The sequence below is a fragment of the Ochotona princeps genome, chromosome 7, assembly GCF_030435755.1.
Source record: "Ochotona princeps isolate mOchPri1 chromosome 7, mOchPri1.hap1, whole genome shotgun sequence".
Lineage (NCBI taxonomy): Eukaryota > Metazoa > Chordata > Mammalia > Lagomorpha > Ochotonidae > Ochotona > Ochotona princeps.
Genome location: NC_080838.1, coordinates 33886090 through 34029908, shown reverse-complemented (window position 1 = coordinate 34029908; position 143819 = coordinate 33886090). Strand labels below are relative to the sequence as shown.

The 143819-nt window shown below is 42.2% G+C and overlaps 6 protein-coding genes across 7 annotated transcripts in view; 3 read left to right on the top strand and 3 right to left on the bottom strand.

Moving 5' to 3' along the window:
- LRIT3 (leucine rich repeat, Ig-like and transmembrane domains 3) overlaps window positions 1-8291 on the bottom strand; it is a 23229-nt gene extending 14938 nt beyond the window's left edge. Inside the window, exons 1-2 of the mRNA XM_058666691.1 lie at window positions 8176-8291; window positions 1-2 (exon numbers count right to left, since the gene is read on the bottom strand). The exon at window positions 1-2 is cut by the window's left edge and continues 471 nt beyond it. Of these exons, the coding sequence (XP_058522674.1) occupies window positions 1-2; window positions 8176-8291 (118 nt within the window). The remainder of the gene's footprint in view (window positions 3-8175) is intronic.
- A 4249-nt stretch (window positions 8292-12540) lies between these two features.
- On the bottom strand, window positions 12541-36938 carry RRH (retinal pigment epithelium-derived rhodopsin homolog). Its single transcript, XM_004594526.3, has 7 exons — window positions 36833-36938; window positions 21647-21837; window positions 19629-19728; window positions 19032-19185; window positions 17728-17896; window positions 14752-14930; window positions 12541-12655 (listed from the first exon to the last, which is right to left on the bottom strand). Exons 1-7 carry the CDS (start codon window positions 36936-36938, stop codon window positions 12541-12543), a joined length of 1014 nt encoding a protein of 337 aa, XP_004594583.1.
- A 3963-nt stretch (window positions 36939-40901) lies between these two features.
- Window positions 40902-50055, bottom strand: GAR1 (GAR1 ribonucleoprotein). The gene is made up of 7 exons (XM_058667345.1): window positions 49890-50055; window positions 49333-49549; window positions 46919-47073; window positions 46386-46445; window positions 45182-45335; window positions 43308-43376; window positions 40902-41020 (listed from the first exon to the last, which is right to left on the bottom strand). The coding sequence occupies exons 2-7, from the start codon at window positions 49532-49534 to the stop codon at window positions 40902-40904; spliced, it is 759 nt and encodes a 252-aa protein (XP_058523328.1). The 5' UTR covers window positions 49535-49549; window positions 49890-50055.
- A 13199-nt stretch (window positions 50056-63254) lies between these two features.
- Window positions 63255-97999, top strand: CFI (complement factor I). The gene is made up of 13 exons (XM_058666690.1): window positions 63255-63507; window positions 73073-73352; window positions 75311-75464; window positions 76751-76932; window positions 78268-78381; window positions 78832-78942; window positions 82840-82860; window positions 88215-88250; window positions 91026-91129; window positions 91305-91408; window positions 94286-94563; window positions 96077-96181; window positions 97632-97999. Exons 1-13 carry the CDS (start codon window positions 63451-63453, stop codon window positions 97847-97849), a joined length of 1764 nt encoding a protein of 587 aa, XP_058522673.1. The 5' UTR covers window positions 63255-63450; the 3' UTR covers window positions 97850-97999.
- A 6564-nt stretch (window positions 98000-104563) lies between these two features.
- PLA2G12A (phospholipase A2 group XIIA) lies at window positions 104564-119974 on the top strand. The gene is made up of 4 exons (XM_058666925.1): window positions 104564-104918; window positions 115957-116033; window positions 117588-117753; window positions 119481-119974. The coding sequence occupies exons 1-4, from the start codon at window positions 104708-104710 to the stop codon at window positions 119597-119599; spliced, it is 573 nt and encodes a 190-aa protein (XP_058522908.1). The 5' UTR covers window positions 104564-104707; the 3' UTR covers window positions 119600-119974.
- A 2796-nt stretch (window positions 119975-122770) lies between these two features.
- On the top strand, window positions 122771-139655 carry LOC101516136 (caspase-6). 2 transcript variants are annotated; one of them, XM_004594557.3, is made up of 7 exons: window positions 122771-122897; window positions 129939-129981; window positions 130777-130923; window positions 131649-131725; window positions 133004-133179; window positions 135168-135327; window positions 139167-139654. In XM_004594557.3, exons 1-7 carry the CDS (start codon window positions 122858-122860, stop codon window positions 139406-139408), a joined length of 885 nt encoding a protein of 294 aa, XP_004594614.2. In that variant the 5' UTR covers window positions 122771-122857; the 3' UTR covers window positions 139409-139654. The 2 variants fall into 2 exon arrangements, with proteins under 2 accessions (XP_004594614.2, XP_012785089.2); XM_012929635.2 differs by having other exon boundaries at window positions 122820-123053; window positions 139167-139655.
- Window positions 139656-143819: the final 4164 nt, after the last annotated feature.

Below are 143819 nucleotides of genomic sequence, written 5' to 3'. Positions count from 1 at the left end.
ACCTGAAGTCACAGCAGAGTGATGCAAAGAGATGCATTAAAAAACAACAAGAAAAAACCCTCATTTAAAATGTATTAATTTTTTGTCCCCTAGTGTTCAGACTTAGCTGCCCTGTTTGTTAACAATGTATCAACAATGATTTTCTCCAATATGACAGACTCTACAATTGAGCTCAGCCATAAGTAAAACATGATTAAATATCAGCAAAGACACATGATGCAACCTGACATTTTTTAGAGTTCTTTACCTACCCGTAGCACAACTCACATCCACTACCATATTTAATCAGCACAACAGCCATGTTGGGTTGATATTGTGTGACAGGGAAAGCACCTGCTCTAGGCTAGAATCAGGCTAATCTTGAATCTAAATCTGCCACCTCTCTCTGGTCATGGAGAACCTTCTCACCAGCCCCTCAGCTCTTTTCCCATATACATTGTTATGACAATTAATTCACTACAAATTTTTATGCTTTTCCTGACTCATAACAAATTTTTATGCTTTTCCCAACTGATAAATACTCAGTAGGTATTTAAATATTATTATGCATGCTTACAATATGCTAATATAATACACTAATAACATTAAATATTATTATTATAAATACATACTCAGTATATATTTGCTGCAGTTCTCAGCAACCCCAGGGTTTTGCCTAAAATAACTGAGGCCCACCCAATTAGGTAACCTCACAAGGTTACCTTCCTAGTTGGTTTCAAAGCCACCTTTCAAATCCACCTAAGCTCAGGAGAATCAAGACAGCAGAATAGGGGAAGGACACATTTAAACAGATGGAGAAACATTTAATCAGGATGAAGCAGAGAGGACACATTCCAGGAAATAGGAGAGCACAGAACAACAGCAGAGGGGTACCTGGACACTGACAGACACAGGAAAGCAGAAAAAACAACAGTGTGGTGCTGCAGTGACTGATACTCCAGCGACACTCAGCTAACAGCAATCTGAACTCCACCAGCAGCCAGGTGGGAAGGGACTTTCACTAGGAGCTCAAGAGGTGATCCCAAAGAACTGCCCGTCCTACTGGTCTGTTTGATTTGACTAGGAGCAGAGACAGAGCAGCAGATCCCAGATGGGCAGTGAGGGAACAGGATGCATTTCACAGCCCAGTCATCCCCCTAGAGCTGAATTGGGCACCATTTGGCATAAGGAGGCAAACGCAAGAGAAAGGATTGAGCATATGCTGAACTGGGAGTGAACACATTTCTGACTCAGTGAACTGCATCAATGTGGCATCCTACAGGTTCCACCCAAGACAGGTCTGGGTAGCCCTCAGACCTGGTGGTCAGCAGATCAAGAACTCCAGTAGTGGAACATCAGGCACCATTTTGTACAGGGTGGCAAAAATTTAAGACTGCAGGGGAAACAGTGAACTGCGCATGTGCTGAGCTTGTGAGAACTCACTGAGCTCAGTGGATTACACTGGTCCTACAGGAAAATAATACTGACTGTGGCATTGTACGGGACAAAATAGGTCCGTGTGGCCCTCAGACCTAAAGGCCAACAGGTTCCAGCAAGATCAACACCACCAACAACCTAGCAATATAAGACACCTGGTGTCTCCCTAATCCCAGGACCTGCTCCAACTGGAAGTAGGAGAAAGGATGCAGAGACAACATTGCAGCCTCAGCACGGTATCACGGAGGTGAAGAGTGGTGAGCCAGGAACTGGGGCTACAGAGACCATGGGGGAAATCTAACGTAAGAACCCAGACCTGGAATATGCTGGAGGGAGTGACACAATTGTCTGCAAGCAAAGAGCTGTGTGCCAATGGCAATAAGTAAAATCAAACTGTAGACCTGTGGGTGACACAGCTTAGAAATCTGCACCAAAAAAACTCCTCTATCCAAAAGTACAATGACCAAGAGCAAAAGAAGATATAAAGGCAAAATGAATATTACTGAAGACTCCCCTACAAAGGAGCAAAACCCTTTGCCAAAAAACAAAGTTCACTGAGGAAGACATCAAGAAAATAGGAGATACAGAATTCAAAACACTTGTTATAAAGCTTCTTATCAACAACAAGAAACATGTGAAGCAGGCATTCAAAGAATTTAAGGAATATGTCACACTAGAAGCACATCAAATGAAAGCTGATACATTAGAAATGAAGAATATAGTGGAGCAAATTAAAAGCACAGTGGAGAGTCTCCAAAATAGAATGAAGCAAGCAGAAGAAAGAATCTCAGAATTGGAAGATATTTCCTGCACCAGGGGGAAGCAAACAAAAAGCAAGAAAGAAAAAAAACCTACCTAACCTCAACTTCAAAGTGTATTTGTTAAGAAACTGCCCCATTTTGAAAGAAGCCTCTGTTAAAATCATAATTTTAATCCCTTTACTGGGACAATTTTATTTTAAAAAGAACGTGTTCACACTAGATGTTTAGAATTGAGCTCTGTTTCAGCAACATAACTTGTGCATGATTTTCTCCCTCGGGGTAAATGGGAAACAGTAAGTTTATTACCTTTAGCACTCACTAACTTAAGTGACCTTGACCAAGTCACATTGTGATCCAGCGTATTGGTATGTGGAAAACAGGCATAGAAAAACAAGCCTGTCCCACACACAGGGTTGGAAAATGAGGAATCTAGCACAGGCATTTGGTAATGTAGTTAAGACTCCACTTGGCACATCCCATATCAGAGCCCCTGGATGGAATCCCAGCTCTGCTTTTGAGTCAGCTTCTTGCTAATGCACACCCCGGGAAGCCACAGGGATGACTTGGCTACCTAGGTCTCTGTCATGCATGCACGAGGCATGAGTTTCCGTAACTGATTTTAGCCTGACCAAGTCCCAGGCATCTGAGAATGAACCAATAGATGAAAGATCTCTCTGTCTCTCAATTCCTTTCAAACAAATTAAATAGATTTTTCTTTTAAGCTAAAAATGGAGTATTGAAAGCAAAGTTTTATGAAAAATCTGAGAATTGGGGCTAAAACATCATTTTCTTCTATAATATATTCATCTGAATTATTGAACACAAATAATAAGTTTTTGCAAAAATATGTGTAGATCGTAATACATAACACATTTAATAAATAGTAAGGTGACCAATGAGTAAAACATATTATATTGAATCAGCAATTTTTTTAAGATTCATTTATTTTTATTTGAAAGAGTAATAGAAAGAATAAAAAAGAAATCTTGTATCCTGTTGTTCACTCCAGCAACAGCCAGGCCTGGATCGGGTCAAGAAGCCCACCCACATCTCCTACAGGGATGGCAGGTGCCCCCAGCAACTTGAGTCATCTTCCGCCATTTTTCCTAGGCTTTTTACCAGGGAGCTCGGTTAAGAGTGGAGCAGCCATAACAGGAACCAGCACCCAAATGGGATGCTTTTGCCTGCTAGGCCATAACATCAGCCCAGGATGTCAACCCAGAATGCAGAAAGATGCAAGCAGCTCAGCTGTCTCATTCTTGTAGTAGCATCTCCTTGCTATCATTTCAGAAGTCCCCATGGAATCACTGGAATTCTCTAGCGCTTCCTGTTGTCCTCCACCTTGACTTTGGATCACAAATTCTAGAGCTTACTTTGCACCACAATAGCAGCTGCAAGTGCTGCAAGTCATCAGACAAGCTTTCCACTGTGCTGTAGCAGAAGAAAGTCCAAATTGGACATTAGAGGATCTGGCATATGGGTCACCCAGTCACCACATAAAACAGTTGCATGACCTAGGCCAAAGCAATCAGTCGCTAGTTTTTTCACTTGTAAAATAGCAAGGGCTGAGCTAGGTTATTTCTGGAGTTCCTTCCAGGCTTTACAACCTATCAGTCATGGGATCAACCATGAAGAAATCATTTCTCCAACCTTGGCTTTCCCAGGTACATTAGAAGGGTGCTGGATGGGAAGTAGATCAGCCGGGACTTGAACCTACACCCACATGGGATCTGTTATCACATATGGCAGTTCAAACCACTCTATCACAGCATTGACAACCATGACTGATCCTAACTGCTGCACATCCCTGGCCAGCAGATCTTTCATCTGATACTACTCTTCAGTGTCTTTAACCAACCAAAGAATATCTCAAGAAGATCCTATGAAGTAGTTCAGTACATTTTAGAAATAATAAAACAAGCTACTCAGAAATATACTTCAATACTTACCTGGCAGGGGAGATACCATGATCAGAAATATGCTTCAGTTACTATAATTTTTGTTCAGAATTGTAAAGCATGAGTTGAACTATTATTCCAGTAAGTCACTTTAAGGGACTCACTGTTGATTGCAACCAAATTACAAACAGTCCTGTTTTATGATTTAACACCCTCTCCAAAAACTAACGAGAACTGTGCCCTGTTTTTATTATTATTATTATTTTTAATTATATTGTTGACAATCTTTACATAGTTAATTACGGTAAAAAGGTTCAGGGGCTATAAGGAAGTGGGTAAGACTATTATGTCCATATTGTTTCCTTCTTGTATCTGAGGTAAAGGAGGATATTAAGGGAGAAGCCCCACCCAGTTTCCCGCCCTCCGCAAGTCACGGATTTGGGGCATGCTCTGAGATCCTTGCTCAAGTGGTTTTAATAGTTCACCAGTTATGAATCGCTGCCATTTTTGCCACTCTTAGCTCAGTAAGGTCATTGAAGAATCCACTGATTGATAGATCTTCATTTGCCCAGTATTTTCCTGCCAACATATAGCTGAGGTGGTTGATTGACTTGTTCTTTCTTCTGTCTTTTCTTGGCTAGGATTCTGAGTCCAGCATTTCGAGTGGGGAGATCCCCACAGAAACTTTGAGGTATTCCCAGACCAGATTCTTGTATGTTCTAGCAAGCACAGGGCCCGGCACAGTCCATCTCCACGATCAGCTGGTGGTTGCAATTGCTGGGTTGGTTCTGTTTTCAGTCCCGACTTGCACTGGAACCAATGGGTGTTGCAGTCCAGCCTGGTTTTTCCCAGCACATACTCAGCCCTCATATCAACCAGTGGGAGCCGCAGCCTAGTCGGAGCGACCCACAATAAGCCCCTACCCTGATTTGCCAGTATGTGCAGCAGACTAGTCCAGTCTGTCCCACATCCCCTTTGGATCTCGTACTTGTCAATGGGTATTAAAGCTTAGTTCCATCTAACCAACTCAACTATCCAGCCCTCACGGATGTTGTTCAGTGCCTCTCTGTCTAGCCACCCCAGCCCCCATCCTAGTTTTCATGCCATCCCACGGGAGTAGTAACCCAAGAGGGGGAACCCACTATTTCCCTCCCGGGTCTCTCTCAATCCCGGTTTATGCACTCTTCGGGTGGTTCAGTGGTTTGACTTGACAGAATTAGCCCCCAGTGCCAGCTTCTGCCATCTGATGCTGTGGCTAAGCCCAAACAACCCTCACTAATTTATGCTTGCACCAGCAGGAATAATCAGCCCAGCCTGGCTTTTCCCTGATCTAGTCCACATGCGGTGCACAGGTGTTGTAGCCCTGCTTAGTCTGGTCTGTCCCCATCCCAGCCCATGCTCTCCAGTGGGAGTAGCTGTCTGGCGAGGGGACCAGCCCCTTAATCCCCCTGCTGGCTCCGCCCCCTCCCTTCCTGGTTCTCACGCGTGCTGTTTAGGTGCTGCAGTCACATCCAGTACAGGCAACCTCACCCTGGCATTCCATATTGTGCACTGGGTTTTGTCGCGATCAAAGCTAGCTCGACCCACAAGCTGTTCTGGTGTCCGGATTCTCCAGTGGATGGATGACATGTACTGATTCAGCCTGGTCTGCCCCTGGCCCATGCCAAATGTATGCCAGTGGGACACTTTCCATGGCCTATTCTGGGCTGTTTCCTATCATGCTTCTTGCGCTTACTTGCAGTTCACCTACTGTCCTAGCAGGAATAGTGGCTTTTCTTGGCTGGCTTTCAACCCCTTCTGGTTCTTGTTGTTGGATGTTTCAGCCCAGCCAAGGCTCGTCCATACCCACATACGGCTCACAGATGGCTCAGTAGGGGTTGAGACCCAGCCTAGTCAGTCCCACATCCATCCTGGTTCTCCAGAACACCAGATGGTGTTGGGGTCTGGGCTGGCCTGGTGCATCCAAGCCCAGTCCACACTAGTGCCACGGGAGACTACAACTGTTTGCTGGTTAGAACGCAGCCCCCATTCCAGCACACACGCCCCTTGGTGGGAACCTCAACCCAGTTAGGGTGTCCCCTTAGCTCCCCAGCCAGGCCTGTTCCCAGCCATAGATTATGTGCATGCCAGTGGCTGCTCTGACTCAGCTTGGCTCAGTCCCTCACTTGTCCTGGCCTCTGCCTTAGACACTGTGGCTTAGTGTCCCTTGCTCACGTAGACCATTAGGTGCAAGAGCCTAGCTCAGCATGACCTGTGCTCCATCCCGGCTTCTAGTTTCACTTGTAGGCTAAAGTTTGCTCAGCCCTGCCCAGTACATCCCGTTCCATTCCCAATTGACACATTAGCCAACTGTTGGAGCTACTTTGCCCAGCTTGTCCGACCCCCAGGTCTGGACCACATGTTCACCAGCGGGAGCTGTGACTCCCCAGGAGAGTTTCCCAAGTTCTTCCACTTGATCCACTCCCAGACTCAGTTCTCATACATGCCAATGGGTTTTAGGCCAGTGCCCAGCGCAGTCTGGCCTTCCATTTGGGCTTATATGAGCTGGTGAATGTTGCAGCCCGACCCACCCCACACCATATTCAGGATGCACATTTGGGTGCTGCTGCCTTGACAAGTCCAGACTGCTGCGGGTTCCTTTACCTGTGATTGATGGCAGGCTCCTTGGTCACACCTAGCTTAATCCAAAACCACCCAAACTCCTGGGCTTACCAGTGGGGCTAGACTTTCCACAAGGTGTGGCCCACACGTCCCACACAGAATCTACCACCGGATATGGTTCTCAAGTGCTACTTAATGTTATGGCCTTGCCTAATGTGACCAGTCTCCTGATCCATCATCATGTCAGGTAAAAGGATATCCTGCTGGACAAGCCCCGAGCCTTAGCTTTTGCATGAACTGGTGTTCACCACTCAGCATTGTTATGTGATTACAAGTTCATCAAAGGAAGAGTTGCTGCCATTGGGAATGTTTAGGATTGACTCAGATCCCAGAAGCACAGTGGGATCAACCTGGAGCTACCTAAGCAGCGATTCAGACAACCAATAACCCAGAGCTCCCCAGCTGGGCGGCCAGCAGGCGGAGCCTGGCGCCAAATGGCGCACTGGCCACCCGGAGACAGCTCACCATGTGCACATGGTGGCTGGAGTCGGGATCCGAGCAGGACACCCCTTCCTGGGGCCCACCAACAGCCTCCCGGCTGCTGAAGTTTAAATCCCCAGGCCCAAGGTCGCACCCCTCCCCAATCCCATTCACCGCCCAGTGAGGGCAGTGGGTGGGCCCCAGACCTATCCAGTCACGGAGACTTCGCCCCTCGGTGTAGTAGTCACCCCGAAAGGAAGCAGCCCCCGATTCCAGGCAGGCCCGGGGACAGCTCACCACGGGCACATGGTGGCTGGAGTCAGGATCCGAGCAGGACACCCCTTCCTGGGGCCCACCGAACTGTGCCCTGTTTTACACTTATACCTAAAATGGAGCCCTGCACATTGTAAGAAAGTGACTATTCTTACTTTGCCGACAAGTGTCAAAACAAAATGGGAATTAAATAATATATGTGATACCCTACAGGATCAGCAACAGACATTATGCAAACTTCTTTAGTTTGTACATGCTATCAGTTTAAAGCAAAAATTTCCAGTTAGAAATCTCTCTACATTCACTCATGTGATCTTCAGCTCTCCAATTCCATTGACATGAAATTGGAAACCTCAAATGAAACAGAAAACCCAGAAGGCAAATAATGGAGAGAACTTCTGACAGCCTCCACTTGACAGTAAACGGGATGAGCTGACCATGCACATTTAAATGAGTGAAACTCATAAAAGGCACATTTTGCAATATGAGCCTAATGACTATTTTTGTAACACAGGACATGTGAGGCAGTCTCAAAGAATTTTGGGAGCTTTTAAAAGTTAAGCTACTCAAAATGAAAATAATAAAGCCATGAGCAAGCAGTATTAACCCAATTAAATGAAAGCTTGTAGAAATTAGATTTCATCACTAATTTTTGGTCATCAATGTGCTGTCAAAATAAGGCTGTCATGTTTGTGTCCTTTCGGTCAGAATAACTGAAACTGTAAGCATTAAAGTCAGCTGCATACCTTGCTCCTGAGCCGTCGTTTCTGCCATAATACTCGCAGGTGCACTGGGAGGGACACGAACAACTCACACCTTGCAGACAACTAAGCACAACACACAGGCATGGAAAGAGACGCATTGCTGCTTCTGGAAGTTACTGGAACAAAAGGTTACAGCTAACTTCTAGGCATTCAGAAATCGGTGTACTGGCATTGTAAACAGCCAATTAGTAACAGCAGATTACACAGGATTAGCTGAGATCTGTAGTTACTTAACCTTCAAGTGTATCTTGCAGAGTATCAAACCACTCAGACTTGGAATATGGTTTCAGCAAAGTTACACATTCCAAGAAACATGCAAATCAAGCACATGTTCAGACAGTTTCAGTAGCTGCCCACATCTGGATATGCAAAGATATGCCTACAAAAGTGTTTCCAAGGGTGTAATTACCATCACATCTTAAAAATATCCGTGTTACTGTTGAAAATGTTTTTGCCTTCGTAGATTCCTTACAAGTCATATCATTGCAAATTTTGCATTTGTATTTTCTTTTTACCAGCATATGACATTCAGTCATGCAAAATTTAGTTTTAAATGTAGAAGTGCATGGCAAATGAATTTTTAAAAGAGATTTATCCATGTTATCAAGTACTTATTGTCACAAAAGCAAATTAAACCAAGTCCAGGTCAGACATTTTGGGGAGAAAGACTCTGCCATGTACCACTAAGTGGCAAGGAAGCTTCCAGAGGATGTTCTGAGACTCTTCCAGATTCTCTCTGTGCAAGGGAGGGACAGTCCAACATGCCAACATTTACATACATGCAATATTTTATTTCAAGCCAGCTTCATGAGTTATGGGCTTCAGAACTGTATCTAGAGATCAGTTGCAAGTTTTTCAACCATAATGAGTCTCCCCAAAAATAAAAATTAAATCAAAATAAACTGGAAAACTACCTCCAAACACATAAACTGGATAATTCATAAGGATAATCTTGGATTGAAGTAACACTACATGTTATTTAGCCTTCTGATTGGGTTATTCTACTTGTCATCTTTAGACCAAATCTTAAAAAAAAAAAAAGAAAGAAAGAAAAGGAAATTCTGCAAAAAGAAAAATGATATGGAAAGTATTTAAAGCGACCACAATCTGTATAAAAACATTAGAGTTTGAAAAGTTTCCTTGGTTTCCTTGGTTGAAAAACAATGAGGTTTTGCAAATTCTGCAAAAATCCATTGTCCCTCAAATACTTACTGAGTAGTGTCTAGATACCAAGCTCTCAGCTACGTACTAGGAGTAAGAAGAGCATCAGGCACCCCACGTAAGACACTCACACGACAGAGAGAGGCATTGAGTTCAGAAGCAGCACATGAAAAGAACAGAAAACCCTAGCAAGTTCGTGCCTGGACTGCCCCTGATAAGGTGCATGTTAAAGCAGTAGGAGAAAATTTGGAAACAGCCATTGCAAGCCAAGGGAATAAATAGCAGGAGCAAAGGAACGGAAACCCGAAACAGTCTGCCATCCCCAGAGAACTGCAAGTACTTCCTGTTGCACAGGCATAAGATATTGAGAGTCAAAGAAAGAAAGAAAGAAGAAAGAAAGAAAGAAAGAAAGAAAGAAAGAAAGAAAGAAAGAAAGAAAGAAAGAAAGAAAGAAAGAAAGAAGGAAAGAAAGAAAGAAGGAAAGAAAGAAAGAAAGAAAGAAAGAAAGAAAGAAAGAAAGAAAGAAAGAAAGAAAGAAAGAAAGAAAGAAAGAAAGAAAAGAAAAGAAAGAAGAAAAGAAAGAAAAAGTTTTAAAGAGGTATTGTCCCAGCCCCTTGATGGCTCTATGACTTTGGGCCCAGATCACCTCTGTGCTTTCTCTGCAAATGGGTCAGGGACAGGGGAGAACAAACAAGCACATGACATGAGATATTCAGAGATCAGGAACACTAACATGTTTCCCTTTGCAGTGGAAAAAGACCAAAAGCTCACAAGTCCCTTTGGGGCCATGTTAAAGAAAGCCTTGAAACTCCAGTGGAGTTTTGTGCTGACTTCTCAGAAAACTGAATGTTTTCTAAGCTGAAGATTTGGAGGACTTCAATTTTATTTTTAAAAGATTAACTATAGGAGTAGGAGTTGTGACTTAGTGAGTTAGGCTGCTGCCTCCAAGGCCATAGGAGTACTGGTTAGAGGCCTACCTGCTCCACTATCCAGTTCCCTGTTAATGTGTCTGGAAGTGGAGGAAGGTGGCACAAGTGCTTGGGTCCCTGTAACGCTTGGGAGACCTGGAAGAAACTCCCAGCTCTTGGCTTCAGCCTGGCTTAGCCCTGGCCATTGTGTCCATTTAGGGAGTGAACCAACAGGTGGATGGTGGATATTTCTCTCTCTCTCTCTCTCTCTCTCTCTCTAACTCTGCCTTTCAAATATAGGGATTTTAAAAATTAGTTATACAGTTAAACTATTGATTACAATGGGGAACGCAGGTGGGGAAATATATTAGGAGATTATGATAATCTACCATGCCACATACAAGAAGAATTATATATGCAAATCAATACCAATTGTTCCTTAATATACATCAAGAAGTACTAAAGAAATAATTTATTTTAAAAAGCTAAAAACAGAGTATGCAATGATATGCAGTTTTACTGGAAGTTAAATAAAAGGAATTTAAGTTATAGAACAAGAACTCTTCAAAAAGTTCATGAAAAACTTATATTATTTTAAAAAAAGCATGGATTTCAAAATTTCATGGAAATAAACTTATGTTTTAATTCTATTTCCACAGGTTTTAATGATCCTTATAATTATCAATGTAGTACCCAGTCTATTTTGAGAGAAAGCTGGAAAGAATAATATTGTTTTTATTCTACTCTTAGAGAATACCACTCCCAGGGCCACCATTGTGCACAGCAAGTTAAGGTACTACCTGCAACACTGGCAAATGAGCACTGGTTCGAGTCCTGGCTGCTCCACTTCCAATTCAGCTCCCTGCTAATGCACTTAGGTAAGTTACAGAAAATGATCCAAGTGCTTGGGCCTTTGACACCTACATGGGAGACTAAGATGGAGTTCTATGCTCCTGGCTTCAGCCTAGCTCAGCCATGGCCATTGTGGCCCTTTGGAGAGTGAGCCAATACTTCTCTGTCTCTCCTTCTCTCTCCGTAACCCTGCCTTTCAAATAAATAAATAAAAGAATTACTTTAACAAAGGAAAAAAGCATATTTGTGCTTAATCCCAATGTTGCATCCATGAAACTAAAAATTAGAAATGACTTAACCATTTGCTGTTCAAACAGTGGTATATTATGCTACTCTTTTTCTATTATAATTGTTTCATTTTATGACACAGTTTCATAGCTTCTGGGATTCCCCCAAGCCCTCCCCCCATATTGAATTCCTCCATATTGTTACAGTAGTACAGTTCACAATCAGTCATGATTACTTCATTGCGGGCAAGGACCATGCAGAGAGTCCAGCATCTTATCATCCAGATAAAGTGAACAGTTTCATTGGGAGACCATCCTTGGTCTGAAAGTAGAGCTGGCAGAATATCATACCCTCCAATGAAAAGCCACTACACAGCTTCAACAACAGGAAGAAATATGGAAATTTACAACAGCATTATGCTATTCTTAATAGTCATTAAAATGGCAAATACATACGTCTAAAAATTCGTTCAACTTTAAACATGTACTGAGGGCATGTCAACACGTGCTAAGTGTATATTAAAGAAAAAATATAGAAATATCCCTTCCCTGAACTTGCTAATCAAATTTAATTTGTGGAAATATATATGCAGAAAAACGGAAACAGGATTTCAAAACACATAACAAATTGCATAGAGATTGTATTGCTATGTAAAATATATATTATGATATATTTTGAAAGTAGTAGTGTTTAGTGGCATACGACTGTTTTTGTTAAATAAAGCATAAATTAATAATTGATATAAAATGTAAAATTTTGAAACACTAAAATGTATTCCAGCTGAGAGCATTCAACAATTCATTTCATTAATTATTTATTGAGTATAATTAATTATTGCTATTATCTATTCTAACATTAAAATAGTGACTACGTCTAGTCTAACAAAGGACCCCAGAAAATTATAGATCATCAACACAATGTAATGTATGCCTGGAGAGGGACAAAGATAAGAGACTGAAATTTTATGTTGGTGAATTCATTCCAAGAGCTGAACGATAAGTTTACATACAAAGAAACAGAGAAATATGTACTACAGTAGCCAGTGTACTAGCAATAGGATGATAAACTGCATTTGAGGAACTTGTGATACAATAAAAAGCAATATAGATCTGTATTTGATCTAAGTAGGATCATATTTAAAACAAAATTGAAGCACTGCAAAAAATAAAATGTCTTGAACTGTGTGTTTTTCTCCATTTCAGGTCCTTCCAGAAGATAATGGGCTTTGAGATACATCCATTGGCAAAATACTTGTCACAGGCATTGCTTGGTGAGTCTGACATTTGAACATGGCAAACATTGCCCTCCGAAACCTGATTGAAAAAAAAAAAGGAAAAATCTGAAATTATCCTACAATGACTTAGAATTTTTAGAATATTTTTCAAAGATTTACTATTTTTATTGGAAAGACAGATTTACAGAGAGAAGGAAAGACAGAGAGAAAGATCTTTCATCCACTGATTCATTCCCTAAATGGCCGAAATGGCTGGAGCTATGTCAATCCAAAACCAAGAGTCAGGAAACTCTTCCAGGCCTCCCACACCAGTGCAGGGTCCCTAAGGCTTTAGACCATGCTCCACTGCTTTCCCAGGCCATAAGCAGGGAGCTGGATGGGAAGTGGAGCATCCAGGATACAAATCAGCACCCATACGAGATGCCAGTGCTGCAAAGCTGGGGATTGGCCAGTTGAGCCATGATGTCAACAGCTAGAACAGTTTTGTATGTGACTAAAATAACACTTTTGTCGACTGACTTACCCAATTTTTTCCTTCTCTTCTTAACATCTCTTATTGAGAGCTGTTACAAATATATAGGACATAGGATATAAAGATCAATTTTATACCACTATTATAAATATTAGTCATTTAATGTTAATCATAATGTGTGCATAGAACGACACTTTCTAAGGTCAAATCCAACAAAATATTTGAACTAAGGATGGCTGTTCCATGAATATGTTCTTTTTAGCAACAGCCACTGAAATTAAGGAGGGAGAGCTGGCATTGTGGCACAGCCACCTGCGGTGCCAATACATCGTGTGAACACTGTTTCATGTCCTGGCCACTTCACTTCCAATCCAACTCCCGCCAATGGCCTGGGAAAAGCAGAATGAGGTGGCCCATATGCTTGGGTCTCTGTCACTTACTTGAAAGACCTGCAAGACACTCCTGGCTCCTGGTTTCAGCCAGGGTGCAGCCCTGATAGATGCAGCCATCTAAGGAGTGAACCCGTAGAGGGAAGTTTTCTTTTTTCTCTCTCTCTTTCGTATGTGCATGTGTGCATGTGTGTTGTTCTGTCTTTTTAGTAGGTGAAAATAAACATTTCTTAAAATGCTTTAAATAAGCTCTTCCTTCTGCTATAGACTTTATACAATATTTCTACAATCTCACTTGGATGTAGCTGAAACTGCTCTCAAAAATTGGCATAAATACACAGGGTAAGTACCATGAGCATTCCAGGATCAAATCCCCTAAACTTTATTAAGACATGCTAGCCAGGCCCGGCACAAGAGCCTAGCAGCTAAAGTCCTTGCTTTGCATGCGCCAGGATCACATGTGGCTGCCAGTTCTAATCCCAGCAGCACCACTTCCCATCCAGCTCCTTGCTTGTGGCCTGAGAAAGCAGTCAATAATGGCCCAAAGCCTTGGAACTCTCCACCTGTGTGGGAGACCCGAAAGAGGCTCAGATCCAGCCATTGCAGCTGCTTGGGGAGTGATTCAACAGATGCAACATCTTCTTCTCTGTCTCTCTTCCTCTCTGTATATTTGACTTTACAATAAAAATAAATAAATAAATCTTTAAAGCGAGAGAGACTTTTTAGCCAATGATTGAAGCACAGTTGAGCTGATCCTTCTGTCTGTCTGCAAATCCATAAAATGAAATCATCTAAACATCACTGAGAAAACAGGAAAGGAATGCTGCCCAAAAGCCGAGAGCAGAAAAGAACTCCCACTCACTGCAATTGATAACACCCCTCCACACTCCCGTGTTGACATTGGAGTTTTCTCTTGCACATGACTAGTAATGTCTTGTTCCACTAGGGGAATCCAACATTGGCTTGGCCATTTTCTGATCAAAGAATTACCCTTTTCTTTGGAATGCACTATTCTAGATATTTGGTTTTTTCTGCCATAGGGCCATCCAAGATGCAACTTGCATTTGGGGATGCTTAGCTAGTGGAATTTGTGTTGTGGGGTGCCCATGGACACCTCTGCTACCATTGGGAACAATCTATCACAAAGCAAAAGCTCTAAGTATCAAAAGTCCTAGATGCTCTTCTAGTTATAGCAGCCAAATAATCTCCTGCTAGATTGAGGACAATTTCTATCAGACACCCTCTGGGCAATCTTAGAAATCTCTGACTTTCTGTATCCTTTTCTTATTCACAAGTATTTTAGACATTACTTACCTTTTGTTAGCAGCTACATAAATACAGGGATTGTAGAATGTAGAAGATTTTGCAAACAGAGGTGCTATGATGGCCATTGAGGGAGGAATCTTCTGTGGGTCACCAAATGAAGCCCAGAGGCACACGATGGAATAAGGAGACCATGCCACCAAAAACATCAAGATCATGATCACAGACATCTGTTAGAAAAAAAAAATGTGGGGCTGCTACATCCAAAATCAAAATCTAAACCACCTAATTACTAATCTGTCTAAAACAGGATGAAAGTCTACCAGAGTTGGAATTTGAATAGGTTTACGTCATTGATGACATGAAGGAAACAGTTGAGATTTTTATCTCCAGTGTTCTGTGTTTAGGTGCCTGAAGTTACTTATGATAACAAGAGCTGATGCAGTCGGTATGTCAATCAGCATTGCCTTCAGGAACATTAGCGTGGGTGAGGAATGCCTTCTTTTCCTCTAGTGTAAGTGACAGAAGGTTGATGAAGGACAGATAAGAACTCACCCCACCCACTCACAGCAATCGCTGGCATTGCTTTTCTCCACATTCACTGTGGTTGCCTGCTAACCTAAAATAAAAATCATTGTAACTTTTGAAACTCCTCTTAGAAAGCAGTAAGTCTTATCTTGAGCTCAATGAAGTCTAACATGGGCTTTTTCACATGGATTTCTATTGAATGAGCACAGTCAGATATTGGCCATATTAAAAATCCCATATTTTGGAGCCAGCACAGTAGCATTGCATATTAATCCTCTACCTACAAGTGCTGGCATGCCACATGTGCCCAGTTCATGTCCCGACTGCTCTACTTCCTGTCCAGCTTCCTAGGTATGGACTGAGAAGGCAGCAGAGGATAGCCCAAGGACCTGGGCCCCCACACCCACGTGGGAGACCAGGAACAAGCTCTTGGCTTCCAGCTTCACATCAGCTCACCCCTGGCTATTGTGGCCACTTGGGTGAATCATTAAGTGGAAGACTTCTTTCTCTCTCTGTAAAACTCTGCATTTCAAATTAAAATAAATGAATCCTTAAAATGTATATGTTATTCAATAGAGTTCTTTTATATTAACTTTGATTTCTTAAAATTTCTGCAAAAATCTACATTAAACTTTTTAATTTGTTTTGTATTAGTTATTGAGGGTTTTTTTTTTTTTTTAGTGCTTACTTAAACTTTGTGCCCCACACTTACAAATCACTTACTCACCCAACCTGGTTCCCAACCTGGATATGATTGAGAAAATCTCCCAGAAGTTGGAAACAGAAAGAGACAAACAAATAATAAGCACAACACAAACGAAACATGAGACAGGGGTTGAGGAGTTTGGGATTCGCTCGTTCCTATTGGAACAGCACTTACACACCTATCACCTGTATTGGACTACCTGGTTTAGTCCTGGCTCCACTTCTAATTCCAGACTTTTGCCGAGACACATACCTTAAGAAACACATGCAATACCTGAATTGAGTACTAGGCTCCTGACTTCAGCATGGATCAGCCCTGGATGTTGCAGGCATATAGGAAGTGAATAATGGAAAGACCTCTCTCTCTCACTCATTCTTTTTCTTTTTCTCTCTCTCTCCTTTTCAAATAAATATTTAAAATAAACAGATATGAAACCATGCAGGAGTTTAGGTTATAAAATAAGTCTAGGCAGTTAAATGTCCAAATAAAAAGAAGTTCAAGAAAAGGCAATTGAGAAAACAGAGAAGCAAGACTCACCAGAAAACTCCAAGAAATCAAAAGTCCTCCTCAAAGCAGAAGATCTGAGTCTCCACATTGAAAGTGTTCACTAAGCAGACAGCCCTTGATGAAGACAGACATATGCCAGGGAGCATCTGTGTGAAATTTCTGAAACCGGAGCCACTCCAAGCTTCCAGAGAGAACACACAGATGAGTGAAAAAAAAAAAAAAATACCTCCCTGTGACTTCAGGAATCTATTAGAACACGTGCTCTGAGAAATCAGAGAGAGTAAGCCCCAAAAGGTAGAGAGCAACTCAGAAACCAGAGGACCAGACCCTGGAAAGAGGCAAAAGGCAGGCACTCCCAGCTGATGAGGAAGAGAGATCTGAGGCTGACAGCTTTACGAACATCATCTTAAAGAACAGCCAGATCATATGTTTGCTCTAATATAATATAATATGATGTCAAATCTCACTCTATGTTAATCAATGCTAACTCATACTTACTTGTACCTAATGTAACAAGAACTTGTGATATAATTCACAAATTAACCATCTACAAGAGGTGGATTGTTTATAACCACCTGACACAGTCAGTTTTCACATATAACTGTTGGTACGGCCCATAAACAACAAAGGCTTAATCCTCACTGTGCCTACATTAGGGCCCCAGGATACAACAAAAAGTTATTCTCCTACATGGCTGGGAGACACTCCAGTGGAAGCATGATGGACTTGGGAAAATTTACGACAGACACACATTATGAACCTAGAGGGGAGAACAAAGGAGGGGGGGAATCTGGGGGAGCCAGGGGGGGAGGGAGAGCCCACCGCCACTAAACTGTATCAAAAAAATTTTAAAAAATGAAAGAAAAAAAAGAACAGCCAGCTCAAGAGTATAGCACGAGGCCTGAGAGCAGCAACAAGAGGATAAAAGGAAGGAATCTGGGCTATGACGTGTCTGGACCAATTGAGAGTAAAAATGCCCCCCATCCTAATCACAGATCGTAAACATTACAAGCAATGGATGAGCAGAGAGGAGAGTGTGTGGCAGCGATGGGCCAAGTGGGTGGCACAAGAGAAATACATTCTCATCATTCACAACAGGAAATCATTGAGAGATGACAATAAACAGAAATATCAAAAATAGCCCATTCAGAAATTGAGTGGCAAAGGCCAAAAGAGTCAGCAGCGGGAGTGAGGATCAAGGACCTGGGAGAGGAGACAAACCAAGGACTCCTTCAGCTCCAGGAAGCTTAATTATAAAACATCTTTCAAAGGTATTGGCTTCTTACCTTTGTTACATCTACCTGATCTGACCAGTCTCTGTTGAGAGACTTCGTGCAGTCACTGGCAGTATGATGTTTAATGGACTGAGTGACATAGTAATAGCAGTAAAACATCACCGTCAAGGGCACAACAAAATTCACCATAATAACTGCCATCGTGAAGGATACAAAAGATCTGGAAGTAAGAACAGTAAGACTCATGACTGCTTATTTAATGCCCTAGATGGAGGGAGAGGCAGGAGATTATAATTATTAGAAATAATATTAGCAATCATTATGTTGTTAAAGAGCTTTGACAGTAGATTTGACCTCTAGTTCATGCTGTTCATACTTATTTAGTTAAGACAGAGTAACAAAGAGTCAGTGAACTATCTTCATTTGCTGTCTAGTGGTCTCCCACATGGGTGACAATGGTTCAGTTACCTGAGACATTCATCTGCATTTCCCAGGATGTACAGTAGCAGGAAGATGGGTCAGCATCAGAGGAACTGAGCCACAAACCAGGCACTAGGGTATAGGATGCAGGCTTCCCAGGCAGTAGTGCTCTAACAAAGGTTGGGCAAATTCTAGGCTGCCACATGTGTTTAACAGTAAAGTTTTATTGGGACAAAGTCATACACACTTATTTATATGCTGTCTGTGGCTGCTTTCACAGTACAATGGACAAACGAGAGAGTTGTAAAACAGACCATCTGACCTAGGAAGCCTGACTATTTATCCTGGGAGAACTCATAGACATAGCTTTAAATTTAGATTTCGAAATTTTGTTTTCTATTTGCTAAGTGAATCATATCTTTCTTCCTTTCATGAGCTAAATGATTCCCTTTCCCCTGCTAAGTGGAGGGGAGCCTCACTAACTGGAAGCAAGTCCTTGAAGTGAGCATACTTTGGTGTCTGGTCTCAGAATATGCTTGAATGAGAGATCACTTTGAAAAGACACCAAGAAGGTAGCCTGAGCTTCCATGAGAGTATCATGCTGTCTGCCTTCACTAATGCTTTTCCTACTCAGGACCCGATCTCTGTGATGTGCACATATGGAAAAGGTGATTGTTATATACACACCCCACCCCATCTGCTGTCCTAGGAGAGAGAAGAGTCTGAGTATGGGTGGAGAAGAAAGCTAAATGATCTCTACTTTCAAATAAGCATAAATAGCTTTCTCAATTGCATCTTCTGCTTGAATCTCTTTGCCACCACAGACGCACTTAGCACATGCCATCTGAAGAACAGGAGATCTGAGCTTGAAGTTCAAAGGATGAGAAAACATCTGCATTAGAACTATTTGATTCTAAAATACAAATGTCTCTTACTTGTCATTTTTCCGCCAGTTGATGGTACAGGTAGCTCCAGTAGGATCTGGGGCATAGCTAGCCCAACCTACAATGGGCATCAAAGCCCAAAACAGGCCATTGATCCAGGCCCCCAGAATCATGCCAAAGTAGGTGTGAGTGGTCATTCTTCTCCCTGTTAACAAGCATATGACCTGTTAGCATCAATTGGCAATATTGGACTCCTTTTGTTTTATATGATGATGCAAACTTATCAAGTCAATCATTTACAGATACTTTGATTTACTCAAAGCCTAGCCACCTGAATTCATATACTGAACAAGAAAATGGTATGTAAGCTAAAATCTGAATGATGAAAGGATCAGCCAGAGAGCGAGCAGGGAGCAGCACTCCTACAGAGAGAGTGGTGAAAGCCACAACTAAAGAGGAATTCATCCTGCAGCACATTGCTGGCTGCCTTGTGAAATGTGGGTTTCACTCCAACAAGAAGCCACTGAAAATCTAGCCAGAGAACTATGATTGGCCCTAATTGCAAACCATCATGAGTTTGTTTTATAGGCAATATGTAATGTGTGACTGTTACAGTGTGAAATGAGAAAGCTGAGAAAGATGCTGTACCTATGTCAGGCTGACAGATGGTCAGGTATCGATCCATGGCCACAACTGTGAGTAACCCAATACTTGCCATTCCAAAGAAGATATTCAATCCAGCATAAATCTGAAAGGAAAAATTGGAATGAACCCATGATTCTACATACCCTCCCAGCTAACATTAAACTTTTTGTCCCACAGTCAGAATATATTTCAAATAGATTAAAGACTTTTTATTTGACTTTCAAAACACATCTTCAGCTGTCAAAACACAACTGTTTTATTGAAGACATTTAAGGAAGGTGTTTGAGGATTTTACTAATGAAACTATTTGTAAGACTTAAGATAAAACTTCTGTATGATGTACTCAAATGCAAAATAGGTCATTAAATAGGGTGCAGTGGGTACCTTTAAGTAAGAAATATTAGTGTTCAGATGATGGGCAGTTCAACAAGGGACAGAAAAAGCTCAGTAGGAAAATGGCCAAATGATGGCTGGTCTACTCACACAACCTGCTTATGATAAGCATATTTGTAATGCAAGAAAGTATGTGTAACCACAGTAAGGACCCAAAGAAAGGTAAATTATAGGGTATCATCTCATATCACAAAAATGGTAGAAACCAAAAAACCTGACAATTGCCAGTATTGGGAAGAATGTAGACTGATAAGGTATCTCAAAATTAGAATGACCATCTTGGAGAGTAAGGAGGCCGCAGTTGATCAAGTTGAGTAGTGTCTACAACTCAGCTATTTGTCTCCTAAAACCTGGCCACACTTTCAGTTATTGTAAATTAGATCAACATTTATTGAAGCCTTGTTTGTGAAGTTAAAAAAAATTATGAACAAATGTTCAATCATAATAAAATGAAAAAGTACATTAAGCCATGTTTATAAAACAGAATATGATATTGTCATTGAGATGAATACCTTTACAGTCACATCCATCAACACAGACACACTCTAATATATCTATCAAGGAAAGGATATTGTATAACTAGCAAACAGTATGTTATTATTCACACAAAACTTAAAACATCTAAATAATGTCTGGTTGATGTACATGTATATGTAATAAAAACAGAAAAACATTCACAGGATAGAAGAGCATAAAGCTGAGAATGGAATGCAACAGCCTGCAACAGTGAGATTTTAAATCTCTAAAAAAACTTACACTGGACTTTCTACCATTGTCTATACCTACAGGGTCATGATACACTTAAACAGCAGAATAATGGATTGCGACTGCTGCTTAAGGTCTGTACTATTGTAATAATACAGGGGAAAACAGAGGGAGGATGGGAAATGGGGACAGAAGACGGGGAAATCCCTGAGCCTATGGAACTGTATCATGAAAAAATCAAAATTACGGTAAAAAACCAGCAGAGATCCCAAACTTTAAAACCTGACAAAATTGGCTGGTACATATATCAATATCTAACATTTTCATAATTATTGTCATTTTTGTTCTCTATAATTTTATGGCTTAAATCATAAATTACTTTAAAAAAAACAAGCCAAAGGCTGTTTTTGCCAAATACATTAAAGCAAATTAATATTAATTTCTTTGTCAGTAAAAATACAGTAGATGTGTTCAATACCACATATTTATTGCTATTGTTTTTGTTCTCTCACTGAGGGCTTTTTACAGGAGAAAGTAAGTAATCAACAAGCTGTTAACTTAATGATATCTTTTAGATGGTATCAGTAAGTCACTAAGTATTTTATTGTTTCTGATGAAAGCAAGACATTTCTTTTTGAGTTTGCAACATGCCAATTTTTGTTTGAACACACAGACTTTCACTTTTCTCTGGTTGAATGCTTGTTGTTAGTTTCTTTTTTCTCTTTGGCTTGGAGGAGTTTTGGCAGTAGAATAAGACTTAGTAATTTTATTTCCCTTATTAAAGGATATACTCTCAGACATTTTTTTCGTAAAATCACAGTGTCTAGTATCCTACAGTATACTGGTTAAATTCTTAGTATTTTCTTAAATACTTAAAGTCATATCTCTTTGACATACTTTATTGTGCTTTCATTCCACAGTACCTGACAGCCTGCATATCCGAATTTCCAACTTCCATGCAGATCTGAAGCAGCAGACATGGGGTACCCGATGCTACTGACACCTATATCCGTAAAGGCCAGATTAATAATAATTGCATTCGTAGGTGTCCGAAGTTCCTTGTACTTAATGAAGATGCCTAGCACTATTAAGTTGCTAAGAATACTTATCATACCTGAGAACACAAAAAAATATCATGCACTTGCTTTAATTGCAATGTTGGAAGTAGAGTCAGAAATGAATATTTAAGTCAGTTCAAAATCATGGCAAATCTATTTTGATTTATCTTAAGAATTATTTTTTAATTTATTTGAACAACAGAAAGCAATCTTCTATCCCTTGGTTCATTCCCAAGATGGCTGAAACAGCCAAGTTTGGGTGCAACCAAGACCAGGAGCCAGCTCTCCCACATGGGTGATATGGACCCAAGTACATGGGCCATCCTCTGCTGCTTCCTAGACGTATTTTCAGCAAGCTGGGTCAGCGGCAGAACAGCCAGGACTCTAACTAGTGGCACTCTATTATGGGATGCTGGTGTCACAGGTGAAAATTTACTGCACGTAACTTACTGCACTTCATGCACTACCATGCTGGCCCCAGTGTATCTACTTTAGTTCATTTACTTGAGCTGTTGGTCTTTAAATGGTAACACATAAAAAAAAGAAAAATTAGGGCCTGGAGTGGTGGCCTAGCGGCTAAAGTCCTTGCCTTGAACACACCAGCATCCCATATGGGCATTGGTTCTAATCCCAGCAGTTCCACTTCCCATCCAGCTCCCTGCTTGTGGCCTTGGGACCCTGAACCCTCGTGGGAGACCTGGAATAAACTCCTGGCTCCTGACTTCAAATTGGTGCAGCTCCGGTCGTTGCGATCACTTGAGGGGTGAATCATTGGACAGAAGATCTTCCTCTCTGCCTCTCCTGCTCTCTGTATATCTGACTTTCCAATAAAAATAAATAAATCTTACAAAAAAGAAAGAAAAATTAGCACACCAGGAATCTGCCCACTGCCTATGCCAGCAGTGAAGGTTGGTTTCCAAGTCATCATTTCTGCTCACTCTGCCCCTGATGCCCCTGATTTTCTTCTCTTGACTTTCTCCACAACAGCACTGCTGATTTCCAGGATGCTGTGGACTGTATCCTGGCTGCTCCAGCTCCCACCCAGCTCCCTGCTCGTGTCCTGGGAAAGCAGTGGAGGATGGTCCAAAACTTTGGGATCCTATACCCATGTGGGAGACCTGAGAAAGCTCCTGGCTCCTGAGTTAGGATCGGCTCTACTCCTGCCATTACAGCCATCTGGGGAGTGAACCAGCAGATGGAAGATCTTTCTATTTCCTCTTCTCTTGGTAAAAACCTGCCTTTCCAATAAAAATAAATAAATCTTTTTTTAAAAAGCTTAGAAAAACACCTGGCATGTATGGGATCAAACGCCTGTTTCTTCAATACTTGCTTGCATTCAGTATTTCCAAAGCTGAATTTCTCATCCAACGCGCGTGCACACGCACATACACACACACACACACACACACACACACACACCCTGTAGCATAACTATCTGGACAGGAAGTGGAACATGAGTTCTACCCCATCGAAAAGCCACACAAATGACAATCCGTTCATCAAGTTTCTGTCATCTGGGATCTGACTCTCAGCTTTGTATGGCCAGAAACTTGATGTCATCAGTGCCCTAGAGTTGGCTGGCCTCAGGCATATTGAAGACTGCTCTCAGCAATCAGAATTCCAATATTGATTTATAAGGAGAAACGCCACTGAGTGAAGTGGATGCCAGTTTGATCAGCATTCCCTAAACGCCTGATGTTTCTCATAAACCAAACAAGGATTACACTAGGTCCCAACAATGGAGGGCTGGGTGAATAATGTTCAGCTGAGTGGGGAATTTTTGACAGAGTGGGAAAAGTTTGTGCAATAAGCCAGAACCATGTTGTGTTCCCATTAGGAAAAAATTACCTGGTGAGCAGTCTTCAGCACATGAAATCATCACCTAACATGTTGGTTCCTCAGTCACATAGTCAAAGCATCCTGCTAAAGTCAGCGTGCAGATGCCTTACTGTGCACACGCCCTGCCTGTGCAGCTGGGAGGATGCTCTGACAGCACAGAGGTAACTGTGCTCTTCTCCCTCGTAGCACTCCCTGCCTGCAGTGTGAAATACAAAGGGCCCAGCCTGATACCTAGGCTCTTTAAAACTTGGTCTTCTGCCATCCCTCCCCGAGCAGAATTTCACAGATGTCAACCAACACCTCCATTCTAGCTATTTATCAGCTATATGGAACTTGCTGTAAATCTTTTTTTTCTTTTTATTTTAATTTTGAATGAATATTTAATAAATTTGATAGAGTTTAGAGATAGAATTCTAAGAACACAAGCACATTCCCTTCCTCCTTGCCCTTACCTCTCCCTCTCATCTTCTCTCCTCCCTTTCTCTGTAACTTTCTCTGTAACTCCACTTCCCCTCCAGCACTTGGTCCTCTTTCTGGGACTGAGGCCTTTCTGGCAGGGAGTAGGGTGATATCTCTTTGTGGTTTTGGTTTGCATTTCCCTCATGTCATGGTATTACATTTTTTACACAGTTATTGGTCATTTGTATTTCTTCTTTTTTAAGAATTTTAAAAGATTTATTATTATTATTTTAATTGGGAAATCAGACATACAGAAAGGAAGAGAGACAGCGAGGAAGATATTCCATCCTATGATTCACTCCCCAAGTGGCCTCAATGGCCGGAGCTCTGCCAATCTAAAGCCAGGAGCCCAGAACCTCCTCTTGGTCTCCCACACAGGTGCAGGGTCCCAAGGCTATGGGTTGTCCTCGACTGCTTTCCCAGGCCACAGGCAGCGAGCTGAAAGAGAAGTGGGGTGACGGGGACACAAAGTGACGCCCATATGGGATCCTGGCAGCTGCAAGCTGAGGACTTTAGCCACTACGCTACCATGCCAGGATCTGTATTTCTTCTTTTCAGAGCTGTCCATTGAGGTATTTTGTCCATTTCTCATCTGGATTGGTTGGTTTTGTTTTCTGAGTTGCTGATATTTGGGATATTAATCCTTTGTCAGAAAGGTGATTGGCAAATATTTTTGTTCCATTCTGTGGAATGGCTCTTCATTCTGTTGATCATTTCTCTCGTTGCGCAAAAGCTTCTGAGTGATGCAATCCCATTTTTTTTAGTTGTGCTTTTGTTGCCTGTACTTTTGAGGACTTGCCCAAGAAGTCACCCCCTACACCGGTGTCTTTCTCCCAGAAACTTCAGTCTCAGCTTTTAAACTTAGGATTTTGATCCAGCTCAAGTTGATTAAATTGTATATGGTGAGAGGCATGAATCTAATTTCATTTTCCCACATACATACATCCTATTTTGCCAGCATCATCCTTACTCCACTGTTTGGTCTGAGCACTTTTGCCAAACATCAATTCGTTCTATGTTTGTGGATTAATTTCTGGGCTCCTTATTTTGCCATAATGACCTGTTTATTGATCTTTATGCCAGAACCATGCTATTTTAATCACTGTCATTTTGCAGTAATGCCTTAAAGTCAGGTATAGTGACACCTCCAATTGACTTTTCTTGTTCAAGATTGCTTTGGCTGTTTCAGAATTTTTGTGATTTCATATGGATTTTAGGATTGTTTTTCTCTAATTCAGTAAGGAATGTTATTGGCATTTTGCGAGGGATTGCGTTGAACCTGTAGTTTGCTTTAGGTAGTGCAGACATTGTAATGCTATTGATTCTTCCCGTCAGGAGCAAGGAAACTATCTCCAGCTTTTTGTATCTTTGAAGATTTCATTTATTGATATCTGAGAATTTCCACTGTAAACACTTTCACTTCTTTGGCTAAATTTATTCCTAAATATTTGATTTTCTAGTAGTTATTGTGAATGAGATCTTGGCTCGTATTTTCCCACTTGAACCACCCTGCTTTTCTAAGTGTTAGTTATCCTTCTGTCCCGACCTGCAGGACACGACGCTCAGACCCTGAGGGTGGACTGGGAATGCCGGGCTGGTAGCCCCGGGCTGCTAGCCCAAGAAACACACGGACACTCGTACTTGGTGGAAAAGAGTGCCTCTCTCTTTATTTTTTCTCCTCATATATATACCTTCTCTAGGGGAGGGGGAGAAAGGGAGGGGTTTCCTGGGAGTAATTATCTTCACTGAAGCAGGAAGGAACTAATCAGCTACATTGAAACAGGGGAGGAACTAATTATCTGAACAGGAACAAGGGTGGAGGTTGTATTCTGTTTGCTCTACAGAGGATGTTTTGGCCTAATATCCTGCTTGCTGTAGCCCTGCCTGCAGGCTTTTGCAATGCAACAGGCTGTCAGGTAGGCCAAGTCTAAGGCCCATAAGTCTTTGGCTCCTAACAGTTCCCCCTTTTATTTTTTCTATGATACAGTAAGGGTATGGCTCAGTGACTGTGCCTGTCTTAGGTCATCTGACCTCCCGTCAGGTCCTTACCCGTCATGGGAAGCTTAGGCAGATGACAAAGCCTAACTCCTGTCTTAGGTTGGTACCTGACTGGGTCAGAGGTTGCCCGTCTTTGACTACCAGCCCCGGCTACTGTATAGGTGAGAGCCAGAATCGAGGGTCTTGCCTTCCTTCTAGGGCTGCAAAGACTTGTCTTATGTCCATAATCTGAGCCTGTGCTTGCTGTTTTAGCCGCTTAAGCTGAAGGCACAGCAAAAGGAGGCCTATGCATAAGAGTCATCCTAGCAGCAACCCCCACTCAGTTCCTGAACAAATGGAACCCCTGGGCTATACTAACTGCAAGAGAATTCCAGGAAATGGGATCAACATAGGTGGAATAAATGACAAAGATGTGATGTCAAAGCAAGCCTTCAAAGTCTGCATTCAAGGAACTGTTCAATCTGTAAGAGAGCTCATGAGAGAGATTAGTAGAGAAACATTCCCACTTTACCAAGGTGACACATACTGCATTGAACCCAAGTAATAAATCAACTCTTTGGTTCAGCATTAGTATTCCTGAAAATTCTTCAGGAGGACTCTAGTCGTGGGTCCCAAGGACAGTGGAAGTGGGATCACTCTCATTATTTCCAGTCTACCTCCGTTTTTCTGGGTGGTGGGATCCATAGGAGTAGAAATAGTGAGACTGGGAGAATGGTGTTTAACCAGCCTTTCAGGAACCCATCTGGGGCTGTCTTCATCCTGTGGGAAAACACAAACACTTCCTCTTCCCCAAATAAGAACGGGGTCTGGCCCTTGCCATTGTCCAGTCAAAACATTTTTCCAAAAAACACTGGGTTTTTTCTCTGCACGTGGGTTCCAGTGACGATCTGCTGCAGAGTTACCCTCATGGTCGACATTTAAAAAGTTGAGGGTAAAAAGGGCTAAATGTAATTGTTCCCTAGGTGAGGAGAACTCTCCCCCTTTTAATTTGAAAAACATGTTTTTAAGGGTGTGGTTGGCACGTTCAATAATGGCTTGGCCTTGAGGGTTATAAGGAATTCCAGTAACATGGGCAATGGAAAACTGGGCGCAAAAGAATTTGAAAGAGGAAGAAGTATATGCAGGGCCATTGTCAGTTTTTAGTAGACGAGGTTGGCCCATGGTGGCAAAAGCTGCTAGACAATGGTTAATGACATGACGAACCTTTTCACCCGATTGAAGGGTAGCAAAAATAAAACCAGAACTAGTATCTACAGAAACATGAATAAACTTTAAAATACCAAAGGGCAAGTGATGGGTGACGTCCATTTGCCAAATGTGATTGGGAAGTAGTCCTCGGGGATTGACTCCATAGCTTGGTGTTGGCAATAAGACAGAACAGTTGGAACACTGGGTGACAATAATACGGGCTTGTTCACGGGTAAGCCTAAAGCGATCTTGTAATGCCTTGGCATTACAATGAAAAAGATTATGGAATTCGATGGCTTGACTGACCTTAGAAGTTAATATAGGCAAAATAACTCGGGTGGCTGAATCTGCATCACGATTACCTTGCGCTAGCGGCCCAGGTAAAGACGTGTGGGCACGAATATGTGTAATAAAAATGGGATCTCTACGTGACCATAATAATTGCTGTAACTGAGTAAACAAGGAAAAGGCTGTTGTGGTGGGTACTAAAGCTGTAGCCATCTCTAATGGGGGCAGAGACTGAGCAACATAAGCACTATCCGTATAAATATTTAAGGGGGTGTAAGTAAATTTTTGAAGAACTAAGATAACAGCATACAACTCTACTAACTGAGCTGACTTATACTTTGTGGGAAAAGAAAAGGTTTGGCAATTTGCAACATAGGCAGCAAGACCATTGGACGAACCATCTGTAAATATTGTTTGAGCATTATCAATAGGGGTAGATCTAACTATTTTGGGGAAAATAACAGGGTGAGTTTTAAAAAAGGAAAGAAGGGGAGAAGGGGGATAATGGGTATCAAAACGGGCAGGACAGGTTAATAGCAAGGTTGCCCAATCATAATCATTATCAATTAACCACTGTAAATTATCAGGAGAATAAGGTGTAACAATGATATGAGGGTGGATTCCAAAAATCTGCAATCCTTGTAAAAGAGCTTTTCTTATAAGTGAGACTATAGCTTGGGTATAAGGATAAATAACCTTCTTTGGGGATGCAGGTAAATGAACCCACAAAAGGGGACTAGTTTGCCAGAATACGGCGGTGGGTGTATAACAGGAAGGCAATATTAATAAAAACAGGGGGAGGGTTATATTTAGACGACAAACTTGGGCTTGCTCAAGGGCCTGTTCTACTAATCGGAGTGCACCGCGGGCTTCCAAAGTGAGAGCTCTAGGGGAACAGGGATCTGGATCTCCATTTAAAATATCAAATAAAGGTTTCAGTTGACCTGTGGTGATATGCAAGGAGGGTCGCATCCAGTTGATGTCCCCAAGTAATTTTTGAAAATCATTTAAGGTTTTTAACTTATCAACAGCAATAACCAATTTTTGAGGGCGTATAAAAACATCATTAATCTTGAAACCTAAATAAGAATAGGGGGCGCTGTGTTGGATCTTTTCGGGGGCTATTTGAAATCCCTTGTTCTGTAGGAGTTGACATGTGACAGAGAAACACGCCTGGAGATCAGATGACTTACTTGTGGAAAATAGAATGTCATCCATATAATGAATAATATTGACTGTAGGAAATTGCAGTCTTATGGGATGAAGTATATTTGCAACATAATACTGGCACATGGTGGGGCTGTTTGCCATACCTTGAGGGAGGACAACCCAATGGAATCGTCGCCAAGGGGAGGAGAAATTAACACTAGGAATACTAAAGGCAAACCTGGAAGCATCATCAGGATGAAGAGGGATGGTGAAAAAACAATCCTTTAAATCTATAGTTATAATATGATGTCCTAAGGGAATGGCCACTGGATGGGGCAGACCGGGTTGAAGTGGCCCCATGGGTTCCATGGAAGCATTAATTTTTCTCAAATCATGTAACAAACGCCATTTTCCCGACTTCTTTTTTATCACAAAAATGGGAGAGTTCCAGGGAGAGTTAGATGGAACAATGTGTCCAGCTTGCAGTTGTTCTGACACAAGTTGTTCCAAAGCTCTGATCTTTTCTAAGGACAAGGGCCACTGAGGAGTCCAGAGCGGTGTATTAGACTTCCATTTTATTTTCATTAGAATATCTTCCTCAGCGGCCCCCACTATAAATGCTGGTAACCTAGACCTTGGCGACCAACATTTCCAGACTGTTTTACAGGTTCTATTCTACCTTGTAGCAACTTGCCCAACCCTTTTCCTGGTACATACCCCTGCTGAATGATTTGGGAGAAGGCTTTTGGATAGGAAGTAGCCAACACAACATCCATACCAGCGAGCACATCTCGGCCCCAAAGGTTGACTGGTATTTGAGGGAGAACGTAAGGCTGGAAGACCCCTGTGTGCCCTTCTTCATCTTTCCAGGTTAACATTTTGGCACTACGTTTAGGCAAATTTGCATAGCCCAAGCCTACTAGTTGGGTGGAAGCAGAGTCAACAGGCCAATTTTTAGGCCATGACTTAGAATTTATAATTGACTTGTCTGCACCAGTGTCAAGCAAACCTTCCATTTTTTTTCCTTCAATGGTTAAGGTAAGCATGGGACGTTGGCCACAATCTTTTACCCAAAAGGCCATTTCTGTCTGTCCTGTAGCCCCAAAGGCTTTGTTAGATCGGTCTTGTGGCAGGGTAAAGCCAACATTGGTGATGAGGGGTAATAGTACTAATTGGGCAATTCGCTCCCCAGCCAAGATAGAAACAGCACCAGTAGGAGCAGCTGCTGCAACATTAATTTCTCCAGTATAATCATTATCCACCACTCCAGGTATTATATGTACTCCTTTTAAAGCTATGCTCCCACGGCCCAAGATTAATCCTACTGTGTCTTTAGGTAGTGGGCCAAAAACACCTGTGGGGAGTAACTGGGTACCTTCAGATGGTGTTAATATCGTTGTGGTGGTGGAACAGAGGTCCAATCCTGCACTACCTCTGGATCCTCTGACCAGTTGGCTGATCGGGAGGGGTGGCACAGGTTGGCTAGATGTGGTTGTTGAGTCCCAGCTGCATTTTTGTACGTTCCGACTGTTTTCCGGGCCGGGAACGCACGGCCCAGAGACAAGTTTTTTGACTGTAGGGGTTGGCCATATATATCTGTTTGGGAGCGACACTCATTTGCCCAGTGCCTACCTCTTTTACATCTGGAACAGAGGCCAGGTCCCCTGTCCTGAGACGAGATTTGAGAGTATTCTAAGGAATTTTTTCCCTTTCTTTTGACTGGGCATTCGCGCTGGAAATGTCCTGGCTGTCTACAGTGGTAGCAAACTGGATTAGAACTGCTTGATTTAGTAAGATCATGAACAGCCTTAGCTATGGCGGCTCCCATAATTGTAGGTCCTGAAATATCACTACAAAGTCTGATCCACTTATCTAAAGGTTCTTTTCTGTGTGAACGGATAACATCTTTACAGACAGAGTTAGCATTTTCATAGGCTAGTTGCCGTATGAAAGGCATAGCCAGCTGAGTGTCAGGGAATACTCTTGTAGCCGCCTCCATCAGGCGATTGACAAAATCGGAGTAAGGTTCTTCTCCCTTTTGAATGATTTTTGTTAGGTCTGCCTGACACCCTCCCTTTTGAGGTAAGAGGCGCCATGCTCTCATAGCGGCAACATTGATCTGAGCATAAACTCCTAGGTCATAATTTATTTGCTGAGTACCTTGACTGTATTGACCCTCTCCCATCAGCATGTCAACATTACGGTCAGGGTGGCCTGCCTCAGCATTACAGCGAGCCGTCTCTAAACAATTGTCTCGAAAGAGAGACAGCCACAAGATGTAATCACCACCTTGCAAAACTGCCTTAACTGAGGACTTCCAATCATCTGGGGTCATACAAGTACGGGAGAAGGTTTCTAACATGCTGATAGTGTAAGGTGATTGGGTGCCGTAGTTATCAATGGCCTCCTTTAGCGCTTTTATGTCTGCGAAGGCCAGCGGCTGATGCACCCGTTCTCTTTGCCCGCCCTCCTCTCGAGGTTCGCGCTCGTAAACCGGGAAGGCATGAGTCGAGCGATAAGGAGGAGGGTGCTGCGGGACCTCAATTGAACATTTTTCTGACCCTACTGTTTTTATTGATTGCTGCTCTATTAAGACCTTTTGTAATAGTTTTTCTAGGTTGGTAATCTTTTGTTCTAAGACCTGAGTGATTGACGCCGGCAACGGCGGGTTGTCCGAAGGTGGTGGATCTGGACTGTTATTTTCCACTCTTAATGTGGAGAGGCTAGGATAGAGACGTCTCTTTGGTCGTGCACCTAACTCCTCGTCTTCCTCAAGAGGCATTGTTTGTTCGGAATCGGAGTCCTCACCAGAAGAGGACGATGGTTTAGAGGAGGTAGAGTCGACAACACTTTCTTGCTGGGACTCCCTTTCTTTTATTTCAACTAAAACTTCCTGACATTCAGCTACACCTTTCTGAAGGGAGCTGCGGGAGGATAACAGACACTCCTTCATCAGCTGCCATAGGGGTCCAACTCCATTCGGGAGGGGACCGTTTTTCCGTTCCCATCTACAAAGGTCTTTTTTGTGGAGTTCCCATTGTGAGATATTAATCTTTCCTTCTTCTAAAAACCAAGGGCTAACTTGTTGCATAAAAGACACATAATTGCTAGCAGTACTTTGCTTTATACCGATACCATTATATTTTAATAATTTCATTAGTGCTCTAGTAGCCTGATGCTTAGAAATCTCTGAGCCCATTATTGACACCACACATTAACCACTACAGATTTTCAGAAGAATAGGGAGTAACTATAGGTGGGGGTAGATTACCATTAAGCTTTAACTCTAAGCTTGCCTCTGGATTTCCGGGGTCCCTCAGATTATCCCTCGTGCCCCAAGACAGGGAGAAGGTCTGGGGATGAAATGAACTATGCCCCTCCAAAGTTCCAGGGGTCCCTCAGATTGTCCCTCGTGCCCAGAACAGGGAGAGGGTCTGGGGATGAAATCAACTATGCCCCTCCAGAGTTCCAGGGGTCTCTCAGATTGTCCCTCGTGCCCTAGGACAGGGAGAGGGTCTGGAGATGAAATCACTATGCCCCTACAACATTTTTCTTAAAAATGTCCGAGTCAATTATCGACTCACCCTTTTTGCCTCGCACCTAAACGCTTCGGCCGAAGTCTTCTCCGCGAGGTTCCTCAGTTGCTCCACCGTATCAGGGTCCCCGTACGGGCCACCAATTTGTCCCGACCTGCAGGACACGACGCTCAGACCCTGAGGGTGGACTGGGAATGCCGGGCTGGTAGCCCCGGGCTGCTAGCCCAAGAAACACACGGACACTCGTACTTGGTGGAAAAGAGTGCCTCTCTCTTTATTTTTTCTCCTCATATATATACCTTCTCTAGGGGAGGGGGAGAAAGGGAGGGGTTTCCTGGGAGTAATTATCTTCACTGAAGCAGGAAGGAACTAATCAGCTACATTGAAACAGGGGAGGAACTAATTATCTGAACAGGAACAAGGGTGGAGGTTGTATTCTGTTTGCTCTACAGAGGATGTTTTGGCCTAATATCCTGCTTGCTGTAGCCCTGCCTGCAGGCTTTTGCAATGCAACAGGCTGTCAGGTAGGCCAAGTCTAAGGCCCATAAGTCTTTGGCTCCTAACATCCTTCAAATTTCATTTTGAGACCAGTTTTGTCCCCAAAGCCTTTTACCCACACTGTACTCTCTCAATCTCCAAATTATTTGCTTTTTAAAAATTTAAATGACATGACATTATATTATTTAACTCCTGTGTATTCTTAGTCTTCTTATGCAGATTTCAGACTCCTGTTTATTCTTATGTCCTTTGAGTATGTGATATATAGCAGATTTTATTTAATAAAAGAAATCCCACTTAAACCCTTAAGTTTATATTTCTATTGTTCTTTTTGAGTTATAAATAATGCACAGTGATGGCAAACTGGATCATTGTTTGGCCCTATTTTTAGCACACAGTATTGTAATATTCATACAAGAGATTTTTAGATTTAGTTTTATTTGAAAGGCAATTTATAGAGATGAGAGGCAGAGGTCGTTCATTGGTTGATTCTCCAAATGACCATAACAACTGGGGCCGGGCTGATCCAAAACCGGAGCCAGAGGACCCAGGAGCTTTTGCTGAGTTTTCTACATGGGTACAGAGGCCCAGAGACTTGAGCCATCCCCTGCTGCCTCCCCAGGCCATAAGAAGGCAGCTGGATCAGAGGTGGAGTAGCTGGGACATGAATCAGCACCCGTATGGGATGCAGGCACTGCAAGGTGGAGGATTAGCACCAGCCCCAGTCTTTAAAAAAAAAATAAATGAAGAATTTTTCTAAGCTAGCTAAAAATCCAGCAATCCAAAAAGTTGAATATAAACACAGGGCAGTAAATTGCTGCCTACCATGCACGTGTCGGGGCTTCAAGGAAAACAATTTAACACTTTTCTCTAGTCACTGTGTTGCTGTCCCTGCTGCCTTCTTTCCCCAACTACAGATGTTTTTCAATGAATAGGAAATGAATCACTCAATAGTTTGGCTTTGGTTGAGTCCCACCTCTCAGGGGCTTGTTGGTAACCATTGGCTTACGCAGGATACCTCTCCCCTTGGCTTTTGCGGCTGCCCTCTAATCACTTGGACAGATTCTCCCTCACCTGCTTCCTGGACTTCTTAACTGCTACCTCCAAAAACGTGCATTGTCCAGCTTTCTGTCCCAGACACCATTCTTTCCAAATTCAACATGTATGTGCGGCAATTTCTTCATATCTAAAATTCATCTAACAAAATCCAAACATCTGGGCCAGGCACAACAGCCTAGTGGCTAAATCCTTGCCTTGCATATACCCATATGGGCACCGGTTTGTGTCACTGCTGCTCCACTGCCCATCCAGTTCCCTGCTTGAGGCCTGGGAAAGCAGTGGAGAATGGCCCAAAGTTTTGGCTCCTGGCTTCAGATCAGCTCAGCTCTGGCCACTGGGGAGTGGATCAGTGGACGGAAGGTTTTTTCTCTATTTATCTCCCTCTTTCTGTATATCTGACTTTCCAATGAAAAAAAACATATTTTTTTAAAAATCCAAATATATGTGTCAAGCTTTGTACTGAACATCTCCCTGACTGAATTCAGACACTTCTCATTCTGCCCCAAACCTGATCTTTCCCAAGTAAACTCCTATCTCAGGGGACAGCATCACCATCCATTCAGGATCCCCCCAAAAGAAGCCTAGGAGTTCTTCAATGCTGCCCATCCTTGCTCAAGTCCCCTCTATGACGATCAAGTCCGCCTTCTAATTCCAGGAAGAGTCCGCTCCTTTCTATCCCATTGCCATTATCTTCTCCTCCACCTCCAGAATCACTGCTATGGGCCCCCACATGGTCAGTGAGCTGTCACGGGAGCACATCTGTGCAACGCAGATCACATCGGGTCACTCTCCTACGTAAAACCCATCAGTGACTCCCCATCACCCTTATGGTTACATGGTCCCTCCCTGCCTGACATGTGACCATCTTCATCAGCTTGTCTCTTACCCTTCATGTTTCAATTCATCCATAATGAATTATTTTTTATCCTAAAGTTCACCCTACCCTTACATCCCCTAGCTTTAACTGTACAAAAACAGAGGGCTCAAGCATACTAAATTAACAATGTGGCTATTGCACTAAGCACGGTTAAATATTTAAAGTAGCTAAAATATGAACGAGCATAAGTTAAAGATGAAAAATCTAAATAGGATCTTGGTAAAGTTAACAAGTGAAATAAATGTTTTGATTGGAGCCTTTTCCTCCTACTTTTTAAGTGGGTGCTATAAAGTAGCGCAATCAGAGGATTTGAAACACAACAAACGTTTGATACAGGGGCAGAACAAACGCATGGGAGGTTAAACCTACCTCCTTTAATTCATCTACCAGAACCACAAGTAGGCAAACAACATATGCTGCGGCTTCCTTGACATAACCGACCCTTGGAATTGTGCAGGAGGGCTGTGGAACCAGAGGGACTAGAACCAAACCCTAGTGCAACTACCCACGAGATATGCGTGTTAGGAAAATGTCTTAAACGTTTCATCTCTATAAATGGGAAACAAAGCTTAAAGTAAGTTACTGAATCAGTGTAAGAATGAATTAGTTTGGTAGTCTAGGTAGGTGTGAGATACAGTTATTTAAATATAACATTGGCACCAGTAGTTAGGCTACTGCTGCTAGCATTATTACAGGCATGAGAAACAGAGAGAACATTTCCTTAGAAAAATGCTCCCTTTGTAACCAGGTGAGGAACATGATAGCTTTCTCCAGCAAGTAGAAAACTAATTGAAACCAAAAACTTAGGGGCAAAGAACTCCCCTATAGCTGTGATGAGGAGACAATCATTGTTTGGTATCAGCAAACAAAGGAGAAAACAGAACTTGCACAATACTTATAAGAAAGCATTCAAATGAATGAGTTTCCGCATCACTAAAATTACAAAAATTAAAGAATTCACAATTTCCAACATAAGACACAATACTCTAATTGTGACTTCTTTTATAAAGAACAAACTGGATGCAGAGAAAATTGATACACTTTCCCCTTTCCTTTTGGATGTTTGGAAAACTTTTATGAAAGTCAAGTTAATAAATAATGAACCCAATACAGAAGAGTTACTTCATACCCCTGTTACTAACTATAAAACTGTAGTTAAGCCACTGCTCAGTGTAAGTTACACCACAATTCTATTAACAGAAAACTCAAGAAATTGCTATTCTTTCTCCAGCTCTTCCCCCATTCCCCACCCCCCACCGCAAACAAGCCTATACTTAAGCCCAATGTTTACATCAATAAGTATTTGTCGAAGAGGCAAATACTTGTCCAACCGATCTACTGTGTATGTGACACAGCTGCACTCACATGTCACTTGTCTCCTCGCAGCAATCATGAGTAGCTCGTTTATTCCTATCTCTATTTTACAGACAGGAGCACCGAAAAGCAGCAAGGGGAAGAACTTGCTCCCAGGTACAAATTCAAAGCTCAAGTCTTCCACTAGAGCATTCTGGACTGAAGTGGATTTTCAGACTCTGTCCCCAATGATAGTACCACACTTCACTCACTCTCTTTCTAGAACTTCAGTTTTCTTCCATTCTAGTTAATTCTGTAACATAACTAAATCACGAGTGGCAATTAATTTAAATCTGTTATTTAATTTTCTTTCAATCTGTAGCTGGATTCTACCACTAAGACTAGAATAATGAAAATTATGTCTGAGAAAAGTAAATGACATAAAATATATTTTCCCACAGTGCCCACCATTTCCTCTCTGCCTAAAAAAAAATTTTAACTTAATTTGCCAATGTGATAACCAAATATATGGATGATTTTTATATATAAGAACTATTCATTTTATAGGAAAACTTTCTCAGTCTGCTTGACTATTCTCACATTATCAAGATTTAACATAACCTGTAACATTAGCCACCATTATAAATGCTTTCACTCATTCTATATTGTCTTATTTGGCCTTTCCGGCCCAGAAATACAATATTGTAATATTTATTCACATGAGTGAGCTAACTCAAAATGATTAAGTGATGTGTCAAGACTGACCAAGAATATGGAATTTGAGCAATACATCTTCTTTCCATGGACCTATGCAGGCAACATTCACCCATTCTGAAGCATAACTCTAACTGAAGTAAAATCTCATACCTGCCAGAATCAAGTAAGCTGCAACAATGTTGTGTTCAGTCTGTGAGAAGACAGAGCCAGCTTCAACTTTAGCCTCTGAACTGTTGCCTAAGTTGTGCCTTAGCATGTTGGAGTGCAACACTGCTACAGGCTTCCTAAGAACTATCTTAGGAACTGCTGGTGATTTTTCAGGACCAATCATTTCCACTGAGAGAGATCAAAGAAAGGCCTTTTCATAGAGCCACCCCTCCTTCACAAGTGTAATTAGGCAGAAGAGAAAAGGCTTTTAATAGCCACAAGGGAAAAGCGTATTAGCACAAGAAAGAACAAGTACTACACATTTTTGCCCATTTGGACATTAGTCTTACTTATAAAGAGCTTATCAAGCACATGTACACACATTTAAACAATAAACAAGCTCAGAAAATTAGTGCAGGAGATAATTTTTCTCTTGGGAATCCGTCTGAAATGAAGACCAGCCTCACTGCTCTAGCATTGTTCAGATTAAGACCTTTGTTTCCCAATGATCCTTCTAAATTTTCCCATTTCAGTTCCTTCTCTTCATCCTACAATGTGTTAAATAATTAGAGATATAGAAATAGTCTTTCTAAAAAGATGTGCTTGAGGAATAGAATGAGCTCATACCTGCTGGTTCATTCCTCAAAGCCTGCCAATGGCCCTGGGCTAGATCAGCCCAAAGCTCGGGTTCCAACCCAGGTTTCCCCTTGTGGATTTAGAAACCCAGCTAATAGCGCTGTCATCGCCTCCTCCCAGGGTCCCAGGCAGCTGGAGTTGGAAGCCAGAGACAGGCGTCACACCCTGGCACTTCAGTGTGAGATGAGGGCATCCCAACTAGAGGCATAACTGCCAACTGCCAAGCTAACATCTACCGTGAAAGAAGAAACATTGCCCCATACCTCAAGTATCACTTCCCTAAAAACAGCAACATTGTTGGGTGTGCATCCTTTTACACTTTTCTTTGCTTAGATATTCATATGAGGGTATTTTCCCTAATATCTTTTAAGCAAAAATGAGAGAGAGAGAGAGTGTGTGTGTAGGAGGGGGTTTCAAGAGGTTTATGGAAATGTGCTCTTCCACAGTTCAATTATATATATTTGAAGTAAATGCATATTATGTATGTGTGTATATACATATATATGTGCACATATATACACACAGAGGAGAAAGATTATACAACTTAGTTTCTCTTAAATCCATTTCATGAATTCCAGTTCAATAAACCTTACTTATCAACATCTATGCGTTTCATAGAATGGATACACCAAGATCTCTGAGATCTACCTCAATTAACCCTACATGGTGTTATACATGAGAGTGATGATGATTTGATGATGCACACAACAGCAAAGTGTCTACATTCAATCATTCACTGAGTAAAGTTCCAAACAATGACACTCTGAACTATCATATGATGTGTAATATTAACATGAACACGTATTATTAAAATGATAGAGTAGGGCCTGGTGCGATAGCCTAGTGGCTAAATCCTCACCTTGCAACCACCAGGATCCCCTGTGGTCACTGGTTCTAATCCCAGCAGCCCCACTTTCCCATCCAGTTCCCTGCCTATGGACTGGGAAAGCAGTCACATCATGGATGGCCCAAAGCCTTGGGACCCTGCACATGCATGGGAGACTTGGAAGAAATTCCTGGCTCCTGGCTTCAGATCAGCTCAGCTCTGGCTGTTGTGGCCACTTGGGGAGTGGATGGAAGATCTTTCTCTCTGTCTCTTCTTCTCTCTGTAAATCTGCCTTTCCAATAAAAATAAATAAATTTTTTTTTATTATTGATTACATTGCATTATGTGACACAGTTTTATAGGCACTGGGACTCCCCCCACCCCTCCCCCAACCCCCCATGGTGGATTCCTCCACCTTGTTGCATTACCACAGTTTAAATTCAGTTGAGATTCTTTCATTGCAAACATATACCAAGCATAAAGTCCAGCATCTTATTGTCCAGATAAGTTCAACGGTTTCTTGGGGAGACCATCTCTGGTGTGAAGGTAGAGCTGGCAGAGTATCATCCCGATCCATTAAAAGCCCCGACATTACATCAGTAACAATTTATACCATTATGGAATTAGCTGACATGGTATTGAGTAACTAATATGTTAAAAGAGAAAAAAAAGAATGCAAGTTCTGAAGCACATCCTGTGACTTCTACATTGACATTTCAGTTATTAGCTTATATACAACCGGGTGCTATACACCTTAAAATGGCTATAGATTACTGTCTCGTGTCTATTTTAATTTTAGTATTAAAAATAAATAAATCTTAAAGATAAAATCAGGGTATCACTACCATGTCTCTTTCCATATTCTTTATACCATGTAACATTAAAATCTGATTCTTCTCAACAGTGAATTCCTTAAAATCAGCAACATAAAAGAATGTTAATTGCAGGTGTAATCATAGACAGAACCACTAGAGGGCGATGGTTACCCATGTATTTTAACATTGTAACACTGAGACGCTGTATGCAGTCAAGGTAGTAAGTTGATTGGTCTATTCTGGATTTTAAAGTCTATGTTATCACATTTTTATAAATGTAAACTTAGAATGATGAGTACTTACACTTCAGAAGTCAATTTCCTTAGTGTTTCAAAATACCAACATATTCTCAAATGATCTAAAAGCCATAAACATAATTTCTAAGATAATAAAGTCTTTTAGAAATCCATAGGTTGTTGGCTTTTATTTCATTGCTTTTTAAAAAGTTAGCATGTAAATTAAATCTTAAGACTTTTTTGGTAATTATACATGGTTGCCATTCCTACTAAAAAATTTTCACAAATGATTTCCATTTAAAACTGAAAGCAATCCCAGATAACCAGCTTTCTGCTGTAAATGAAGTTCTATAGATGGGGGGCAGGTTTAATTAAAGCATTTTTCATGCTTCCTCCACGAGTAGCAAAACAATATGAAATACAGCTGCAAGCCTATTGTATTTACATAGCTTGATCATACCCTTCCTTCATTGGCTTGAAGCATTGCTACTTTTATGATCACTGCCATTTTCAGGAATACCAGCAAATGTTAATGCTTTTTTCCACTAACCTGGTTCACTGTTGTAGCAGCAAATGCATTTTAACATAATACAAGCGATCAGGATGTTGCTCAGTTACCAACTCACAAGATTGAAAATGTGAGCATTAAAAATTGTTTACAAAATGAACTCAGTAATGGTTTCCATAGCACCAAACTCAATCATGTCAGGCTGCCTAAAACAGGCATTTGATTCAAATAATCCCAAAGAACTGCAATGTGAAAACAATTTTAAAAAGATGTTCACTGATAAATATATATATATATATATATATATATATATATATATACACACATATATACCCAAGGTAAAAGGAAGCTCTCCAAGCCTGTTTCCACCGAGCTACACATTGCTTCCGTTGTTGCTATTTCACCTTTGTCAGAGAGGTACAGGGAACTCACGCTCTTGTCCTGTGGTCAGCGCATTGCCGTGTGTGCTCAGGTCTTGCACAGGTCAAAAGCAGAAACGTTACCCTAACACTCAGTGACATGTCATCCTACAGCTTCTCAGAGAGCAGATTTTCCCCAAGTTGGCTTTTTTTTTGTTAATAAAAAAAGTTAATCTCAACTATGTAAAGATTGTCAAAAATAAAGAAAAAATGGGGAAAAAGTTAATCTCAAAATAATCACATGAGGAACTTTGAAGAATTCAAGGCAATATGAAAAAAATTTTTATTTTGTAATTTTTTTAATAACAATTACATGGTAGATGAAGATGCAAGGATCTAGGTTTAGGGAAAATTGGGTGTACTCATTTCTTCCAAATTTGCTATTTCTTCTTGGGCAACATGGAATTATAAGAGAAACAAATTTTTCACGGACATTCTTAAGTCCCTTTGCATATTTATACTATTATTAATTCTGCTGTAATTCTATTATCAAAAAGGATAAGAAAAACTAATTATGATAAAAATCAAGGAGATAGATACGCCCCTCTCAGAAACGAGGGAAGAAAAACAGTATCAGTAGACGAAAAGGTTCCACGCCGTGCTCCTCTCACTGCCATGCTTGTTTCTAGATACTACGCTGGCAATGGTGACCCAAAGTTTTCCTTTTTAACATCCCCACCCGGGAATCTGAACATGTAGTAGGCAATCCGCTTATTCCTTAAGATGAGTAGCAATGTAGACACCTTCTGTGCTTTAAAAATAATAAAAATGAAATAGGTGCAAAGTTTCACATCCCATGCCGAGTGAAGATTGATCAGGAATGTTTTTCATAGCTCCCACAAGAATAGAACCATCCCAACTTTAGATTCACAGTAAAACATTTTAATTGATTTTTAACTTTAGATGATGCTAACACAGCTGTTCAGAGCGGGATAGGTCAAGGGTTAGGGAAAAGTGGGTGTGATCATTGTCTCCAGATTTTCCATTTCTCCTTGCTTAGGGCTGGGTGCAGGGAGCGTTAAGCGGCAGAGCCATACCCAGCCTCCCAACTGCTCCAGTCTCCAGGGATGGAGATGGCCACTTGTTATCAAGCCACGGTCCCAACATGGCACATACTCCAAGGGTTCGGCCCAGGCGGTTTCGATAGTTCTGAAATGTTGTTGACCTTGCCAACTCAAGGATGAGGGCACCCTTTCACTGTCCATTGGCTGACAGTCGACCTCAGGGTCTCCATTAGCCCGGATTTTGCTGTCATCGTTTGGCTGGGGTAGTTGTCCAATTTGTCCTGTCCTCCTTCCACGGGGATGGTAGAGACATCCCCTGCAGGGCTCAATTTGCTGCCGCATCTTCGATATAGATCTGAGCCAGCTGTCCACTATTCCATCTTTTCCAGTGAGGCCTAGTTCTTGCAGGTGGGCCAAGACCCCTAACCAGGTGACACAGGCTCTACCAGACCCCTGCCCCAGTGCCCACCGCACACAGGCTAAGGACCCAGGTCAGGTGACTGGGGACCCAGTGGACCCTGCCCCCAGGGCTCATGGACCTGGCCCCAATGTGCATAGCAAAATTTCAAAAGCAATTATCAACTGCAATTAGCAAAGCCGCTTTACTAATTGAATTCTGTACTAAAACCTAAAAGGGAAATTACAATTTTTTTTCCTAATAAAAGGTATTAATTCATTTCCTTGAATGGCAGGGTAACAGAGGAGACAGATCTCCCATCAGCAGTTCGCTCCCTAGGTGGGCCAGGCCAACGCCAGGGACCTGACTGGAACTGCACTCAGATCCCCCTGCGGGTGGCAGGGGTCCAAGCACTTTGGTCATTCTGCTGCTTTCCAAGGCTCTTCAGCAAGGAGCGGGATGAGACGAGGAGAAGCCAATACTAGACCCAGTGCTCTTATGAGATACCAACACTGCAGGTGGAGGCTTAATGTGCTGTGCTCAACACTGGCTCAAAATGTGACAAACAGGAAACATTTTTGAAAGGTGTGTAGATTGTAAATAATCTTTTTTTTTTTTTAATTCTGAAATTTGTTTTTTTTTGTTTTTTTTTTTTTAGATTTTCATTTTTTACTTTTATTACAAAGTCAGATATACAGAGAGGAGGAGAGACAGAGAGGAAGTGGAGCTGCCGGGATTAGAACCGGCGACCATATGGGATCCTGGCGAGGACCTTAGCCACTAGGCCACGCCGCCAGGCCCGATTGTAAATAATCTTAAAGTACAGTTCCAGTAATCTAAAATTACCAATAATATATGCGAACAAATCCTTTTCTATCTACAATACATTGAGTTTAAGCGTTACTATTCCTCTTAAACAAAGAAACAGCTTGGCTTAATAAACACACTCTAAACAAATTAAAGGAATAAAATGTTTTATTTAAAAACCCAAATATGTTTCAAATAAAACTGTTCATTGGTTAAGCACCCACAGAGTGCCAGGCACTATACAAAACATATGAAACATGGTTCACGCTCTTTTCGAGCGGAATTGTTGCATCGCATCCATCTTCCCATCAAGCCGCCATCTTACTGCAATGCCACAAGATGACCCCATCTTCAAAACTTGCTCAAGACACAAGTTTCCACTCCACAGCAGAAGTAGATCATTCCGATCGATGCAGAAGTCAACCAGAGAAATCTGTCCACCACACCTAATGTCCTCTGCCTGATTAAGAGAAAAATTCAAGAGTTAGCAGGATGGAAAACAGGTTTTTAAACAATATTCAGATCTCAAATTTAAAATCAGCATTAGTTGCTATGTTTAGTAAGCCACTTGTAAACCTTAACTGTCATTCACATCATTTCAGTTTTATTTTTCAAACTAGTAATGCAAAAAAATAAGCTGGAAGTAGGTTAAAAAAAATAGAAAAGGGAAAGCAACAAAGGGATAAAGAAGAACTCATAAGCTATACTCATGCACATTAACACCATGGTGGTCCACACGGTTGGTGGGTGACAGAAAAAACAAACCGGAAAACAAGAGAAAATGGCAAGCCACATCAATTCTAGAAATTCAACCCTTCTGTTTCACTCACCTCGGAAACCACCGCCCCCTCTTCCTCGGAAGCCCCCACCTCCGCCGCCCCGTCCACCTCTGAAGCCACCTACAAAGGAAACACCGATGAACCGCGGGCTCCCATTCCAATCAGCCTCCAAGATGAATGCACTGGTACAGTTGTAAACAACACTGATTCACGTTTCCTGTCTCACCAAAGTTTTTATGGGATCACAATGGAAAAACCACAGTAAGTGACCAGTTAATTGGTCAATCACCTTTCATACAAGTATCCCATTTTAACAAATCAGCACAGCTTGTAAGCTCAGAGTATAATGTAGTCCTAGTGTTAAAAGCAAGATTATCTCAGCTTCTGCTTGCAGGAAATGCTTTTTTTGACTGAACTTAACAGTTTGATTTAACTGACGGCTTTTATCCTAAGAACAAGTCAGGGCAGAGCTGGGAGGCTGTGCCCTGGGAACGCTGGGACAAGGGTACTGGGCAAGGTGGACTGTGCTACGACAGACCACGAACAACGCTCAGCAGTGGAGGAACCTCATGTTCTAAAAATTTCTTAGGCATTTTCCTATTAGTCAACACATTTGGCTTCCTACTTTTTCAGTCTCCTTTTTACTTGTTTCAAGCACTAACTTTACAAACATTTACAAAAATGTAAGTTAAGGTTTTATCAGTTATGAAATTCTTTAGTGTTAAACATGAGACTGTACATACAGTGAGGGAATATTTTTAACCAAATTTCTTCAGGAAGTGTTCCCAAAAGCACTGAAGAACATTCGGATCTCTAACAAGGTTATCTCCTACCTATCTACCCAAACAAGCACTTCAGAAAGAAGTGACTCAATTAAGAAACTCCAAGGTAACTGTGGGGGCTCCCTTTCCATTAACTCAGTAATGGAGCTAAGCCCAGCTTTCCCCCTCTTCCTTTTTTTCCACTTTGGAAACTATTCACAGATCTCAGCACATCCTAGGTGGCAGTCCTGCTCATCACCCAGCTTTGCACAAAAAACAAGAGTAGCAGAGCCTTGGGGAAACACATGGATCAGAAGTCTAAAACCACAGTCATGAACTCACTGACTTGACAACTGCAGGCAGTTTTAATTCCAGCTCTGCCAGCAGGAGCAGCGCAAATGTCAACCTCAGAAAGCCTCCTAAAATAAGGTTATCATCTCCATAAAAACATCATTTACCATGAAAGGTTCTGCTGAATATTAAAGATACACACGGGGCCCAGTACAGTAGCCTGTGGCTAATAGTCCTAGCCTTGCACCCACTGGGATCCCATACGTGCACCGGTTCTAACCCCGGCAGCCCCACTTCCCATTCAGCTCTCTGCTTGTAGTCTGGGAAAGCAGTAGAGGACGGCCCAAAGCCTTGGGATCCTGCACCCACATGGGAGACCCAGAGGAGGTTCTGGGCTCCTGGCTTCAGATCAGCTCAACTCAGGCCATTGTGGCCACTGGGGGAGTGAATCAGCAGATGTAAGGTCTTTCTCTCTATAAGGGCTCCCTTTCTATATATATCTGACTTTCCAATAAAAATAAAATGAAAATCTTAAAAAAAATACACATGGATATTAAACAAACATGGCATACAATCAATACTCTCTACCAACCAAGGAACTAAAATTCAGTTTAAAACTATTCTTTATCTTACTAAAATGCATAAGATCACATGATTAAATAGCTGAAAACCCTCATAGACACTTTATTATTGTTTTTTTTCCAACCTAATTTATTTGTTCAAACTAAGCATCACTCCTATTAATACTCTGCAAATAATATGGGCAATTTAAAGGAAATAAAAGGAAACCAGGGAGGTTTGTGCACACACTGATCAGGCTGACACCATAGGAAGGATGACTACAGCCTCAGCCGCACCCCACCAGTGACTTACCGCCTCGGCCGCCCCCTCGGCCCCCTCGGCCCCCTCCGCCTCTGCCGCCTCCTCCAGCGCCGCCCCGGCCTCCGCCTCTGGGAGGGCCTTTCTCCCCGGGGGGCCGCGGCAGGAACCTCTGCAGCGGCAGCAGCTTATAGGGATCTATGTAAAACTGAAGCATGACAGAAACAATCAGTGTGCTGCCTTGGGGGACAGCCCAGTCACCACTGGAAAACCACCCACTAGGATCAAAACGGCTTGATTCCAGTCCCCACTCCGACTTCCTACAGTGCAGCCCTGGGCAAGAACTTAATTTCTTAGTACCTTAGCTTTCTTCCTCTACTTAGAATAGTGCTCCCCTCAACAACATTTTTCACTCACAGAAATTCCCACAGAAAACAAAACAAAATTAAAAACCAGGCATTAAAATGCAAAATAAGTTAACTGGCATGCCAGCTAATTTGAGACTTCAATAAAGGATCAATCTGCTTACTTACTAAACCTACAAGGTAATGGAAGTGATACAGAAACAAAGGCCATCCTGTATTTCAAGTTCATGAGGACATTTCAGACACTAAAATGTAAGGAGCTATCTCATGTTCACAGCCCTACACAAAACACAAACAGGGAGGCTTCACTCACATGAGCCAGAACAGATTTCCTGTATCCCTCAGTGGCTCAAAGAACATGCCTAACAATATCAACCCAGGCGCTCTTCCTGGTTTTATATTGAATCCAAGGCCCCAAGAGCTCCTGGGCCAAATCTGGTGGCACGAGAGCTGGAAGGATATCTAGAAGTTTCTCCCAGACAGCAATGGTCAGGTCTAGGTCTCGTTCTCCAGGCAAGTTTGCAAGTTGGATTCTATCCCATTTTTCTCCTTCACAGCATAAATCATATTATTGAAACACTTAGGAAATCATTTAGGACCTACCTTCTCCCCAAATAATACAAGTTTCAAAATCATTCATCTTATATGGAGTGCTTGGTCATGCAAGCTTTTCAATAATACAATAAAAACTAACAGTTACAGATTTTGCTAAACTAACCAAGGAATGTTTGCTAAATGCTGTATCAACTACTTTCAAAGATCAGTAAACTCATGTTTATACAGGACAGATCATCTCAACTAACATACAGCACACTGGGGCGTCTCAAGTGCCTGAGTTGGACCCGCTATTACCTTACAAAACCAAGGATCTCGGGATCACAAGCGTCACTCACCTTCTGTAGTTTTTTAAAGGAAGACGCCTTCATGTTCTCTGACAACTTAACTGAAAAATACTATTAATATTATTAAGGAACAAGTAAGAAATGAAGATGAAAGATTTCAAATCTTCTAAACTCATGTTTTTATTTAAAAACAAGACTGTATGTGGAAAGCATATTGTTTTCCACATATATATACACACACACACATATATACAGAGGGAGAGAAAGAGGCTTTAAACGAAATTTGTAAACAACTCACACTTCCAAGATACCATTCCAGTGAACCATCATATCCAAAGCAATCAATTACTTCTTCCAGCACGTACCCAACTGGCCATCATTTCTAGAACTTTCCAAAACACAACCTTTCTTTCATCTATGAATCCAGTCTATTTAGACGAATACATTCTTCTCTCTTGATTATCTTTTATGGTCCACGCTAGAGAGATGCAGTCTAAAGTTTCATTTATATTTAACTTCCTCGGGAAAAAAAAAAAAACAGTAACTTTTCAAAAATTTTTAGATCTTCCAGTTAAAAAGGATACAAAATCTCTAAGTTGTCCAAATATTTCATCCACTTTTCCAATTTGTTCTTTGTTTTCTAAATACACAGGAGCATTGAAATAAGGCACTTTATTTTCATCTGTGGTGCATTTACAAACTATGTCATCTTCACAAGGGTGCATGAACTCTCCTAATACTGAAAGAAGACAAGAAATCATCAAAACATGTAACTATTTCACATGTCACTGACCAATCTCTCCTGGAAGCTGGATTACCCCGATGTTAGTATACCCACTCTCCCACAAAGCACAAGCCCAGCCCAGTTACTACAGACAGACATCCACCTAGCCTGGCAGCTGTGACAGCCATGCTTTGTACCAGATACCTGGGTTCAATGCCCAGCACCTGCTCCACACTCCAGCTGAAGGTTATGGCTCAGGTAATTTGCCATCTATGTGAGAGACCTGGGCTGTCCTTCTGGCTTCTACCTTTACCAAGCCAGCCCCAGACAATGATACCCTCTGGGAACTGAACCAGCAGATGGGAACTCTCTCAACTCAAATAAGTGCATTTCCTGGGTTGGAATATTAACTCTATAGCATATTAGACACATGACCTAAGGAAAAATATTCACCCTCTTTGGTTTCAATGCCCTGATCATCAATATATACCTAACAACACTAACAGGTATCTATGGCTAATTGATAGTCTCATTGGAATTAGGTAGGACAACAAATATCCAGGCCTCGGGACTCAGAACAGTACCTGACATGCTTAGACCACTCAACCTACAATTTTACTTCATTGTAATGTTATTATCTGATTAAACACAGTTTTCACTCACTGGGTTTTTCCTCCATTCCCAACTTCTGTGACTCACCCTTCTGTTCTTGTCTTTTAATCCTCAGAACCACTGCCACTCTTTACCAATAGTATCAAAAACATTTTAACAAATTAATTTACTTGAACAGCACAGTTGCAGAGAGGAGAGGCAGAATGACATTTCTTCCCTCTGCTGGTTTGCTCTCCAAACGGCTGCAATGGCCAGAACCCAGCCAGGCCAAAGCGAGATGCTTAGAAGTGCATGGAGGTCTCCCAAATGGGTGCAGGGCCCAAGGACCTGGGCCATCTCCTGCTGCTCTGTCAGGCACATTATCAAAACCAGATCGGGGGTGGAGCAGCTGGGACACAGCTGGCACCCACCGGGGACAATGTATTTTGACAACATGTTACACAGTTTGCCACAACGCTGGTTCCTGCCAAATCTTAATAAAAGTACGCTGAAATCTCAAAACTACTACCTTTACTTCTAAATGACTGTCATCCCAAAACGAAAACATTCATAATATGCCGGCAGTATCAACTCTGCCCCGCTAATACCTAAGCTCAAAACCTGGAACTTTTAATTTCCAATATGAATCAAGTTCTGCAAATTTGGTTTCCCTCCAAACTTCTCACACCTGGACCTTTGCTTTTTCTTCACTGTCACCAACCTAGATCAGGCTGTCAGTGCCTCATGTGGGGACTGTTGCCAAAGCTTGTGTTCTGAGATGACTAACCATGTCCCCACCTGAAGCCATCCTGCAGACTGATCTGACCCGTTTTAATGGGCTCAGCCTTCTCCCCTCCAAAGCGCCTTCCACACCTTCCCGGACTTCACTGACAATTACTCCAAACTTCTTCTATATGGGTCTGACTTCCCCTCCTACAGTTTTCCTCTCAAGCAATTTTTTTCTCTACTTTGAAGAAAAATATGAGCTTTAGAATAAAAAGCACTTTTCTTTTCACCCATATTTACTTGTCTGAAAGGCGGTGAGAAAAGGGGAAAGAGAGGGCAGGGAGAGAGACCACTTGGCATCCCCGGTCCCTCCCCGAAATGCCTGTGACAGCCAGGGCTAGGCCAGGCCGGCACTCCTTCCCCAATCACCCCCATGCATGGGCGGGGGACCCAGGGGCTTGACCCTTCGGGATGTGGTCAACGGAAGCTGGGTTAGAAGCAGAAAAGTGAGCTCAAACGCACGAACTCCAATGGGGATGGTGGCTTCATACAGCCGTGTGTAACTAGGCCAGCCCCGTTGGCTTGGCATGTATCACTAACCTTAGGATCCTAGCAAAAAAGCTGAACCTTGAATCACACAGTTTACCCTTCTGTTAAACTGGGGGAGAAATGGGGAAGGCATGCCACACCGCCTGCACAATATCCTTCAGCCCAAACCTGGTCACACCTTCCCCGACACACTTCCAAAGCCATCAGCTTTACCACACGCCACAACATTTAAGTCCGGTCCAGAATTCTGCGCGTGTACACACTGGTCTCCGGGACCGAGCTGCGGGCTCTACCTGGGCTGCTGTCCCCACTCTTCAGCAACTGACTCGTGAACCTGCCAGGAACACGAACCCACAATCCAGCCTCCACCCCCACCTCCGAGCAGGATGAGCTTCCAGAACGACCTACTGACTACGTGTTCCGGAGGTCCTTGGTCCTGGCCCTTGTTAAAGCCCCCACGGCCACCCCCTCGTCCGAATCCTCCTCTGCCGCCGCCGCCTCGGAAGCCGCCTCCTCCGCCTCGGAAATGGCTGTTGCCGCCGCCACGGTTGAAACCGCCACCCCCACCACCCCGATTAAAGCCTCCACGACCTCCGCCTCGGAAAGACATGATCTCTTCTGCCTGCTGGGGAAAGAAAATAGGAAAAAAGTAAAATAAGGCCGCGCCTTCCGATGCATGCGGTTCCAGGGCACGCACCTCGCCAAGCCCAGGAGCGCTGGCGGGTGCGCGCCGACCGACCCCTGCTGTCCTGCCCGCCCCCCGGGGTTGGCACCTCCTCCCCTAGCAGGCAGCGAGGTCTTCACGCCGCACTCCCTTCCTGCCCCCCTCCTTCCCACAGCTAACTTGGGGACCGGCACCCCAGATTCCACAGCTTTCTCAGGCCACTCGCGGACGCCACGTGCGCCTCCCGGCCCCGCGGCGCACACACTCTCCGCCCCGCCGGGTACTTCCTCCTCGACAGTACCTCCCCGACCACCGACCCGGAAAGCGGGGCGGGAGGCAGACACGCACCGGCAGATCCTGCGGGAATCCTCCAAAACAGTCTGCAGCGCCGGAAAAGCAGCACTCTTATCCAACTTCCGACCTCCCGGTGGCGGCGGGTAGGTCCATGAGCCCCGCGACCAGCGGCGGAAGTGACGCACAAAAGCGGCGTCCTTGGCCGCGGAACTTTGCGGAAGTGCCGAGTTGCTCCGGGAGATGGAGGGTATTGGGGATCCGCCCGTCAGCCCGGGGTGAGCGCGCCCTTCCGCGGCGGCCCTTGGCGGCTGGGGCTCCGTTAGCCGGTTCTCTAGGCCCGGTGCCCTCGCTCCTCTGGGGACGAAATGTCCCCGAAGCCTCGACCCCCGCGTCCTGGCCAGCTGCAGAAGGTGCGGCCTCGCGGCTCGGGCGCGCTCTGCCCCGGGGTGGAGCTGGCCGCCTCGCACCTGTCACAGCCCAAATCCTCTGGGATTTTACCTCAGTATTTGACCCAGGCGTCGGCCTCGTCTTTGAATGAGGTGATCGGCACCTGTTTCAGAAAGTTATTGTGAATAAGAGTTTGAAATATCACTATGAACTTCACTGTGGAGTAGAAGCTTATGAAAGAAGCACCTAATCATGTATATATATTGATGGAGGTATTTTAACTTGGATTTGATAAATACGTTTTTAAATTCGATACATCTAGTTGGTGCCAGAATCAGCTGTGTTATATTTTTGCCTTATGGCATTTAGCGTTTGCATAAGGTCTGTCTCCGTGAGTATATTTTTTTATTTTACTTTTTTTTTCTATTCATTTATTCATTAATTACAGTGTATTACATGACACAATTTCATAGGTACTGGGATTCTCCCCCCTTCACCCCAAACCCCTCCCCCATGGTGAGTCCCCCCACCTTCATACATAACCACAGCCCAAGTTCCACCGAGACTCCCTAATTAAAAGCTCACACCATACAGAGTCCAGCATCCCACTTGTCCAGTCAAGTTCAACGGCCTCTTAGGGAGGCCCTCTCAGGTTTGAGGGCAGAGCCAGCAGAGCGTCACCTCGATCAATTAGATCAGCAACAATCCAGGTACGATGAGGCTGGTGCAGAGTCCACTGATTGACATAGTCCATCTTAGAGTTTCCCCTTGTCCAGTTTTCCGCTGCAAACATATAGCTGAGGTGGTTGATTGATCTACTCCATCGTCTATCTTTTCTTGGTTAATGTTTTGATTCCTCCATTTTGTTCAGGGGAATCCCCAAAGAAACTTTGAGGTGTTCCCAGTCCGTGAGTATATTTTATGTCCCACCGTTGCCCCCAACCCAGCGTGACAAAACCATTGACCTCCTAGGGAACTTTGAAGATCCCCTGGCACCTCCCCTCTTTAAAGGAACTGGCATTCCAAGAAGTAATGCCCTCAGCTGGTCAACAGTGCGCTGTTTCCTCCTGCTCCAACTCTTTCTGTCATCTTTCTGTCATCAAGTTCATCTTTCCAATGCTCGATTTGTCCTCTGGGTGGCATCATCTTCTTGGTTCCTGATCTTTAAATACGTGAGCGCTTTTCTCTGGCCCTGCGCTCCAGGGCCGTGCCCTCCCCACTCTCCTGCATAGTCCATTTCTGTTCATTCTTCCTAAGGTAGCTTTGTGCTGTTGTCAACTTATTACAGGCCTCCAGTTGTCACTGCCGCAGGTTTCCTTTGTTAGTCCTATCCTGAATCACCCAGTAAAGTCACAAGAATTCACAAGGCTAGAAATAATAACATCCTGTTCCATGTTGAGTCTTTTTACTGCCTCAAACGAAGTGCTTCCAGTCTCCACTTCCTCCTGCCATCTCTACTGCATGTGATGTGGCATTGAGCTTACTGAAGCAGCTCCTTGGTACCAGGCCCTCATTTCCTTTAGGGACAAGCCAATGTCATTGTTGCTTCCCTTTTATACTTCTGTCAAAAATTTTCTCTTGCTTGGAGAAGCCCCATTTTCCATCCACTAGACACAGGGGGCCTGTGATGTTATTCACAGGCCATACAAAAGTCAAGTTAAAAATTAGCTTGCTATAGATTTATTGAATTTTGAGTGCTGTCTGCCCTGTCTTACCAATGCCACACCAAATGCTTTCATGGCCCTTACGTGACCTGTAGGCACAGTGTACTGCTGCCTGGATCATGTTTATATTCCGGGGCAATAATTGAACTCATTTTCTTGTTTCTTTTCTTTCTTTTTTTTTTTTTTAAAGATTGATTTATTTTATTTGAAGGGTAGAGTTAGAGAAAGAAAGAGCAGCCATCAGCTGGCTCTCATCTCAGATGGCTGCAACATCCATTTGGGCCAGGCCAGCTGAAGCTGGGAGCCAGGAATTCCATCCCTCTCTCCCAAGTGGATGGTAGGAGCCCAGGCACTCGGGCCATCTTCCATTGCTTTCTCACGCAAATTAGCATGAAGCTGTTCCAAAACTGGAACAGCCAGGACTCAAACTGACATTCAAGTAGGATGCCAGCACTGCAGGCATCAGCTTAACATGCTGCTCCACCAATGTCAGTGCCCATTGAAATAATTTTTATATCTAAAGTATGATGGGCAAGTTGTAGACATGACAATCCAATAGTATCGATAGTGTCTTTTTTAAAATACAGTGAAATGTGCCACCTTAGGTAATTTTTAAAAACATATTTAAGAGCTCTTATCTGATTCAGACCCCAAATTCCTGCCACTGCCCGGCATTGCCAGGCTATAGCATGTCTCTGGGAGCCACAGAGCTACAGAGCCCAGAGTCCAGGAGCCCACGTCTGTTGTGTGGGTGCCATGGACTCAAGTATTTGAGCCGTTACCTGCTGCCTCCTGGGGTGCATGTTGGCAGGAATCTGAGTCAGGAGTGGAACCAGTACTTGGACCCCGTAACCTAACTACTGCCCGCAAAGGCCTGCCACTCAGTCTCTGATGTTCACAGAGGTGGACAAGCTTTGTGAGCTGATGACTGTAAGCAGCAGAGGAAATTAACTGGCATGCCCTTCTTTGAGTCCTGAGCCTCTGTGGAAGCTGCAGTTCATTCAGCATCTTGGGTGAGTAAGCTTGTTCTTGTTGAGTGAACATTCAGAGCAGAACCAGACTCTCCTTTCTGTTGAAAATGGAATCTGTCGGTTTCATCCTACAATGCTTGTTTCTAAAAACTGAAAATTATTTTTTTAAAACATAGTGCAGAAATGAACAAAACCCAAGTGACTGTTCTGCCACCTGCAGAGTATCTGGGAATCTGTGTGTGATAAGATTAGGATCTGTGCTTGCTAAGGTTGGCCTTTTTTGTGTAATCATCCAGAATGTCTTGTCGCAGCTGCAGGTGTCTGATATCCACACTTGTCTGGGAAGAACATAGCATATTGTGAGTCCGTTGCCATCTTCTCATTTCAGGAGAGGGGAAGCTTTCTGGGATCATCACTAAAAGTTCCTCCAAGGACTTCCAGTTGTTTCCAGTATGAAAACAACATTAAATGTATCTTTACCACTGCTTTATTGGAGTAGGACTTTATACCAGAATTTTTTCTCGAATTTCACAGTAATTTATAAATATTTTTTAAAAAGATTTACTTATTTTTATTGGAAAAGCAGATCACATTTTATAGAGAGAAGGAGAAGCAAGAAAACTCTCCCATCTGCTGGTTCACTTCCCAAATGGCCACAATGGCTGAAGCTGAGCAAATCCAAAGTCATTCTGGGGCTCCCACGATGATGGATTCAGTCCATCATCGAATGCTTTCCCAGACTATAAGCAGGGAGCTGGATAGTAAGTGGAGCAGCCAGGACATCAACAGGTGCCCATACAGAATTCAGGCACTTGCAAGGTGAGGATTTAGCCATTAAGCTGTCATGTCGGGCCTCAGTAATGTCTGCATCTTAACTGATGTTACCATTGCTCATGTCTGATGAATCATTGATCCTGGATTAGAAGTTTTTAGGGTTTCTGGCACTATTCATCATATATTCTATGTCACTAGGCCAATCTAAGAAACTTTGAAAGTGAAACATTTTAGTTTCTCCTGTTATATCATATCCTGGCATTTCATTCTATAATTTTGTGTGCTGAGGGCTGCCCTGTGCAACAGGTTAAGCCTCTGCCTGTGACACCCACATCTCAGACAAGTGCCAGTTTCAGTCTTGGCTACTCCAACTTCTGATTATTTCTCTGATAGTGTACGTGGAAGGGCAGCATATCGCCCTAGTGAGAGACATGGATGGAGTTCCAGGCTCCTGGCTTTGACCTAGCCAAGCGCAGCCATTATAGCTGTTTGGGGAAAGAACTTAGGGAAAGAAACTCTTGCTCCTGCTATTTCTCTGCCCTTCAAATAAAGCCTTTTGTAAAACTTTTGTTTGTTTTTTTGTTTTTTACTGGGCTGGCATTATGGTCTAGTGGATAAAACCATCTCCTGTGACACCAGCATGCCAAATGGTCAGTGGTTTGTGTCCGGGTGAGTCAATGTCTGATTCATCTCCCTGCTAAGGGCGTGAGAAAAGCAGTGAAAGATGGTTCAAGTACTAGGGCTTCTGCATTTACATGGGAGACCCAGATGAAGCACCTTGTCCTCGCAGCTGTTGTGAGATTGGTCTAAGAATTTCCTGTTTTAAAAAATAGTTTGAGAAGAACTGGTGCTAGTTCTTTCTTAAGAGTTATGTAGAATTTATCGATGAAGCTCTGATACTAGGATTTTCTTTTTCTGCAGACTTTTTATTACTGATTGATGCTAATGATCTGTTATTAGTCTATGGAGGCTTCCTATGTCTTCATGTTCATTTTGGTAAGTTATATGTGTTCATAATTTTATTCATTCCTCATAGGTTTTCCAGTTTGTTGATATATAACTGTTTATAGTAGTTCCTTGAAGAGCCTTTGTATTTCTGTATTATCCACTGTAATAACTCCTTTTTTCTGACTTTATGTATTTGATTTTTTTTCTTTCGGTAGTGTAGCTAAAGATTTATCCACATTGTCTTTTCAAAACCCCAAACCTTTTATTTCATTGCTCTTGCACAGTTTTCATTTTTATTTTCTGTTTCTGTTCTGACTTGTATTTTTCTGTTACTTTGCGTTTAGTTTATTCCTGCTTTTCTGGGTCCTTGAGATGCACTGTTAGATTATTTGATGGATTTCTGTTTTTGCTGTAGGTCCTTTACACCAAGAACTTCTCCTTTAGTACTATTTTTGCCTTTGAAATATTTTGATTACTTATTGATTTGATAATGTGTTGATTCCATTTGGCATAAAGTACAATTCAGTATCATTCATCAATATCCTTTTCTTTGGAGCCTGATATTAAAGTGGCATTGTTTTCCTTTGAGAGTGACACAGTACCTTGTTTGCTCACAATTACTCTGTCCCTGCATTGACATTTGTACATCTGGAAAACCGTTTATCTCTGTCACTTCCAAAAGTAACTCTCATGGTAAAACCTTATTCTTGCAGATGTGTCTGTGTCAATTTGATAGCTTATTTTACCTTTAGCTGCAACTGGAAGCTGTAGTATAATCTCCCTATCCCCCTGTATCTTTTTCTACCATACTCCGTGGAGGCTGGTCCTGGCATGGATGGATGGGTCACAGTAAAAGCCTGCAAGGTGGAATTGGAAGTACAGGGATACCTGCCTTTGGCCAGGGTCTTATGAATGCTGATGTACAGTTCTAGAGGAATCACTGTCAAGCCCCTGGTGCCAGATGTTTGAGGATGCTAATACTATGTCTGATGGAGGCAGCAGGTGCCCTGGAGCCAGTCCCAAGCTTCTCTGCAGTATCCTGGCCCCATCTACCTTTTCTTCCTCCAGGCAGACAAGTGCTATTTCCATGTTGTGTTGCCTGGGATTAGGAAAGGCTTAGAGTAAGAGTCCCTGTGGTTATCAACTGCTGAAATAGTATATCACACCCAGAGCCCACTGATTGCAGGGGCACCATGGAGATTAGGCAATGGGGTGCCTGCTGCTGATGTGGACTTGGACTTTAAGGGTGCTGCAACCAGCCAAGATGGAAGTCCAATTCGCCGAGGTCAGGAAAGTTCTATATCAATGTGAAGAAATATCTAATGATTCAAACTGAAGACCAGACCCAGAAGTGTATTCCCCTTGGGACAGTAAGAATTATGGCTAAAGCACAAAAATTTTTGTCAGCAATGTTGCAAGAAAAGGCTGGCTTTGACCTTGGTGTTGGACTTACTGATGCTTGGGGTGCAGCTACTCACAGGGTAATCTGTGCACAGAGCTGTGTCATAGGCTGTGTCATTCTAGGTTTAGCTAAGTTACACTCTAAGACATTCACATAGCAACAAAATCTAACAAATAATTTCTTTCTTTTTTTAATTATTTATTATTTAACTTCATTAATTACATTGTATTATGTGACACAGTTACATAGATACTTGGGTTCTCCCCACCCCTCCCCATACCTTCCCATCATGGTGGATTCCTCCACCTTGTTGCATAACCACAGCTCAAGTTCAGTTGAGATTCCCCCATTGCAAACGTATACCAAACATAGAGTCCAGCATCTTATTGTCCAGTCAAGTTCAACGGCTTCTTAGGTATATCCTCTCTGGTCTGAAGACAGAGCCAGCAGAGTATCATCCCAGTCAATTGAAAGCTCCAACATACCATCAGCAAAAATTTACATCATTATGGAATTAATTGACATAGTAATGAGTAACCAGTATGTTAAAAGTAAATGCGAGTTCCCAGCCACCTTCTGTGACCACCTCATTGACATTTCAATTTTAGTTTATACACAACATATAACATTCAAAACATAACATGTTATACATAACATCATATCATCTTAAATTAAGGCAAACATGTGGTATTTAACCTTTTGGGATTGACTCATTTCCCTTAGCATTATGGTTTCCAGTTTGGCCCATTTGGCCACAAAGAACTGCATTTTGTTTTTTTTAATAGCTGAGTAGTATTCCATGGAGTAGATGAACCATAGCTTTCTTATCCTATCCTCTGTTGATGGGCATTTTGGTTGCTTCCATGTTTTTGCAATTACTGATTGTGCTGCTATGAGCATAGGAGTGCATGTTGGTTTCTCATAAAACAATTGTTCTGGATATATTCCTAGGAGTGCTATTGCTGGATCATACGGTATGTTGAATTTGAGTTGTTTGAATATTCTCCATACTGATTTCCATAGAGGCTGTACCAGCCTGCAGCCCCGCCAGCAGTGGAGTAGGGATTCCTTTTCCCCGCAACCTCGCCAACAAGTGTTGTTGGTGCTTTTATTCATGTGGGCCAGTCTTACTGGCGTCAGGTGGTACCTCATTGATGTTTTTTTTTTTTTTTTAATTTTATTTTAAATTCATTAATTACATTGTATTATGTGACACAGTTTCATAGGTACTGGGATTCCCCCCACCCCTCCCCAAACCCTCCCCCCATGGTGGATTCCTCCACCTTGTTGCATAACCACAGTTCAAGTTCAGTTGAGATTCCCCCATTGCAAGCATATACCAAACATAGAGTCCAGCATCTTATTGTCCAGTCATTGATGTTTTAATTTGGATTTCCCTTATTGCCAGGGAACTTGAGCATGTTTTCATATGTTTATTTGCCATTTGGGTTTGTTCCTTTGTGAAGTGTTTGCCCATTTCCCATGCTCATTTCTTGAGTGGCTTGTTTGTTTTGACATTTTGGTTGTTTTGTAGCTCTTTGTATATTCTGGAGATCAGCCCTAGCCACATAATCTTTGACAAAAAGACAAACGACAATCCAGGCAAATGGCAAGGTCTGTTCAATAAGTGCTGTTGGGACAACTGGTTAATAGCCTGCAGAAACAAAAAAAAATAGATCCACATCTCTCACCAGACACTAAGATCAGATCTAAATGGATAACAGATCTAAACCTACATCCAGAAACCTTCAAACTTTTGGAAGAAAATGTTGGAAACACACTGCAACACTTAGGGGTAGGTCTTCACTTCCTAAAAAAGACTCCAAATGCAGTAGAAATTGAGACCAAAATAAACAATTGGGACCTCATCAAACTAAGAAGCTTCTGTACAGCTAGAGAAACAATCAACAAAGTAAAAAGGCAAATAATTTCTAAAACCATAATACCAGTGAAAGAAGAAATAATAAATAATTCCTGGACCTATGTTCTGTCCTATTACCAAATTCAATATTTGGAAACCTGAGAGAGAGGTGGAGACTTTAACCAGATCCTGGACTACAAAGGGAATAAAAGGCTATTAAATATGGATTTTTCAACTTTTGTTTAAAAAACATTATTTGGAATGAATTCAGGAGAAAAACAGAACAAAGATGATTCCCTGAAGAAAATCAGAAACCACCTCTAAAGGTTCATCTTGAACAGTTCCCTGAAACTGCTCACAAATTGTTTTATTTTCAAAATGATTCTGCTAAATGAAGCCAAACCTTATGCTTTCAGATGTATTTAATGTTACTTATATCTTTATGTATTTTCCATTCCTTTTAATTGGTTTTATTGGGTTTTTACATAATATCCTGGCTTCTATGCTTAATTTACTTTTTCAGTATTTTTATTGTAAATTTTTAAATGCTTTGTTTTTTTAGCCTGCCTTTCATTACTTCAACTAAAATACCCAAGAGAGGTTCAAGTTTAGTTCACCTTACAGTTGGGAGGTTACACATCAGGATTTGGTATTCTCCTAGTCTGGAGTCTGGTGGAAGCTCATCTTGGTGTGTGTAGATAAATGATCACCTGGTAGCCAGGAAGGGGGCAGGGGAAAGAGAGAGAGAGAGAGAGACAGAGATTTCATGCAAGACCCACCTTCCCATGGCATATTACAATCCTATCCACTCCCACCAGACCCATCTCTCAGTTGCCATTTTCAGATCAAGTTTCAACACTTAATCTATTAATTATTAACATTAAGTCATCAGAGGTTAAACTTCCGCAGGTGTGAGATGGTTTTTGTGACCAATGTGAGCTTGGGAGCTAATGTTTCTGATCATGTCTTGTTGAGTGGGCCTTTAATAATTTGCACACAGGAGTATGAATTTTTTTTACATATATATTTGTTTCTATTCTTTCTCTTAGAGATTCCACTCTTACCTAAGTTTTGGTGTTTCAGTGGAATGTATTTTACTGATTGGAGCCCTGATTCTTGTTGTAGCAGTATTATATCAGAAGGGATTGGTTTGAGAAAACTGAAACCACTCTAGATATTTTAAGTAAAAAAGAGGATCAGAAACAATTTTTATTCACATAAGGTGGGCAACATTTAAGGTTGAACTTTCTCCCCAGCTTCTCTCAGCTTCTAATAAAGTCTGCAGAGATTGAAACCATATGAGCTTTCCATAAGATTTCCCATTATTTTGCATTAATAGTATTTTCTTGATCAAAACAGATGAGATGTGCAGTATACTATACTGAATGCTTGCTAGGACACACATGTGCCAGAGGATGAATGACATGTCAACCAGTCCTCAGGAACCTGCCAAACATGCTCTCTAAAGTTAAAAAATTTGAGTTGTTTCATCTTGTACTTTCTGTCACAAAGAACGAAACATATAGCCTGGTAAGGCACCGTACTGGGGTCCGTGCGTGGGTATGGATGACGCTTCCCTGTTGGCAAGTGCGCAAGGAGTTTCTAGCTGTACAGCAGGGCCTGGCAGATGTCTCTCCAACCACCTCAATGCAGTCTCACCCCTTTTGCATGAACATTCAACCATCCAATTAAAATTCTATAATCCATTGAGGCATTGTTGTTTGCCTGTGTGAGATGGTTTTTTCAACTAGTGTGAGCTTGGGAGTTAATGTTTCTGATCATGTCTTGGTGAGTGGGCCTTTAATAATTTGCACACAGGAGTATAATTCAGCCCATGCCATTTCTGGAGATTTTATTGTGTGCCTACCCATTGCTCCGGAATCTTGTTCAGACATGTAGCACACCTTCTGGGAAATGGCTTGATAAGTATCCAGAAATTAATGAAAGTGCTGGGATTATGAGCTGAAACTGCTATGGTGATAAATAGAGTTACTGTGGCCTTAAAGGCTAGCCTGTCTTTGCAGATTCTTTGAAGCATAGGAAATGTATTTGTTTTAACTGCTTATACAACTTTTGGCTAGATAAATTAAAGGATGCTTTTATTAATATTATAGAGATATGCCTTTAATTATTCTTTGATTGTTTATGGGATTGTAGAGCCTATAGTTGTAGGAGAATTTAATATTTGAAACTTTTGTCTTGGATCTTTGTTTTTTCCCTTGTGACATTTTTCCCATGATGGGTAAATTACACAAATAGAAATGTGGTTGGAATGTATTACTGATTAGCAGGTAATTAATTGCATGTGCCTTGGCCTTGGAGTCCTGGCTGTCACTCCATGGCTACTACTAAAGAATGAACAATGGCTTGCATTGAAAAACATGAATATAGTATTTTGCAGAATTATCTTAGGGGCACCTACTTAGCCATGAAGTACAATCAGAATGACCAATGTCTGTGCATGCCCCCTTAGTCATGAATTAAAAATAGAACAATTAAATGTTTGTGCAGAAGTTTGTGATGGGGCTGGGAAAATAAAAAAGGACAGCTTCTTGAGCTGTTACAAGAAGGCACCAAGTGATTGTGTGTCTTTTCACCGACTCCATACCCCTTCTCGAGCTCCAAACTTGGCTGGAGCTGGCCTCTGGCAGCTCTGGCCTCTGGGGGCAAATACCACATGTTTGCCTTAATTTAAGATGATATGATGTTATGTATAACATGTTATGTTTTGAATGTTATATGTTGTATATAAACTAAAATTGAAATGTCAATGAGGTGGTCACAGAAGGTGGCTGGGAACTCGCATTTACTTTTAACATATTGGTTACTCATTACTATGTCAATTAATTCCATAATGATGTAAATTTTTGCTGATGGTATGTTGGAGCTTTCAATTGACTGGGATGATACTCTGCTGGCTCTGTCTTCAGACCAGAGAGGATATACCTAAGAAGCCGTTGAACTTGACTGGACAATAAGATGCTGGACTCTATGTTTGGTATACGTTTGCAATGGGGGAATCTCAACTGAACTTGAGCTGTGGTTATGCAACAAGGTGGAGGAATCCACCATGATGGGAAGGTATGGGGAGGGGTGGGGAGAACCCAAGTATCTATGAAACTGTGTCACATAATACAATGTAATTAAGGAATTAAAAATAATAAATAATTAAAAAAAAAGAAAAAAGAAAGAAATTTGAACATCTCTCTAAAAAAAACCAAACAAACAAAAAAAAAATTCCGTACTGAAGCATGCAGCCCCAATATCTGGAGCAGGAAAGACTTCTGCAGTGACCTAGCAGACCATATAGTATTGGAAGTGTCCATGATGGAGAAAATGTGTGTGGTGTTTCAGGAAGACCTAGCAGTAGAACCATAGTACAAGACCCTGAGGCTGTGGAGCATGGCCGTGCCATCTGAAGCTGAGAATTATATTCCTTTTGAGGCACAACTTTTGCATGACTGGTCCCTGCCCTGATAGATTAGCATGGATGATGAATGTGGAGCTGAAATAATGAAGACAATCTTCTGTGAGGATGGGGTGCTGCCCTCTGAGAATCAACATATACCAGGAATTAGACCTTCAAATAGTACCACATCCCCAGTAGGAAGAATACATGGGTCTAGAAAGCACAGGATAGAGTGAGGAATGACCATACCTGCTAACCCTTCCAGTGACCAACTGGAGACTTTGTGCTGCCCATCCCCATAACTATAGATTCTGCAGGATTACAAGTCTTAGTCCACAAAGGACTATACTTTCTCCTATTGAGTTCTGAGCTAAGGTCTAGGAGAAAAGAGGAGTCATCTACATTTAATTAATTTATTTATTTATGGCAGAGTGTCACAGAAAGAAAAAGCTTCTTTGTGCTAGTTTATTCCCATAATGGCCACAATAATCAGGTCAAAGCTAAGAACAACTCCTATCCTGGTCTTTCACATGAGTGGTGGGGACCCAATTGTTGGATCAGTTTCTGCTGCTTTCCCAGGCACATTAACAGGGAGATGGATTGGCAGTGGAACCGGCATGCTGATAAAGTATGCCAGCTTCGCAAGCACTTAACCCTAAGCCAGGCCACAGTGTCGACCCCCCCACTTGTCACTGTCTTGACAGTTTATGCTGATCATTACAGATGAATCAGAACAGCTGTTACCAAAGGAGAGCAGCAAGGAGATCTTGTGGAACCTGCAAGATGTGTGAAATGCCTCTTGTGACAATAAAGGTATAGAAACAGCCACTTAGCCTGAGAAATGAATAACCAGGGCTCAGAAAACTCTTGGAGGAGTTGGTCAGTAATACCATCATAGCAAGCTCCAGAAGTGAAAACTCAAAGGGAAAAGACTGTAGAATGGATAGGGAATCAGAAGAGGAGATCAATAGCAATGGCAAGAGCAAGTTTCCCCTGCTAACTTCCTCTTAGGAACAGAGACCCATTAGAATGACAAAGGAGCCTCTCTTGGACTATATATGGGAAGCAGATCTAAAAGGTGCGCCAGTGGATTCGGAAAGATACCGGGATGAAGTTACTAGATTCCTTCTCAAAGAATACCTGGCTGCCTGGCTGTGATGAGTGAGCAGATAATTATCATATCTTTCAGGGTATATACCTCACCTACAGAGCACTGACTGAAGGGCAACCCACACGGGTAATTGTATAATGCCCAAGCCAATTCCGCTGGACCCAGGAACACCCAGACAAGTCACGCTTTTTCCAGGGCTCCCCGTGGGCAGAGAAAGCCTTTGTGGAGCCTGCATTGCTCTTCACCTCAGCCTGTCAGGCCTGTTCCCTCTCTTGATGATCCCAAACTCTGTTTCCAGCCTCCTTCTGGAGAACCCAAACAGTGACAGCATTTTTTTCATCCATAACGGTGAATCCTGCACCATAGTTGGTACTGGGGCAAGAATACTTATTTTTGAAAGTTTTCTGTAGGGGGTGCCACGCCCTTTCTTTTCAAAAGACATCCCATCTCCTGGATTTCCGGGAGGTGCTTCCTCCTACTTCTCCTTTTTCTCATTCACCAGGTCACTTCACAAATAAATTTTTTCTGTCTGAAAAAAAGAAAAAAATCTTTTCGTACTTAGAGAATATAATTTGATTACAGCACAACCAATGCATGGTAAAGGAACTGGTGGTTTTGTTTGTTTTGAGTGTGCAGTTAGTACAGCCTTCAGTATGTTGCATTTTTATTGTTGTTTTCTTGTAGTCTTCAACCTTCAGGGGAAAATATTTTACAAAAAAGAATAACAAGTATGCTTGCAGTGTAACTTTGTATCTCCCAGAAAGGCAGAGTTGTTGCCGGGGACATCAGTGTCTCCTGGGGTTGATCAGGCACCTCCTGTTGATTGCCTCCCTCTGCTGTTTACCAAAAAGGTCTATTTGGTTTCAGTTACGGTAAAACTTGGAATTTGAGTCAAGTTCTTGGAAGAGTTCAAAAGTACAAGCTTCTTTAGGAGGTTTGCTCTTTTGAAATATTTTTTCAGAAGTTAAAAATTAAACTTCAAAAAACTACCTCCTAGCTGGAAGAGTCCTCAGCAGGACGCAGACCCTGAATGCCTCTAACATGAAGTTTATTCATGTTCTTCTGTCACTTTTGTGCTGCCACTTAAGTCTTTGCAGAGTAAGTAATTTAATCTTTATGTGAAGTATTTTAAGTATTTTACAAATTATAGCAATCTAGGATAAATTTTAAAGATGTCATTTGGCTGAACTATCACATAGTTTTGTTATCAGCCATGCTTTTATATGGTCAGTGTAAAATATGTTAATGTATTGATGGAAAAGTTAAGAAAATAGTCTTTTTATATCCTTATATATGTGCTTAGACATTGACCTGAACCAAAATTTTGTAATGATAAACGTTTGCTAGTTTCCTTCTTTGTGAAAGACATAGTACTAGAAACACAAGATTGATCTCTTCCTTCAATGGCCTTTTAGTAAAGTTGTTAAGAAGTTATATGAATATGATAGTGGAGAAATAATAAGATTAAAATTATGTTTGAAAACACAGAAGCAAATGCTAAAAGACAGTTCAGGTACTGCTCAACCTGTAATGGTTTTACATCTAGAAAACCCATAAGTATATTTTAATCAGAAATTAATGTACCTAACATACAGACCATCATATCTCAAAAGCCTGGCCTATCTTGAATATGTTCAGATCATTTACCAGTAGCCTACAGTTGGACAATATCAATAACAAAAAGCCTATTTTATAATAAAGTATTAAATATACTTTATTCACTGTTATTCATTATTACTGTACTGAAAGTTATGGGTAGTCTGAGATAATGATGTAATGTGAAAACTCAATCACAGTATCTTAAAAAGCATAGACAACACAGCATTTTTAGGTATCAGTTGTTTCTCCTTACGATCCAGTGGCTGACCATGAGGTGCTACCTGCTGCTGCCTAGCATTGAGAGAGAGACATGTATGCCCATGCTCACGCAGACACACACACACAGAGAAGAATCATAGCACATATCAGTAGTCCTAGAAAAGATCAAAATTCAAAGTTCACTTTCTTATTGTATGCATACTGCTTTCATGATATTATAAATTCAAAGGGTCATAAAATGAGAACCCATATAAAGATTTCGTTGCCAAAAAAAATTGTACAAATTCCATGTGGTAAAGAATTTTAATGGTCAGACAAATCACTTCTTGTTGAGAGGTCAAGAAAAAATGATGGACCAAGTGGGATTTTTGCTGGAACAATGATGATGAGTTAGATTTGATCCATGGTGAGATAGAATAGCACTTTCCAGCTCTTCTGGCCTGGAAAGGCAACAAGTGCTACAAATGACAGAAGTCAGCAAAGCACCAGGCTCCTCCGGATGAACAAATCCATCTGATTGGAGTACATGTTTGCTGGATGCTGAGGAGTAAACACTGACACAGTGTAGTGTGATTGAGGGGTATTCAAGACAGTTTAGAATTGATTGGTAATTGCCGCTATTTATGGTGTCAAAGCCCTTTGAGATAAGATCCAAAATTGTTGGGTTTTTTTTTTTCTTACCACCAGCTTGTAGAGGCAAATATGTAAAGAAAACTGATTTTAAAATCAGAATTATGTATAGTTTCGTGTAATTATTCCCTCATCCTCTCTTGCTGGTTAGCTTGCTTCCTATTTAACCAAGCAAGCAAAAGCCCAATCAAACAAGAACATTCACAAGCTCTCATATCATCTGTGTCCAAATATTCCACCTTCTTCCTTAATCTGGGTTGATGACCTCTTTTCACCAGCAAATCAGAACCCAAGTTCTCCTGGTCTGCAAGGACTTCGCTCTGGTCTGTTTTCCTTCTGCTGCAGCATGCATTTCTATTGGTCATTCCTACAGAAAGTTAAGCCACTATAGTTCTCTAGCATCACATCCAGATATAGGATCCTGGCGGGGAGGGCGGAGTCCAGGTGTTTTCATTCCTCCTGGGTGCAGTACACAGTCCCAATCACTGAACAAAGCAGATCCCTGTAATTTGTTCATTTTCTGCAGTTTTAGGGTAAATGCAAAGAAGGTAGAGCTTTTCCTCATGGCTCCATGCCAGGCTGGATCACAGCAGGGAATGGCCAAGACACACAGAGTCCAAGGCCCTGTCACCCACTCCTGAATGACAATTTTGTAAATATTTATTTAAAAGTTACAGAGAGAGGGACATGCACACACATCAATCTTCATTCACTGTTTCACTCCCCAAATGGCCGCAGCAGCCAGGGCTGGACCAGGCCAAAAATACGAACCTAAAATTCCATCTAGTTCTCCCAAGTAGGTTGCAGGGACCCAATACACAGGCCTTCTTCCACTACTTTCTCAGATACATTTTCAGGGTGCTGACCCAGGAGCAAAACACCTGGGACACAAACCACAGCTGCAATCTGGGATGCTGGTGTTTCAGGCTATGGCTTAAATCACCATGCCGTAACACCTACCCCAACAAGTGAATTTTTTTTTTAATCTCACTGCCAAGAGTAACCATTTTTTTTTAAAGATTTATTCATTTTATTACAGCCAGATATACACAGAGGAGGAGAGACAGAGAGGAAGATCTTCTGTCCGATGATTCACTCCCCAAGTGAGCCGCAACAGGCCGGTGCGCGCCGATCCGATGCCGGGAACCTGGAACCTCTTCCGGGTCTCCCACGCGGGTGCAGTGTCCCAATGCATTGGGCCGTCCTTGACTGCTTTCCCAGGCCACAAGCAGGGAGCTGGATGGGAAGTGGAGCTGCCGGGATTAGAACCGGCACCCATATGGGATCCCGGGGCTTTCAAGGCAAGGACTTTAGACGCTAGGCCACGCCGCTGGGCCCAAGTAATCATTTTTATATGATATTTATCAGACAATATATATTATTAGACAATATAAATATATTTACATAATCTTACCATACAAGATTTCAAAATGAAGTAAACTGTGTACAATAGGGGGAAGTTTTTGTAACCAGCGGAAGACAACTTTTTCCTGGGGAATAAAAATTACCCTGTTGCTGGTATTGTGACATAGCAAGCTAACCTCCATCTGTGGTGCCAACATCCCATGTGAGCACCAGTTCGTGTTCTGGCTGCCAATCCAGCCACCAACTAATGGCCTGGGAAAGCAGCAGAGAGTGACCCAAGTTCTTGGGCTTCTTGGTCCCACATAGGAGACCCAGAAAAGCTCCTGTTTCCCAGCTTTAGACTGGCCCAGTTCTGGCTGTAGCAATCATTTGGAGAGTGACCCAGCGGATAGAAGATTTTCTCTAAGTCTGAATTTCAAGTAAAATTTTTTTAATTACCCTTTCCCTTTGGGACTGACATTGTTGTGTAGCCATTTCCTGTGATGCTGGCATCCGGCATGTATGCTTCAGTTCTGATCCAGCTCCCTCCTGATTGCCTGGGAAAAGCAACCAAAGATGCCCCAAGTATTTAGTCTTCTCCCCACAACCACCTCCCTTGCTGAAGTAAAGACCTCCTGTGTAACTTACTGAGTCTGACTTTTTTGGTGTTGTGCCTGTATTTAGTAAGTAATTTAGGAAGTCAGACCCATGTTCAGGGAAGGACACTCAGCATATTTCAGAGAGGGTTCTAAGCGTGACTCTCTAGCTGATTTCTAGGCTGCATGTAAGTAGCAGGTGTAGGAGGAGAAGCTAGAATTGCACATGGGATGTGCCCATTTTGAAAAAGTACCCCAGGACAGAACCAATCTGCGGACTGGCAGAAATTTTGCTATAGCAAGTTTATTTTTCTCTTATTTTTTCCCGTCTGTCTCTTGCCACCCACCCTATTCTTTCTTTCAAAAAAAGCTGTCTAAAGACTGACTAGCTGAACACAAGCTGAACAGACTTCATAAAACATGTACTTTTTAAAAATATATTTTTCAAAAATAGTTTAGAAATTTATAGTTTCTAACAACTTGAGTTAGAAAAGCACAATAAGCACCAAAAAGAAACTGAGCAGAGAGTATGGGTTTTGAGGGAATGTGAGTTCAAGGAATTACTTATTATATATCCAGAATGTCTAGTTTTCAACCAAAAATTGAGAAGCAGGCCCAAGAAATGAGAGAGTAGGGCCCATTCAGAAAAGATATTAACAAGCCATCCCTGGGGAAGCACAAATTTTGGACTTAACTAGACAAAGAATTAAAACCAACCATATTTTAAAAATGTTAAATTATGCTGCATGTAATAAACTGTACTACTTAATGTCTATAGCTTCAGTTTGGATATAAGTACACAGCTGTGGAAAATCTATGCTGCAACAAATTTTTACCTCCAAAAATTTCCTCTTGCTTATGTGTGTGTGTGTGTGTGTGTAAATAACTCTTAACAAAAGGTCTACTCTTAGCAAATTTTTAAGCACACAATACAGTATTAAATATATACACCATGCTATATAGTACATTTTGCATGACTGAAACTATATACTTTTGACCTATACCTTCCCAGCTTGCCCTCCTCCAGTCCTTGGAAACCCCCATTCCACTGCATTTTCATGAATCTGAATATTCTAGGTTCCTATCATAAGTACTATCATATAGTTTTTGTTTTTCTGTGTCTGGCTTATTTCATTTAGATTAGTTTTCTTCCAGGTCATCTGCATTGGCAAGTGACAGGATTTACTCGTAAGACTGAGTAACGTTCCACTGCATGTATTAGTATATATCATCTGTTGGTGGATATTTAGGTTTCTTTCATGTGTTATCTGTAGTGAGGAGTGCAACAATGAACGTGAGAGTGCATTTTTGACATTCTGATTTCAATTCTTTTGGAAATAAACCCAAAAGTGAGAATATATATGGTAGCTCCACTTTTTAATTTTTGGGGGACCTTCCATACTGATTCTCATGGTACATATACCGAGGTACATTTTTACAAACATATGAGGTTTCTCCACATCCTTGCTAACAACTTTTGTGATTTTGATAGTAGCTATTCTGACTGGCAAGTGGTTTGATTTTTGTTTCCTTCACAATTAGTGATAGTGAGCACTGTTTCTGTGGCCAATTGTGAAATTTTTAGAGAAATGGAATCAACAGATATGTATTTAGGTGCAAAAGAAAATTTTGAAATCCATGCTCCTTTTTAACAATACACATTTTCCATGAATTTGTTGAAGACTTTTCCTGTAAGAATTTGGAGAAATATCTACTCATAGCTTTGTGCACTTTCAAGACAATTATTTAGCTTTGCTGTGAACTGTATGACTCCCCTATTCATCTTAAATATGAACATGCTTATCAGGTGTATGGTTTACAAATATTTTCTCCCAATCTGTGTGTTACATTTTCATTTTGCTGAGTTTATCCTTCACTGTGCAGATTTATTAACTTGATATTATCTCACTTGTCGATTTTCTCCTTTTGTGGCCTGTGCTTTTATCATCATATTCAAGAAATCATTGCCAATACCATACCATGGAGCTTTCTCTCTCTCTTCATCTAGAGTTTTATAGTTTCAGGTTTGTGATTTTAAGTCTTCAAATCCATTCTTAGTTGATTTTTATGCATGGCATAATATGGAGGACTAATTTCATCTTTGCAAATGGATATCAGGTTTTATGTTTGTGTTTTTCTTAAACTTTTCAATTCTTTATTATTTTTGTTCTTCTGTATAATTTAATATAAATTTTTAGTTCACTGACTTTTCTGCTTAATAAGTATGATATTCAGACTATGCATTTAATTTTCCCATTTACTCGTTTTTGCTTTCTATACTTGAAGAACTTCTCTATGTTTTTTTTAAATTATGTTTTCCATCCCTGTTAAATTTTCATTTCACTCATGTATTTTTCCCATGGTCTTTTTTAGTTGTCTGTCTCTGTTGCCTTGTAGCTCCTTGGATTTCCTTATGGCTATTATTTTGAGTTATGTGTCAGACAATAAACTTCCATTTTTTACAATCACTCACCACACATTTATTTGTTCCTTTTCTAGTATCTTATTTCCTGATTCTTCCTGATCATTGCAGCCTGCATTGATATCTGCGCCTTTGAAGAGCCAGCTGCCTCTCCCAGCCTTTACAGTCTAGCCTTGGGAGGGAAAGCCCTTCAGCCTGGTCATAGATTCTAGGTAGGCCATCTGACAGTATCTGTAGGGTGGGTATGTTGCCTCTTTATCTTATGCCGGTAGGCTTGCTGAACTTGGCACTGTAGTCTGTGAGTGGACCTGCTGCCCAGGTCACTGTGATAGAAGGTATACTTCATGACAGGATTCCTGGGCAACCTTACTCTGTATTTCCCCCACAAGCAAAAGCTATTTTTCTTGTTATGGTTCTATGATATATGAGAGAGGGTTGCATATGTGAAGAGAAATTTTCATTTGCATTTTCAACTCCATCTTTTCTTATATCCATGTTCTACCAGGATGAGAAAAAATTTTCTTATCCAAAATCTTTAAACTGATATTCCTTTGGTAGACAACTGGGATGTTTTTCCCTTCCATCTTGCTAACACCACTTTCTTCAACTGTCTTCCTTTTTTTGCGTCAAACATCTATTCATTTGAATGGCGTATTGGCAGAGGGAAGAAACACACATGCACCCGCAGCCAAGATATTCAGAAGACAAAAAACAGTGAAGGAGGTGATGTGACTTGCATATGGTTTGTCTCCCAAAGATTTCAGCAAGGGTGATGAGGTAATGAAAGTTTTGTAAAATAAGGCCAGGCTGGGCATTTTGCACAGGGGTTAAGATACCACTTAGAACACCCACATCCCATAATGGAGTGAGCTTCCATCACCTCACCACCCTTCCTGGAACCTTTGGGAGACAAACCATATGCAAGCCACATTACCTCCTTCACTGTTTTTTCACCTGAATAGATTGGTTGCTGGTTAGGATGTTGGTATGTTTGGGACATAGATCTATACAAGAAATCATGCTGCCTCTATTGTGATGAAAAATGGGCGGCTTCAAGGAGAGAAAAATTAGTGTAAAAAATTATTAGCGAAGACCCACTTTAAAATAACTGAGGGCATAAACGGTCTAAAACTATTCCAATGGAAAAACTTTTGATGTGAAATTAACTCTTGGTTAAAACTGCTTTAATCACTTCCAGAAGAAAAACAAAATTTTACAGTGCCTATTCTTTCAGAATCTTATCCATTTGTTTCCTCAGTATTTTCCAGAAAAGTAATTGTATCCATTGGTTAGTGTCATAATATTAAAGCCACTACAAAATCTCAGTGTACACATTATTTTTATTTTTATTTTCCCCAATTTACAAGAGAAAACTGGATAAGGAAAATATAGTCATATAGCCAAGATTGTTCAGCTGGTGGGCAGTAGAAAAGAGGCTTCCCAAGGATGCCCCCCCAAAAGGGGAAAGTGGTAATTTTTCCTCAATGTGGTCATAATTAATCTTTTTCCCCCTTGTTTATAGGTAAAGGTGAAAATACAAAATGAATAAGGTGACAAAAGTGAGATAAAGTAAAGTAGCTGTATACTGAGGTTGACAAGACCTACAAAACTCTTGTTTCTTGTTTGTTTTCTCATGACTGACCATCTGTCTAAATGGTTTCATTGTACCCCTGCTTGGAAAACAAAGACCACATCCACCTAAAAATAATTGTTACTTCATTACAAACAAGGATATGACCAAAGGGGAAAAAATAAAGGCTATGTACACAAACAGAAGCAGATCATACCACTGGAACTGTGTTTGTAGATGAGATTATGGTAATAATTGCTAAAACAATATTCTGTGCTCCCAGTATACACAAATATATTTATTTAAGAGTAGTAAATGCATTTATATATCAATAAATGCGCTATAAAATTTTAAGCTTACATATCATATTTTTAACATGTCATTATTTTTTAGATTTTTTATTTTATCTTTATGGCATAATAGCTGGAAAAAAATACCTCGCAAAGCATCATCCTGTACATAAGTATACAGGGAGATATTCATCATTAATGACACTATATATAACTCTGTATTCCAAATTATCTTTTTGATACTGATGGCTTGGGGGAATAAATAGTCCAGCATCATTCACTCAACATCAAAGATTTTCTTCTTTTTTTTAAAAATTTTTTTTCTTCTTTTTTTCCCCCTTAACATCAAAGCCTGGAACCCATTGTCATTACCTTAAGGGATCAAATTGTTCAATTTTACTGCTTTTACTTGTTCAAATGTCTTTCTAAGCTATTCTCAAGCTCCACTCTTGCTGCCTGTCCCTCTTGACTTTACTGACATTGGTCACCCCAAATTGAAGCATACTCCAGTGCTATATATGTTTGATGGTGGGGGTGGGATGGTGTATAAAGCTCCAAATAAGCTCAGCACCATCTTTTTCTTGTGTGTTGCTATCATAGCCTTCTGGCAGATATACCTATCCTTCCTGGGGGTAGCTCACTTGCTACCACCTCCATGAAGTCTTGCATAATCCTACTAAAAGAATCTCAACCACCCTGGTTCTCCAGAACCATTGTATTCTGTTTGTACCTCTGTTAATATTACTTATCTGTCTGCCTTGTTATCCTTGCTACTATATGTTTCCAGCTTATTCCTTAATAGACCTTAAAAGATAAAGACTGTCTCATGTTCATCTTAACAATGTTTTACATGCTTAGTGGAAGTTTAATAAACAGGTTTGCATTTAAGTTTTAGTCTTATTAATTTTTTGTTTGTTTTAAAGATTTATTTATTTTTTATTACAAAGTCAGATATACAGAGAAGGAGAGACAGAGAGGAAGATCCTCCGTCTGATGATTCACTTCCTAAGTGAGCACAACAGCCGGATCTGTGCTGATCGGAAGCCGGGAACCAGGAACTCCCACACTGGTGCAGGATCCCAAAGCTTTGGGCTGTTCTCGACTGCTGTCCCAGGCCACAAGCAGGGAACTGGATAGGAAGTGGAGCTGCTGGGATTAGAACCGACGCCCATATGGGCTGCTGGTGCGTTCAAGGCAAGGACTTTAGCTGCTAGGCCACGCCGCTGGGCCCCATATTCTTATTAATTTTAAAGGGAGAGAGATGGAGACAGAGAGGAATCATCCCTATGGTGGTTTGCTCTCCAAATGCTTGCGACAGCTAAGTCTGAGTCAAGCTAAAGCCAGGAACCAAGAGCTCAGTGTGGATCTCCCATGGGGGTATAATGGACTCCAAACATTTGAGCCAAAACCTGCTGCCTCGTGGGTATGCTTGACAGGAATCTGGAATCTGAAGTGGAGATAGGATTTACACCCAAGCATTCTGATATGGGATACAGATGTTCCAAACAGCATCTTAACCATTGCATCAAATGTCTGCCTCTGTATTTAAAAATAGGATTAACAAATTTCATCCATCACATTATTCCATAAGACTGTTGAGCACCAAGTTGTTATGTCCTAACATGGCTGTTGAGATTCACTGATTTCTTCAAAGGTAGAATTTTATGTTGACCTCAGTCTAATGTCAGCTCTTATAAACTGCAAGCCTAGGACCTGCCAACCTTCATACACACATTCTTTCTAATCATTACATTCGACTAGCAAAAGATGAGCTTTCATCCTCACTGACCAGATAAAGATACTTGCCCAAGGCCAAGCCTAGAAGCCATGTGGATCTGATTCTTAAAACCACCAGACCACATCAGCCTCATCTGCACTGTGGTGTGGTTCAGTTTTGTGCTGTTTTGCTCTTTTCTGACACTTACTCATCTTCAAAAAGAAGACTGTGGTCTGACGTCAAGTTAATGTGATTGTTTGCTTGTTTGTTTGTTAGGTCCCTCCAATCTCAGATGCATCTCCAGAGGATCTGGTGGAGGAGAAATGCTTAATGAAAAAATACACACATCTCTCCTGCAGTAAAGTCTTCTGCCAGCCATGGCAGAAATGCATTGACGGAGCGTGTGTCTGTAAACTCCCGTACCAATGCCCCAAGAATGGCACCTCTGTGTGCGCAGCTAATGGCAAAAACTACCCGTCTTACTGTCACCTAAAGAGTTTTGAATGTCTTCATCCAGGGACAAAGTTTGTAAATAATGGAAAATGCACAGCTGAAGGTACGAAAAGCCAACTAGTTTTCAAGTTATTCTTGATGTGAGGTTCACATACTTTTGTATGAAATATTATGACAGCTCAGTATTTTTCTCTAGCTTCTTAGCAGTACTTCAGTTGAAACTTAAAAAATCAAATGTCATTAGGATCCAGCCAATTATCTTGAATCCAAAGCATACTGATCTGAAGCCAGGCCCTCCCCTGAATGCCTGTACCAAGTCCATTACAACTGTCCCCACTGTCATTTATGCTTATTTAATGGAATTATTCACAGGTGATTGGATTGGTCATGTCCCATCGCCCATTGGTGAGATTGGTATTGACATGTTCATTGGTGAGTTTGGTATTGACATGTAGTCTAATTGGGCCTCACACCCTCTTTGTACCTCCAGCTCCAGTCACTTTGTTCAGCATTGGTCTCCTCTGCCCCTAGCCTTTTCTCCTACTTCCAACCCCAGTTGCCCTGACTAGCCAAGGGGAACTTGACTTGCTGCTGACCCAGGAAACTTGAATATTAGACTAGATACTAAGTCTATATTTCCATACAGTGGTCAAAATAATGATGAAACTGAATGTGGACCACTGGAGTGGTGAAAATTTAAGATCTCACTTTGGATCAGATGCAGCTCCTCCAAACCTCACATCAGTTAATTGTTAAGCTGTGTGATCTCTCTTAATCCCAATTCCCTCATCTGTAATTTGTTCATAATAGAAGTTGTGAAAATTAAAATCAAAATATCTATATTTGCATAGAGTACTTGGTTTGTAGAAAGTGCTCATTAAATTTAGGCTGTGTCAAAAAATTTCATTTCATCGTCTTCTGATATCTAGTTACTATAGACATTTTATGAACTTGCAGAAGAATCCTTAAAACATTCCTTCATGTACCAGTTCACAGAAACCTACATTTTTTTTTACATTCTATTATTATTATCATTTTATGATCCAGTTCCATATTCCCTTATCCCCACCCCAATTACCTCCCCCCACCTAGTTCCTCTATACCATTACTAACATATAGTTCTTCATACACAGTCGTATGTTCATCATTGTGGGCATGGACAATGGCAGAGAGCCCAGAAACCTACATATTTTTATGATGTGGAGTTAAGATGTTGAGGTACTTTGGAAAAGGAAGAAAAACCAGCGAGAGAAAAGAAAAGCCAGTTGAGATTGTTTGTCAATGTTAGATATTTCTGCTCTGAATACATTAAATACCTAAAATATATGAGAATACATAAACATTTTTGTATGTTTTCTTTAGTTGTTTGCCCTGCTTCTAAGAGTATGGGCGGTAAAGTAAGATCTGTACGGCAAGCTCCAGTGGCTGACTTCACTGTTGGGTCAATACCTCAATGCATTCTACTGGATTTGGCCTTCTTATGTGTAAACACAATAATGAATGCAGGATTGATCATCTTAGGGTTGGTGCAAGGATTTAATAATCCTTTTTATGCCTAAGTAGTACAACCACTCACAGGTTATAACGCAAAAGAATTGCTTACTATTATTCTAAAAAATCTTCATTGGGGCCCGGCGACGTGGCCTAGCGGCTAATGTCCTAGCCTTGAAAGCCCCAGGATCCCATATGGGCGCTGGTTCTAATCCCGGCAGCTCCACTTCCCATCCAGCTCCCTGCTTGAGGCCTGGGAAAGCAGTTGAGGATGGCCCAATGCATTGGGACCCTGCACCCGCGTGGGAGACCCGGAAGAGGTTCCTGGTTCCCAGCATCGGCATAGCACCGGCCCGTTGCGGCTCACTTGGGGAGTGAATCATCGGATGGAAGATCTTCCTCTCTGTCTCTCCTCCTCTCTGTATATCTGACTTTGTAATAAAAATAAATAAATCTTTAAAAAAAAATCTTCATTGTGTTCAAAGTTAACTGAAAAAAAATTATTACTTTTTAATTCTCTTAACCTAAAGGGGGAAAATAATTGTTCATCTTTTTGATATTTTGTTTTAGGAAAATTCAGTGTTGACTTGGAGTATGGAGATACAGACTCTGAGGGAATTGTTAAAGTTAAACTTGTGGAACAAGATACGCCTCTGTTCATATGTAATAGCAGCTGGAGCATAAGGGAAGCCAATGTGGTCTGCTTTGACCTTGGATTTAAACAGTGAGTACTTCTGCCATGGAATCTTTTTTTCTTGAATTGATTTTCTTGCTCTCTTTTCTATTACTTAATCTTTCTGTGCCTCACTTTCCTCATGTGAAATCTGAAGATATTGATTACCCATTTCATAGCATTGTAGGAAGATCAAGTAGCTTTATCTTTGCTTAGTACTTAGAACCCCCATGCACCCCAATGTATCTGTAGTTTTATGATTCTATAATACCCAATATGTTACTGTTTTTATTCATCATAATATCTATTTTCTCATATCAAGTATTTTTGTTTATGACTTTTTCCCTAAATTAGCCTTATAGAAGCTTATTATTTATAAATTCTCTCTTATGTCTTTGTTTTGTAGTTCATTAGTCTTTGCTTCCCTTCTTTTACCTCTTTATTTTCTTGAATTCTTTGAGTTGAATACTTCAAACAACCATTTTCAACTTCTCTTAATTAAACACTTACGGTAGAAATTCTCAGATTGTTAAGTAATATTTTGTCTGCATACCATTAGCATCCATACACGGTATTGTGTTTATTCTTTAGGTGACAGTAAGACAGGTAGTTTTTGCCATTAGCTGCGCACACAGAGGTGCCATTCTTGGGGCATTGGTACGGGAGTTTACAGACACACGCTCCGTCAATGCATTTCTGCCATGGCTGGCAGAAGACTTTACTGCAGGAGAGATGTGTGTATTTTTTCATTAAGCATTTCTCCTCCACCAGATCCTCTGGAGATGCATCTGAGATTGGAGGGACCTAACAAACAAACAAGCAAACAATCACATTAACTTGACGTCAGACCACAGTCTTCTTTTTGAAGATGAGTAAGTGTCAGAAAAGAGCAAAACAGCACAAAACTGAACCACACCACAGTGCAGATGAGGCTGATGTGGTCTGGTGGTTTTAAGAATCAGATCCACATGGCTTCTAGGCTTGGCCTTGGGCAAGTATCTTTATCTGGTCAGTGAGGATGAAAGCTCATCTTTTGCTAGTCGAATGTAATGATTAGAAGGAATGTGTGTATGAAGGTTGGCAGGTCCTAGGCTTGCAGTTTATAGGAGCTGACATTAGACTGAGGTCAACATAAAATTCTACCTTTGAAGAAATCAGCGAATCTCAACAGCCATGTTAGGACATAACAACTTGGTGCTCAACAGTGTTATAGAGTAATGTAAATCTAATATATGGAAGTTTAGAGAAAATTACTGTAGTCCCTTGCCTCCTACAATAACATTATAAGTGAAAATACTAATTATCCTACCAGAATGCTTCATTTCTTCTGTTTGCAGAGGTGCTCTTGATGTGCACAGAAGGTTCCATTTGGCTGAAAATCTCCATATAAATTCCACTGAGTGTCTGCATGTGCACTGTCAAGGATTAGAGACAAGTTTGGCTGAATGTACTTTTACTAAGGGAATAAATGAAGGTTACCAGGGTTTGGCTGGTGTGGTGTGTTTCACACAGAATGAAGGTTGGTAGAGTGTGTACATTGTATTTGCCCTTCAATGTTGAAGGCCGAGTGCTGTAATAAATAAATGTTTGATACCCAGTTACCAATCAGTGACAATGACATTTTTCTATACAGATTCCTTTTTAAATTTTTTCATTGTTATTAATATGATTTCGTGAAGGTATAGGGATTCCCTTCTCATTCTTCCTCACCACCATCACCATAATCTCCCATTATATTACAATAGTGAAAGCTGACATTATAGTTTTTTTCTTTTTAAAGATGTATTTATTTTTATTGGTAAGGAAGATCCACAAACAGATGGAGAGACAGAAGAAAGATCTTCTATTCACTGGTTCATTACCCAAATGGCCATAACAGCTGGAGCTGAGCTGATCTGAAGCCAAGAAGCAGGAGTCTCCTCCATATTTTCCACATGGGCCAAACATCTCGAGGCTTTGGGCCATCCTCCACTGCTCTCCCAAGGAACTGGAAGGGAAGTGGAGAAGCTCATATGCAATGCCGACACTGGCAGGCAGATGGTTAGCCAACTGAGCCACTGTGCCAGGCCTTTTATATAGGTTCCTATATAGAAAGCAAAGTTTTCTGACTATAGTTCGTTTCCTTGAACTTTGCTTACTATAGCAAGCAGGAATAAGCTCATCATGAAAAGCAACTTCAGCATCTTTGACAGTCCTAGCCTATATACAGTCCTTTAAAGTGCTTAAGTGACCACATTGGTACCTCAGTTTCCAGGCAGTCATTGCCACTTTGAATCTCTAGTGTGAGATTGGAATAGCTTAAGCATTTATGTGGTAATAAAAGCCAAAGCCATACCCTTACTTTTCAGTGCTAAAAATAATTGCCATCAAAATGTAAATGGAAGGGCTGGCATTTTGGTGTAAGTCACTATTGCACCAGCATCTGCTTTGAGTGTTGTTTGGAATCTCAGCTGCTCCACTGCAGAGCTAGATCCCTGTTGACATGCCTGGCAAAGCAGCAGAGGATACCCTAAATATGTGGGCCCCTGCCAATGACTTGGGAGACCAGAGGGGGATCCAGGCTCCTGGCTTCAATCGGCCTCAGCCTTAGCTGTTGGCAGCCGTTTGGGGAATGAATCAGCAAATGAAGATCTCTCTGTCTCTCCTCTGTCAGTAGCTCTGCTTCCATAAGTCATCTTTTTGTATATTCTTTATTAGTCATAGGCACTATGCTGATAGAACCAAAACATTTTACATCATTTTTTGAGGTCTGAATTTTTTTCTTAAGGGCTCTTTATTTTTCTGAAAAATGCAATAAGGATGTCATGCCACAGCTCCTTAAACAGATTTTGCAAAAATTTTCCATGCTTTGCAGGTTCTCCAAGAGAAAGATCCTTCCAGTGTGTGAATGGGAAAAACATCCCTTGGAAGAAGGCGTGTGATGGTGTTAATGATTGCGGAGACCAAAGTGATGAGCTGTGCTGCAAAGGTAGCACAATTTAACCACTAGATCCTCTGATTTTAAGGCTCCACTGCATTCAATTTTAAGAAATGGGAAAAGGACTGGCGGAGTGGCACAAAGGGTAAAGCCACTTACAACATCATCAGTATCCTATATGAATACTGGTTCAAGTCCTACTACTCCACTTCTGATCCAGCTCCCTGCTAATGTGCCTGGGAAAGTAGCAGAGGATGGCCCTAGAATTCTTGGAAGAAACTCTTGCATCTTGGCTTCAGACATGGCCAGTTCTGGTTACAACCATTTGGGGAATGAACCAGTGGATAGAAGATCTTTCTCTTTCTTTTACTCCTTTTTCCTCTCTCCACATCCCTCTTTCTTTCTCTCCCTCCTTCTCCATCTCCCTCTCTCAGTGTAACTCTTTCAAAGGAAAAAAATAAAAGAAAGAAATGGATGAAACCTCTCCTTCTGTTTGCACAGGGTGCCAAGGCGAAAGTTTCTGGTGCAAATCAGGTGTTTGTATTCCAAAACAACACATTTGCAATGGGGAGATGGACTGCATTACGGGAGAAGATGAAGTTGGCTGCAAAGGTAATTCAAAGTTCCATGGCAACTTTCCCTCATTATTGAGTCCAGGGGATTCTGACAAATTTCTTTATGTAAATTATAATCACATGTGAACACTGGAAGATGTAGCAGGAAGAATGTTACTGTGTGGGTATTTGAAGAATCTGGAATATTGACCTCCTAGTATTTTAATCTGCTAAATATCTATTTGTTACTTCAGAACCTTTTATTTAAGAGTTCTCACATTTTAAAAAATGACACAATATTTGGACCATCCCCTGTGGACCCACCTCTCAGCTGCAGTAGTCGTTTTCATTCATCTTATTCATCTCACGCCAGACACATTTGTTGGAGTACCTTAAAGTGAGTTTCAATAGGATGCTGAGCTCTCTACCACTGTCCTTGCCTACAGGATACACTTAAATAGCAGAATGATGGAGTTACAACTGATTGGGAAGGATATACTATTGCAATGACATGGGGGAAATAACTGGGGGGGTGGAGGTTGGAATTTGGGGAGGGGAGAAGGGAAATCCCAGAGCCTATGGAACCATATTATGGAATAATAAAATTAATTAATCATTTTTTGAAAAGTAAGTTTCAAATAACAGATATTATATCACTTTACCTATGTCTCTAATGATGAAACACTATGTCTACACATATATAAAACATTCCTCTCCTAAAATACCTAAAATATAGTAATTCTTTAATGTCATTTAATAAAAACGTGTTCAAGTTTTCTCAGCCATCTTAAAAATGTCCTTTTTAAGTTAATGCATATAAATCAGGGTTAAAAATACTCTAAATGTTATATTTATTATGTTTTTAATATTTTAAATTACTTATATAAAATGGAAAATGTCATGTTTTCCACAGTTCAGATTTAGGGGCATAGTGATACTTGTCACCCTATCCTCTCTTGCCCACATTCCCTACATACCCTGCTCCTTTCTTACTGGTTTTTCTAAATTTCACAATAGCGTACTTTCAGTTCTCTTCATGATCACAGGCTTAACACTCCACCAGGTAAAGAACTTAACAAATAGCAAGTAGAAAAAAAAAACACTGACTCTCAAGAATATAGACAAAGGCTGCAAACAAAAAACACATTTCAAAATCCCAATCTCAAGAATATAGGTTATATTTTTTGTGCTCTGTGTATTAATTACTATAGATCAGGAGAAACACATTTGTCTTTTGGAGAGTAGCTTATTTCATTAAGCATAATGATTTTCATTTGTATTTTGTTGCAAAAGTCAGAATCTCATTCTTTTTTATAGCTTGGTATATATGTCACAATTTCTTTATCTAGTCATCTGTTGGTGGATATCTGGGTTGATTCCATAACTTAACAATTGTAGGTATTAAATGTATAAGTCTCATTTATTCTTTAAGAGTATTCCCCACCTACACAACCCATTTTTTTTCAAGCCATCAAATGTGTTATGTCATTTGCATTTGGATATTTTTTATTCTGTATTTATAGAAATCTGTTTAGATGCAAGGTATGTTCTTTTTAGTCAAAGATTCTTGAAGGGTGTTACTGTTTATTTTCTGTTACATAAAACGTTTTCTTATCTGGTTGTCCCACTTCCAGTGATGCCATGATTGACCAGTGGACCACTTTGATGTCACCACTAAAAGTTACTCTACAATCTTTTCCCATACGATTGAACAGCCTTTGTAAATGTTGCCTACATCCCTGTTGTCAATAAGGCTGTACATTGGCAGTTGCTAAATTTGTCATTCCTTCTGCATTTATTGAGTGGAATGCTACAGGGGAAAAAATTCCTTCATCAGTCTTTGTTTCCATGAGATTTAATTCAGAAAAGAAAGGCTGACAAATGATTAATTCTTCCTCTTGACTTGTGGAGGAAAGCATGGTCACAGCCACACAGGTGGCCCTGGCAAGTACTTCAGGCCATGAAACAATGTGCAATGTGCCAGAGACAGGAACATTCCAGGATGTTTGAGGAGCCCACAGAAAGGTGGCAGCAAGACTAAGGAAGGCTGAGGAAGGAACAGGCCACCTCATTGACAGAACTTGTCCAGTGATTTGCTGGTAAACGCTCATCAATCAAGTATGGAGATAGAAAGGAAAGCACTGATTTGTAGCTTTTGCCCAACTTTGTGGCAGAAATACTCCCACCATGCGTGATCTTAGGCTGTTAAGTGGAAAGTGATGGACCCAGCAGGTGCTTGTGAACCTGTCAGTGACAACACACAACATTACATCAGTGGTTTATCACAGATTTGTTTTGCTTTTTTATTTGTCTCCCCTTTCTTTTTCAGCACTAAACATCTTGAAATAGAATCTACCTAATCATTTCTATGTTCTAAATGTCCTGGGAGAAGCACTTTGCACATAAATTATTGTATATATATCTATATCTATCTAGATGTATAGATGGATACTATATATTACATATACTATATATAAAAGATACTATAGATTATATATACTATATATAAAAATACCATATATTATATATATCTCTATATCTATACATCTAGATAGATATAGATATATTTACTAAAGATAATGTGTGGATAAATGGATTGATTTAGTTACATTTTGCCATTGCTTGGTGTGCCCAGTATTAAACCTATAGAAATTTTCTCTAATTTTCTACTGATACCATTTTTTAAGATTAAAAAACATACTTTTAGATTTCAAATAATAATTTATTTATGGATAGTTGAATAAAAGAGCTTTATGTTCATTGAATTTAATTCCTTTAGGCAGGAGTTTGTAAAACATGGCTTTTCTAGTGAAGCTCTGCAGTTTTATCTCACTTCTTCAGTGTAATCATACTTGTGGCTTTTCTTTTCCTCTTCCTTCTCAACTTTCCCTTCTGTTCCCCTGCATTTAAAGCTGAAGTTCAGGGAAAGGCATTAGTCACAGCATTTAAGATACTTCTTTGGAGAGTCAAATCCCATATGATATCTCTGAGTTTGAGTCCCAGCCCTGCTTCTGATTCCAGATTCCTGCTGTTACACACCTTGGAAGGCATTGGTGATGACTCAACTAGCTGGGTCCCTTTCTCTTGGTCCAGCCATGGCTATGGCTGGCAATTGAGGAGAATACCAGCAAATGGAAAATAACTCTCTTGCTATGTGTGTGTCACTGCCTTTCAAATAAAAAAGAAATTCTGAAGTTTGAAGTCAAAGCTTATGCTGATGTAAATTTCTTGACTCCATAACAAAGATATATTTAGTGAACTGCCATTGTTACTTTCATTTATTAGAAGGAGCTCTACCTTTCTATTTCCTAGTAGTTCTGGTTTTTTCCCCCTAAGAACGGGAACTAGGAATAGAGATGTAAAATAGAAATATTAATGTGTTTGATAAATTTTGCTTTAAGTGGCCAGATCAGAGTCACTACGTCAAAGGGGGCTTGGGTTATGTTTTAATTACATTTGTCTTTTAAGATTCCTTTTATTAATACATCTAAAAAGTTATAAATTATGTGTAGTTGCATAGTAAACTTGCTGTTGAATAGGTATTTAAATGTACCTAAAATACTAATATTATTTTTAAAACTCAAGTAAAAATGATTTCTTTACTGTGCTAAAAGTTATGGAATATTAAAAATTTAAATGATGCAGCACAGTTTGATTTTCTTTTATCTTAATTACTAATTTGTTAGGCCATTTCTAAAATAGCAAGTATTTGTGTCCATTTTATGCAAGTGAAATGTTCTTGGCTATAAATGAGTTTTTGGTTTTCTTTTCAGGTGCCGACCATCCTGCTATTCTAGGTAAATCTATTTTATAAAACAAAAGTTGCATTACAAATAAAATAAAATATATTGTTTTGATTGTATATTGAGAAAATATTGAAGTGGTATTTATTTGTCCTCAATTAAAAATTATCCTCTGCAGTGGTAATTTTTTTTTTGTCTTTGTTTTTCTTCAGGTCTTTCATCTATGGCTCGAGGCAGGTATTTTATTAAAATATGGGACACCAAAAAATTGAAGCAAACTAAAGTTCTATTATCTTCTTTGTATGACTAATGTAGCTGCTGACCAAGGGTTGACATGGCTATGCATTAGCAAGATTTCAGCTTTACTGCTCAGGCACATGGACCTTTTTCAGTTCTCACCCTGCCTTCCCAGGCACAGCCAGAGATCATAAAATACCCCCAGGGACCCTTCCCTGCACACTTCTCCTTTGCCTAACACATTTCTCCTCTCCCTCTAACTTTTCCTTGAAACCAAGGCAGGTCATGAAGAAACTGCCAGCAGAGGAACAATAACATGTTTCATGATAGCTGTTTTCTTGTTATATAAGCCAAATGTCTCCGAATTCTCCAAATCTTGGGAGATGCCCTTTCCTAAAATATTCATATAAACACCTACATCCCCAGCCCCTATGCTTCTGGAAGTTCTTGGCCCCTCATAGAATTTCTTAGGATTCCCACGCAACCAAGCAGTTCAAGATCTCCCTTTCTCTAAAAGCCTATTTTTAGTTCCTTTTTTCACTCCCTCTCACTGGTCATCTTGCCCTCTGAAATCTCTGATCTTTTCCTTTCTTGGTTTGATTTTCCACCGTTATTCTTATTCTTTAGTCTCTCTTTTACTTCCTTCTATCTAGTTTTGGACCTTGGGGGCAAAGGGACTAAGTTAAAGACATTCTTCAGTCTGTTGGACATGATCATCATTGGTCCAGACAAAGTCTCTGTCTTGTTTTACTTTGTTCTCTTTATTCCTGTATCCCTGTTCCCCTTCCTGTGTGAGCAACTACCATAATGTGATTTAATAAGCAGGTTTACTGCTTTGTTTGCATTCTTCTCCAAAGTATGTATTGTTTTGAAAGCATACATTGTTAATTTGCATGGCATTATGTGGTGGGTGTCCTATTTACTTTTTTTTTTATTCATTGATTACATTGTATTATATGATACAGTTTCGTTGGAACTGGGAATCACCCCACCCCTCCCCCCGCCCTCCCTCCATGTGGAATATTCCATCTTGTTGCATATCCACTGATCAAGTACAGTTGAGAGTCCCTCTTTGCAAGCATAAACCAAACACAGAGTCCAACATCCCATAGTCCTCAGCTTCCTGGGGAGACCCTGTCCGGTCCGAGGGCAGAACCATCAGACTATCAACCCGATCAATTAAAGGCTCCAAGGTACCCTCAGCAACAATTAACTTCGTTGTGTAACTAATAGTTATAGTATTCAGTAACCAGTATGTTAAAAACAATTGCAATTTCTTAACCATCTTCTGTGATCACCTCATTGTCAATTCAGTTTTAGTTTATATACAACATATAACATAATACACATAAAATAACATGTTTTACATAACATCATATCCTCTTAAATTAACGCAAACATGTGGTATCTGACCTTTTGGGATTGGCTCATTTCCCTTAGCATTATGGTTTCCAGTTTGGTCCATTTGGCCACAAAGAACTGCATTTTATGTTTTTTAATAGCTGAGTAGTATTCCATGGAGTAGTTGAACCATAGCTTTCTTATCCAGTCTTCTGCTGATGGGCATTTCGGTTGCTTCCATGTTTTTGCAATTACTGATTGTGCTGCTATGAGCATAGGGGTGCATGTTGGCTTCTCATAAAACAATTGTTCTGGATATATTCCTAGGAGTGCTATTGCTGGATCATATGGTATGTTGATTTTGAGTTGTTTGAATGTTCTCCATACTGATTTCCATAGAGGCTGTACCAACCTGCAGCCCCACCAGCAGTGGAGTAGGGTTCCCTTTTCCCCACAACCTTGCCAACAAGTGTTGTTGGTGCTTTTATTCATGTGGGCCAGTCTTACTGGCGTCAGGTGGTACCTCATTGATGTTTTAATTTGGATTTCCCTTATTGCCAGGGAACTTGAGCATTTTTTCATATGTTTATTTGCCATTTGGGTTTGTTCTTTTGTGAAGTGTTTGCCCATTTCCTGTGCCCATTTCTTGAGTGGCTTGTTTGTTTTGGTGTTTTGGTTGTTTTGTAGTTCTTTGTATGTTCTGGAGATTAGCCCTCTGTCACCTATGTCGTGCGCGAAGAACTTCTCCCATTCTGTGGGTTGCTTTTTTACTTTGTTGATTGTTTTCTTCGCTGTACAGAAGCTTCTTAGTTTGATGAGGTCCCATTTGTTTATTCTGGTTTTGATTTCTGTTGCTTTTGGTGTCCTTTTTAGGAAGTCGGGGCCTACCCCTAGATCTTGTATATACATTCAACGCAATCCCAATCAAATTGCCCAAAACATTCTTCACAGATCTGGAAACAATGATTCAAAGGTTCATCTGGAAACACAAAAAACCACGAATAGCTAGAACCATTCTCAAGAACAGGAAGTTAGCAGGGGGAATCACAATCCCAGACCTCTGGACATACTATAGGGCAGTGGTTATCAAAACAGCCTGGTACTGGCAAAAAAATAGAGAAGATCAATGGAGCAGAATAGAAACACCAGATGGGAACCCACACAAATACAGCCAAATGATCTTTCACAAAAAGACAAACTACAACCCAGGCAAATGGGAAGGTCTGTTCAATAAATGCTGCTGGGACAACTGGTTGATAGCCTGCAGAAACAAAAAGATAGACCCGCATTTCTCACCATACACTAAGATCAAGTCCAAATGGATAAAAGATCTAAACCTACATCCAGAAACCTTCAAACTTTTGGAAGAAAATGTCCTATTTACTTTTGTATTTTCCTCACAAAGTATTCTGTTTTAAAGATCTGTTCATGTTTCTGTGTATTCATCTGTTGCTTCTAACTGCCATATAAAACACTCAGGTATGTTCATATTTTTCAATTTACTGCCTGCTTTCTCAGTAATGGACTCTCAGTGCACAGTCACACTGCAATAAATATCATCTCCTTCAGGATGTGTGGGAGGGTGTCTTTGAGACATCTGGCTGGGCAGGGAATTTTCAAGTTGGTATATGCACCTTCTAAACTTAACTACTAGGGCCTGGATGATTTTTAGCGGAGTAGAAACATTACATATCAGTTTTCATTTCCAGCAAAAATATCCAAGGGTTTCTAGCAATCCCACCAAAATCAAGCATTATCCAGCTTTTTAATATTGCTAGTCTCACAGTCTCAATGGATAACCTTATCTGTTAACTTACATTTTTGTAATATGATCATTTTGAGTTTCTCTTCATATACGTAACATTTTAATTTTATTTTTTCTTTCCCCTGCCCTTTCGCCAGTTCTCATCCTTTCTTCATTTCAATAATTCTCTCTTTGAAATCATCCTTCTTTTGATTTCCTTTTACATTCTAGATATCAACCTATTGTCGATTTAGAACTGGCAAATACCGTCCTCCATTTTGTCATTCATATATTAGCTCTATCCATGGTGATATTTATTGAACTAGAAATCCTTAATATCAAAGTCATCAATTTTTGTGATTTATGATTATTTACTTATGTATTTTAACTGAAACATAAAAACTGTACATATTTATATGGTACCGCGTCATGTTTTGATACATGTCTAGCTTATGTAGTATTAACTCATAGTAAATATATCCATCTCAAAACATCTATCACTTCTTTATGATGAAAACCGTTAATATTTTCTTCTACCTTTAGTTATACATATTTACATATTTATACGACAATATTATTAGACACCCTGCTGTGAAAGAAAAAACACCAGACCTTTCTTTTCTTCTATATAACTTAGCACACATTAATCAACATTTCCCCATCTTCCTCCTTTCCCCCCAGCCACTGGTAACCACTTCTATGAGATCAATTTTGTTAGATTCTGCATGTGAATGAGAACCAGCAGTACTTGTCTTCCTATCCCTGGCCTATTCCACTTAGCAAAATGATCTTCGGTTCTAAGCCTGTTGTTGCAAATATTAAGATTTAATCTTTTTCCTGGCTCAATACTGTACAGATGGCTTCTATTTCTTGGCTGTTGTGAATAATGCTGCAATACAGTTTGTGTGTTTGAAGTTTTCAGCTACTCTTCTAACATCCAGTACACCTAAACTACAGGAAACCCTCCTCATCTCCCTTTGTGGAACACTAATGTGTATATTCGAGTCATCTCTGATTCGTGGGAGTGCTTTCATGAGTACTTCTGCGCAGAGCTTCCCTGCTTCGGAAAACAACTCAGATGCATGGCATGACAGACACATGTCAACCTGTCCCAAAACAAACTTGGGAAACCCAGGGGCAAGACATAGATAGGATTTCCATTACAAAGTAACTTACTTTTTAGGCTGTGCCATACCCAACCACATCCTTATTATCCATGGCAGATCATGTGTTAATGGGACTACAGCTTCTGATACCTAGGCCAGAGGAATAATGACTCTATCCTTTAAAATACTCCTGGATGACAGAGGGAAGATGGAACCAAATATCCTATATAACTTCAGGCAAAAGTCAAAGGAAGAAAGGAGAACCGCTTTTTCCTTTGGACTTCTCTATCCCAGATGCCTATTGCTAACTATCTATGATACTAAAACCAATGCATCCATGTTTGTGCCAGTAAGAGGTGACTTTTTAATGTTAGTTCAGAACTCTCTTCATCCGAGTCAATAACTGCTCCTTACACTTTACGAATGTAGCAGGTTTAAAGAGAAGCTTTCTATGAGTTACCACTTATGATCCTAATAGGTTATACTTCCCGTCTTCCTCACACCTTCTAGGGTGAAGTAAGATTTCTCTGCTCTCCCTCCCCATTTCTGAATAGCATAGGGCCTTACAAGTATATTAGGTTTTACAATTCTTTGATGTAGATCATAAGCAATCTGACTCATATCGATAGTTGGTTCATTGGTTACTTCACAATATCTTACTGCATGAGATACAGGCTGTTTGGGGTTGTAATAATATGACTGTTTTTCGGATTGACAATCATTTCATAACAGCCACATCAATAAGAACAACATCAACACCAAATTATAATGCCCTGAAAAAATAACGCGCCACTGAGTAACCAACACATGCGTGACAAAAAGGAAACACAGAAGTCTCTTGGGAAAAAAAGAGAAGCTTTCAGTATCTGTTCCGGGCATTGCTGCCTACTTGAGATAAAAACTACCACCACAGCAACAAAACCTGTGCTACTTCATACCTCAAGTTATAGCACTCATATCAACAGGTACCTATTGTGCTAGCAGGAATGGCTTTGTAGCTCATCTTGAGCCTTTACAACTTCACAGGAATTGAAAGGAAATAAGATATACTTTGGGGGACGACAAGTTTTAAAACAGCTAAAAATTTGAATGATTTTAATGATTTAGTTTTCACTACAAACACATGTTTATAACCTTGTAACTTTTTGTTTTACCATAGAAGAAACAAAACTGTTGATTGCTGGTATGGATACAGGTAAGTTAACACTGTATTTTTTCTAAATATTGTATTTTTTGACTAGTGGTTCCTGGTTTAGGCTTACATTTCCCCCTTTTTTTTCTTCTCTCATTGTAAGTTTGCATTTTAGTATCATGTGTGAATGTATGCATTTATATATATATATATATGTAATTTATTCAAGCAACAATTAACAGTTACCAATTTAAATTGAAAATACATAACATTATTCTTGCTAATTTTTATGAAGATAACTTTTAAAGAAAAGACCCAGCATCTGGCACAATGGTCCAGTGGCTGAATCCTTCCCCTTGCAAGTGCTGGTTCATGTCCTGGCTGCTCTACTTCCCTTATAACTCCCTGTTTGCGGCCTAGGAAGGCAGTGGACGCCCAAAGCCTTGGGACCCTGTACCCACTTGGGAGACCCAGAAGAAGCTCTTGGCCCTTGGCTTCAGATTGGCTCAGCTCTACCCTTTGTGGCCACTTAGGGAGTGAACTAGCAGATGGAAGATCTTTCTGTCTCTCCTTCACTCTGTAAATCTGCCTTTCCAATGAAAATAAATAAATCTTCTTTTAATCCATCTAACTTTATTGGAGAGGCAGATTTACAAAGAGAATGAAAGGCAGAAAGAAAGATCTTCCATTTGCTGGTTCACACCCCAAATGGCTGCAACAGTCAGAGCTAAGCTGATCCAAAGCTGGGAACCAGGAGCCTCTTCTGGATCCCCCATACAGGTGAAGGGTCCCAAGGCTTTATCCATCCTCCACTGCCTTCCCAGGCCATAAGCAGGGAACTAGTGGAAGTGGAGCAGATGAAACACAAACTGGCACCCATATGGGATGCTGGCATTTGCAAGTGGAGAATTAGCCAATGGAGCCACTGTGTCATCCCCTATGAAAATAAAATGTTTTAAGAAAAACAAGTACAAATAAGTTGTAATTGGTTTTTAAACTGGGTTGATAGATATGACTGATTTTGAAGTATAGTCTGACAGAGTTTTTCTATTTGATATGAACCTTGTGAGGCCTGGTTTGTCAAAAAAAAAAAAAAAAAAAAGGCCCAACCAGATGTCAAGCATGATTCGTAACATACGTTTGAAATAGAAAGTAAAAGAAGCCAATTGAATTAATCTATTCTTTTCAAAAAACATGTTCCACTGATCTGCTTCAACTGGGGTTCTTGGCTAGTCACCCACTCAGGACTAAATGAGATAAAGGATATACAGCATGCTTAGTATAGGAACTGACACATAAAAAAACAAATAATGTTGATATTTAATGTTAATATTAATTATTATTAGAGTTCCATAGAAACAGCCAAAAACCAAGACAGTGAGAAGGTGCAGTTCACCATGTCTTTAGCATATTCTGCTCCTTTCAGAAGGTGACCCGCCTTACCTAAGCTGCCCCTGGAGTAACACCTGGCATCTGGCTACTCTCAGAGACTGACAAATATTTAAACCCTTTGCCAGCCTCTTTCTTTTTTTTTTTTTTAATTCATTAATTACATTGTATTATGTAACACAGTTTCATAGGTACTTGGATTCTCCCCACCCCTCCCCAAACCCTCCCACCATGGTGGATTCCTCCACCTTGTTGCATAACCACAGTTCAAGTTCAGTTGAGATTCCCCCATTGCAAGCATATACCAAACATAGAGTCCATCATCTTATTGTCCAGTCAAGTTCAACGGCTTCTTAGGTATACCCTCTCTGGTCTGAAGACAGAGCCAGCAGAGTATCATCCCGATCAATTAAAAACTCCAACATACCATCAGCACAAATTTACATCATTATGGAATTAATTGACATAGTAATGAGTAACCAATATGGTAAAAGTAAATGCGAGTTATAACCACCTTCTGTGACCATCTCATTGACATTTCAATTTTAGTTTATACACAACATATAACAAACCTAACATAACATGTTATACATAACATCGTGTCATCTTAAATTAAGGCAAACATGTGGTATTTAACCTTTTGGGATTTCGCCAGCCTCTTTCTTTTTTTACATTTTTTTAAAATTATTTATTATTTAACTTCAGTAGTTACATTGTATTATGTGACACAGTTACATAGATACTTGGGTTTTTCCCACCCCTCCCCAAACCCTCCAACCATGGTGGATTCCTCCACCTAGTTGCATAACCACAGCTCAAGTTCAGTTGAGATTCCCCCATTGCAAGCGTATACCAAACATAGAGTCCAGCATCTTATTGTCCAGTCAAGTTCAACGGCTTCTTAGGTATACCCTCTCTGGTCTGAAGACAGAGCCAGCAGAGTATCATCCCAGTCAATTGAAAGCTCCAACATACCATCAGCACAAATTTACATCATTATGGAATTAATTGACATAGTAATGAGTAACCAATATGTTAAAAGTAAATGCGAGTTATTAACCACCTTCTGTGACCATCTCATTGACATTTCAATTTTAGTTTATACACAACATATAACAAACCTAACATAACATGTTATACATAACATCGTGTCATCTTAAATTAAGGCAAACATGTGGTATTTAACCTTTTGGGATTTCGCCAGCCTCTTTCTTGCACTAACTCGCCTTAGGAAAGAACCTCAGTGAATTTAGCCAGTTTTAATATCAATCCCGAAATGTTAAACAACATTAAGAGTATAATTTAGCATCCAGATAAATTTACTAATGAATCAAACCTGTTTTCTATTAACCACAGCTGTTGTTTTTGTGGCATATAAAATCTAGAGGAGTCTGTTTCCAAAGTAATGAATTCAAAGTAATAAAGATCCCATCTCTTACTTTCTTGAAGAAAGAAAACGGATAAAGTCATTATTACCAAAACTCTTTTGTGGAGTGAGAGAAAACACACACAGTCGAAGGAAACGAATTGTGGGAGGAAAGCCAGCTCAAGTGGTAAGCCCACATCAAAGTCACAACTTACACTTCCCAGAAGCAGCCTAAATTGAGGGAAGCAAGGTGGGATGAAGTGATTACAGGAGTCCAAGTTTCTTACAATGGACAGAGTTAGGGATACCTGCTAGTACCACTGTCTGGTAGAAAGGAAGTGACCACATGAATGTCTTTTCAGGGAGAATTTCCATGGCAGGTGGCCATTAAGTATGACAATAAAATCAAATGTGGGGGAATTTACATCGGTGGCTGTTGGGTTCTGACTGCAGCACATTGTGTCAGGTAAAAATGTTTTCCATGCATTTTAGATTTCCTGAAACAATGAGTAATAGAAATTGTGGTAGATGTTAAAATGCAAACATGTCTGAGGATTCACTGACACTGTTGTTTTATGAACTGCTCCATTCCTGCTGATACTCATGGCTGAAATTCCAGAGGCCAGTCACCCAAGACCTGCTCTGTTCTTCACAAACCAAACTGCTGATTCCACTGGCAAGGGCAAATTCACCCATTAGGTACAAGGTTACTTCACTCGGCTCATTTACATGTTAGGAAAGTGAGTAGTTACTACTTAACATTTTGAAGAGCTGGGAACAAAATCTTTGGAGAGCACATAAATGAATATTTATAAAGAGAAAATACTAACCCAGCATTTTCTCTGATCCTGTTCTCAACAAAGATGTTGTCTAGACATCTTTTAAACTTCTTAACTGTGAATGGGAAATACACATTCGCTGCAGGTCCAGTAGGTGAGTTATAAATAGCTGTATTAGTTTGCTAAGGCTGCCATAACAAGATACCACAGCACGGGAAACTAAATCACAAGCATTTCCTTTCACAGAGTTCTGGAGGCTTTAAGTTCAAGATTGGGGTGCCAGGTGGGCTGATTTCTCCCCGAGGTCTTTATCTTAGGCTTAAAGATGACCATCTACTCACTGTATTCATTTACAGCCTTTCCTTTGGGCATATGCTTTCATGGTCTCTCTCTCTCTCTCTCTCTCTCTCTCTCTCTCACACACACACACACACACTCCTACTGGAATAAAGTCCCACCTTTCTGAACTCACCTAGCTCTGATTACTCCTTTAAAAGTCCTATCTCCAGATGGGTCACAATGGAGCTTAGGGTTTCAAAATGTGCAGCAGACATAATTCAGTCTATAACAATGGCTGAATTGCAATACCTAAAAGGTATTGATTAACAAATCAAAATCATCAGGGAAAAGAATGGAGCTCCAGGTTATTAGTTTACTCATGACTATAGAATGAATGAGCATATATCCTTTATGGAGCACTTACCATGAACTAGGCACTGGGCCACGCACTTTGATATATGCTGTCTTATTTAGTATTCTCAACAATCCTTAAAAGGAAATATTGTTCTTCCTGTTATGTGGATTAGCAGAATGAGACTGAGAAGTCACATGTCTTGGCTAAAGCTGCACAGGTAATCAACAGAGCAAAGATAAAGTTAAGTGAAAATAGTAACTTTGATTAAGACCTGTCAAATAGCCAGACAATCCAAAGTTGAGAAGAATAACAAATATGTCAAATGATTAAATGTGAATTATAACCTATAAAAATCCACATGTATTGGAGAAATGAGCCAAATCTAACATCTTCCTTCTTCATTTTTTTTATTTTAATCTTTTTGTTTGTTTGAGAGGCAGATAAAGAGAGAAAAGAGAGCTCCCACCTGCTGGTTCACTTCCCAAGTACTCTCAACAGCTACAACTGGAACTGAAGCTGGAATCCTGGAACTCTGGCCAGGTGTCCCCTGGGAGTAACAGGAACTCAATTGCTTGCACCATCACCGCTGACTCCAAGGGTCTACCTTAGCAGGAAGCTGGACTCAGGAGTAAAGCTAGATAATCTAGGAACTCAGATGTGGGAGTTCCACACACTGACTGGTAGACCAAATGCTATTCCCAAATTCTGCCTTCTTATAGATCCTTCTCTTGGCTTTGGTGCCATAACACTCTCATGGGTTTCTGTTTGTCTCTCTGAACATACCTTCTTTGTCCTTTATACACATTCCTCCTTCTGTGTTTGTGCATTAGTATTCAGCTAAAATATTGGAGTTCCTCACTCTTTAGGCTGACTTCTTCTTACTATAGTTATCTGCAGCATACATATTATTCTGGGCCTCTTCTTCAGCCACTGACCCTACAGTTGCCTACCAACCCATCTTGGATGTATCAAACTATATTGGGGAGCAGGAGCTTAGCCTGGAGGTTAAGATGCATTCCATATCACAGCGCCCAGGGCTCAATTTCCAGTTCCAGCTCCTGACTCCAGCTTTCTGCTAATGTAGACACTGGAAGGCAGCAGTGATGTGTGAAGTAGTTGGGTGCCTGCCATGCCCGGGGCAGACTTGGATTGTGTTCCTAACTCCCTGCTTTGGTTTGAGCCTGCCCTCAGCAGTTAGAGACATCTAGGGAGTAGACCAGCAGGTAAAAGATGGCTCTCTCCATTTCAACCAAATAATTTTTATATTGCATCAAATTCAAAATTTCCTGAGATTAAGCTCACAACAGTATTTTCCCCTCAAATATGGTCCTGTTCCAGTATTCCTTACCTCAGTAAATGACAACATAAGGCGGAAATCTGGGAATCACAGTATTTATTTTTCTCAGCTGTACCCTGTGCCAGCCAGTACTTTGGCAACTCCAGATGGCATTTATAATATCTACTGATGTAAATCTCAACTTCTCTCCATCCATGTGGCCCTGCTTTCCCCTTTGATCTGGGTTGTGCTGGCTGCCTCCTAATTGGCTCTCCACTGCAGTGATGCGCACTTATCTAGAGGCAGCAAAGTCTTGTTGCTTCTGGGAAGCCCAGAAGAATTGAGTAGCTTTTTTGCTTTGCTTTGCTTTGATTTGAGTAGCTTTTTGAGAATTGAGTAGGTTTTTTTGTTTTATTTTGTTCAGCTACTCAATTCTTTATTTTGCTAATATTGGATGGGTTGATGGATTATTCCTCTTTTCATTTACCATTGGCCTAATTCTGCTCTAAAAAATACAATCTCACTGCTCTAAGATAGCAAAGATTTTTTTTTAATGGTGAAATGAAGATGGTCCTTTCAGAGAGAATATAAAGTATCAGAATTCCACATTTATATATTTTTTCTCAACATATTTCTTTTTCCTTTTAGTTATAGCACAACCAGAACTCATCGTTACCAAATATGGACAGGATTGATAGATTGGATAAAACCTAATTCTGAACTGAAGGTTGAATATGTGGAAAAAATTATTATCCATGAAAATTACAATGGAACCAGTTACCAAAATGACATAGCTTTGATGGAAATGAAACCAAATTCTCACAGTAAACGTTGTGAGATCCCTAACTCCATACCTGCTTGCATTCCCTGGTCTCCATATTTATTTCAAGCTAATAAGACATGCATCATTTCTGGCTGGGGTCGAGAAAAAGGTATATGTTTTATACTTTGTTAGTTAAAATCCAAAGATTGGAAATGAATGGGATTAGAAATACATGAGAGCTAATCTTGTTAATATAAATTAGAGAGGTCTCTGCCTCCAGGCAGTTCATAGATAGTGATCTGCTAGAAGATATTTAGTCTATAACCATAGTACTGTGAGCAACAGTGCTTTCACTATATCAGCATTCACTAAACAGTTTCTTTGGGTTCAGATGGCTAATATTGCTGATGCAGAATGAGTAAGGCCTACCTGCTGTTCTCACAGAGTTTAGGGTAGTAAGGAAACTAACCCCAAATGAGAAACTACAGTATGAAAATTTCTGTGAACTGGGAAAAAAAGAAGTTGGGGCCAAGACTCACTGTTTACCCCAAAGACACCTTCCAGTGTTCTTACATTTTATTCTTATTCTGTCAGTCCACAGTATCTGGTCTTTCTGTTTCCTTGGATCAAAGATATTCAGGTCCCAAAACTTTCACTTACATGGAGATTCCCTTTCTTTGTTCATAGATTTATTTTATTTATTTGAAAGCCATAGCAACAGAGAGAGAGAGAGAGAGAGAGAGAGAGAGAGAGAGATCTTCACCCTACTAGTTAACTCCCCAAATGGCTGCAACGGCCAGAGCTGTGCCAAACTGAAGCCAGGAGCCAGCAGCTTCATCCTGGTCTCCCACACGGGTGGCAGGGGCCCAAGTACTTTGGTGATCTTCCACTGCTTTCCCAGGCATAATCATTTAGAACTAATTAGGAAACAGATTTCCTTACACACACACACACACACACACACACACACACACACACACACACAAACAAACCTGTTTGTAACTTCATACATACATCCTTTATTCTGACTCTAAGAAGTACTTTCAAGGAATGAGACTATATGGAGATAGGAGGTGTTTCTGTGAGAAGATTCTATCCATTCCTGTCCAACTCCCCCAAAATCAGCAACCAAAGATTAAGGATTTGATCTTTCACTCACTTCACCTATGAAGTATGTCTGACCTCATTCTCCTGGACCATCAATTCAGTTCTACAAAGGCAAGCATACCAGCTAACAATATGAGGAAAGCATAAAGGTGCTAAGCAGGTGTAGACCTTTGGCCTAGTGCTCGCACAGCTGTCCGAGTCATTGGACTCACATGCTCGCCCTGCTCCTGATTCCAGCTTCCTGCCAGTGCACACCCTGGGAGGCAGCAGGTGCTGGCTCAAACACTTCAACCCCTACCATCCACATGGGAGAACTGAATTAGCCTTGGCCTAGTCCAGCCTCAGCTGATGCAGGCATCTGGGGAGTGAGTCAGCAAATGAGAGTTCTGTCTGTTTCTCTTTTTAAAAGTTTTTTTTTTTTTTTTATTGTTAAGGAAACGTTCTCAAAAACTCATATATGTATTAAAGAGTACATGTGTATAGATGCTTTTATATTCCTAATGGCATAGTAGGCAGGAGCTTAAATTCAGATTTCTCATTTGTGACTAGAACTTTCGTTTTTTCATTTTCTTCAGATAACCAAAAAGTCTACTCACTTAGGTGGGGTGAAGTTAACCTTGTAAGCAACTGCTCTCAGTTTTACTCAAATCGCTACTATGAGAAAGAAATGGAATGTGCAGGTAAGTGCTAAGTGGTTTGTCTGAGAGATCTGTACACCACCTACCAAACATCTCTCCTCCTCTTCATACCTGCTCCCTGCTGTGGGCCTTGACCTCTTCCAAGTGTTCTGTCTATGATACCACCAAGCTCCTTCAGCCACTCCCCTTGTAGCTCAAGTTCCCTCATTTTAATTCTTTTTTTTTTTTTAAAGATTTATTCATTTTATTACAGCCAGATATACACAGAGGAGGAGAGACAGAGAGGAAGATCTTCCATCCGATGATTCACTCCCCAAGTGAGCCGCAACGGGCTGATGCGCGCCGATCCAAAGCCAGGAACCAGGAACCTCTTCCGGGTCTCCCATGCGGGTGCAGGGTCCCAATACATTGGGCCGTCCTCGACTGCCTTCCCAGGCCACAAGCAGGGAGCTGGATGGGAAGTGGAGCTGCAGGGATTAGAACCGGCGCCCATATGGGATCCCGGGGCTTTCAAGGCGAGGACTTTAGCCGCTAGGCCACGCCGCCGGGCCCCACCTCATTTTAATTCTAACAGAAAGAATCTTCCCTAAGCCATTATACAGCAGTTTAGCTCTTGGTATGTGACAAAGCAGAGACTGTGGAACCAGACTGCCTGGACTGACATACCAGTTGTCATATAACTGTGAGTAAGGTTCCTCATTTGCCAAAATTGAGGACCTTCATAGATAAGGAAAATGAAATATAGAACAGTTAACTAATTTTCCAACCAATGTATCACATTTGGGATGCCTTATTGAAACCATTTGTAATGAATACTGAAAAAGACAGCATTATTGAAATCTTATGAATTCTTAGATATAGTGGTTTAAAAATCTTAGAAAGCCATAAGAAAAAAGCACCTTCCTCTGTTGAAATGGAATTCAAACTTCCTGTAGACAGATGAGTAGAGAGCACAAAATCCTCCAGGAAGGGTGAGGAACGGAAGCTCTGGGGTTCATCTGCCTGGGGTCAAGTAGAGCTTTCATAAGTAGTTAAGTACTATTGGCACTTTCGAACAAATAGCTAACCTCTCTGTGACTTATTTGTCCTACCTGTGAGATAGAAATAGGAATGACACACCACTTTGAGTTGTGAGAATTAAGGCAGTGAACGATTGATGCATATAAGCTCTTAGTAAATACCAGATACTCCTATTATTTTTTCCTCTTAGCTTAACATGCCATTGTCAAACTACATTCTCTTCACACTATACTTAGCAGTTGCATAGGTAGAATATCCTAAAGTGATGGATGAATAGAATACTTATAAACTTTTCCCTAATCTTCCCAACTCTGCAAGTCCAGCAAGGACCCGTAAGGAGGGGCGATCTCATTCAAATTATTTCAGTAAAGTGTAAGAAAGTCAAAGTCATTGCCGGCACTGGCAGAGGAGGCAGGAAGTCAGTAGAGTGGCCTTGATAAAGGTGATCTTCTCCTTCCATTTTCTTTCTCAGGTACAATGGATGGTTCCATCGATGCCTGTAAGGGTGACTCCGGAGGCCCCTTGGTTTGCAAGGATATCAACAATGTGAATTATGTTTGGGGCATTGTGAGCTGGGGTGAAAACTGTGGAAAACCAGAGTTCCCAGGCGTTTACACAAAAGTGGCCAATTATTTTGACTGGATTAGCTACCATGTAGGAAGGTCTCTTGTTTCTCAGTATAATATATAAAATTGTGTTCTCCCCCTTTTTTTTCCTACCCTTTGTCTCTTGGGAGTCCCATCTTAGTCAAAATTAAATGAAATAATCAGTGCTTCTCAATGGAAAAAATGGAGGTAAATCTTACTGAAATTTTTAATGACTTATCAAGCTCACACTGTACTGTTTTGCTGTACAATTCCCAAATAAATATTTTGATCAAACACAAGTTTTATTTATCAGGAAATTTTAATTATCTCTTTATACAAGAATGATACATTGACTAAAACATTTAACTAGTTGAATGGCATTGCATTCACCTAAACTGGGTTAAACCCCCAACTTTCCCACCTCCTAAATTTGACCTTGGGTAATTTATTATCCTCTTTATGTCTCATTTTCCATCTATGAAATGAAAACTAGAATTTCATGAAAAATAAAACTGTGTACCTATGTAAAATACGTGACATAGTACTTGTCATATAGTGTATAGGCCTCACTGCCTAATGTTCTCTTTTTAACATTATTTATTTGTCTAAGTATGCATTTATTTATTTTTTTTAAAAGATTTATTTATTTCGTTTAAAAGGCAGATTTGTAGAGAGAAGGCTCTTCCATCTGCTGGTTCACTCCCCAAGTGTCCACAAGAGCCAGAGCTGAGACAATCCAAAGCCAAGAGCCAGAAGCTTCTTCCCATGTCAGTGCAGGATCCCAAAGCTTTGGGCCGTCCTCTCCTGCTTTCCCAGGCCACTAGCAAGGAGCTAGATGGGAAGCGGGGCAACCAGGATTAGAACCAGTGCCTATATGGAATCCCAGTGCATGCAAGGCAAGGACTTTAGCTGATACCCTACTGTGCACCAGAAACTCCATGCAGCTCTCCCACATGGGTGTCAGGAACCCAGTTCCTGGAGCCATTACTCCTGCCTTGCAGAGTCCGCATTAGCAGGAAGCTGGAGTCAGGATCCAAGGCTGAGACTCAGATCCAGGTACTGTGACGTGGCTCATGGGCATCCTAACTTATATCTCAAAACCTGTGTTTAATTCCTACCCCTCTCTGCTTCTTTACATATTTAACTACAGAAAAAAAAGTCTTTGTTTCCTCCATTCACATATTCTTCTTGACCCTATCTCCAAACCTCGCCCATGTTACTATCAGATAACTCAGCTGTGCCATATCTCACAGGCACTAAGCAGCTCTCATCTAGATCCTGCAGTGTAGCGCTCTCTCCATCTGCTATTCTCAGCCTGCCTCCCCAGCCTCTTCCTTCTTGTTACTTTCAGTTGTCACTTTCCCTGGTGATCTTATCTGGATTCAGATTTAAATGTCACCCATGGCGAATGGCCCAGTGACATAGTGGTTTGGACCTCCCTTTGTGGTACCAACATCCCATATGGGTGCTGGTTCACTCCACTTCTAATCCAGCTCCCTGATTATGGCGTGGGAGAGAAAGGTCTAAGCCTTGGCACCTTGCACCCACATGGGAGACCTGGAAGAAGTTCCTTAATCCCGGCTTTGATTTAGCCAAGCTCCAGCCATTGTGGTCATTTGGGGAGTGAACCAGTGAATGGAAGATTCTCTCTCTCTCTCTCTCTGTCTCTGTGTGTGTGTCTCTCTCTCTAACTCTGCCTTTCAAATAAAAAATAAATTAATTTTTAAAAGCTTGCTCATAGACCCATGACTCACAAATATGTATATTCAGCCCTGACCTTTCCTAGAACTAGATGTAGACTCTACTACATGCCACTGAAGCCTTAGCATCTCCATGTGGATATCTGGTAGCATTTCAGAAAAAAAAATATGCCCAGCCCAAAACTCATATTGTTCCTCCCTAAACCTGCTTCTGCTCCGCTCAGTAATGGCCACAACCATCACCCTGGGGGCACAGAAGGCACTTTCCATCATGTCACCCTACTGTAGTCTCTGCATAGCACTGACTATCCTCCAACCTATTCTCTTTTCATTGGCTTGTCTACTTTCCCATGCTTTTCCCTACCAATTATAAGACATGGGAGAGAGACCGCATAGATCTTCCTTCTGGTTGCAGTCCTAGCACTTGTTTCACAGAGGGTGCTTAATGAATCAGCATTAGCTGCTTTGCTTTTTTATATATATATTTTATTTTTATTGGAAAGTCAGATATACAGAGAGGAGGAGAGACAGAGAGGAAGATCTTCCATCCGATGATTCACTCCCCAAGTGACCGCAATGGCCGATGCTAAGCCGATCTGAAGCCAGAAGCCAGGAACCTCTTCCGGGTCTCCCACATGGGTGCAGAGTCCCAAGGCTTTGGACCGTCCTCAACTGCTTTCCCAGGCCACAAGCAGGGAGCTGGATGGGAAGTGGAGCTGCCGGGATTAGAACCAGCGCCCATATGGGATCCGGGCGCGTTCAAGGCGAGGACTTTAGCCACTAGGCCACGGTGCCGGGCCCTGCTTTGCTTTTATTATGTTTTGTTTTGTTTTTAACTACAGCTATCATCCTAAAGGAAATATAACCTTTTGAGTAGCATTGGGGTGCAGTCTTGGATGCAATCTGGTTGTTTTAATAGAAATGCCATGTCTCCTTAGATTCCAAGATCAGTACTTTTCCCCTTTTAAAAAAATTATAGTAAAATATTTATATGTAACATAAAATTAACCATTTTAATCACATCTAGTATATAGTTCAGTGGCATTCAGTGCATTCAAATTATTGTATCATCCATCTCGACATTTCCATCTTCCCTTTTAAAAATTTCATTATTTATCCATATGGTACAGATTGAGAAGTATAGTGATACTTCTGACCCTACCCTCTGTGTTCAGCCCACGTTCCTCACCCTCTCTCCCCTGCTCATATGGAACTGCACATGGGAGCTGGGGTCCAAGCTAAAGGCTGTCGAGGTATCTGATGGAACACTCTTGCAGTGGTCTTTGCGTTATTCGAAGATCACAGACTCCATTTTTTCTAGTTTTTCTTAAATTGGCCACAGCTGTCTGCAGTTAGGAGGCCTGTGGCAAAGCTGTAAGCTGGGAGAACCACAGAGGTAAGTCATGTCACTTCTGCTCTTCCTGCTTCATACCCATTGAGTATTGCCTCTTTATTCCATCTCTCAGGCTAGCCAGAGTTTAAATTACTTTTGTCATTTGATTGCCAACTGATGTGTAAAAGGAACTCCCAAAGAGTGGCCTAAAGTAACTTTGCTGACAGATCTGGGGGTTGCTTGGGCCCAGGTGGGCAGTTTCCCTTCAGGTCCCTCATTCAGCTGCAGACACGGCTGGAGCAGTTTTTCTCGGAGATTTCTTCTCTCACGTGTCTGGTGCTTGGGCTGGGAGACTTCACAAGCTGGGACTCCTCGGGTATCTATCTCCATGTGCTGTGTCTTTATGGACTGTAAATGATAGACTGAGGTCACTGGAACCAGCTGGTGAGGGTCCCAAGAAAAATTTCAGCATCTGTACAGACTGCCCCGTCCTTGCAGTGGACATCAGTCAGCATCACTTCTCTCACAAAGTCCTGCCCAGGTCCAAGAGAATCTCTCACTTTAAATACATATATATGCATATATACATATATTTGAAAGGCAGTCTTGCAGAGAGATAAGGAGAAGTATAAAGTTCTTCCATTTGTTGGTTCATCCACAAAATGACCACAATGGCTAGAGCTGGGCTGGTTCAAAGCCAGGACCCAGGAGCTTCTTCTGGGTCTCTACATGGGTGCAGAGGCCCAAGGACTTTGGCCATCCTGCACTACTTTTTCCAGCCCACCAGCAGGGAACTGGACTAAAAGTAGAGCAACCAAAATCCAAACTGGCAGCCATTTGGGATGCCAGCACCATAGCAGAGGCTTAGCATGCTACGCCATGGTGACAGCCACAGGAGAATTTCTTACTCGCCAGAGTGTCAAATGCTTGAATCTACCTTGTCCTGACTTAACAGTGCAAGAGCAAGGTGGCAACTTCAAGGACATCTGTGTGAGATAAACAGACATGGACACCCTCAATTCACAAGGAGTCGTATCAATGCCCCTTAAAGGATGATGTCAGTGTGTGCAGTAGCTGAGGCCTGGAGGCTTCAGCAGGCATGGACCTTCCAGTGAGAGTGGATCAGCAGGCATGGACCTTCCAGTGAGAGTGGAGTGTCTGAAAAGCCAAGAGCAAGCTCTCCAGAGGAATCTTGTGGCGGCAACCAGGAAGAGCATGAGCAGCATGATTTAACTCCACTGTTGCCAGGTCGGAGTGAAGACTTTAATGGCATACAGCAGAAGCCAATCTAACTGATTTAATGAAACACACGTTCAATCCAAGATATAATATACATCACAGATTCTCCAGAAAAATGGAGTCTACACAGAATAATGCACACAGAGACTACTGTAGACTGTCCATCACAAACTTCCACAGCCGCCAGCCTGGACCCCAGTCTCCATGCGCATCATGTACCGAGCAGCTGAGCACAGGGTGCTGCTGCCAGACCCTCTGCCATTCCCGCTTGTCTGCATTCACGTGGCCCTCCCTGCAAGTGCTCGGCAAACAGAGCTCAGTGGATGTGGAGCTCTGCCCTCATCTTCTACTTACTCCAGTCTCTGATCTCTTCTGAGGCAGACGGGAACATAAGTTACAAAGTTTTACCTTCCAGGTACAATGATAATAAAAACTCAGGGGAGATCTGGAAATAAGCCTGGAGTGTTAAAGAGAAGTTCCTTAGAGACAAACCTAGCCTGAAATATGGAAGAACATTTCAGGCAGAGGCAAATCCAAGTTCCTGCAGCATAAGGAGCCAGGTACCCAAGGAAACTGCCACTTGACTTGAGCCCTAAATTAACTGAGAGCTGAGAGCACTACAGGATTCCAGCAATTTGAAATCGAAGGCAGTGCAGAAAACACTTTGGAGAGAGATGAGATAGAAAAGGGAGACCATGAAGACACTTCTGGAATAAACCAAATGAAATGGTGGAGACAGAAAAACTTGCCTAAGTAAGCTTAGTGACCTTCACATTCAAACCATGCACTCCACCAATCCAGAGGCATTTATCCCTCATGTCCATCTACAGCCACATCTGCCAACCCAGCCTCAGCTCTCCCCATACCCACCCTGAGGATATAAAGGTGCCCCGGCCCTTTGTTCTTTCTTCTCATGCTGTATGGCTGTTCTTCTCATCCTCTGCCAGGAGCTTCTTCCAGGTCTCCCACATGGGTACAGGGTCCTAAGGCCTTGAGCCATCCTCTCCTCTACTGCTTTCCCAGGCCACACACAGGGAAGTGGAAGCAAGTGGAGAAACTGGGACACGAACCAACACCCATATGGGATCCTGGCACATGCAAGGTGAGGACTTTAGCCACTAGGGTACTGCGCTGGGCCCCTATGCTCCCTTCTCTAAATATGTTCAAAAATGCCACCTCTACCCTCCCTCCCCCACTAAATGCTTCTGCATGTTGTGAGCCTTGGTTGATGGAATTACTGTCACCCGACTTCAACTCCTGCTTCTAGTGTGCTAGTTCAAGCCAATTCCAGGGAACCTGGAGTCGTGCTGTCCCCATCCACATAAGGGACATGTCTATTTACCTGGTCCAAAGGCTGCCTACATCCCTGTCAGAGGGGTTCTGAATGGAAGAAGTCAGGCATACAAGATGCCTAGCACAGAATGTGCACTCAACAAACAGGACATGATTCTTAGGAACTCCAAACTGCATTCTTAAAAAGATGTACTTATTTGAAATGAAAGGCAGAGTGTAAGAAGGTCTTCCACTCCCCTGATTCACTCCCCAAAGAGGTGCAAGAGCCAGGAGCCCAGGCTCTCCCACAGGGGTGGCAAGAGTCTCCTAACTTGGCCATCTCCTGATGCTTTCCCAGGCACATCAGCAAGGAGATGCTGGCATGGTGGGCAGAAACTTAACCCACTGCACCACAATGCAGGCCCCTGTACTGTGTGTGCAGTTAGTCCAAACTCATGCAGCTCCTCCCGGACATAAGGCATCAGTTTCCATAGTCCTCATCTAAAGGAGGCAAATGTTGCTAACATTTCCAGCATTGCCCTGCATCCATCGCAAACCTCTTTTTATAGTTATTTATAGCTCTATTAAAATGTGCTGCAGTCTGTTTATTTATGGATCCTTAACAACGCAGGAAACAATGCAGAGAAAGGTGAGTAGAACTAGCAAGTAACATAATACCTTGAAAAGGAACACGGTGACTACCCTCGCCCCAATTTTTTTTTAACTGCACTCCAATATAGACTACTGATTCTTTCTCAATTGGAAACGCAATCTGTAGTTTTCATGGTTAAACCATCTTGTCCCACAAAGTGTAAACTAACATCTAGCTCATCCTTGGTAACGGCCACAGCCTGCGAGGTACCTTTTCCCTCCAGAACCTGTCCGCTCTATCCGCAGCCAGAGGGTTGTTAGGACGCTGGGTCACTTACGGTGAAATCTCCTTTTCAAACCGAAAATTCAGCGGACCCATGCAGATGCAATAAACACCAGAGCTTGTCCAGAACCGGGAAAGCCTGACATTCGGGGTGGTGGCGCAAACCCTGGCACATTACATTGGGTCACGCGTGGATTCGCTCTGCAATTCCCGATGCCCACGGCTACTCCATATCTAAGTAATTAGACTCCTTCTGGCACGAGGTTCGGACACGGCGCTTTCCATGGCCGAAGCCAGTATTTCCCACGCGAGCAACCCAGAAAGTTATGTAGCGCGCCAGAGCGACCACGAGGGCGAGGAACACTCCGCCCCAGCGCGTACCTGTGACGCACAGGCTCCGGCGCAGGCGCGCAGCGGCGGACAGTCGCCCCGGTGAGCGGGCGCCGCGTCCGGCTGCCGGGAAGGAGGTGTGGGCATGGCGGAGTCGGCCGTGGCCGATCCCCGGGCTGGAGCCGCCGCCTAGGGCGCCGTGGGGCCGTGCGGATGGCCCTGCTCCGGCGGGCCGCGCTCGCGCTCCCGGTGCTGCTCCTGGTCGCCGCCGCTGTCGCGTCCCAGGAGCAGGCCCAGAGCACCGACTGGCGGGCCACCCTGAAGACCATCAGGAACGGTGTCCACAAGATCGACACTTACCTAAACGCCGCGCTGGACCTGCTGGGAGGCGAGGATGGGCTGTGCCAATACAAGTGCAGGGACGGTGAGAGGGCGCTGCGCCGGGCAGCTGGGGTGACGGAGGTCGTGGGGTGTGAGTGTGACAGGTGCGGGGCGGACCTTGGCGGTGCGCGAGCAGTGCTTGAACGATTGCAAACCTGGCTGACAAGTTCGCAGCACTGCTAACCCTAACCTGGGTGACACGTTCGCAGCACTGCTGTAGGAATGGGACAGGTCGCCCGAAAGTGTCCCCCGCATTTGGGTTGCGCTGCGTCTGAATTACTTTGCTTGGACGATTGCATCAAGTTGCCTAAGAGCTTAGTCACTTAGGCGTCCAGATGGACTGATATCAGCTGTGTATGTGTGGACTGGTAAGCGTGTGAGCTGAGCATATTAAAGAGAGAGAAAGAAAGAAAAAAAGAGAGAGAAAGACAAAAAGAAAAGAAAGCAACTCCAAAATTGCTTTTTTTTTTTTTAAAATCGTGCCGTTACTGGATATTGAATTTTTTCTCCCTGGCAAAGCTACCGAAAAGAAATGGTGACCTTTGTACAGACTGGTGTCCCTGATTGTTGAGAAAGAGTTCTGATAACTCCCCTAGGAAATAGTTTTATCAGGATTTCACAGTTTTCCTTCCTTGGATATCAGTGACCCCCTCCTTTTTGGCTAATGTTAATATGATTGTTACCGTGTGTGTGTGTAAATAATGTATATATTTTTTCACTTATATATTTTAACTTTGAATCTGAGAACTTGTTTAGTGGAAATGTGCTAATAAACTCAAACAGTTTGGTTAAATGGCTCATTTGGAACATTTGATTTTTTTTTGAATACTGACATATATATAAAGATTTATTTTTATTGCAAAGTCAGATATACAGAGAGGAGAGACAGAGAGGAAGATCTTCCATCTGATGATTCACTTCCGAAGTGACCTCAATGGTTGGAGTTGAGCCAATTGGAAGCCATGAGCCTGGAGTCTCTTCCAGGTCTCTCACACTGGTGCAGGGTAACAAGGCTTTGGGCCGTCCTCAACTGCTTTCCCAGGGCACAGGCAGGGAGCTGGATGGGAAGCAGGCAGCTGGGAAATGAACCGGCACCTCTATGGGATCCTGGCGATTAAAGGCAGAGAATTAGCCAATGGAGCCATTTTGCTGGGCTCTGAAAATATATATATATTTTTAAATTTATTTTTAAAATAATGATTACATGTTTGATCAGGGTGGTAAGGATCAAGGCTAAGGGAAAACTGGGTGAATTCATTGCTCCCAAATTTGCTATTTCTTCTTGTTGTTCCTGGCGGAAGGGGAGAGACAAATAGGGCAACCACTCACGACTTTCCACACGTCCCAGTACCCAGAGATGAGGAACTGCCACCTCATGTAAACCGGGATCAGTGTGTACATATTCCAAGGGTTCTGTCCAAGTGGCTTGGATGGTTCTGAAATGCTGCCGATTTCACCGATCTGAGGATGTTGTCACCCTCCTAATGTCCATTGGCTCCGTTCACCGAGATTTTTTTCTGTCAGCATTTGTTTGGAGTAGTTCTGTTATTCTGCTACAGCACCAAATGTGCTGCCATATTCTCCTTTTACAACAGGACCTGTGTCTACTGCGCTACCTTTTTCATTACGTAGGGCATGACCTAGTACCTGGGCCAGGTGTCCCATGGGTCTGAAATATATATATATATTTAATGGTTTAGAAAAACTATTTGGGCTTCTTGGAAATTGACAATATACACTTGATCTTAACCAAAAGGCCAAGAGAAGATTGGAGATTGAAAATGTTCAGCTAGCACTTTGGAGATCATGTTTTCTGTGAGATTAGCCCACAGCTGGGGCTAGTTCATGCAACTGAAAGTACGGGGAAGTCATGATGATTGGTAACCCCATGGGTGAGGTCAGAGGCAGCTGTAACAGATAGAGCTATGCTGCCACATACTGCTTGTGCTTCTGAATGGGATAGTGGAGGGAATGTGTGAACTGTGCTGAGCTGTTTCATTGCTTCCTAAATCACACTTCAGGAAGTTTTTGTGCTTGTGGAGTTTATTAGAAGGACTGAGTAAAGATCGAGTCAGCCTTTCCCTAGACAGATGATGACTTCGCGGCTGTCATCTGTTACAGAACTGAGTCACAACTCCATGTCAGGTGTCCAATTAGAATGGAAGCTCAGAGGTGAACAAAACAGAAAATCCTTGGCCATGGGGTTTTTGTTCTGGTCGCAAGAGCCGGCTGTAAAGCAAGAGACAAGGAGAATAAGCAGCGCATGGAGCCTGTGCGGGTGTATCTGAGAGTGCTGGAGAACAGCACGTCTGGGAAGACGGCCTTGGCAGGGCTGGCCGGGTGACTCGTTCAGATGAGGCCTCGCTGAGAGCTTGAGAAGCCTGAAAGTGGTGAAGATGACGCTTACAACACTGTGATAATCGGAATAGTCAACCCAGGCAGAGGGAACAGTAAGTATGGGAGACTGGAGGAGAAAAGCCAGGCAAGGTCTAGCCTTAGGCCCAAGACAAGAGCAGCATACTGTTGTCATGAAGAGATAGGAAAAAGTGGGAGGAGTAAGTCGCCACAAGTTTATAGTGAGTCCAAGTTTCTACAGTTTGGATGGGCCTCTGAAGTGAATGGATACTGATTCTTTTAAATGATTGTCTTACTATTTCCTCTTGCTTATTTTTTTTCTTTTTCACAAGCCTAACCAAATTTGCCATTTGAATTTGACGGAAAGGTCTCTGGCTTAAAAACCACACAATGAATTTGGGAATGTGAGAAATAGTATACTTCCGAGAAAGTCTTTGTGTCTTGGCAAGTACAGTCTGTTGGGAGGACGTGTGGTGTGATGTCTCCGGGCTAATAATTGCAGCAGAGTGAAGCCCGCCCTTTGCGTTGCTGATCCCTGAGAAGTCTCGCCGGAACAATGATGCCACCCTCACTGTGTTCTGGAAGGCAGGTGACCAAGTCAGGGCCAAATGGAAGCAAATCCCAGAACTACAGGAAAATGGTGACTAAGGGGTAGTTTTTGTTGCAGGAAATGAATCAAAGCAGCTTTAATTTTTTTTTTTTTAAAGATTTATCATTATTGGAAAGCTGGATATACAGAGAGGAGGAGAGACAGAGAGGAAGATCTTCCATCCGATGATTCACTCCCCAAGTGAGCCGCAATGGGCCGATGCGCGCCAGTCCAAAGCTGGGAACCAGGAACCTCTTCCAGGTCTCCCACACAGGTGCAGGGTCCCAAAGCTTTGGGCCGTCCTCGACTGCTTTCCCAGGCCACAAGCAGGGAGCAGGATGGGAAGTGGAGCTGCCAGGATTAGAACCGGTGCCCATATGGGATCCTGGGGCTTTCAAGGCGAGGACTTAAGCCGCTAGGCCACGCCACTGGGCCCTACTTTTTTTTTTTAACTGATAGAAGAAGTGGACAACAGGTTGCAGACCACAGACATATTGCCTTGATTATTTTGCTTTCTCTCAGAGAGTGGCTTAATGGAGACTTGCCCCCTTACTCTTGGCCATCCTGCTGTATGGATGGGAGGAACTTAGGCTGCATTGAAAAGTTTAGTGAAGTTATTCTAGGGAACAGATTTGATGGTTGCTGACTTTTTTCTTAGCTTTTTGCTCCTTATAGCAGGAAAGGTTTGAAGAAAAACTTTTAATCTCCTTTTAAAAATAGGAAAATAACCCTTGTACTATGGCTCACTGGCTAAATACTCATATTGCAATCATCAGGATCCCATATGAACACCTGTTCGTGTCCCTGATGCTCCAGTTCCTTTACAGTTCTTTGCTTGTGGCCTGGGAAATCAGTAGAGGATGGCTTCACCAGGAAAAACACAAGATACGGGTCTGACCTTGGTGTGTGTATATCCAGACTGGACCTCCTCAGTTGCTGATGCCTGTGCAGTAGACAGCATGCTAACATGCACATGGAGGACACGACAGCCAGCTCTTCTAGGCCAGTAGAGGATTTCAAGTCCTTTGTCAGAAGATGGAAAACAGAACTGGTTGGACCACTCACCTGGCCAACTTTGCAACATGTTCCTGGGCCTATCCATACACTAAGGTGGACTTTATCAACTGTTATACCTTGGAAAGATATTCTCAACCCTGGAGCAATGAAACCAAAAACTTCTCAGAACTATCAAACCAGTCAAGTAACACAGGGTTGTTTGTTTTGCTGTTGTTTAGTTTCTAAAGTTCTTTCTAAATCCTGGATATTAGTCCCCTACCAGTTATGTAGAGTGCTAAGATTTTTTCCCATTTTGTTGGTTGCTTCTTCACCTTGTTGATCATTTTCTTTGCTGTACAGAAGCTTCTTAGTTTCCTGTAGCCCCGTTTTTAAAATTTTACTCTTTATTATTATTATTTTATGATGCAATTCCATAGGTCCTGAGATTTCCTCCAGCTTGATTTTTATTCTTCAGGATAGCTTTGACTATTTGTGGTCTCTTGTGTTTCCAGATGTATTTTCCTATCACCTTTTCTATTTCTGAGAATGTTGTTGGGATTTTGGTTGGGATTGCATTGACTCTGTATATTACTTTTGGTAATATGGACATTTTGATGATGTTGATCTTGCCGATCCAGGACCGTAGTAAGTTTCCCATCTTTTAATATCTTGTTCTATTTCTTTTTCTCAGTGTTTTGCAATTTTCAATGTGCAGGTCTTCCGCATTTTTGGTTAGGTTTATTCCAAGGTATTTAATGTTCTTCTCTACTACTGTACTGTAGCTACACGTTCTTTCTCACCCATGGGGTTATTTGTGTATTGAAGAACCATCGATTTATGTTCATTAATTTTGTATCCTGCTACCTTGCCAAAGTCTCTCATGAGTTCCAGTAATCTCTTAAGTCTTTTGGTTCTTTGTATAGAGAATCCTGTTGTCTGCAAACAGAGATAATTTTAATTTCTTTAAGTTATTATTATGTATATATACACACATATACATATACATATATATATGTTTATTATTATTTATTTATTTTGCCTAAGAGCTCTAGCTAGGACTCCCAATGCTATGTTGAATAGCAGTGGTAGAAGTGGACATTCTTTTTTTTTTTTTTAAAGATTTATTCATTTTATTACAGCCAGATATACAGAGAGGAGGAGACACAGACAGGAAGATCTTCCATCCGATGATTCACTCCCCAAGTGAGCCGCAACGGCCGGTGCGCGCCAGTCTGAAGCCGGGAACCTGGAACCTCCTCCAGGTCTCCCACGCGGGTGCAGTGTCCCAGTGCATTGGGCTGTCCTCGACTGCTTTCCCAGGCCACAAGCAGGGAGCTGGATGGGAAGTAGAGCTGCCAGGATTAGAACCGGCGCTCATATGGGATCCCGGGGCATTCAAGGCGAGGACTTTAGCCGCTAGGCCACGCCACTGGGCCCGAAGTGGACATTCTTATCTAGTTCCGGATCTTAATGGAAAAGCTTCTAATGTTTCCCTGGTTAGTAGGGTGCTAGCGTTGTGGTTTTCATACATTGTTTTGATTATGGGTAGAATGTTCCTTCTATGCCTATCTTGCTTACGGTTTTTAGCATAAAGTAGTGTTGGATTTCATCAGATGCATTCACAACATCCATTAACATGAGCATCTGTTGATATGGTTTTTATTCTTCAGTTTGTTGATGTGGTATATCGCATTTATTGGTTTGCGTAAGTTAAAACATCCCTGAATGTCAGGGATAAATCCCACCTGATCCTGATGTACTGTTGGATTCTGTTGATTAGGATTTTGTTAAGGATTTTTGCAACTACGTCAAGCTTTAGTTCTCTTTTTCTGTTGTGTCTCTATCTGGCTTTGGTGTTAAGGTGATGTTGGTCTCATAGGAAGAATTTGGAAGGATTTCCTTACCTTCTCTTGTTTTGAATAGTTTGTGGAGGACTCAGGTAGGTTCTCCTTACTATGTTTGGTAGAATTCAGTGGTGAGGCCGTTCAGTCCAGGGCTTTTCTTTGTTGGGAAGGATTGAATTACTACTGATTCCATCTCAGTCCTGGTTATAGGGCTATTTAGATTAGTAAGTGCTTCATGATTCAATTTTGGTAGATTTCATGTGCTTAAATATCTATCCATTTCTTCTAAGTCTTCCGATTTGTTGGCGTGTAGTTGCTTGTAATAGTTCCTAATTATTCTATGTATGTCTGAGAGATATATATATTGTCATGCTTTCTTTTTCATCTCTGATTCTGTTGATTCACATTTTTCCTCTAACTTTTTTGATCAGTTGGGATAGTGGGGATCAATTTTGTTGATTTTCTCAAAGAACCAGCTCTTTGATTCATTGATCTTCTGTACTGTTCTTTTGGTCCCTATTTGTTTCATTTCCTCCCTTATTTTGATTATTTCTGTTTTCCTGTCAATCTTAGGATGTCCTTGCTATTGTTTTCTATCTCCTTCAGGCATATGGCTAGCCTGTTTGCTTCGTACTTTTCAAATTTCTTGGCATAAGTGTTGAGTGAAATCAACTTTCCTCTTTTTTTTAAGATTTATTTTAAAAGTCAGATATACAGAGAGGAGGAGAGACAGAGAGGAAGATCTTCTGTCCGATGATTCACTCCCCAAGTGATAGCAACAGCCAGAGCTGTGCTGATCTGAAGCCAGGAGCCTGGAGCCTCTTCCAGGTCTCCCACACGGATACAGGAACCCAAGGCTTTGGTCCATCCTCACCTGCCTTCCCAGGCCACAAGCAGGGAGCTGGAAGGGAAGCAAGGCCACTGGGATTAGAACCGGCACTCATATGGGATCCCAGCACATTCAAGGCAAGAACTTTGGCCGCTAGGCCACTGCGCCAGGTCCCAACTTTCCTCTTAGCATGGCCTTGATTGTGTCCCATGTTTTAATATGTTGTGTTGATGCTTTCATTCATTTCAAGCAATTTTATTTTCCCCTTTGATTTCTGCTGTTACCCATCATTCATTTAACAGCATAGTATTTGGTCTCCAAGTTTTTTGCATGTCTTCTGGGTGTTTTGACTTGTTGATCTCCAGTTTCATTCCATGATGATCTGAGAAGATGCATGGTACAGTTTCAGATTTGCAGAGGCTTTTTTTGTGGCCAAAACATGATCAATCCTAGAGAAGGTTCCATGTACTCGTGAACAAAAAAAATGCATTGTGTATCTGCAGGATGAAAGGTTCTATAGATATCAATTAAGTCCGTGTTTTCCATTGTCTGAATGAGCTCCTTTTTTTTTTTTTCTTGCTGAGTTTCTCTCATTAAAATGTCCATTGATGCAGTGGGGCATCAATGTCCCTGACTATTATTGTATTGGAGTCTATTTCTCTTTTTAATCCAGTAATATTTGTTTCACATAGCTAGGTGCCCTGGCATTTTATGGTGATCTCTTGATGAATAGATCCCTCAGTCATTACGTGGTGTCCTCTCTTGATGAGCGGATCCCTCAATCGTTATGTGGTGTCCTTCTGTGTCTCGTTTAATGTATTTCTTATTAAAGTCTATATTATCTAATGTAAGAATGGCTATACCAGCTTGTTTTTCCTTTCCATTAGCCTGGAATATCCTTTTCCATCCTTTCAATTTGTGCATATCTTTGTTGGTGAGATATGTCTCTTGTAGACAACAGATGAATGGGTTTTACCTTTTGGTGCACTTTGCTAATCTGTGTCATTTGATTAACAAGCTTAAGCTGTGTACGTTCATGGTTCGTGTGGCTAGGTAGTGATTTGATTCTGTCATTTTAGCAATGGATTGTTGTTGTTTCATTTAGTCTTTGGTTTCATAGGGACGTTCTCCACATTCACCTTTGGGTTTGTAGGTGTTATTTTGTCAGATTTTTTTTTTTTTAAGATTTACTTTTTTTTTTTTTTAATTTGAAAGATACATACAGGGAGGGAGAGACAGAAAGGAAGATGTTGCCTGGCATGTGCAAAGTGAGGACTTTAGCCACTAGGCTACCGCACTGGGCCCTGTTCTGTCAGATCTTTAAGTAGCGTTTGTAGGACAGGTTTGGTAGAGGCGTAGTCTTTCAGCTTTTGTTTATTGTGGAAGAATTTTCTTTCATTTTCAAAGACAAAGGAAAGCTTTGCTGGTTAAGTTAATCTGGGCAGACAGGTCTTTCCTTTTAGTATATGTGCTGCTGAAGCGAACACAATTCTTTCCTTTTAGGATCTGGAATATGTCTCTCCATTCTCTTCTGGCCTTTGGAGTTTCCTCTGAGAGGTCAGCTGTGTGTCTGATTGTGGTTCCTCTATAAGGTAACTGATTTTTTTCACATACACTTTTCAGTTTTTTTTTCCTATGTTCGAACAACGAAAACTTCATTATGGTGTGTTGTTGGGAGGGTTATTTTGGTCAGCTCTGTTGGGAGTTCTGTGACCCTCCTGTGTTTTGTTTCCCAATTCTTATTAGGGAAGTTCTCATTTATTATTTCAATTAGTGTATCTTTGAACTTAGCTTTTCACTCCACACTCTCAGCACCCCTGTAACTCTTACATTCGGCCTTTTAATGGTCCCTTTACTCCTGAATGTCTTTGCTAGTTTGAGTCAGTTTCGCTTCCAGGTTTTTGATTTTTTCAGTTATTGCAAAAAGTGCCTTCCAATTCTGAGATTCTTTCTTCTGCCTCACTCATTCTATTATTGAGACTTTCCACCAAGTTTTTAATTTGCTGTATGTGTGCAGCTTGATTTTGTTTCAGTGTTGCTATTTCCTGTGTGATAGTCTGTGAACTTCTGCATGTGCTTCTTACTGTTTTTAGAAACTTTTAAACAGTTTTTAATATCTTGATCCAGCAGGATCAAGCTCTCATAGGATTTTGCTCCTTTGCAGGGGAGGTGTCAGTAACCTTATTTACTGTCCCCATGTCTCTTCCTTTGCCCTCGGTCATTGCAACTCTGATAAGCACCTTCTTCTCCTTGGGGCATGTTCTTAAGCTGTGTTGTCTGCAGGCCTACCATTGACTTTATGAATCCTGTTCAGTGCCTGATTATTCATTTGCTGTCACATGTGGGTTTCACATAGGTTGAACTCAAGGACTTGGGTCATCATATGCTGCTTTCCTAGGCAGCTAGAGCAGAAGTGGAGCAGCCAGGACTAGGCTAGTACTCTAATATGAGATACTGGTGTTCCCAATGGCAGCTTAGCCCACTGTGCCACAATGCTGGGCCCTGGCTGCCACTTCTTAAAAAAAAAAATTTTTTTTTAAATGTTCATAAAGTTAATCAAGTTGGGAAGGATTAAGGGTTAGGGAAAAGTGAGTGTGATCATTGTTCCCAAATTTTTCATTTCTTCTTACTGTTTCTGGGAAAAGAGAGAAGCCATACCCAGCATCCCAACTGCCCCAGTGCCTGGAGATGGGAACCAGCCACCCAGTATCAACCTAGGGTGCTGATATGGTGCACACTCGGAGAGTTCTGCCCCGTTGGCTTTGATCATTCTGAAATGGTGTCAATCTCGCCTATCCAAGGATGAGAACTCTCTTCCAACAGCCTTTGACTGACATAGCCAACAGTACAGTCTCCATTTGCCCAGATTTTTGCTGTCATCATTTGGCTGGAGTGGTTGTCCAATTTGTTCTGTTCTTCTTCCTCTGCTATGGTACCAGATGTCCTCTGCAGGGCCCAATGGGCTGCCATATCCTGCATGTGCATGTGAGCCTGTGTCTGCTGTTTCATGTTTAAACTGCAGAGGACCAGTGCTTGCAGGCGGACTCAAGGACCCAGACCAGGCGACCCAGGCCCTCCCAGACACCCTCCCCCAGGGCTCACACAGGTGGGCCCAAGGACCTGGGCCAGGTGACGCAGGCCCTGCCAGATCCCTGCCCCCTGGGCACGTGGACCCAGCACCCACGATGCAGGTGGGTCCAAGGACCCAGTCGGGAGGTGGGTGCCAAATTTTAAAGAGATGTGACAAATTACAAGTGAGTACATCTTTGGAAGCTGCTGAGTGTTTGGAGAACAATTCAAAAACAGTTGAAGGGCAGAAAGCAATAGCAGCTTATTTATAATGAGTATTATAAATGCCATGAGGTTTATCTTTCTGAGTCTTTCTTCATTCTTTCTTCCATTTGTCAGTAAATAGTTATTTGAGAACCTGACCATATGCCAGATACTGGGGTTACAAAACGCAAAAACTCCTGCTGTCAGGTTAAAAAAATGAGGCAAATAGATTAGTAATGTTAGTATGTTAGAAGTCATATTGAAATTATAGGGCTGACATGAAGGACTCCATGTTGAGCTGGGCTCCATCTTAGGTGAGGCACACCCCCCACACACACTCATGAGTCTAGCCTGGCTGAGAAAACCACATCCTGCTTGGCAAGGATCCATAACCCCTGGTTCAGGCATGACTGGGAGAAAAATGAGCTTCACCTGGTACTGCAACCAGGGCTTGCAAAGTTAGTGATTTTTCATCACTAAGTTAGTTCTGCATTAGCTCAGTCCCCTGAACTCTTCCTGGTTTGTGGTTTTGCCTTTATAAACCCTGCTGTTTCATAGTCTGCAGTGGAGAGACCCTTGGGTGCACAAAATTACTCATGATCGGTGGCAGTAAAGGACTTTCAGATGTTAACAGTGCGTGATGCTCATTTATATGCACTTGTTTGTGTGCACCAGTATATTCCACTAAACAATATGGTCAGAGAAGACCTTGCTGAGAACATGAATATCCCGATCTGGTGTGCTGTAACAAAATGCTGTGATCTAGGTGGCTTGGAAGCAACAGAAGTGTATTCCTCTTGTTTCTGGAGGCTGGGAAGTAGGTCAGAGCACCTGCAGATCCCAGTCCTGGTTCACAGACGGTACCACCTCATTGTGTTCTCACATGGCTAACGGGGCAGGGCAGGCCCCAGCCCTCACTTGTAGGAACAGTTCTTCTGGCCTGGAAGCTGCTACTTTCATGATTTCAGCCACCTGCCAGTGGTTCCACCATCATGCTTGGTAACTAAATCTTTACAACATTTGTGGATTTGGCAGTCAGCACTGAGATCTTCAGTTACAGATATTGAAACCATAAATATATTTACTTATATCAACATCCAGATAAATCTTAAATATCTTGAAATTGTGGACATTTTTGAGTATATCTTTTAGTTCTATCATAGTTGGTAATTATGATCCCATTTATGTTTTATAGGCTCTAAGCCCATCCCACGTTATGGTTATAAACCCTCCCCACCGAATGGATGTGGCTCTCCATTGTTTGGTGTCCATGTAAGTATTGAAGTTTTGGTTTTGCTTTCTTTCAGATTTATTTATTTAAAAAGTAGAACACCAGAGACAGCAGGTGGGCGGGGCGGAGGGCATGAGTGGAGAGATTGATTGATCAACCTTCCATCATCCATTTGCGGATCTACTCTTCAAATGGTTATACCAGCCAAGGCTGGGCCAGGCTGAAGCCAGGAGCCAAGAACTCCATCTGGGTCTCTCATGTGAGTGGCAGGGCCCCAAGTACTTGGGCCATCATCCTCTGCCTCCCCAGAGGCATTAGCAAGAAGCTAGATTGGAAATGGATCAGCCAGGACTCGAACTGGCATCCATATGATATGCTGGCACCACAGGCTGAGGATTAGCTTACTTTCCACTGCTACGGCCCAAGAGGATGCATTTAAAGATTCATGGAAAAATGGAATTAAAAGGTAAGTTTATTTTAGTGCCAAAATAATTTGAAATTGTGCATAGTTTGTTCATAAATACATACCTTTCATGAATTTCTCAAAATTTTTTGCATCAAAATAAATTTAACTTTGATTCTGATTCCTGTGAACTTTTTGAAGTTCTCTCTATGGAAGAAGCATGTTATCTGTATTAAAACAAGGTCGAGTGGGAATAGGAGTGTGGTTGTAAGGATGGCCAGAGCTTACCTGCTGAGCCTAGAATGGGAGAGGTGTGTGGGATGATTCCTAGGCACAGAGTTTTGCGTGTAAAGATATTTTCAAATAAATATAAAAGTCTGGTTAAAATTTTCCATTTCCTGGGCCTGGCATGGTGGGCTGGTGGCCAAAGTCCTCGCCTTGAACGCGCCAGGATCCCATATGTACACTGGTTCTAGTCCTGGCGGTTCCACTTCCCATCCAGCTCCCTGCTTGTGGCCTGGGAAAGCAGTGAGGATGGCCCAAAGCCTTGGGACCCTGCACCCATGTGGGAGACCTGGAGGAAGTTCCTGGCTCCTGGCTCCGGATCGGCACAGATCTGGCTGTTGTGCTCACTTGGGGAGTGAATCATCAGAGGAGGATCTTCCTCTCTGTCTCTCCTCCTCTGTATATTTGACTTTGTAATAAAATAATAATAATAGTAAAAAATAACTTTTTAAAAAAAATTTCCATTTCCTTAGGGAATTAATATCTCAAAGCTAAAGAAAAAAAAAATTCAGTTGTAGGCACCTAACAGTTTTATGTGACATTTCACACACGGTGCATTATACTTGGGAGCACGAAACACCTTAGCCTGGATAAATACTTTAATGCCCTCCTTTGGTTTCTGTTTTTAAATTTACATTTTCCTTTTCCAACAGTAGAAAGTATATTTGTTGTTGCTAGATAACATTGCAAGAAGGAAGCAATGAGGCACGGTTGAGACAATGCAGGTGGATGTGGGTAAAGGTGGGGGCTTGATTTGATGTGATACATTTGTAGGAAGAAAGGAATTTTGAAATTATCAGTCTGACAGTCATTGTTACTTACTTCTGTGAAGTCTGTTTCATTGCGATGCTTTGGCAGAGGAATTGGCTATTCCTTGATGATAACCTAAGCCAAATGCTTCTTGCAGCTCAACATTGGCATCCCTTCCCTGACCAAGTGCTGCAACCAACATGACAGGTGCTATGAGACGTGTGGCAAAAGCAAGAACGACTGTGATGAGGAATTCCAGTACTGCCTCTCCAAAATCTGCCGGGGTGTGCAGAAAACGCTGGGACTAGCTCAGCACGTGCAGGGTAAGGACAGTCGCTGGGTTGGTGGTGAGGGCCATTTTCAAGGTGTCATGGACTTTCTGTTTTAGGATAGAAATCGATCAGAAGTTCATGAAGGGACAGACATTTGCTCTGGAGATGCTGCTTAAGATGCCTGTATTGCATGTCAGCAGAGTACCTGGGTTCTAATTCCAGCTTCACTCCTAATGCATACCCTGGGGAGGTAGTGATATGTCCTGCTGTTCGTTGAGACCTGGATTGAGGTCACAGCCCCTGCCCCTGCCTCTGGCCTGGCCCACCCATGCTGTTGCCGGTGTCTGGGGAATGAATAAGCAGCTGGGAGTTCTCTGTCTCTGTTTGCCTCATAAATAAATAAGAATAACTAATTTTTCGCATTTTATGGAAAAGTAAACACTCACTTATTTTGCTGCAAAAATTTTTGAAGTCCTTGTAATTTTCTCATAATATACATTTCTCATGAACTTTTGAATGGATTTCAAATTTTTTTGCACCAAGATAGGGTTACCTTTAATTCTATTGATCAATAAACTTTTTAAAGTACCCATTTTTAAAGATTTGTTTTTATTATCATTATTTGAAAAGTCGGATTTTACATACACACACGCATATACAGAAAGAGAGACAGCAGAACAGAGTCTTCCATCTGCTGGCTCACTGTCTAGATGGCCCAGGGGTGCAAAGCCAGGAGGTGGTTCCGGGTCTCCCATGTAGGTGCAGGGGTCCAGGTGGTTGAGGCATCTTCCGCTGCTTTTCCCAGACATATTATCAGGAAGCTGGGTCAGAAGTGTAGCAGCTAGGACTTGAACCATCGCCCATGTGGGATGCCAGCGTCCCAGCTGCAGCTTTACCTGCTGTTTCATAATGCCAGCCACACACAACTGTTGTCTATTGCCACATGGCCTCTTCAGTTTCCTGAGGAGCTGATCATTTTGTTATCTACGATGATTTATGGTCAAAGAAGTAAAATGTATAGGAAGCCCTGGGAGAAGGGGTCTAAGGCAGAGAGAGATAAGAAATCATCCACTTGGTGCCTGGAGGCCCTAATCATTGAGGACCCTGGATCCAGTGGACTCAGTTTGCGGGCTTGCTAAAACAAACCAGTATGGACTGCGTGGCTTAGAGGTAAAAGGAGCTGATTTCTTCAGTGCTGGAAGAGAGGTAGTACATTAGCCGAGTTTTATCTATGATATCTGTTTCCAGGAATTAAGTTATCTTTGATGAACCATGGTCTGAATACATTAAATGAACAGTCCTAGAAATGATGTGTGATCAGCTCTAAAAAATCATACCTAACTGAAACGTTTTGAGTTTTCTGTTTCTATGCTTTGTTTCTTCTGTACATAATGTCTTTCCTCAAGGTGGAAATGTAAGCATTTTGGAGCATATTTATTAGTGATTGTGTTTTTCAGATAAATGTTAATATCAGTTAATACTATTACTGATCACTATTGTTGATAAAAAAAATACTTGTCCAGTACCAAAGATTTGGTTGACCAGTTGGATGGAAACAAATTATAACACTAAAAAGGGAAACTAAGACTGGAGTTTTTCAGGTGTGTGTGTGTGTTCCTAAATACACAGATACATTTCTCCCTGGATTTTTGAGTTTGGGATGACAGTCACTGGTCACCCATGAGGGATGTCCTGGACCTTGGGCCTTAACATGTGACAGTGAAAGGAGAACAATGCCTGGCAGTTTCCTGTGCGTCATCCCATGTCTTGCTTTGCAGCGTGTGAAACAGCAGTGGAGCTCCTGTTTGACAGCGTCATCCACCTGGGCTGTAAGCCCTACCTGGACAGCCAGCGGGCCGCATGCACATGTCGCTACGAAGAGAAATCTGACCTTTAAAGAGAATGCAGACAGCTGGGGACAGATGAGGATGGAAGAAATATCTTTGGGCACAGAAGCAGGATTTTTGTGGTGAAAAGATGTTTGTTTTGTATGTGAACAGATGAAGACTTCGCAAGACTTATATTTTGATGTTAGGACATCATGCCTGTCGTGATGGTCAGGTGGCTAAATCCTAACCTTGCATCCACCAGGATCCCATAAACGCACCAATTTGTGTCCTGGTTACTCCACATCTCATCCAGCCCCCAGCTTGTATCCAGGAGGGCAACACAGGACAGCCCAAGGCCTTGGGACCTTGCACTCAATGGGAAATCTGGAAGAAGCTCCTGGCTCCTGGCCTCAGAGGAGTTTAGCTCCAACTGTTGCGACCACCTGGTCTTTCTGTATCTGCTCCTCTCTGTAAATCTGATTTTCCAATAAATCAATAAATCTAAAAAAAAAATACATCAAGCAAATTAAAAAAATAAAAATGAGATTGTGGGAGTGCCCTTCCACCCGTCATCTTGGCCGTTGCCCTTGTGTGCCAGATTGTCTTGGTCAGTCTCAAAAACGGGTGCATTAAGGAGAAAATTTCTGGAAAAAAAGAGTATAACCATTTTTGCAAACACATTTATCAATAACAAGATTAAACATAAAAGCCATTGCGAGCTCTGTTCCATACAATCTTATTTGGAAATATAGAAAATCTTTGTTTATCATAAAATTTTAAATGCACACCAATGCCTGGAAGGCACTGAATTTCTTTTTCCACCGATTTCATTACACATGATGGAATGTTCTTACTCTAGCCCACTGTGCACATGGGTAGGTCGCCCACTTCCCAGGACACTGTCTGGGTCTGTTTCTCTTATGAGATTGGAGCCCCCTGGTGGCAGTAACCAGGAACAACTCGGACTCCCAAGAAGTCTTGAAGCAGAAGCAGAGCTGAGCAGGCTCAGCAGCACAGCCTCTGCCATCCCAGGAACTGCTGGCATGACAGGTGTTGTCTGTTGCTGTTGCCTCTGCCTAACTCAGAGAAAAGATGGACTTTATGTGAGCATTTTAAAATGACACACACCAGAGCACTTCAGGGCCTGCATCTTTGATGTTTACTGCCAAGCACATGTAACTTACAGTAGAGACTGCAACTGTTTACCAACTGTGGTGTGAATAAAAACTGTTCTTGATGTTTATAAAAATTTATTTTATTTATTTCAAAGAGTCATAGAGGAAAGAGAAGGAGGACTTCTATCACTTGTTCATTCCCAATATAGCTATTCCAGCCAGGGCTGGGCCAGGCTGAAACCAGGTGTCTGGAACTCCATCAGGGTCTCCCACGCAGGTGGCAGGAACCAAGCACATGCGCCTTCATCCGCTGCCCTGCCAGGCACATGAGCAGAGAGCCAGAGCAGCAGTAGAATAGGCAGGACTCCAACTGGCTCTCTGTGGGATGCCCCTGTGGCAGGCAGCTGCTCACTCCCCTTCTGCATTCCAGGAGCCTGAAACTCCACCTGAGTCTCCCCCATGGGTGGCAGGGGCCCAAGCAGCTGGGTCATCTGCTGCTGCTCCCCCAGGCACGTTAGCAGGGAGCTGGCTCAGAAACAGAGCAGCCGGAACCACCTGCACCAGTGTTCTGACACGGGCTGCTGCTGAACAAGCAGCAACTTAGCTGGCAGCGCACAGTGTGGGCCTGTATGGATTTAAAAACATCTTGAGATGAATTTATACCTTGGATACTATTTATGTTGTTGCTCAAATTGTTCTAGTTTAGCTACTGACCCAGTCTCTTTGCTGAAAAGTTATATTTTTTGTTAGCTCTCAAGTTTCTTAAGTGAAGGAATCAGAATATTCCTGTGGTTTCTATACAGGAAAAAAAACTACTAAAAAGTTAGTGCAGTAAATACTGCAAACAGTGACCAGAGTTCAATTTGATAATCACCTCTGGACTCAATTTTATCTCATAGCTACGTCATTCCTGGGAGTAATGATAAGCTAAACATTCAGTTTCAATTTCATAAACTAGTTTTCTGATGTAGTAAGAATCAGGCATTCCTGTCAGCTTTCAATCTTTGTGTATCAAATTTTTGCCCCTTATTTACGCATCACATAATAGCAAATGTTTTGAAAGTAAAAAAAAATGAGGACCTGGTGTGGTAGCCTAGTGACTACAGTCCTCACTTGCATGCATCGGGATCCCATATGGGTGTCGGTTCTAATCCCAGAAGCCCTGTTTCCCACCCAGCTCCCTGTTTGTGGCCTGGGAACGCAGCTGAAAACAGCCCAAAGCTCTAGGTCCCTCAACCTGCGTGGGAGACCAGGAAGAGGCTCCAGGCTCCTGGCTTTGGATCGGCAGCAGCTCTGGCCATTGTGGTCGCTTGGGGAGTGAATCATCAGAGGGAAGATCTTCCTCTCTGTCTCTCCTCCTCTCTGTATATCTGACTTTGTAATAAAAATAAATAAATCTTAAAAAAATAAAGTAAAAAAAATAAATTTTGAATGCATTGGAAATACTGCCTCAGTATATACTTCTATGTTTTCTTAGCTGTAAGTAGGCTACATTTACACACACACACTGGTGGGGTTTTTTGTTTGTTTGTTTGCTTGCTTATAAAAAATAGTAACAGTAAGATCTTCCGTTGGCCCTCTACATTCCGAAGCCTGAAGAGTTGGATGAAACCATCTTCAGCTGCTCCATCTTACAGCAACCACCCAAGGAGGGGCTACCTCGGGTTTGCACTCCTGCAGACAGCATTTTCAGGGTGAGAAAACAAGCTGCAATCGTGTGAGTTTGCTAATGGCTTCCTTTCATGTGATCTACCTGTGAGGGTCAGAGCTGAAAACCCGGTTGTGGTCTCCTGTTGTTTGTTAGCCCAATCCCTTAAAACACAGCATTTCAACGAGGCCCTCTCACAGCGGTAAGGACTTGCCATGAACCTGCAACTCGCCAGGGAGTGGGAAGAGCAAACACCTGGGCCTGCTGAGCTCAGCGCAGGTGAGGCAACATCGCCTCCGCGGGGCAGCTTGCACTCCCCGAGGCCCTGGCTCTCCGGGTTTGGAGGAGGGCGGGAACACCTGCCCTACCTGGGGCCCACGCGCTGCAGAGCCACGGACCAGGAACACGAAATAGGAGGGAAGCCCGGGGCGGGTACGACGGGAGCCTCGGGGGGCTGCGGGTGGCCGGAAGCCACCGTCCGGGGGCGGAGCGGCTGCGAAGGGGCGGGGACAGAGCGCCCCGGGATTCAGGAAGCGGAGCCGAACCGGACCATTGATCCCGCGATGAGCTCGGCGACTGGGCTCCGCGGAGCTCGCTGTGCAGGTAGGCGGGGGGCAGCGCGGGGACGCCGGGCAGGTGCGCGCGCGGTGCGTGAGCGCAGGCTGGTCGTCAGGGACGCAGGCCCGGCGCCCCGAGCCAAGGGGACGCGCGGCTCCCCCGCACATGCTGGACGGGTTCCAAAGGCGGCGAATCCCGCAGGTAAGCACTTGGGTGAGATCCGGGCAGCTTCGGGTTTGGGTACCGCACGGTATCTCCGGGCCCCGGCCGCCGTCACTGCCACCTCACCTCCTTGTCGGAGCTGGGTTGGCCCTGGGGCGTGCCCCTACCGTCTTTGTCCGCTGCCCGGGAGCTGCTGGCTGGCGTCCGGCCTTTTAAACTTTAAATGGCTGGGACTTCCCCCACTTTGCACTTGGCGATTTAGGAAAAAGTTAACTTTGGGGAACGGAATCTCGTTTTGTTAACGTGCTTTTGCGTAAAAAGGAAAAAGAAGTGGCTAAACCGAGTAGCAACACAAGCAATGTTAACTGGCAGTGTGCCTGGGCGTCTGTGGCTACCGGGCTTAGCCTGAAGGGGAAGGCTAGGCCTTGGTGAGGTCCGGCTGTCCCCTCCTCCTCCACATATTCTCCCCCTTGCTCTGCCCTTATCCCTAAACTCTAGCAGAAAAATAAACAAAACAAAACTCCCCGCCTTAACCTAGGGTCACGGAGCAAGCCTTTATTTTACAGCAGCACAATGAAAAGCTTGCTCCAAAGGCAAATTATGAAAGCCATAGGGGCAGCTCACCAGTGGCCTGGGACAGGGCAGGCTGTGTCCTGTGCCGGCTTTTTTCCAACAGGTGGTGAGAAGTGGGCATGGGGCAGGGGTTCCCTGACCCTGCACCAGGGCTGATCCTGCCTGATCCTTTGCTCACCTGCTACCTTCCTCTTGTCCACTTGGCCGCGCCATCGTCTAAGTCTAATGTGGGTTACTCAGGGCGGGATGTTAAGTAGCATTATTGGCAATGTAAGAGAGAGCAGAGACATGGCAGTTGAGGAAAATGCAGTGTTAGCAGAATGACTAAAGGTTGGACAAGCGAACATGCTGGTTAGAAGGGTAGGAGGGCCCTCCATGATGCCAGGGGTGACTGGTGGGGACTTTGGTGTTTGACCCCAGCTCCACCTCTGGCAAGCCCCACCCACTTACCCCAATTTCAGGGCCATGGAGCTGAGGGGAGATTATGTATCTACAATGCAGGCTGTCCTGCAGATGGTGGTTGGTGGGCTTCTCTGAAGGAATTGGCAAAGGGGGTGAGGAGAGAAAGGGGCGATTGGTTTTGTAAGACCTGTGCAGATTTAAGCAACAAGAAGATACGATCTATTGATCTGAAAGAACAGAAACAGGAAGAGCTCAAGACTCCCCTGTGTGCTTGGCGGTTGCAGCTCAGGGTGGTGGGCACAGTGGTGCGAGGCAGCTTCAGGACTGAGACACAGTGTTTGGGGCTTCTGTGCCCCATGTCAGGAGCACCAGCCCTGTGCCTCATGCCAGCTGCCAGCCTCTGAGCACCCTGGTGGTGTTTCTGATGAAAAGATGATCTCAGTACTTGGCTGATCTAAGTACTGAGGGAAAATGCAAGAAGTATGGAATAAGCTGCCTGGAATCCATAGCTGCATTTTGTGAGATGAAAAAAAAAGAAAAAAAATGACCAACCGAGCACTCAGCCTCCCCTGGGATTTCTTCATCTCTTATGGGTTATGAGTCATCTAGTGAGAACTACAAACCCCAACAAAAAAGGCCAGGCAAAGTCTGCTGCTCAGGTGTTCGTGGTTGCGTGTGTGTGTGTTGGTGATGGCAAAAAGCTTGAAAAAGCAAATCACCTGGTTCTGATTCTCCCCTACCCCGCTATAGTTTTAGGGCTTCCCCTTCCCCATCACAACTTTGTGCCAATGCGAGAGAAACAAAGTTTCCACAAGAACTGTAACAGATTTTGTAAGCATTCCCAACATCTAGAGTGATACCTGCACTGGCAGTGGTCATAACCTGGTACCTGTCCCCTAAGGCAGGCAGTGGTGTGTGGTGCACATCCTTTGCCTCCTCACTGCCCGTTTTCCCTTAAGGCACAACCAGCTGCTGCTTCACAGTGGTATCTTTCCCGTAGTTTGTGCAAGGTGTCTTGCCTCCTGCCAAGTGCGTTCCTGCATTAGGGATGGGTCACCAAGACTGCGTTGTGATGCCTGCTGCAGGCCCGTGCCAGGCGCCAGCAGAAGCTCTCCTGCGTTCCCAGTGTCAGCGCTGCTGTGAGCTGTGGAGCCACCAGCTGCAGAGCTGATCAGGTTCTGTGCAATGAGGCGTCTGCAGTCGTCTTCTAAGAAATCCCCTGTGCATGTCATCATAGTGCACTGAACGGATCTGTCTGCTCACACACTCACGTCACACTGGGTGAAAGTTCACATGAAGGATCAGAGGGAATGCACTCAGAGTTCAGCAGGAGCAGAAGCAAAGCTTCTGGACTCAGTTTCCCTCTATAGTCATAGCATTAAAATAACAACAAAACCCTTTTATTTATCTTTTTTTCTTTTTGGCAATTTTTTAAACTGTCTTACTAAGACTGCCAAAGCTGTTTACTTTCAAATTGAAATGGAGTTTTTAAAAGTATCTATTTCATATAAAAGGCAAGAGTGAGAAATCTTCCATCCACTGGTTATTCCCCAAACGGTCACAAAAACCCCAGGCTGGTACAGATCAAAGCCTAGAAATAGGAGCTCCATTCAGGTCTCCCACATGGGGTAGCATGGACCCAAGGATTTGGGCCATCTTCTGCTGCTTTCCCAGGCGCATTAGCAGGGAGCTACATCAAAAGTGGAGTGGCTGGTCTTCATGGAATGCTGGTGTTGCAAGCAGTAGCTTAACCCATTGCACCTACACAGTCCCCCTTCCCCCAAGAACTGACCTACCTAACTGGCTTCGTAAAACTAACTCATTATCTCTAAGTCTATAGGTCTTGAATAAGCTAAGACCACCTGGACTGGCATCTCAAATTATGTCATCTGGGAAGTGTTGGGAAGGTCCTTTGAGAATAAAAAGAGCTGTATAGACCCAATCAAGGATGCATGACCAGGGGACAAGCATTTGGCAAAGCAATGAGTTAATGCCTCTTTGACACCTAGGTCAGAGTGAGCACTTGCTTTAAGTCCTCACTGGGCTGTTCCTGATACAGCTTCCTTTTTTTTTTCCTGATCCAGCTTTTTTTTTTTTATGTTTATGTAGTTCCAGGTTTTATTTTCACAATCACCTTTCTGCAGGAACAGTAATTTGTATTTCTGTATCTATACATTTACTATCCCACTCATCAAAGAGTTGGGAAAAATGAAGTTTTGAATAAAGCACAAAATTCCATACACAAATACCAATCTGAGTATGTACAAATAAATCCAATATATTAAATACATTCTGTAGACTTACAGGATAAGAGAACATTGGATACTAGATTCTGAGCATATTCTTTTTTTTTAATTTATTTTATTGTATTGTTGTTGACAATCTTTACATAGTTAATTACGGTTAAAAAAAAGGTTCAGGGGGTATAGGGAAGTGGGTAATACTATTATGTCCATATTGTTTCCATCATGCATCTGAGGTAAAGGGGGATATTGAGGGAGAAGCCCCACCCAGTTTCCCACCCACCCCGAGTCCCGGATGTGGGGCATGCTCTGAGATATTTGCTCAAGTGGTTTTAATAGTTCTCCAGTTATGAATCGCTGCCAGTTTCGCTCGATGAGGTCGTCCACTGACTGATATGGTCCATCATAAAGTCTCCGTTTGCCCCATATTTCGCTGCCAGCATATAGCTGAGATGAATGATTGACTTGTTCTGTCTTCTGTCTTTTCTTGGTTAGAGTTCTGAGTCCAGCAGTTCGATTCGGGAGATCTCCAAAGAAACTTTGAGGTATTCCCAGAGCAGATTCTTGTATGTTCTAGCAAGCACAGGGCCTGGCACAGTCCGATTCTGAGCATATTCATGCAGACTTTCATTGGGTAAAAAGGATGACACGATGGTTTTAGAAAACCATTTTTCTTGTAAACACAGTTTTCCATTTCTGACTGTACTCTCAGGAAAAAAAAACAGACTTACAGAAAAAAGAAAACACTGCTTATGGAACCGATGTTTTTCCTTAGAGGCCATATATGATGACCCTGCCTTCGAAGGAACGCTGTCGTAGGCAGAGGAGGCAGAGGGACAGGCCCCTTATGCTGTCTGAAGCTCAGGTGTATCGCTGTGATGGAAAGCATGGATTTGTTTAAATTTACACTATGCAAGGACAGTAACACGGAAACAATTTTTTTTTCTGGGACTGTGATGGTCTATTCAGTCTGTAAAGTGCCGCTCAATCTGCCCAGACCAATCAGCTAAAATGAGTATTCAAGTGACTTGGCCGGCAGGGTCTGCGCCATCCGCACCCGCACTGTCAGGACACACTTAGCTGAGGGACGCAGCACTGCCCATGAGGCACTACGCTGCTGTAATGATACGGGGAATCAGTGAAGCAACCTTGAAACAGCAGATAATGACTTGGGAACTTGAACTGCTGCCAGCCACATGGGAGACCCTGTTGAGTTCCTGATCTTTCCATTCTGAAGTGAATTAGTAGAGAATTGAAATCACTCGTTCTCTCCCTCCCTCCTTCCTTCTCTCTCTCTCCCTTTCTTAGTTTCTTCCTTTCTCCTTTTCTCCCTCTCTCCCTGGCCCTTCTCTCTTCCTCTCTCCCCCTCCCTTCCTGTCTCACTTTCACTCTCACTTAAGAGGCAATGAAAGAAGTGGAGCTGTCTGGTGCTCTGCCTCAGGAGTGGGGTTAGTTTTGTGCTCTGTATGGGGCACAGCTTTGGCGAACCTTGGGGCCAGGAACAAGAACAGGGAAGCTACAGCCACCCTCTCCACCAGTTGAGAGACTGGTTGCTTATCAGGCTGAGCAGGAGAGAGCTCGGGGCTGAAGGGGACAGTTGGCTTGTGGACAGGTGGATTTCATTTTCTAGGTGTAAAGCAGTTCTGTTAGTTCACAATTTAGTCAACTGAAAGTTAAGAAGGTGAAGCTATCAGAAACAGGCAGGTCCTGGGCTGCTATGGCACATGGGAGGAATGACAGGCCTTTGCTTTCTCCATCAAGCAGGTTTGTGGGGCAGAGTGTGCCAGGACAAGTGTGAGTTGTAAAGAGCCTGCCCACCTGCCTTGCAGATGCCCCAAGCAGAGACGGGGCAGCCACGGAATAGGCTGCTTTGGGCCCTCCGGTAAACACACTGCTCAATTATCACTCCTTCCTCCCACAATCCGAGGCTGGCCGTCTAGGTTGGCCTGCAGGAATCTGTGTTTGCCAGGGTGGATTTTGGGAGGAATGAGTGGGAAAGGACTGCTGAAGGGGGCTTGAGCCAGATTATGACCTCATCTGCTCTTCAGTGTAAGGGATGTGTCTGGAGGAAACACTTCGCTGGGGAAGAGGACACATCCCTGTTGGTTGGGGGTGCATGTCAGTCGTTCTTCCCTGAGAGACCCCAGCTAAGGGGCACATCTTTCTGTACTGCTCATGTTCCTCTTTATCCATAGCTTTCTCCCCCACTAAGATGTGGTTTTCATGAGCTAACAGGAGATTTCATGGTGGCCAGGTCCTTACTGTGGAAGATGCTGCACTTTCCACACTGCCCAGTACAGAAGCTGCTGGCCACACATGATCATTTAAATTGATTGAAAATAAATTTGGGTTGGCACCGTGGCATAATACACTAATCGCCATGTGTAAATACCAGCATTCCATATGGGCAGCAGTTCACATCCAGGATGCCCCTCTTCTGAGTTAGCTCCTGCCTGTGACCTGGGAAAGCAGTAGAGGATGGTCCAAATCCTTGGGCCCCTATACCTGTGTGGGAGACCCAGAGGAAGCTCCTAGCTCCTGACTTCCAACCACTGCAGTTCTGGCCATTGTGTCCATTTTGCCGCCGAACCAGCAGATGGAAGATCTCTCTCTTCACTTTCTGTTTCTCCTTCTTTCTCTGTAGCAATATGTCTTTCAAATAAAAATCAGTGATTTTTTTTAAGAAAATTTGTAAACATTTGAGTTCCTCAGTTGTAGCAGCTGCCCTTCCTGGGCTCAGTAGCTTCCATCCGTGGGAGAGTACTACTAAGAGCAGTTCTATCAGCATGGAACGCTCTCTCTCAGCACTGTTCTGGAGAGCAGAGGAAATGGTGCCAGGCGCCCTGGAGGGTGGGGATCTGACCCAGTGAGAAGGGAGGGGTGGACCTTGTGGCACAATGAGTCAAGTCACCGCAGGGGATGCTTGCTGCTACTGTCAGAGTGCCTGGGTTGGAGTCCTGCCTCTGATTCCTGTCAGCGCCCTGGGAGGCAGGAGAAAGAGACCCAGGCACGTGGGCTGTCACTGCACCCATGGAAGCCTTGGATGGATATATTGGCTCAGGCTGGCCCAACCCTGGCTACTGTGGGCAGCTGGGGAGGGAAGCAGAGAATAGGAAAGAGCCTCTTCTCTCCAATGTGTCACTGTGTGTGTGTGTGTGTGTGTGTGTGTGTGTGTACACACCTTTCCGATAAATAAACATTAATAAGCAAGCAGGAAGAGAAGGGTTCCCTTCTAGGATATCGAGGCAGGTGTATCCTTCAGGGGATGCAGCTGCTAAGCCGTGGGCAGCCCTGCCTTGCCTTTAGCTTCCTGGGCAGATCAGAGGGTGATGCAGGGTTGACCAGGGCTGGGTCAGCTGTACATGACTCGGGTCCTCCCTCCTTCAGGAAATATTTGCACAAATGTTTTCTGCCTGAATAAGTGCTGTGCTGTTACATTTGAGCTCGCTCACCACAGACTGTCCTGCTTTATGAGAAATGGGCTGTGTGGTGTTTTTTCCCTTTCTAAGAGTATTTGCTGTCTTGCAAGTCAGAGTAGAGGTCAAGAACACCTTGAGCTGTTAGTATAGAGTTCTTGTATTACTGAGAAGTTTCCTGTCACTTCTGGGGTCTTTGCATTTGGAAGTCAGAAGTCGGGTGGGAGCTCATGCCATATTGGACCACATGAAGTCAAAATGTTAACAAAAGTCAACTTTGTTTTTTGTAGATGGGGAGCAGAACATGATAGAAACAGATGCCTTCTTTAAAAGGTAAAATGTACATTTTTTAAAAAGATTTATTTATTTTACTTTAAAGAGAGTTACGCACAAAGAAAGACAGACATCTTACATCCACTGGTTCACTCCATAAAAGGCTGCAACAGCCGGGGCAGGGCTGGTCCGAGGCTGGGAGCCGGGAGCTTTCCCCGGGTCTCCCATGTGGGTGTAGGGGCCCAAGGACTTGGGCCGTCATGCTGCTTTCTCAGGAAATTGCAGGGAGCTGGATTAGAAGTGAAGCACCTAGAAAGCGAACTGTTGCCCAAATCAGATGTCGGTGTTGGGCTCTAAAATGTGCTATGATTTTTGTTTTGTTTTTGTTTGCTTATTTTTTTTTTAAAGAATAGAAATCTCTTACATGAATTCGGAGCAAGAGTGGGATCTGGAGCTAGACAGCAGAACTGAATATGAAGAGTTTTAGCTTCTGGGGGAGTTGGTTGATAGAAGAGTAAGGTAGTGGATGCACCTGATTATCAAAGGGCTGGGAGATATTCAGGATGCTTAGTCATTGGTCTGGCTTGGGTGAGGACCTAGAGTTTGATCCTGAGCTGGCTGTTGTCCTTGGACATGGGATAATGGGAACATGAGGAAAAGACGCAGCTGTTGGGGACGGGAGGACGTGTAACACGCCAAGCGGCATGTGACTTCTGTTCACCAGCTGGTGCCGTACACTGGCAGACCATCCACCTGGCAGAGCAGGAGACAGCTGACCTGCCTCCGTCCCCATGTTGCCCTTGGGCTGGCACAAGCTCATTCCTAGATATAATTGTTGATACTTCTCATTAACAGGGATGTGTTTGATCCGGCGGAGGAGTACAAAATGGACCACAAAAGGAGAGGGATCGCCTTGATCTTCAATCACGAGTGGTTCTTCTGGCACTTAATGCTGCCAGAGAGACGGGGCACCAATGCAGACCGGGACAGGCTCACCCACAGGTGACCAGGTTTATCTGCATGTCCAGAGAGGACACTTGAGGAGCAGTGCCAAAGGATCTGTCATTCTTTGTGGGCAGTGATGGTGGTCCCAGGGCCTTGCTTGGATCCTTTAAGAGCTCGTCCACATTCTTTTTTTTTTTTAAGATTTATTCATTTTTATTACAAAGTCAGATATACAGAGAGGAGGAGAGACAGAGAGGAAGATCTTCCATCCGATGATTCACTCCCCAAGTGAGCCGCAACGGCCGGTGCTGCGCCGATCCAAAGCCAGGAACCTGGAACCTCTTCCAGGTCTCCCACACGGGGCCGTCCTCGACTGCTTTCCCAGGCCACAAGCAGGGAGCTGGATGGGAAGTGGAGCTGCTGGGATTAGAACCGGTGCCCATATGGGATCCCGGGGCTTTCAAGGCAAGGACTTCAGCCACTAGGCCATGCCGCCGGGCCCTCACTTGCTTTCTTTACCTTCTTCTGGTACATGTTAGCAGGTGTTATATTGTCACTAAATCATCTACACATAGACAGAAATATCCTAAATGGAGCAGCTATCAATATAATTAAGTGTTTTCCTCCTGAGGGAGGTCAAGGATTGTAATATTTGATATGTTCTTTGTAAAGGAAAAGGAAATTTTATTTGTCATGACAATACTGATAGATTCCTCCAAGGTAAGAGTATTCAACAACACTGAGAAGTTCATCAGCTAATGTTCAGTTTAATCTGTCACCAGGTTTAAAGAGCTAGGCTTCGAAGTGAAGTGCTTTAACAACCTTAAAGCAGAAGAACTACTGCTCAAAATTCATGAAGGTAGGTAGTTGTGCTGTCAAATTGTTTTCTTCCTCTGATGGGACTGAGTGCTTTGTTCTGTTCTGTAGAAACAAGTACAGACAATGAAGTATTGGGTGAAAAAAATGATTTATTCATTTCAGAGGCAGATTTGGAACACAGATACAGACACACACACTTCATTCCCCAGGTGGCAGCAACAACCCAGGCTCAGCCAGACCAAAGTCACGGGCCCGGATCTCCATGCAGATCTCCCACATGACTGCAGTAACCAAGGACCAAGGCCATCTTTCCCCAGTGCATTAGCAAGGAGCTAGATGAGTAGTGAAGCAGCCAGGACTCCAACCCACTGCCCATTTGGGATGCTGACATTATAGGCAATGGCTTAACGAACAGTGCACAACCCCAGGACCCCAAAATGTGTTAATACAGCATAGGTTATCGGTTTGGCAGAAATGTTATCAAATTTGGAGATGCTTGGAAAAATTTGGACTTGTGAGGTTTAAAGGTGATAGATCATATGTTGCCATCTGCTACTCAAGAAATGAATGAAATGACTTCTGCATTTTGCATTTAAAGTCTGAGAAGCAAATCCTGCAGACACTGGGTGGGATAGACCCATTGTTCAGTTGCTTCCTGCCCCATTTTATCACTGGCTTTGAACAGTGTCACTGTATCTACATTATGGTTTCTGTCATCTCACTCTGCAATAAGCTGTGCTAATTGATCATATGACTTGATGGTCACTGCTCCCCGGAGGTTTTCAGATCACCTGCCAGTGACTGACAATAGTGATCTTTGTGTGTCTAAGAGAATGTCTTTAACACACAGTCCACTGTAACTTTGACTGGTTGCACGCCAGGAAGACTTGGGCCTCCTTTGTGCTCTTGATGCTGCTGCCTGCTGCGCCAGCGTTGTCCTCAGTTGTGGCATGCTGGGGTTGTACCTCTGGACCTTCCCCAGCTGTTCCAAGGTCTCTGTTCACTCAGATAAACTTTTAATCCTGGGTTATAAAGGAACAACGCCCAACCCTCACAGTGGTATGTTCTAGATCCTTATTCTGTATTTCACAACAGCTACTGAAATTTGGCCAATATCTCTTACTCTGAACTTTGTAAAAATCACTTATAAAATGGTAATGAAAGCTGTGTCTCATTACAGATGTACTGATTAAAGCACAGCAAGTTTTCCCTCTCTCACAATCACCTACATGTCTGTGTTCTGTATTAGTAAATGTCCTGAGTCTGTGTGGATGACAGACATCTTCATCTCTGTGTGCACTCTTGGGCATTTTTGCAGCGTCCACCTGCAGCCACGCAGATGCCGATTGCTTCGTGTGTGTCTTCCTGAGCCATGGCGAAGGCAATCACATTTATGCCTATGATGCCAAAATTGAAATCCAGACATTAACTGCCTTGTTCAAAGGAGACAAATGTCCAAGCCTAGTAGGGAAACCCAAGATATTCATCATTCAGGTAAGGCTGCTTGTATGAATTATAAAATCTGTGGTGATTATAAAAGTCTTAAGGCCAATTTCAGTGATATTTGTTTTTAACAGGTTTTCCATCCTCTGGGTTACTCCCCAAATGGCCACAGTAGCCAGATCCTAACCGATCCAAAGCCAGGAACTGTGAATGTCCATCCAGGTCTCTTACTTGGGTGGCAGTGGCCCAAGGACTTGATCATCATCTACTGCCTTCCTGTGCCCGTTAGCAGGAATCTGGATTAGAAGTGATCTAGCTCCCCGCTAATGGCCTGGGAAAGCTGCAGAGGATGGCCCAAGTCCTTGTCCCTGCCACCCATGTGGGCCACCAGGCTTGACTCCCCCTCCTCAGAGCAATGTTCTGTGGTAATTGGGAAGGTGCTGTATGAATTTTGGCCACAGTTGCATTTTGAGTTGTTAGTAACATGTAAACCCTCTCAGTATTTTTATTATCATTCTGTAGTATTTGGATTCACATTTGAGGTGGCTCTCACAATAACAGATTCTCCTGCTTGGCCAGGGCCAGGGACACCTGCGAGAGATGCCTGCTCACTGAGCATGATAGCTACTCTGACTGGCCTCTGAGAGCTGGGAGAAGAGGAACTCCAGTCCTCGAAGGCCTCAGCTTCATGTTCCCACCGCACCATGCTTGCCTGCTGACCCACCATTGCCCTCTGCTTATCTGTGTCCCCACCTCTTAGGATGCCAGTCCTGCTGGGTTAGGGCCCCAGGGCACCTACTTAACCTTGATTACCCCTTGAAAGACCTTGCACCCAAATACAAATCTGAGGTAGCAAGCTGGGGCTCAAGGGCAGAGATGGGGAAGGAGAGCACAGTTCAGCCTAATGCACTTGCCCTTGGCCTCCCAAACCAGCCCTGGGAAGTGCACTTCACTGAGGTGGAAACACAGAGCACCATGAATTACTGTCATGAAGGCCAGGCCATGCCATTTCCTTCTCTACAGGGTCTGCGGCAGGAGCCCAGCCCCCTAAACCCCATCTGCTGGTGTTCTGATGAAATTCATACCAAAGATTTCTCCTTCTTAAAAAAGATTTTTTGAAAGATATATTTATTTAAGTCAGATTTACGGAGAAGGAGATAACAGAAACATCTTCCATCTGTTGGTCCACTCCCCAACTGACCGCAAAGGCCAGGGCAGAGCCAGTCTGAAGGCAGGAGCCAGGAGCTTCTTCTGGATGCCAAAGGTTTGGGCTGTGCCTGACTGCTTTACCAGGCTACAAGCATGGAGCTGGATGGCAAGTGGAGCAACCAGCGTAGGAACCAGTTTCCATATGGGAATCCAGTGCATGCAAGGCAAGGACTTCTAGGCTACTGCACTAGACCCTTACCAAAGATTTCAAAGGAGATGATAACCCTTGGAGCCACATGTGCGATTCATCCGTAACAATGTTAAGAGCTGTGGAAGCTTTCTCCTCCCCTCCAGTATCCCTCAGCCACCATAATTTGATGTGGAGTTGAAGATGTCAGTTTCCTACTAATTAAAAGCTTAAATAGGTAAACAACTGTGTCAGCTTGAGTGGGCTTTAAATTGAAAATTTCTTTTTGTAATTTATTTCAAAGAGGGGAAGAAACCGATCTTCCATCACCTGGTTGTACTCCCCAGGAGGCCACAACATCTAGGGCAGGACTGGTCCAATCCTGGGAGCTTCATCCCAATCTCCCGTGTGTGTGCTGAGCCACCCTCTGCTGCTTTTCCCAGACCATTAGCAGAGAGCTGGAGTGGAAGTGGAGCAGCCAGCACCCACGCGGGCACTCCTGTGGGCTGCCCACATCGCAGGCTGCACTTTTCCAGGCTACGCCACAACACTGGCCCCAAATCTGAATGTTTTTGAACCACAGATACTGTGGTTTCTTATTCCCTGCAGCAAGGTGTGCTGTTTTACATTCCCTGGGAAACTGGAAGCACTGGGAAGACAACAGCAGGCACAGAAGGTCGTTTTTTTCCTCCTTATCTTGTAGGCCTGTCGGGGAGACAAACACGATGAGCCCGTCATCCCATTGGATGTGGTGGATCATGAGAAAGGCGCACAGGAGAGCAACGTGACAGAGGTGGATGCGGCCTCGGTCTACACCTTGCCTGCTGGAGCCGACTTCCTCATGTGCTACTCTGTGGCTGAAGGTATGTTGGTGTTTAACACAGACACAGAACTGGCTCTGGCCAACTTCCCGCAAGGCTTGCCTTACCAATGTTGCTTTTTGTGTGGTTTTGTTAATAACCATTCCAACTGGAATGAGATGATACGGCATCAAGTTTTGGATCTGCACCTTCATGACGGCTAATGATACTGAACATTTCTTTGTCCATCTGTTGGTCATTCGTGTTTTTTCTATGAAATGTTTATTCATGTCCATTGCCCATTTTTAAAAAATATTAGTATTCTTGCCTTTTTGAAGATGTATTTATCTATTTGAAAGAGCTACAGACAGCGAGATACAGAGAGCAAGAGTTATCTTTCATTCGCTGGTTCTCTCCCCAGACCTTTGCCACGCTGAAGCCAGGAGCTTCACCTAGGTCCCCCACACAGATGCACAGGCTTCTCCAAGGCAGTTAGCAGGGGGTTGGATCAGAAGCGAAACAGCAGGACCTGAACTGGTGCCCACATGGGATGTTGGAGTCACAGGCCTTACCCACCAGGCCACAGTGCATCCCCTTTGCCCAATTCGTAACTGAACTTTTTGTTGTTGACTATTTTGAGTTGCTTTTATATTCTGTTAATCTTTTGTCAGATGAATACTTTGCACATTGATTTCCTGTTGTGTGGATTGTCTCCAAGCACCAAATATCCCTTCTCAGGTGTATGTTTTTGTTGATTTATTTAGAATCATTGTCAGTAGAAACATGAATTCATTTCTGAGGTGTCTCCTCCCTTGGTGTATGTGTCTGCCTTCATGCCAGTACCATGCTGCTTTAGTTGCAGTACCTTGATAGTATGTTTTAAAATCTGATGTTAGGATGCTTTCTATTACATTCTTTTTTATTCAAAATCCTCTGACTATTTGGGGTCTGTTGTGCTTCAGCATGAATCTTAGGAGTGTGTTTTCTAGTTCTGTGAAGATTGTCATTGGTATTTGATGCATATGGTGTTGAATATGGAAATCACTTTCAATAGCATGGAATGTCACTAACAGGAAGTAGCACAGTAGGTAAGATGCTGCCTGAGCTGCCTGTATCCCATAGGGAATCTGTCACAGTGCCTCAGGCCAGTGCTGGCCGTGCCCCGAGGTCCAGCTTCCTGCTAATGGCACAGGGAGGCAGCAGGTAGTGGCTCAAGTGGTCAGCTCTCTGCCACCTGCATGGGACAACTGGGTTGAATTTGTGCTCTTGGCTTCAGCGTAGGCTGATCTTTGCTGTTGCAGGCATTTGGGGAGTAAGCAGTGGACAGAAGATACAGCTCTCTCTTCCTCCCTCTCTGCCTCTTAAGTAAATTGAATCTCGAAAGAACATATTTTCAGGGTGGGCAATAAGCTACTGCTTGGGATGTGCATATCCCATATTGCTGTGCTTGTCTGAGTTGCAGCTCATTGGCTTGTGTTCCCAGCTTCCTGCTAATGTAGTCAGGAAGGCAAATGAAGGCAGAAGTGCTTGGGGTCCTGACATCCAGTGGGAGACCAGTCCCTGGCTTTGGCCTGGCCCATGCTGAGTTTTGGTGAGCCTGATGTGAGTGAGCCAGTGGATAGAAGAACGTACTGACATTCTCTACTTTCAAATAAAAGTAAATCAATACTTTAAAAATATTGATTCTTCCAGCCCAAGAAGTTAGGAGTCCTTTGTGTTTGTGCGTTCTCTAATTTCATTCATTGGTGTTTGTAACTTTCATTGTAGAGGTCTTTCACATCCTCGGGTAAATTCATTCCTAGGTTATATTACTATTTTTAATAGCTGTTATGAATGCTATTGAACTTAATGTCTTCACAATTTCCTGTTGATGTATGCTATTGAATTTTGTGTTTGGTTTTGTATACTTACATCTTCACTGAATGCCTGTGGTAGGTCTCTTGGAGTTTTCAGAATACGGAATCATCTGCAGAGAGACAATTTGCATTTTCCCTTTCCTATTTGAATGCCTCTTATCTTTCTTGACTGATTTTTGTAGCTAAAATACTCAATGTTATGGTAAACAAGAGCGGTGAGAATGAACATCTTAGAGGAGGTACTTTCCACTTTCTCCTGCACAGTAGGATTCTGACTGTGAAACTGTCATAAGCAGCCTTAGTCATGTTCTTGTTTGAACCATGCTTGCCTGCGGACCCGCCATTGCCCTCTGCCTGTATGTGTCCCTACCTCTGTTAGGATGCCAGTCAGATTCTGTCAATAATAAAAAGTCCCCAACACAGTCCAGTCCAATACTTGATGGCATCAGCATTGAATTTTTAAAACTATTTTATTGGTTTGAAAGGCAGAGTTACCGAGGGAGAGACAGAGCAGTCTTCCATCCACTGGCTTCCTCCCTAAATGGCCCACAATGGCTGGGGCAACACCTACCCCTCCAGGTTATTACGGGTCAGTAACGACTTAGTCTTGTTATTTAAAAGAAGTGCTCCTGTTTCTCCTGGATCTCCTTTGGTCTGCTGGTTTATTTCTGTGGTTGGGCAGTGTGCTTCATTGAGCTTTCATTCTTTCACATTTCCCTTTTGCCTGTCCGTTCTTCTACGTGTCTGTTTTCCACAAATATTCTCATTCTTCTCTGGGTGTAGTAATTTACGGATATTTTTTAAGGCTGTTCTGGTAGTGATGAATTTCCTCCTTTGCTTCCATTGGGAAAAAAAAAAATTAAGATTTATTTATTTTCATTGGAAAGGCAGAGTTGCAGACAAAGATCTCCCATCAACTGATTCACTCCCTAAATGGCTTTAGCAGTCTGCTGAGCTGATCCAAAGCCAGGAGCTAAAAGCCAGAGCTGCTTCTGGGTTTCCCATGCAGGTACATGGTCCAAACGACTTGGCCCAAACCTAGCTGCTTTTCCAGGCCACAAGCAGGTACCAGAAGCAGTGTCTGTGCTTGGAGGTGGAGGATTAGTCAGTTTAGCCTATAAATGATTGATTTCTCTGTTTATGATGTGTAACTTTGGCTGGCAGCTTTTGGTTTTTCTTAAATGGAGTATGTTCTTCTGTGTATATTACACTTTCTTTCTGCTATTAGAGGGGGAGTTATGACATAAAGCATGCGTTCTCTCGTCTTGATTTATTTACACTTGCAAGTGAGAGTTGCGGAATGAGACACAGCTCTTCCATGACTGGCCCACTCCCCATCCGGCCGCCATAGCCAGGGCTGGGCCAGACCAAAGGCAGCAGCCAGGAACTTCTTTCCAGTCTCCCACATGCGTGGAAACTTTTAAATTCTTTCCTCGTGGTGTGCTTTTGAGAGTTTGACTACAACATGAAACAATGATGATCTAATCTTGTCATGTCCATCCAGGTCCCGTGGGCCTCCTTTACCTGGACATGCGTATCTTCCCCAAGGCAGGGGAAGTTTTTGGCTGTTGTTTTCCTGAAGAGGTTTGGATCTCCTTGGAACTGGCAGAGGGGCAATGTGGGCAGTTCTTTCCTTGCTGCCTGTTACTGTTCTTGTGCTCAAAGCGAGTCTGCCGCTGTCTGAAGCAGTTCCTCGGCCGTTGTAAGGGTGGTTCTGTGTGTGAGCAGCTGGTCCACTTGATTTTCCTGGTGAGATGGTTGCCAGAGCCTCTGGTTCAGCTGCCATCTCCCTCAGCCTCACCACGCACACTCCTGTAATTCTCATCTCTCAGGATGACTGGCTGCCATCCTGGGGATTTCTTAGTGACTCTGATATCAAACTATAGAAGTAACATGATCTGCAAGTTGTGGGTGTATCTCAGTCTTTCTCAAGGATTGTTGAGACCTTCTGTAACTGGAATGTAAATGTTTTTGCCAATAACTTGCAACTGAAAGCCAGGAAACATTGTGACCTTTTTATTTTCTCCTCCTCCTCCTCTTTCTTAGGATATTATTCTCATCGGGAAACTGTGAATGGCTCATGGTACATTCAGGATTTGTGTGAAATGTTGGGAAAATACGGCTCCTCCTTGGAGTTCACAGAACTCCTCACGCTGGTGAACAGGAAAGTCTCGCAGCGCCGGGTTGACTTCTGCTTAGACCAAAATGCCATCGGGAAGAAGCAGGTCCCTTGCTTTTCCTCGATGCTAACTAAGAAGCTGCACTTCTTTCCCAAAGCTAGCAACTAGGGGCTGTTTTTTCTCAACATGTGTGTCCAAAATGTTTCCCTTTCTGTCACCAGCAATTGAGATGTTTTAAGATTTAGTGTTCAACAGAAAACTTCATGGATAGCCATGGTGGATATGGACTTAAGGGTTTGATATATAAATGGAAAAATAAATGGTCAGGACATTCCCAGGAAAGCCTACCAGCATTTGAATACTTAATCTTCTTAGTAAGCTTTACTGTTACCCAGTTTTGCCCTAACACTTGATAATTATATTTTATTAAAATTTTTAAACTCACATTCTCATTTGTATAATTTGTAGAATTGTTTTACTTGATCCTACTGTGGCTTAATAGCTGATACGATTACCACATTTTGTTGACTTTAACTGCCATTTAATCAAGCACTGTGACATTCTGAAGAAGAAATTTAAAACAGTTTTGAACCACTATTGGCTGGACACCTGCAAAACATTATGCCAGCATCTTCATCTTCTCAACATGTGTGCTTTTCCATACCAATTATAAGATTTGTGTGGAGAGACTGCGTGGATCTTCCATCTATCTCCAAACCAAGCATTTGTTTCATAGAGTGTGCTAAATGATTCAACACCAGCTACTTTGCTTTTTTCATTGTTATTAACTAAAGGTATCATCCTGACAGTTGTATATGATGTAAACAGTTCATATATATATATAAAATATAAACTGAAAGTTGTATACATAGCATATAAACAGTTGGATAGAGTCCAATTGTCTTAATAACAAAAATGCCCCTGTCTACATAGATTCTAAGATCAGTGCCAAGAATTTTTTCCCTTTTTAAAAAAAATTATAGCAAAATGAGCTAGTGCCCTGTGGCATGAACCTGATTTTCCACTTGGAGAAGACAAATTCTGACGCACTTCATCTGCCACTCAGAGAGAAACTCTGCCCAAGCAGGTGCATAGTGGCTGTCCCTGCGCTTCAGCAGCGTCCCCAACCCTAAACCCCTTAGAGAACACCAGCAAAACATGAGAGTAAAAGCCCACAGGAGCACACACATTACCAAGAGGAATGAGAAAAGCCACAGATAAAAGGCCATGTGGAAAGGAAACAAAAACAGGAAACAATGTAAGTGAGGAAATTAATACTTATCTCAAAAATTAACAAAAGGTCATACCAGTCTTAGAGCTGCAGGATGAAAATATTGAGGATCTCCCAGAAAGGGAATACAAAAAGTCATAATAAAACTCTTCTGAGACACTATGATGGCAAGAATTCAGGAAATTTAAAGAGACCACAGAGACAGAATCTGAAACAGGTCCAAACTGAAATACTTGAGCTAAAGAACACAACAGAATATCTCAACAATAGAATGAATGCTGCAGAAGAAATAATATTGGAATTGGAAGATAACCAACTCAAGAACACACAGTTAATTAGACATTTGGAAGAGAATCTGAATAAAGCCAAGAAATCTATCCAAGAAATGCACGACACCATCAAAACATCAAATATCAGAGTTATAGGAATTCCTGAAGGTGTGCAAATAGAGGCAGGATCGCAGGAAGTATTCATGAAATTATAAATGAGAATGTACCAAGCATTGGGAACATGATCGGAAGCCAAATACAGGAAGAGCAGAGGACCCCAAACAGATTTAATCCAAAAAAATGTAACCCAGACAAATTGTTGTCAAGTTCACCTCAACTGAACTTAAGGAATAGTAAGCCACACACACACACACACACAAAACCAGAAAATATAGGGAAACCTGTCAAAATCATTGTTGACTTCTCAGAAGAGAAAAAGCAAAAAGAGAATGAAGTAATGTTTTTCAGACCCTAAAAGAGAAAAACTGTCAACCCAGAGTAATATAGCCAGCGAAACTCTCATTTGTGTTTGAAAATGAAATAAAACATTTCCACAGTAAAAGGAAATTACAAGAGTATGCCATCATAAAATTAATCTGCACATTTGTAATACAATTAAATTGTTTTGTTACATTATTCATTATTTCTGGGATGTACTCATCTCCTAAATAGTGTTTCAGATTTGCACTTATTAAGGCTTGCTTTTTGCCATGAACCTTTATGGTTACTTCATGCTGCTTTCCCAGGCCGTTAGCAGGGAGCTGGACCAGAAATGAAGCACCAGCATCTCTGGCTGTGGCTCAGCCCATTATGTCATATACCAGTCCTCCCTATTTCAGCTTCTATTTGGAAAAATATCCACTCAGAGCCTTTGCTCACTTCTCAACTAGATTATTTATTTTGTCATTTAATTTGTAGAGCACCTTATACAGTCATGGTATTAATCCTTTATCAAATGTGCAGTTTGCTAAATTTCTTTCATTCTGCTGATTGTCTCTGTTTATTGTATGATAGCAAGCAAGTGCATAGTGATAGGTATCTATCATTATGGTGTGATGTGGAGTAGTTTTACCAGTTTTAAAATTCTGTCCTGCATTTCTTCATTCTTGTTCTTTAACCTTGGCAACTTCTGATACTCTCATTGTTTCTGTAGCTTTTCCTTTTCTGTAGTTGCATGTAACTTGTAAACGTGCATGTGGTGTGTGGCCTTTTCAAACTGCCTGTAATAATGTATATTTAAATTTTCTTCATGACTTAGTACCTTATTTCTTTATAGCAAAGTAGTCTATTGTCTGAATGTGATACATGTTATAGACTATTTTTCAGGAATCTACTGAAAAAAAATCTTGTTTGCTTACAAGTACTGACAAATACAAATAACACTTCTATAATTAAAAAAAAAGAGTATGCCATCAATAAGCCAGCCCTAGAAATGCTACTCAAAAATATGCTAAAGTCAGAAAAAAAGGAAGGTAATCATAAACAACAATGGCAAGGGGGGAAATCTTCCCATTAAAGCCCAAGAAAGGAACCAAAGTTAAACAGAGACCACAACACACACACACACACACACACACACACACACACACACACACACACACGTCAGGACTAATTCACAATCTATCAGTATTAACTCTGAACACAAATGGCCTAAACTCATCCATCAAAAGACACAGATTAACAGAATGGATCAATAGGCAGGATCCTTCCACTTGCTATCTACAAGAGACGCATCTAATTAAGATACAGGGAGGCTGAGGTGAAAGGATGGAAGAGTACATTCCACACGAATGGAAAAGAAAAAGACCTGGTGTAGCCATTCTCTCGGGTGAAATAGGCTTCACTATGAAAAACATTAAAAGAGATAGAGATGCCTATAGAACCATGACACATAATGCAATGTAATAAAAAAAAAAAAAAAAAAACCAAAAATGTAATATGGCAACGGGGTGGGGTGGTCCCCCGAGGGGGGAGGGTACAGGAAGGGGTTGGGCAAAAAATTAAAAAATAAATAAAAAAAAAGAGACACGACATAATGATAAAAGGAACCATCCATCAAGTAGAAATAACAATAGTAAATGAATACACACCAAATACAAGAGCACTTAGCTATATGAGACAATTAATGCACCTAAGTGGAGAGATAGACAGCTATATAATAATAGGGGGACCTCAACACCCCACTAAGAGCAATAGACAGACTGACGACACAGAAACTCAGCAAAGAAGCAACAGATCTCAACATAGACGCTAGAACAAATGGACTTAGTAGATATATACAGAACATTGCATCCCATGCACACTGAATATATATTTTTTTCAGCTGCACATGGAACCTTCTCCAGGATTGACCGTTTGATAGGTCACAAAACAAGCTTCACCAACTTTATACAAATTGAAATTGTACCATGCATCTTCTCAGACCACCATGGAGTGAAGCTAGAGATCCATAAATCAGAATATCTCAGGAAATTTGTAAACTCTTGGAAGCTGCACAACAACAATGGGTTAGAAAAGAAAGAAGAAATTTCAAACAAATTTAAATTTAAAAATTTAAATTTCCTTAAAACCAGTGAAAAACAAAACATACAGAAACACATGGGATACTTACCACTGCCAATAAATTTGTCACAATTGTGCCTACATCAGAAAATAAGAAAGACACCAGGTAAATGAGGTAAGTGTACAGCTAAATGAGCTACAAAAGCAGTAGCAAAATAATCCCAAGAACAACAGAAAAACAGAAATAATCAAAATTAGAGAAGAAATAAACCAAATAGAGACCAAAAGAACAATACAGAAAATCAATACTATTTCTACTACATCTTGTAGGCATGATTTTATAGCTTTTATTACCATTTCTTCAGTGCTACATGACTCATGCAGTAACATCAACTTCTACAAGCAGGTTTTTTATTTTCTTTTTCATCACTTTAGTGATGCATCGGTCATTCTGTAACATGTTCATTAACTTCATGTTGTTGTATATTTTCTGGCTTTCTCCCTGTTGTGGATTTTCTGACTTTGTGTGTAAGGGGATGTATAATGTAAGTGTAGCAGAGACTGACATGTCCAGATG

What these genes read in the sequence shown, in the direction of transcription:
- CFI (XM_058666690.1), top strand. Translation starts at nt 63,451, where the DNA reads ATGAAGTTTATTCATGTTCTTCTGTCACTTTTGTGCTGCCACTTAAGT. An exon ending in GCCACTTAAGTCTTTGCAGA is followed by an intron (nt 63,508 to 73,072) that starts GTAAGTAATTTA and finishes TTTGTTTGTTAG; the next exon opens with GTCCCTCCAATCTCAGATGC. An exon ending in TTTGACCTTGGATTTAAACA is followed by an intron (nt 75,465 to 76,750) that starts GTGAGTACTTCT and finishes TTCTGTTTGCAG; the next exon opens with AGGTGCTCTTGATGTGCACA.
- PLA2G12A (XM_058666925.1), top strand. Translation starts at nt 104,708, where the DNA reads ATGGCCCTGCTCCGGCGGGCCGCGCTCGCGCTCCCGGTGCTGCTCCTG. An exon ending in CCAATACAAGTGCAGGGACG is followed by an intron (nt 104,919 to 115,956) that starts GTGAGAGGGCGC and finishes TATGTTTTATAG; the next exon opens with GCTCTAAGCCCATCCCACGT. An exon ending in ACTAGCTCAGCACGTGCAGG is followed by an intron (nt 117,754 to 119,480) that starts GTAAGGACAGTC and finishes CTTGCTTTGCAG; the next exon opens with CGTGTGAAACAGCAGTGGAG.
- GAR1 (XM_058667345.1), bottom strand. Translation starts at nt 49,534, where the DNA reads ATGTCTTTCCGAGGCGGAGGTCGTGGAGGCTTTAATCGGGGTGGTGGG. An exon ending in CCTTTAAAAAACTACAGAAG is followed by an intron (nt 45,336 to 46,385) that starts GTGAGTGACGCT and finishes GTCATGCTTCAG; the next exon opens with TTTTACATAGATCCCTATAA. An exon ending in CCGAGGGGGCGGCCGAGGCG is followed by an intron (nt 43,377 to 45,181) that starts GTAAGTCACTGG and finishes TTTCCTTTGTAG; the next exon opens with GTGGCTTCAGAGGTGGACGG.
- RRH (XM_004594526.3), bottom strand. Translation starts at nt 36,938, where the DNA reads ATGCTAAGGCACAACTTAGGCAACAGTTCAGAGGCTAAAGTTGAAGCT. An exon ending in TCGGATATGCAGGCTGTCAG is followed by an intron (nt 19,729 to 21,646) that starts GTACTGTGGAAT and finishes TTTTCCTTTCAG; the next exon opens with ATTTATGCTGGATTGAATAT. An exon ending in CATCTGTCAGCCTGACATAG is followed by an intron (nt 19,186 to 19,628) that starts GTACAGCATCTT and finishes GCTTGTTAACAG; the next exon opens with GGAGAAGAATGACCACTCAC.
- LOC101516136 (XM_012929635.2), top strand. Translation starts at nt 122,858, where the DNA reads ATGAGCTCGGCGACTGGGCTCCGCGGAGCTCGCTGTGCAGGTAGGCGG. An exon ending in CCAAGATATTCATCATTCAG is followed by an intron (nt 133,180 to 135,167) that starts GTAAGGCTGCTT and finishes CTTATCTTGTAG; the next exon opens with GCCTGTCGGGGAGACAAACA. An exon ending in GTGCTACTCTGTGGCTGAAG is followed by an intron (nt 135,328 to 139,166) that starts GTATGTTGGTGT and finishes CCTCTTTCTTAG; the next exon opens with GATATTATTCTCATCGGGAA.